Source organism: Sprattus sprattus, assembly GCF_963457725.1.
Source record: "Sprattus sprattus genome assembly, chromosome: 21".
Lineage (NCBI taxonomy): Eukaryota > Metazoa > Chordata > Actinopteri > Clupeiformes > Clupeidae > Sprattus > Sprattus sprattus.
Genome location: NC_137919.1, coordinates 17,241,083 through 17,385,261, shown reverse-complemented (window position 1 = coordinate 17,385,261; position 144,179 = coordinate 17,241,083). Strand labels below are relative to the sequence as shown.

At 43.2% G+C, this 144,179-nt stretch overlaps 2 pseudogenes across 2 annotated transcripts in view; both read left to right on the top strand.

The window, feature by feature from the left end:
* Positions 1 to 1,594, top strand: part of LOC308382139 (NACHT, LRR and PYD domains-containing protein 3-like) — a 13,795-nt pseudogene extending 12,201 nt beyond the window's left edge. The window contains exons 10-11 of the transcript in view: positions 208 to 381; positions 1,429 to 1,594. The product of the transcript in view is annotated as an NACHT, LRR and PYD domains-containing protein 3-like (transcript). The remainder of the gene's footprint in view (positions 1 to 207; positions 382 to 1,428) is intronic.
* Positions 1,595 to 40,478: 38,884 nt separating this feature from the next.
* On the top strand, positions 40,479 to 112,785 carry LOC308382138 (MICAL-like protein 2; annotated as a pseudogene). Its single transcript has 17 exons — positions 40,479 to 40,621; positions 40,954 to 41,002; positions 42,154 to 42,217; positions 42,562 to 42,734; positions 43,855 to 43,985; positions 63,901 to 64,109; positions 64,398 to 64,963; positions 72,051 to 72,178; positions 72,425 to 72,485; positions 72,939 to 73,108; positions 74,361 to 74,404; positions 74,654 to 74,777; positions 93,417 to 93,519; positions 93,830 to 93,903; positions 94,038 to 94,152; positions 94,390 to 94,436; positions 112,706 to 112,785. The product of its transcript is annotated as an MICAL-like protein 2 (transcript).
* The last annotated feature ends 31,394 nt before the right edge of the window (positions 112,786 to 144,179 follow it).

Here is a 144,179-nt window from a genome sequence, read left to right as displayed (position 1 = left end):
TTACTCCTGATGATGATGAAAGTGCCCTGATTCACATTTTGTTAAGCTGAATTTTCATGAATGCGCATAAAAGATGCAAATAAGTTAAGATGGAAACCCAGCTTCTGATACACGAAAAAACATTTAGTCTGATTTTTGAATGGGTTTAGAAGCATGCAGTGTCCTTTTCATGAGCTTATAGTCACTGGTGGCTGTTTTTCCCTTAAGGCTCAAGAGCTGTTTGCTCACTGAAAGGAGCTGTACAGCACTGGCATGTATCCTCAGCAAAGCATCTTCAAAACTGAAAAATGTGTATCTCAGTGACAACAGGATTGGAGATATCGGGGTCCAAGAACTCTGTAGCGGACTGGAGAACCCAAACTGTGCACTGGAGACACTCAGGTAAGACATGAAAAGTATCCCCATTATTAGAGACAGACTATTTTCTATTTTTACACATAGACTTAAAGATCCTTCATTTCAAAGATAAAAGCTCACTGAACAAACTACAGAAGTTGTCTCAGTTTACAAAACTCATCAAATACATGTTGGAACAATTGCTCAGATGGAAATTAAATGTTTGGAGTATCATGAAACCACAATGTCACCAACTGTTTCATCTCCAAGTTGTGCAAACTTTGCACTAAGACAGACAGCTAGAGACAACAAGAGCACATTCCATTCCAAGTTAATAAGAACTATTGAGAACAATTTCAATGTTGATGACTGCTTGAAGTCCCTCTCATCTGAGCAGTAGAGCTGGTCAAGGAGCTTGCATCTCTGTGTCAAAAGAGAGGATTTTGTCTGACCATATGAGGACAGAGCCCATGATCTGGATCTAGATAGAGACAAATTACCTGTGGCGAGAGCATTTGGATTGTTATAGAGTGTAGAGGATGACAAGTTTAAGTTCAACATTATTGTGAAAGATAAACCTCACACTCAAAGGAATAGGCTATCGATAGTGAGCTCAATCTATGACCCACTTGGTGTCTTGTGCCCTCCCACTCTACCTGCAAAGTTGCTTCTTCAGAAGCTCTGCAGGAGTTAGCATGACTGGGACAGCAGAATACCTCAGCTGCATCTGACGAATGGAGAACATGGATTGATGATCTTGATTCGTTGGAGATCTTCCAAGTAATTTGGACCACTCAGACTTTTCTGATGCCAGTGATCGTGGATACGGCACCATAAGTTACTCCAGAATGACTGGCGACAATCATATGGTTCATGTGTCCTTCAGGCTTAGTAAAGCAAGAGTGGCTCCTTTAAAACAGATGACCATCCCTGGCATTGAACTGGCAGCTGCAGTACTGCCTGGTAAAGTGGACAAAATTCTGAGAAGTTGTTAAAGCTGAGTCAGTCAACCTTTAGGACAGTCTGTATATAAATAGCAAATGAACAAACAAGATTTCACACTTTAGTGGCAAATAGAATCTCTCTCATAAGGGACAACACAGAAAAATTGAACCAAACTGAACCCAGCTGTCATGTCATCAAGAGGTGTGAGATTGGTCAAGTGCAGAGCATGGATCCAGGGACCAAAGTTTCTGTGGAGGACAGGAGAGGAATGGCCTCAAACCCCATGGAGATCCCTGTCACACACTCAGGATGACCCAGAGGTGATAAGGAGCACCACTGTGTTCAGTTTTGGCACCAAAGACAAAAGAAAAGGAAAAACCAACAAACAGCTATTACAACACTTCTCTAGTTGGCACAAATTAAACAGATTAGTGGCGTGGTATTTGAAGGGTATTTGAAGGGTATTTGAAGTTAAAGGACATTCTCTTGTCACGCATAAATCAAGTGTAGTAATAAATGGCCATCATAGTGTTCTGCCAAAGACAGAGATATTCAGATGAAATGGCAACATTGTAGACAGCATCCTCAGCATCCTCTCAGACTTTGAATAGTTAAAGTAGCATGTTAAAGAGGGGGTTGGAGTGTTACATGCACGGCTCTCTGCATGAACATGAACTGGAGTTCCATGCGCAAGGTTATAGTAATCAAACGGACATTAATTAAAGCATTGTAGAAAAGTCAGTATAAAAGTGAAGTGCAAGTGGGTGTCTAATAAATGGACATACAGTATGCCCAACAAACAAAAATAAACGACGTGTCGATGAGAGGGAGCCTCCGGTGCACTGCGCCAAGGCCCTCTTATTGTGGAGCTCATCAAGCCTTCATTCACCTGTGGGCATCTGTGCAGATTCAACTCCCCATCGTTGGAAGAGCACTGATATCAGGGGGGCAGACCAGGCTGGGTCGTGACAGGGGAAAGGTGCAATCGCTGAGGGTCATCCGATTAGAATGAAGAAAACAGGAATACTTGGATCTGAACTCTTTCTATTAAATACTTGTAAACAACAATGAATGAATTGAGGTGTAAGTGGGTGTATGTTTGTGTGGTTCTGAAAGTAAAGCACAAACAGAAAGTATACATTCATACACAACCCTGTAGTACCAACCGGCTCAACTGAAAGACAAACAAACAAGCTTGCACAAATGCACAAACTCACACAAACACACTCACACGCACACGCTAACAGACATACACATACAAACACACACACAGACTTACTTACAAACTCACCCACACACACTAAAACACCTGCACACAGACTAAAACACCAATTTACACACACACAGACACACACACACACACACACACACACAAATACATACAAACAAACATACATACACACTTACAAATAAACAGTTATTGTTGTCTAAAGGAAATACATTACAAAAATCCTTGTAGAACCTGATAATGTAATAATTTCCTGATAACGTAATAACCCTGATAATGTAATAAAAAATCCCTCATAAGTCCCTACAAGATGTAATAAAACCTGATAATGTAATAATATCCCAATAATGTAATAAAGTGCATTTCCCAATAATGTAACAATCGCCATACCAATAATGTAATAAAATGTTACATTAATTGGAAGTTATTACATTATCAGATTAGCCTCAATTTTGCAGAACCTGATAATGTAATACCACCAGTTATTCAGACCAAGTAGTGATGCTGTGTAGACAACCACCCACTATTGTTTTGCTCATATTTTGATCCCAATGGTATAGGCCTTTAGCCTCGCAAGCCAAACCTGTACAGCAAGAAGCTGTACAAGGGTCTGGCACAACACGATTTTCAGTGTGGGCGGGATTAACGGTTGTCTGTTAAGTTGCCTCTGCACGCAATGCCACGCAATAGGAATGGCGCTACAACCAATCCGAGAGACTGACGAATGACAAAAGACGATTTGATTGGCCTGGTACAGTTTGGATTTTCAGCCGCGCAAAACGACGACAGTTGACCAGCACTAACCAAAGTTATTACAATATTAGGTAATTATTACATTATCAGGTTCTGCAAAATTGAGGCTAACCTGCACTTTATTACATTATCGGGGTATTATTACATTATCAGGTTTTATTACATGTTTTAGGGACTTATGAAGGAATTTGTATTACGTTATCGAGAGTTATTACATTATCGGGAAATTATTACATTATCAGGTTCTACAATCCTTTATCTACAGCCTTGGAGAATGCAGTGTTACAGAAGAGGGCTTCAGATCTTTTGCATCAGCACTGAGATCAAACCCCTCACACATCAGAGACCTGTGGCTGTGGGAGAATAAAGCAGGAGACTCAGGAGTGAAGCATCTTTCTTCTCTTCTGGAGGATCAAACCTGTCAACTGGAAAAACTAAAGTGCGTATCACTACACCAAATACTGAGTTGAGTTGATATCAGTGCATTTGATAGTGATAGTGAACTCTAATCCTCTTCACATGTAAAGCGATAATAATAATTCAGCTGTAAACACATTTTATTACTCTCTTTTTCCATTGGTACTAAACACAAACTTACATACACAAACTCACTTACACAGACACAGACACAGACACAGACACACACACACACACACACACACACAAACAAGTGATTTGATATCAGTGAATTTGATAGTGATAGTGAACTCTTATCCTCTTCACATGCAAATGGATAATAATGATTCAGCAGTGAGGTTCAGATCAGCATAGTGTATGTGTAGTGTAGATCAGCATAGTGTGTGTTTGGTTCAAATCAGCATAGTGTGTGTGTAGTACAGATCAGCATAGTGTGTGTGTAGTGCAAATCAGCATAGTGTATGTGTAGTGCAGATCAGCATAGTGTGTGTGTAGTGCAAATCAGCATAGTGTGTGTGTGTAGTGCAAATCAGCATAGTGTATGTGTAGTGCAGATCAGCATAGTGTATGTGTAGTGTAGATCAGCATAGTCTGTGTGTAGTGCAGATCAGCATAGTGTATGTGTAGTGTAGATCAGCATAATGTGTGTGTAGTGCAGATCAGCATAGTGTGTGTGTAGGGCAGATCAACATAGTGTGTGTATAGTGCAGATCAGCATAATGTGTGTGTAGTGCAGATCAGCATAATTTGTGTGTATTGCAGATCAGCATAGTGTGTGTGTAGTTCAGATCAGCATAGTGTATATGTAGTGCAGATCAGCATACACTGCACGAAAAGCAAGATTATCGGGCCCGTATACGCTGTGATACAGCCGCGAATGATCACCATTCCTGGCTGATCGCGGACATTCCCCCGAAATATCTGTCTGCCGCATACTGACGGAATTTCCCGGAAGGAACCTGCGAGGGGAGGGGGGCCGATGTGTTTAGCATTCTCAACTCCCGCTGACAGAGGTGCGAAATGATCTTATTAGCATATTGACTGTCAGCAGTCTACCACACACACCCTGCTGCAGCCATTGGTTGAAAACGACAAGGAATTGAATTAAAACGTCTTGTGATGAGACGGAATGAGATTCTGTCTAAAGGTCAGCTTTCAACTGACAAAATGTATCCCCTCCCATTTACAGCTATTGCCCCATAAAAACGAAATTAAAAATAATGTCTTTAGGGTTTTGGTCCGGGGTTATCACATTTCTTGATTCACCTTCTGTTTTAAGAGTTCTGCCTTTAGGGTTTTGATTCCGTGGATATCACGATTCTTGCTTTGCCTTTCATTTTCAGAGTTCGAGGGTTGCAATGTACTTTGGAGGCTGTTCCACTAATATTCCCGAGCTTCCTCTCTGTAATGTTCTTGAGATTCACGTTTGGCATGTAATTATACAGAGTCGGGCTTACTCTGATATTGAGATAGTCATTTTGCAACTTGGGACATGTTTGCCACTCGTGAATATCTATCCTGTGTCTTTTCAGGTAGATTTTGAAATATTGCGCGAGCTTCGAACCTGCCCTCTTCAGGTTAATGGTATTGTATACCTGTGTCTAACCGCTTAGCCACGTTGCTGGTAAGAGTCAAGCTCGTCGGTGCGACCAAGTACCTGGTTTATCATTCCTCCCTCCTCTGGCGTATTTCTCTTCTGTTACTGGAGCGTGCAAATTGGGAATTGTTTAGTGGACTTATGCGACGTTTTAATTATGTTCACGTAAAGGCGCCCGAGGCAACATTAGAAACTTTAGACTCGAATAATAAACGTTCAATTTCTAGTCTTTTTTACACGTAGTAAGTTTTAATAACACCATACCATTACATATCGACATTCACAGTGGTAGTGCTCCCTGGAGAAGTTTTGAGAAGTGGGTATACCCAATGGTGACTGAAAAATAAGTGGGTATACTCCGTATACCTGCGTATACACTGGACTACACCACTGGACATTCAAGGAGCAAAGATGAGACGTCGTTGTGTGGTGAGAACTGATAAAAAAATCGCCTGCCTTCTGTTTTCCACGGTTGATTGCATGTTATGCTAGAAATGGCTTAGCATGGGTGGGATGGGGAAAGATAACACCTTTCCATCCAGACGCAAATTTAGCTAATCGGAATCTGTAAGTGGTTTCCAGATATATATATAGTTGATCTCTCTTATTTGACGAAGCAGTGAGTTAGCTGTCTTTCAATGTCTCTTGTCGAATTATCTCACATGTTTATGGTGGTATGTGTTTAAAAGTTTTAACTTAGGCTATGTGTAATGTTCCTAACTTATATATTATTATTTCACCTTAATGTTCTTGAGATTCGTTTCTGGCATGTAATTATACAGAGTCAAGGCTTACTCTGATAACAGTCATTAAGAGTCGTTAACAGTCGTTAAGCAACTTGGGCCATGGTTGCCACTAGTAGGGATCGAACCTGTGACTTTCAGGTTTTTTAAATCAGTGAAGCAGTGACGGGGTGCCTCCCCTGGCGGGAGGGGGGGGGGGTTGTTTTCAATCCAGGTCAATTCAATTAACATAACAAAACCTAGGCCTGGTCAAGGGAAGGGGTGGGGGGGCTTTCACACCAATGTGGGCTTCTACAGCAATACACAGGGTTGAATACTGTCGTAAATCCCACATTTCATGCAGTGTGTGTAGTGCAGATCAGCATAGTGTAATAATAATAATAATAATAATAATACATTTTATTTGTATTGCACTTTACATCATACAGATCTCAAAGTGCTACATATACATATAAGACAACAATTAACAATGATTAGAAGAAAGCTTTTATGGTGTATGTGTAGTGCAGATCAGCATAGTGTGTGTGTAGTGTAAAAATGGCAGAAAGGGAGCTGAGGAAGAAATGTGCTGAAGCCAGCCCCAGTAGCTGCAGGACCAGAGCAAGCACAGAAGAGAGTGAGCTCAACATCAGGAACTGTTTTAAAGTGTCCCTCCAATCGGTTGCCATCTAGCCAGATTGGCCAAACCAGACAGCTCCCCCTGCAGACCAGAGGGAGAGGGGCAGCTCAGAGTCTTACTATGACAAGGGTTTGAGTGAGGTAGACCCTTCCCTGCAAAGCCGGGCGTGACACACTCACACACTTACAAATACATACACTGGTGTGTGTGTGCAAAGCAGACTGTGTGTAGAGCAGTAAATACAGCAGTAAAACACTTCTTACCACACTCTCTTCTGATCTTTATCATACACACATACACATACTGTAGCGGTTGCAGGGGAGGAATCAGACAAAACAAAGGTTCTCCAACAAAATAAGGCTTCTTTATTTTCCTTGTAACATAAACTCTATGCAGCAACACTCAAAACATTTGCTTCTCTTGCCCCCTCAAACTGTTTGCCAGCCTTCCCTTTGTCTGGCTCCTCTCTGGCTTGATGGGTGATTGCCAGCACCTGGTGATTGCCAGCACCTGTCTGCTTTCCGTGGCATTCTGGGAAATGAAGTTCCTGTTTCTCAGGGGAATGTATTTGCCATCCACGACACGCCCCCACGGGACACCACACATCCCTCCCCCTGACCCTGACGCCCTCGGCAGGGGGGAAGCTGACCACAAGGCATCCCGGCGGGACAGGGCATCTGCATTTCCATGTTTTCTTCCTGGCCTGTGGAGAACCGAAAACTGGTAAGGTTGCAGCCCTAAAAACCACCAGATGCAGCAAAAGCAGTCTTCTCCTTTGATGTCTCCTCCAATGGCAACTGCCAGTACCCCTTGGTGAGATCTAACGTGGTGATGAAGCGAGCATTTCCCTGGCCTTCAATAAGCTCATCAACTCGTGGCATTGGGTATGCATCAAACTCTGAGACTTCATTCAACTTCCTGAAATCATTGCAGAAACGCACTGTATTGTTAGGCTTACTGACAAGAACAATAGGGCTGGACCATGCACTTTTGGATTCTTCAATGATTCCTAAGTCCAACATCTTCCTTACCTCTTCCCCGATTATTTTCTTGTGGGCTTCGGGCACCCGATATGGCCTCTGATGTATTACCTTCCCAGGCGGTGTACGGATTCCATGTTCCAGCATGTGTGTGCACCCTGGCAAGGCCAAAAAAACATCCTGGTTTCTCTCTACCAGTTCCTTCACCTGCTGACGTTGGTGGGGAGAGAGATCGGGCCCGAACTGGACTTCCTCCTGTGGAAACTCTGTAGACTTTTGGGGGATCAGGCAAGCAAAAAACATCTCACGGTCATGCCATTTTTTCAACAGATTGACATGGTAGATCTGCTCACCTTTTCTTTTCCTTGGCTGCCGGACCTTGTAGTTGACTTCGCCCACCCGCTCGATCACCTCAAAAGGGCCTTGCCATGAGGCCAGGAATTTGCATTCCACCATGGGGACAAGGACAAGAACTCTGTCACCAGGCTTAAATTCTCGAGGTTGAGCTGGTCGGTTGTACGTGACACTCTGCTCTCTTTGGGCTTTTTCCATATGTTCCCTCACCATGGGCATAACTGCGGCTATCCGGTCACGCATTGCTCCTACATGCTCAATGACTGTCCGGTGTGGGCAGGGTTGTTCTTCCCAAGTTTCTTTCGCAATATCTAGAATGCCCCTGGGTCGGTGTGAGTAGAGCAGTTCGAACGGAGAAAACCCTGTGGAGGATTGGGGAACTTCTCTAATAGCAAACAGCAAGTAAGGAATCAGTTGGTCCCAATTCCGGCCGTCCTGGCTGATGGCCTTCTTCAGCATGGCCTTGAGAGTTTTATTGAATCGCTCTACCAAGCCATCTGTTTGCGGGTGGTACACTGATGTCCTGACCTGCTTCACTTTCAGAAGGGCACACAGGCCCTGCATGACTCGCGACATGAAAGGGCTGCCCTGGTCTGTGAGAATTTCCTTTGGTAACCCCACCCGGCTGCTAACAATAAAGAGCTTCTGTGCAATCTGTCGGGCGTTGGCCTTTCTTAAAGGGATAGCCTCAGGATATTGCGTGGCGTAGTCCAGAATCACCAGAATATACTGATGACCTCGTGCACTCTTCGGGAGAGGTCCCACTATGTCCAATCCAATTCTTTCAAACGGGATCTCAATAATTGGCAAGGGAATTAATGGGTTTCTGTATCTTGGCTTCGGGGCATTAACCTGACACTCTGGGCAGCTACGGCAGTAGTTTTCAACATCTTTGTGAACCCCAGGCCAAACAAATCTCTCTAAAATCCTTTCTTTAGTTTTTTCCATGCCCAGATGAGCACCCAACAGATGCGTATGGGCTAACTGTAGGACTGAGGAGCGATAGGGTTGTGGTACTAAAAGTTGCTTTAACAACTTCTCTCTGCGCTTGGACACTTGGTACAGCAGCCCATTCTTTATAGCAACATGGGGGTAGGATGGTGCTACTCTGTCTCCTAATACTTTGCCCTCTAACACCTGTGCATTTCTTAACGCATTTACAAGTGTAGGATCTTGTAATTGTGCAGCTCCATACTGACCTCTGAGTTGCGGTAGGGTGTTGGCTCCATCCTCATCCTCTGTGTCCTCTGGCAGATTGGGGAGTGGATCCTGGTCATCCGGTTCTCCTGGTTCTGAGCTTCCATCACTGGCATCCTCTGCCAAAGCTTCGATGGCCGCCGAGGGATCTGTTGAGGGATGGGCCACTTTAACCCAGGGCTGGGCCACTTCACGGGTAGCCGTCTTGCGGTCTCTGGGTTTCCGGCTCACACTTTTCTGAGCATCTCTCCACAACAAGTTAAACGCAGGACAGTCCCTACCAATCAGAACAGGTATCGGCAGGGCCTCGATTACGCCCACTTCTACCCAAAATGTTCCTTTAGTGGTTTGCAGTTGCACTTTTGTGGTGGGGTATGAGTGGGAGTCACCATGGACACAGACTACAGGCACTGGTTACCCGCCCCCCTGCCTAGAGGACCCCAGCACAGATGCAGAGACCAGCGTCCGGGCACTCCCCGAATCTAACAGTGCTTCAACATTCCGTTGATTTACCTTTACCGGGCATGTAGGTTTGGGGTCTCCCTTGCCTCCCCCCAAGGTTGCCAAGTGTGTTGGATGACTAGTGGCAGATGCTGCAGTGGGCATTGGTACATCTACATTGGGACAGTTCGGCTGCCTGGACTGGTTAGTTCTTCTACTGGGTGAGCTAGACTGCACGTCGAGAGGCTTTGATGCTTTTTGGCGAAACCCACCCAATCTCTCTGGATTACGGGCAGGTGAGTCTTTCCTTGTGTTTCGGAGCATCTCAGTAGTGGCTTGGTATCGTTCTACTGCATCCACTAACTCAGAAGCAGTTTTAACGTTCTGGTGACTAATTATTTTTATCATTTCAACAGGCAAGGCTCTCAGGTATCTATCCATTACTATGGTTTCTGTAATAGCCGCTGGACTACTTTCATCCGACTTCAGCCATCTCTTTGTGATACGGACCAATTCATACATTTGGCCACGGCCCAAGACCCCATTTTCAAAAACGCAATCATGATGTCGCTGAGCCTGACTAAACGGGGCACAGCCAAAACGACACAGGATCTCAGCTTTCAATTTCTCATAATCATCATTAATAGTACTCTCTACATCGTGGTAAGCTTGCAAGGCTTTGCCTGACAGAAAGGGAGCTAAAAGTCCTACCCACTGTGCTTTTGGCCATGCTTCTCGGGTGGCTGTCACTTAAAAGGCATGCTGGTAGGCCATCATCAGGTCCAAGTTTTAGAATCAAGTCGCGCACTCTTGGTTTGCGATTTGCAGCTTGTAGAAGCTCCCGTTCCTTTAACTCAACAGCAGCTCCATCGTGCTGACCGTCAAACAAAACTTATTCTCTCCAAAAATGTCAAATTTAAATCAGATTCCTTCCCCCTTGGCTTGGCCGCATTCTCCACCATGTGTAGCGGTTGCAGGGGAGGAATCAGACAAAACAAAGGTTCTCCAACAAAATAAGGCTTCTTTATTTTCCTTGTAACATAAACTCTATGCAGCAACACTCAAAACATGTGCTTCTCTTGCCCCCTCAAACTGTTTGCCAGCCTTCCCTTTGTCTGGCTCCTCTCTGGCTTGATGGGTGATTGCCAGCACCTGTCTGCTTTCCGTGGCATTCTGGGAAATGAAGTTCCTGTTTCTCAGGGGAATGTATTTGCCATCCACGACACGCCCCCATGGGACACCACAATACGTACACACAATATCAAGAAAAAACTTTGACCGTAACATTTTATTATCTAAAAGGAAACACAGAATATGTGTAATTTTCTCTCTACTGTCTGTCATGCTAAACTAAAGTGAGTAACACAAGACCAAGTACTGACTGCTTACAGGGAATTTTCATGTTCCCTCACACACACAAATACATGCAACATAGACACACACACATTTCACATAATTTTGAAACAGAAAAGCATTAACTGTATAACACTCACATACTGTACTTTGTACATTCATACTCTCCCCTTTCAGCAATATGGATGTGGTTTATTTTGATGTCTTACATGTCCAGGATGCACAATACACATGAGGTAATAACTGCTTCCCTCTTTGACCTCATGTGTGTCCCTAAGCGGATCTAATAGAGTATTTTCTTCTTTCTCTATACAGCCTGGAACGCTGCAGTATTACAGATGAAGGCTTCAGATTTTTACTATCAGCAGTGAGATCAAACCCATCAGCCCTCAGAGAGCTTTGGCTGGGTGGGAATCATCCTGGACCCTCAGCACGGCAGCTGATCTCTGAACTTCAGAAAGATCCAAACTGTAAACATATCAGCATATACTGTTAGGATGAATCCATTCACATTTTTTTCCACATTAAATATTCCTCTACATTGTGTATAAAACAAATAATTCAATTTGATATAAAAAATGATTTCTATTTAGTTACTGGAATGATTAGTGTCATGTTGAAGTCACTGCATATACCCTTCTCCACCATGCGTTGCGTCTTTGTAGCGTTTTTTAGGTGCGCTTAAAAAGTTGAACTATTCTCAACTTTCCAGCGCAAGGCAGGGAAGTGCACCGCTCATCAATGTCACACTTGGCCCAGGCAGCCAATCAGATCAGGCAACAGGCGGGCTTAACAACATTATCACTTTTTTCCTGTTTTGATGCTGGAAGATGTGGTATGATTAAGCAATACAGCACGAGTGGGAGTGGGATTATCCCTTACCTACCCCACTCCCACGAGTATTGCTTTTATAAAACAATTCTAGTCAACAAATTAACATTTAAACACGAAAAATGGTTACATTTTCAACGTCAGAATTTTGAATGAACGGTTTTCATCAATGCGCTTTCATCACGGAGTGATTATTATTAGCTGTGAAAAGTCTGTTTTGGCCTCCGCACTTTGCCAAGGCGTTACTGAAGCGTCTGCGCCTGAAAAAAGACGCGCATGTGTATTTGAACCCTTCCACTGTACCGGTCTTTGTTTAGGAAGAAATGATGTTACTCCTACATCTGTACTCCTGTGGACTGTAAAATACATTTTCTTCTCCCTTGTATACTACTTCTATTACGATACTATTTGAAGCAATATGTATGTTTGTTAAAGTAACTAAAGAAATCACTAAAAGAGTTTGTCCATAGTGTTTTATAAAGAATCCTTTCTTTAATATTCCCTTAATTCTAATATTGATAATTTACATAACCAATGAGAACATATTAATGCTTATTATTCAATGTTTCTATATATATGTGGTCATTTGGAGTTCTCATTGAAAATATTCTGTGTGTGATTCCAATGTGTGCTCTTCAGCACTGCCTGCAGGAGACCAGAGGTAAGTGCACTACCAGAGTGTAAAGCAGCAGGACAGTGTAGACTCGAATGGGGAGTGAAATGGGTAGCAGATCATGCCGTGTTTTACTGCAGGACCACACCTGTACATGCCTGGAGTTCATATATACACACACACACACACACACACACACACACACACACACACACACACACACACACACACACACACACACACACACACACACACACACACACACACAGGACCACACCTGTACATGCCTGGAGTTCATATATACACACACACACACACACACAGTTCATATACACACACACATACACACACACACAGTTCATATACTCACACACACACACACACACAGTACCACACCTGTGCATGCCTTGAGTTCAGACACGCACACACACGCACACACACACACACACACACACACAGGACCACCTGTACATGCCTGGAGTTCATATACAGTACACACTAACACACACAACAACCATTTATGAAGTTTGACTGTAGAAGAAAAAAATGATGTGTGTATATTTCTGTGCGTATGGTCGTGCATATTTGTTTTTGTGTGTTTGCATGTGTATGTGTGAGTGTCTGTGTGTGTTACCATCACTAGTCTCCTGAGGAGTGTCGGATCACCTTCCAGCCCCCAAAGCCATCACGGAGCCGTGTCATGAAGCACTCATTCCAGCAGTGGTAGTTCTTGACAACACACACACACACACACACACACACACACACAGTGGCGGACCTAGTCATTTGGGGGCCTAAGGCGAACATAGCCAGGGGCCCTCTTCATCCGTCCTTTTAATGCAAAAAAAAAAGGGCCACCTCAAAGCAGGGGCGGACTGGGGGAAAAAAGTGGCCCGGGAGTTGTCTGTCAGAGCGGCCCACTTAATATACGGCGCGTTGCCCACTCAATGTATGCAAAATACCCATACACATAACATAATTTTGGATGATTACAAAGAAATAACATTATATATGTTTTTTAATAACATTTGGATCCACAAATTTGCCTGGATGGACACATGGAATAAAATGATACTGGCTATTGTAACACTCCAAGGTAGGTATAGTTTGCTAGATGAATATGCTTAACTCTGGGCTAGTATCAGATGGTTATATTATATAACTACAGAGCCTTTAGGAATAAATGTCAGCAGAGAAAGAGTACATAAAATATGTCCAGTAACAACGTAAAGAAGGGGGCTATAAGTCAAAACCAACTATATGTATTGACTGATCTCGAAAGTATTGGCTTACAAAAGCTAAATAAGTCTTCACAAAGAAATTAACTCAGTGTTAGGGCAAAAAGCGAACATTCACACTGTACAACCTATGAAAAGTGACAGCGGTAGCCTACAAATAAAGGAATACAGACCGCGTTAGCCACTTCACAGCGTGCTAGCCATGATTTTCTTTCGTTCCAAGACTTGGATGTAGCCAGGAATCATTCCACCCTTTGTAGAAACCTGTTGGATCGAAACATTTGGTGTAGGAAGTCCTAATTGTTTTGTTGTCAATTTATCTTAATTAGTACGCCGACTAAAAATGAGTTTCTTTCAAGGAGTGACTCCAGTTGTTGCACTGAATGTTAGACATCTTGACAGAATATGCCTTGACCGTCTTTTTTAAACACATTCGTCCTTATACTTATGACGAAAGAATGGAGCATGGCGAGCCCTCCCGGAAGCCATGGAAAATGCATTGAGAGCCCTCTTTTATGAAAGAGAATGGATTTAACATTAGAGTGAGAGATCTGGGGCGATTTCCATTTAGCCCCACATAGGGACGCCACCTTCTGAAGCACAACTGTTGCCTGATTCGACATTTGGTAATTTCCGACAGAGAAAAAAAAATCTCCTTTTCCTGAAGGCAGTTCGTCGCCACAATCGCCCTTAAGGTCCGCCGCCACTGGTTTGAACTTTATTGTAGAAATGAACAGAACAGAACATACGATGGGGTGTACACATCAGTGGTAATGGTAGTGTTGCATGCTGGTAGTGTGATTATGTGTGTGTGTGTGTGTAGGGTTGTTAAAGGTGTCTACGAGTGAGACACGCAAGTATTAGGCTAGAGTGATTGACATTTAATAACAAATAAACATAGTAAGACTGATGGAGGAGATTAGATTAGTAAAGAAAATAGTAACCATGAGTGTGAATACAGGTCACTAGGAGTAGTATAAATAGCAGACAGTGATTCCCAATTGTCATTATCAGAGGTGTATAATGTATTCTGTGAAGCAAGGAAAGCTGTCGCGACCGACGACATCTGCGGGAGGGCCGGTTGGTTATAGATTTGGGCCATCCCATCGGCCCATCGGTGCCTGGGTGGGCAACTCGTCGGGGGCTTTCTGCTGGGTGGGGGCCTAAGGCAGTTGCCTAGTTCGCCTCAATGGTAGGTCCGCCACTGCACACACACACACACACACACACACACACACAGTAAAACAACTTCCTCTAATCTCAGAAACACAGAGTAAACTGGTCTGGGATGTAGATGATCGGGGCTAGTAGATTATCTAGTCCAGTTATTATGTGAAAACATCAGCGTATATCTTGTAGAAAGTTCCTCTGAACACAAGTGCTGTGGGACTGTGGTGAGGTCATAAGGTCAAATGAGAGGTCATGCACGCTAAGGCAATCAAGATGGCTGAAGAGCGAATCATATTTCTAAGAGATCATTAAACACAGAGAACAGAGAAGGGACGAGAGTGGAGAAAGAACTACAGTGGAGAAGGAAGTTTTGAAGTTTAAAGTATATATTATGATTGATTAGGAACACTGAGTCATCTCCTTAGACATCAAGACCTTGAAACAAACATTAAATCCTCCCATGTATCTAACTGTCCATGCCTCCATTGCTGAGGGTCTCTTACATTTGTTGAAGACAGCAGCGTACACCCAGCACTGACAAAAAGCAGAGGGGCACCCCCCCGTTGGCATATTTGAGGAAGATCTCCACGCTACCAGTCCACGACCTACATGTAGTCCCCACCGCCAGTGCCCAGCAGTGTGAGGTGAGGTGAGGCGAGGCAAGGTGTGGATTTTTTGCTGGTATTTTTGGTCATTTTGTTGATATGGAGAATCATGAGATGTGTAGTGATTCAGGTTAATGATTTAAATCTCTAAAAGTGTTTAAACTATGTAATGTTTTGATAACAGTATGCATCGTATTAATAAACAAATCCAGGCCTCAAAGAAATTATTACATATATTGGCTTTGGTTAAGAAACACCCCGACAAAAAGCCAATTAGTTGTCACTGATGGTCATTTTCTAATACCACAGACTCAGTCAAGAGGATGGTTTTCAATGTGGAACAAGGTTCTCTACAATGGTGCGCACAGGGGGTTCACAGATCTCTGATTAGACAAAGAAACCGCCTGAGTTTTTTCTGCAGCAGGACTAACTCACAACCGAGAGTGTGTATGTAGTTGGTAACTTAACTCTACACTGAGCTAACTGGGTCAGGCACATTCAGGCAAACTAGCTAAATGTTAGATGGGCAGAACTCAAAAGGAGCTGTGTTAAATATGTAGTAAGGCAAAGAGTCCACCACAAGTCCATGACATAGTCACTGAGACGAGAGGGCTGGCGGCGCTGTGCCTTGGTTAGGGGGGCACAACATCGGGGTCAGCTTGTGAAGTCTCTGGGTACCTCCTGTAACTCCCAGGATAGGGTCACGGAGTCGGGGTGTTGACCCATTCGGAGTGGGCACCGAAGCTTTTTCTGGGGGACAGGGGGAGGGGGGATCTGGGGGGATACCACCTGGGGTATAGTTGGAGACATCGTTCCTTCCTCCTCTAATGAATTGTCGTAGCTGGTGGTGGCACCACTGGCATGGGGGCAGGTGGCTGGGACTTTGTTGCAGTCACGAGTCTTGACACGGTGAGGTCTCTGAGCTGTGATCCTGTGAATTTGCACAGACCACCCAGAGGCCCTCGACAGTAACGAGGAGGTATCATTCGTGGCTGTATGATCTGTTACGGTCCACATGTAGGTAGGCAAGATCACCAACCTCGATTGAAGCGGGGAAAAGGGCCTTCCCCTGAGGGGCTGTGAACTAGTCTCTCTGTGTCTATATCTCTCGAGCGGACAGGCAGGGTGAACGGATTCTGGAGTTCAGGCAAGCATTTGCTGTGGCTACAAGCCTGGCTGATACTGGACCACCACGTGGCTGCTGCTTGAGCAGCTCCTCCTCCAACTCCTATGCAGCCTTTTCAGCGACAGGGTTTTTAACCCTTCCAAAACGATGTGCGCCCGTGGGGCGTTTGGTGGTATTTCTATTAATAGAATGTAAAATCTCCGCGAGTTTTTGTCCTCCAAACATAAAACTAACACCCTGAGAAAGCTTGAATCTTCTAGTTTTCAAATATATCCAGTTCGAAACAAACAAATGAATGAGCACTTTGTAAGGAGAATACAGGTAAAGCCTTGCATATTTCTCTCTCAGAGTGTATAAGCAACCGGTGATTGCCCACCCATTAGCAGATTAGGGCTATTCATATGATAAACTCATGGTAAATCTCGGATCGCTATTGGGTAATGACGTTGCAGTAAAACGTGAGAAAACGCCCCATTTTCCCGTATGAACAAGGCAGCATGTAAGGATGTTTACATTTGGACTGAAGAGATACATGATGGCGAACTCCTTCTCTGCTGCCGAAGCCTTGCGCCAAATTCAAGAAGACCTAGTCGGCGAGGAGGAAACCACATCCTCGGATGAGAGCGATGACGATATGGAAGATGAACACTTCGTCTTTACCCCGTTGAGGATATCCCTGTTGAGTAAGTTTTATTTGTTTATTTGTTCACCTAGCTCTTGTAATGAATGCTGTTGATTAACTTATAGGGAGTAAAATGCTCCTCTGAGTTGAACGAAATATTTTAGTATGCTACTGTTTGCATAGTGAATAAATTACTTCATGCTTCTAAGACTATTGTATGGTAGAATATAATTCTCAGAGTTGCGTTAATGATGTTAGGCTATATCAACGATTGTTGTTGACGTTTCGAGTTGGTTGTCTGTGCTGATATAAGTAAAACATACTTGGTGACTATATTGCAGCCATTGATGTAAAAATGCAAACGTGTCTTACTGTTATAGCGAGTAAAATGCACGTCGGTATGCTATGAGTTGAATGGAATGTTTAGTATGCTACTATTTGCAGAGCGATTCAATCACTTTATGTCGCTAAGACTATTGTAGTAGAAAACATATTTAATTAACAGAGTTGGGTAAATGATAACAGGCTACACATATAAACGATTGTTGTCTGTTCCGAGATTAGTAAAACATAGAACTACATGGTGACTATATTGCAGCAGATGATGTAAATTGCAATCGCTAAAAACGTGTCTTACTACTGTGGGTAGTCGTTAGTGTTATTATGACGCGTATGGTAGGTGTGAATCAAAACTAGGAGGTGTTTGTGATCGAAACTGTAGTCGTTAGAGCGCTAAAGTGATATGTGTTACAATGCCCGAACATAAAATGAAAGAGCAACAGTTAATTTTATTTTACTTTATTACAGAAACTTGGAGAACATTGCACCTACACCGCCAAGGAAGAGAGCACGCTGTCAGCCTAACCCAGACCTGTCGTCATGGAAGTCAGAGTGTGACAATGATGCAACTCCATCAGCACTGAGGTTTTTTCCTGCAAGGGAGCCTGGTGTGCAGCTGAATGCAGCAGACAACCACACTCCTCTAGACCTCTTCAAGTTGTTCTTTTCAGAGGATGCTGTGGAAACCCTCTGCCAGAACACCAACAAGCAAGCTGCTAGGAGCATTGCCAGAGGTGTAAAGTACAAATGGGTGGATGTTGGAGTTGCTGAATTCTACAGATACATTGGACTGGTTTCTACATGTGCATGATCAAGCTGGATCACATTTCTGACTACTGGAGGAGAAACACCATCTTGTCCATCCCTTTTGTGGCAGATGTGATGGTAAGAGACAGGTACCAAACCATATCATGGAATGTGCACATGAGTGACCCAAGCGAGGACATGGTGAATGATGCCTACCTTTATGTTCCTACTTTTATGCACCTTATTTTATGTACCTACTATGCCTTTACTTTTATGCACCTTATTAAATTCACCTTCTTATGCACCAAGCTTGTTTGCAATTTCTTGTATGTACTTTCAAAGCTGATGGTTGTGGGGGAGAGATAGCCACAATGACAGTCCAGGGCCATTGACAGGTGAGCCATACTGGGGAGGGGCACTCACAGGGCAGTTTACACCTCTTTCATCAATATGCATAGTGGTCTAGGTGGAAAAAAGTGTCACCTTGTAAAATTATTATAATTAGTGTAGAAATCACACACACTTTCTGAATGCTAAACTCACCTATGTGGAGCAAACACATATGTTTACAAGGTTCAGAGTAAAAAAGAAAACTTCCAAAATATTTAGAATGTGTTTTTTGTAAAAAGTCTGAGCACCTCTAAAGCTAGAGTTAATTTGAGTGTCTTTAGATTTAATTTTAATACAAAACTTTTTTTACTACATTTATTTTACTCTCATTTTATTATTGCTGAGTTGTTCTAGAATATAATCATGAATTCAACTTTTGCCTAATGGTTTTTAGTTAGGTGAAATATACAAAAATATCAGGCATGGCAGACTACCTAACAGAGTCAAAAAAAGCCCTCTGGGTTGGAAGTGTTAATGGGGTTCTTGGCTTGCCCTAGCTCTAATGATATCCTGTGTTGGGAAAGAACCTTAAAGGCAAGGGCCAGATCTGTCTGGATCACGGCAAATGGACCATTTAGAAGGCGTAGCTGGACTCATAGTCACCTGAACAAGAGACCTGAACAAGTCTGCCCACTGAAAGTAGTGTGGTCTGTTTAACCAAGAGGGATCTGAGTGCTACCAGAACAGCCACACTGTTCAAAGAGAGATGCTACCAGAACAGCCACACTGTTCAAAGAGAGAGGCTACCAGAACAGGCACACTGTTCAAAGAGAGATCTGAGTGCTACCAGAACAGCCACACTGTTCAAAGAGAGATCTGAGTGCTACCAGAACAGTCACACTGTTCAAAGAGAGACCTGAGTGCTACCAGAACAGACACACTGTTCAAACAGAGAGGCTACCAAAACAGGCACACTGTTCAAAGAGAGAGGCTACCAGAACAGCCAAACTGTTCAAAGAGAGAGGCTACCAGAACAGCCACACTGTTCAAAGAGAGATCTGAGTGCTACCAGAACAGCCACACTGTTCAAAGAGAGATCTGAGTGCTACCAGAACAGCCACACTGTTCAAAGAGAGATCTGAGTGCTACCAGAACAGCCACACTGTTCAAAGAGAGATCTGAGTGCTACCAGAACAGAAACACTGTTCAAAGAGAGATCTGAGTGCTACCAGAACAGCCACACTGTTCAAAGAGAGAGGCTACCAGAACAGCCACACTGTTCAAAGAGAGAGGCTACCAAAACAGCCACACTGTTCAAAGAGAGATCTGAGTGCTACCAGAACAGCCACAATGTTTTAAAGAGAGATCTGAGTGCTACCAGAACAGCCACACTGTTCAAAGAGAGATCTGAGTGCTACCAGAACAGCCACACTGTTCAAAGAGAGATCTGAGTGCTACCAGAACAGCCACACTGTTCAAAGAGAGATCTGAGTGCTACCAGAACAGCCACATTGTTCAAAGAGAGATCTGAGTGCTACCAGAACAGCCACACTGTTCAAAGAGAGAGGCTACCAAAACAGCCACACTGTTCAAAGAGAGATCTGAGTGCTACCAGAACAGCCACACTGTTCAAAGAGAGATCTGAGTGCTACCAGAACAGCCACACTGTTCAAAGAGAGAGGCTACCAACACAGCCACACTGTTCAAAGAGAGATCTGAGTGCTACCAGAACAGCCACACTGTTCAAAGAGAGATCTGAGTGCTACCAGAACAGCCACTCTGTTCAAAGAGAGATGCTGCCGCCTCAGGCTGGCTTTATACAGTGGCCCAATGGAAGAGCTGCTGCTGTGACCAAGGGGTTTTTGACCACATACCCCATCACACATCAGGCAGAAATGAAGGAGATCTGTTTTCAAATGAAGGACTTGTTATGACAGTGTGCCTTGGTTTCAGTGCAATGTCAAATGAACATAATAAAGACGTATGATATCATAGGTCAGGTTTAGTTTTTTCTTGGTGATTACAGTGGATTATGGTCCATGTAGATTAGACCATACTTTCTTTTTATACAGATGTTAGTATTTCCGTTCAGGCCATGATCTTTTGGTTTCTTTAGTGCATCGGTTCCCAAACTGGGGTACGCGTACCCCCAGGGGTACGCGAAGTGGTTCAGGGGGTACGTGGGGAGAACATTTGAATTGCGTGAAAAAAAAAATAAAAAAAAATGTATCAAACTGACATGAAATCTTAAAGAGTCTGAATAACCAAGTCGCATTGCCCAAAAACTCATGTATACCCATATTTAGCAAAATAATTACACTGCGAAAAATAGATAGGCCTTCAGGAAGGACGGGGAGACAGAGTGGGTTAACGCGCCTGTAAGCAGTTGCTCCCGGGTGGGTACACTGCAGCATAGGGAATGCCTGTCAGCTTTAAGGACGTTTTAGACACTACAGTAAAATTGGTGAACTTTGCTAAAGCCAGGCACCTGAACTCTTTCATATTTACTGCATTCATTTATGCAGTGAAATGGGCAGCGACCACAACGCGATTACTGCACACCAGCTTGCGCTGTTTGTCAAGGGGCGAAGTATTGACTTGTTTCTTTGAATTGAATGATGAGCTTAAAATGTTCTTTACTGACCACAATTTTCACCTTTCACATTATTTGCAAAATGACAAGTTTCTTACACGACAAGCTAAGCTGGGTGATATTTTTTCTTGTCTGAATGAATTTAATCTTTGATTACAGGAGGTCTCCGCAACCGTATTCAATGTAGATAAATAAAATTGAGGCTATGATAAAGAAGTCGAAGCTCTGGGAAGACCGCATGAACAACTACAAAAACAGAGGTCTTTCCGTCGTTGCACAATTTTTTTTGTGTGCAAATCACCTCGGTGTGAAAGACAGTGTCAAAAGCGACATTACAATGCATCTCAGTGAGCTGGCTGCACAATTGCGCAGGTAGGCCTACTTCCGCGAAATTTACAAGTCGGACAGTTGGATTCGTTATCCCTTTTCTGCTGTGCCTGCTTCCTTACTGGCATCTGAACAGGAGAGCCTCATTGAAATCGCAACAAGTGGATCCTTTAAAATTGAATTCAGATTTATGGATATGACAGATATGACAGATATGTCCAAACGCGCTGTCAAGACTTTGATGCCCTTTGCATCCACATATTTATGTGAGACAGGGTTCTCAGCTCTGACGAGCATGAAAAGTAAATACAAGCATAGACTGTGTAGAAGTCGATTTAAGATTTTCTCAAATTCAGCCAGACATTGCAAAACTATGTACATCCTCTCAAGCACACCCGTCTCATTAACCTGTGGTGATTATTTCTGGCTGAACTCTGCTCCGGCCACGCCCCCTTTTCAAATTCAAATATTTATGTTTTTTTTTTTTTGAAAATTCTTTTTATTTCAGTTCAGTATGAACATAACATCTTGAGCATATCTGGGATTTTTTCTTTTTTTACATTGAAGGTAGTAACTGATAATAATACAATACAATACAATAAAAGTACAGTGGACAAAAAATTAAAAGGAGAAATCATAGTAAAAAGACAAACAGACAAACAAAAACAAACTTCAAATTAAAGGGACGGGGTGACCACTAAATAGAAGCTGTAATCGCAACCTCTGCTGTGGAATATACTGTGTGTCTTGACTTAATCTAGGGATAGTGTGATGTGCATCCTAACATAATCCAGAAAAGGTCCCCATATCTTATTATAGTTATTTGCTGATCCTTTCAAAGAGTGTCTTATATTTATGTTCTTATAGTTAAACATTGTTCGTTTGTGTTTTTCCGGCGTTTGAGGGGGTACATGTAACACCGACAGTAGGTATCCCGATAGGCTGCAGAATGGGGTATATTTCATCCCTTTCCCCAAGCCACAACGGGACAAAAACAAGTGTGTAATTGTGGTAATGTAGTTTCAACATAAATGGCCAAATGATGTGCATGGGGTAGATAAAACACTGATACGAGTTATCGTGAGAAGATAGGCAATGGGGTATATTGTATCTCATTTCCTAAACGAAAACAAGACCGGTCCAAAATATCTCCGGTGGATTAAGCTGTGTGACAGACCACACAGTGAACGCTACGTTCATTAGCTTTCTGCCATACTCTTGTTAGAATTTCCCTTTGCTAAAGCAATCAACTAAGCCTACATGATAAAAGGCATAGGCCTACTCATTATTCACAGTACCTGCTTACTTTCACCACTGATGTTATGCTAGGCTTAGGCAAGTTATCTCTGGTTCAAATTAGCTAACGTTAATGATTCAATAGCTGCGCTAGCGTAACTTTGTCAGTTATGGGACAGTTTATTAAACAAACGATATGTTTAACTAGAATGCGTTTCGTGAACGAACTGCGAGAGTGTGCTTGCTCTGTTGCGGCCATGACCGAGAGAACAAGTGCCTTGGAATTAGGGCAGGTGTCAGCTCTCCAGCTCTCCCTGCTGGAGGAGCATGCACAAATGAGTATGCACAAATGAGTATGCATGAGTGAATATGCATGAGTGAGTATGCATGAGTGAGTAAACATGAGTGAGTATGCACGAGTGAGTATGCATGAGTGAGTATGCATGAGTGAGTATGCATGAGTGAGTATGCATGAGTGAGTAAACATGAGTGAGTATGCACGAGTGAGTAAACATGAGTGAGTATGCATGAGTGAGTATGCATGAGTGAGTAAACATGAGTGAGTACGCATGAGTGAGTACGCATGAGTGAGTAAACATGAGTGAGTAAACATGAGTGAGTATGCATGAGTAAGTATGCATGAGTGAGTATGCACGAGTGAGTAAACATGAGTGAGTATGCATGAGTGAGTAGAGCCCTGGTATGGAAGGTGTCTCTTAATATTCCTAGTTATACAGTTGAATGGAGAGGGACAGAGAGAGAAGAGGAACCGTGCGCAGGTGTCAGTGAGAGTTGTCAGTGAATCACAGGTGCAAGCCAGTTTAATGAGCCTATTATGATGTCATAATGCCTCAAAGTTCTGCCATGCAAGTCTATGGAGAAAAAAGGTGATGGAAAAAGAGGAATAAAAAAGGAGTGGCAAGGAGTACCGCCACGAAAAGCATAGCAGTTTGCACCGGATCGGGCCGGACGTTTTGGTGTTTGAACGGCGTCTCTATCTCAATCGGGCGAGGAGTAGTTAGCTGCAAGAAAAACTACTAGAATAAAAAAAATAGTAAAAAACGAAGAACAATAGTGTGCTTCCCTTCGGGCAAGCACACTAATAATGGATTAACATGACAACGTGAAGGAAACAGACGCATGCCGGTAATAAAAAAGGTTACATTAACAAGCTAGCTAGACAGTTAGGACCATAGCCTATGGTTAGGACACTGTCCTGTCAGGGGCAGGTTCCTGCTAGTTAATAAACGTAGGTGTACATCTCGGTGCCTTCCAGATTAGTTAAATTAACTGACTGTGAATTCATTGTATCTTTCCCATGCGGTGCATGAACAATGCTGGTATTGGATGTATTTATCTGCAATCGCGATGACCGTGAGTTGAGGTTTCTCCCTCTTGCATTGAGCTCTGTAAATTCTCGCCTCAAATTTAAGCTTGTTATCCACCATATCGAGTTTTAAATTGTATACATATCCCTCCATTGCATATTTAAGTCCCTTTTGAAGACTTCTAGGCGAAATCAGGTCCTTTTGTCTCCAAAAGTTGATAGCTGCCATTGTAAACTCTAGTCAGCTCTGATAAAGTGTCCGATTTAGCAGCTGTCACAATGGGGGGCGGGGCTTAGCGATAGGTCAATTGTCTTAAGGCGCTTTACAGAGCCCAGAGGGGGGTCGTCTACATCAGGGGTACTCAATAGGCGGACCGCGGTCCGGACCCAGACGAAGTCAAATTTGGACCGAAGCCAAAATCAACATTCTAATTTAATCATTATCCAAGCGAGTTTTCATTGGTGCGTGTTTTCGCTCTATATATTTTGGTCCTACTCGATGTGATTTCTATCTTTCGTGTCCAATCCAGAGGTCCAATCAGGAGCTGTAATAACACCATCACTTTGACAACTCACTCACTCAATGTTGGCCGTGAGCTCTCTGTGGGTCACGCAGGTTGTGTGTATCAATGGCAACAACGCCGGCAGATAGATTTGTGAACAGTAACTTTTCCCAGCAAACGAAAATCATGGTGTGCTTTAGACCCAACAAAACACGAAAAGTTGATTGAGTGGACTGACTAGTATGTATTTGTGCTGCTTGAAGGAAGCACAACATCGATGTGTTTAATCTGCAACGAGACGGTTGACCATGTCAAAAGTGGTAGAGTGAAACGTCCCTATGAAACAAAGCATGCACACTTCGAACAGACATACCCGCAGAACTCTGAGGTCAGGGGCAGAAAAATAAACCATCTTGAAATCATACCAAGCAACATGCAGTGTGATAGTTAGATCAGCCACACAACAAGAGCGTGCATACCTCAACATACTGTTGTGAGTCTGCCTTTTCAACCATTTACTAATTGACTACCCCTGGTTTACATGGTCCAGGTAGAGATAGAGGGGGCCATCTGCATGGGTCAGGTAGAGAGGAAGACATAGAGTGTCTATTCAATAGGTCTCGGAGACAAGGCACTTTGATTTCACCAGGGGGAAGGGATTGAGACCACTTATCCCACTTAGACCACTTATCCACACTCAAAGACTGTTATTACATCTGTAGTGCAGGTTGCAGTCAAGGGAAGGAATCAACAGATAGCTAGTGTGTTTATTTGTGAGAAATGTACACAATGTCCATGAAGAGAAGCTGAGCAATGGAAACAACAGAAGACGCTCCAGAGGGACAGAGGTAATGCATCATCTGAATCATGTGTGATGTTAAATGAAGCTGATTCGTCCGTGTGTTTCTATTGTTACGGATTGGGGTTGGGGTGTGAACTCAATAGCACGACTCAGACACAAGGGGTAGAATAAAGAATAAGGCAAACAGGCAAACAATCCAAAAGGGCAAAGGCAATAGAGAAGTCAAAAACAGTCCAGGGTCAACACGAGAAATACACTGAGAACACTGAGAACACTGAGAAGCAACACGCAACATTAATGACGAACCAGCAACGAGAGACAAGAACACAAGGACTATATATACACACACACAAACAGGTGAAAACAATCAAGGCAGGGCAGACAAGGAGACACAGGTGGACTAAACGAGGGGAATTAACAGGGCACAGGAGAAACCAATAAGACAAACAAACCAGGTGATTATTGGGAACAGGTGAGGGGTGGAGACACGGACAACAACAAGGGCACATGGCATACACAAACAAACACAGGGAAGCACATGGTGGAAAGCACATGGTGGGAACAAGGAATCACAAAGACTAGACAACAAAGATCACATGACACACAAGGGAGACAAACTAATAAACAGCACAAGCACAATAACAAGGGAAGGGCGTGAGGAGACAGACACGAGGAGACAAGGGTAAACAAACACAAAAGAAGGAACACAAGGGATACATACAATGAAACAAGACAGGGACAGAGCACAGACCTCACAGTACCCCCCCTCTACGGGCCGGATGCCAGACGGCCCAAAACAAACTTAACAAGTCCCAGTAGGGTGGGTGGAGGGGGCCAAGAGCAAGGCAGGCGGGATAGGGACCAAGAGTCCAGTGACAAGCCGGTTGGACGGCTGAAGAATTTGGTGGCCGACTGGGTGGATGGCCAAGCACAGGCAGAATGTCTGGTGGCTGGCTGGGTGGACGGCCAAGCACGGGCAGAATGTCTGGTGGCTGGGCTGTCGGGAGGCCAAACAGGGGCAGAGTCTCTGGTGGTCGACCGGGGGAACAGCCGAACAGGGACGGAGTTTCTGGCGGCAGGCCGGGTGGAATGAGGCAGGTGACTAGGAGAGTGAGGCAGGCGACTAGGAGCCCAAAATGAGGCAAGCGACTAGGAGCCTTGATGGGGGCGAGGAGATCTGGGGGGATCGGGACAGGGGCACTCTGGACAGGGGCACTCTGGACAGGGGCACTCTGGACAGGGGCACTCTGGACAGGGGCACTCTGGACAGGGGCACTCTGAACAGGGGCACTCTGAACAGGGGCACTCTGAACAGGGGCACTCTGGACAGGGGCACTCTGGACAGGGGCACTCTGGACAGGGGCACTCTGGACAGGGGCACTCTGGACAGGGGCACTCTGGACAGGGGCACTCTGGACAGGGGCATGAGAGCCTGAGACAGGGGAACCTGGGACAGGGGGACCTGGGACAGGAGAACCTGGGACAGGGGGACCTGGGACAGGGGGACCTGGGACAGGGGAACCGGGGACAGGAGAACCTGGGACAGGGGAACTGGGGACATGGGCGGCAGAGTCGTCAGCAGCGATGCCTTCAGGAGGTGCTGCTGGACCAGTGCCGGCAGAGGGTTCTGCTGGTCCTGCAGCTGAACGGGACACTGCAAGGTCTGGGTCTGCAGCGTCGGCTGCGAGGTGCGGGTCTGCGGCGGTGGCTGCGAGGTGCGGGTCTGCAGCGGTGGCTGCGAGGTGCGGGTCTGCAGCGGTGGCTGCGAGGTGCGGGTCTGCAGCGGTGGCTGCGAGGTGCGGGTCTGCAGCGGTGGCTGCGTGGTCCGGGTCTGCAGCGGTGGCTGCGTGGTCCGGGTCTGCAGCGGTGACTGCGAGGTCCGGGTCTGCAGCGGTGACTGCGAGGTCCGGGTCTGCAGCGGTGACTGCGAGATAGGTGTCTGCAACGGCTGGATCTGCTGTGGCGTAGGCCTCAGTGGGGTCACCATCAGCAAATTCGTCAGAGGTTGCTTCCAGGGCGGTAGCTACGGAGGCTACGGGGGAGACATTAGAGATGGCCTCGGGGGCGGCAGCGTCAGAGGCTGCTTCAGGGGCGGTAGCAACTGAGGCTACATCGTGGACATCAGGGATGGCCACGGGGGCGGCAGCGTCAAAGGCTGCTTCAGGAGATGTAGCATCAGAGGCTGCTTCGGGAGCAATAGCAGCAGTAGCTACATAAGGGACATCAGGGGCAGCGTAAGAGGCTGCTCTGATGGCGACCAAGACTGCGTCAAGGGCAGCAGCGGCCGCATCGAGGGCAGCAGCACCAGAGGCTGCCTCGGGGGCGGCAGAAGCTGTTTCTAAAGCTGCAGAGGCAGTATCCAGGGCGGCCGAGACTGCTTCGAGGGTGGCAGCCGCAGAGGCTGCTTCAAGGGCGGCAGAGACGGTCCTCATGGTGGCATCGGTAGTGGTTGCCTCGAGAGTGACAGCAGCAGAGGCTGCTTCGAGTGTAGCCGAGGCGACTGTGAAGGCAGCAGTAGCTACAGCTGCGGGGGCGAGGAGACATGAAACTGGTAATGAAGCCAGAGCCGTAGTGGTGAGTGGAGCTGAAACCCTGGAGACGGAATCCAGGTGAGATCGATCTGGAGCTGGAGAAGAAGGGGGTGCAACAAGAGAATCCCAACATGCCAGGAGCTGCTGGAATTCTGCCGCTAGTAGGCTGAAGAAAATCCGGGCCTTTTCCTCTCGCTCCGTCATTCCCCTCATAACAAGGCAGATGGAGGTGGATTGCTGACTCATCTGGGGAGCTGGGGCTCGACGAGGTGCCGGGGTCAGCCTGGGAGCTGGAGCTCGACGAGGTGCCGGGGTCAGCCTGGGAGCTGGAGCCTGACGAGGCACAGGGGTCATCTGGGGAGCTGGGGCTCGACGAGGTGCAGGAGTCAGCCGGGAAGCTGGGGCTCGAAGAGGTGCAGGGGTCATGTCCGCCATTTCCAGCTCATCTGTGTAGATGAAGTGCTGATCACGCATGAAATAACCCCCACCGATCCACCCACCAGGCTCACAGTGGAGTGTTGGAACGGGGGTCCGGCAGGGTGCTGGCACTGGCACTGGTGTGGGAGGTGCAGGAGGTGCTGGAGATGGAGTCTTAGGAGCGGGAGCAACGGAGGCGGCGGCGGTCATCCGAGCAGGGGCGGGAGCTGTGTCCATCTCTTCCTCCTCATCCTCAGAGTCATAGGCCTCCCAGTCATCAGCACCGGCTGACTTCTCAAAAAAGCGGTTCCCCAATATAAACCCCCCATCAATCCAGCCACTGACATCATCCTCCTCAATAACACACGGGGGTGCTGGAACCGGAGGGGACGAGACCAGAGGTGGTGTTCTGAATGGGGTTCGCCGGATGGCCAACCGGCTACCCATAAACCGAGCATCTCGGCTGGGACCGGGTGGGGGAACTGGTTCAATGACTTCTCTCTCAGGCCACTCACCCTTTGAGAGCTCGTCATCGTCGACCCAGTCCTCACTCGCTGAATCACCATGCCAGAAGATCTCCCAGGGGAGCAGATCTATGGCCTTGTTCTCAAAATCAAAAAACTGACTATAAGGGTCATCCATCAGGCTTGGGTCTGAGTCGGCTGAGTTCATCTTGGCTGGTTCGTACTGTTACGGATTGGGGTTGGGGTGTGAACTCAATAGCACGACTCAGACACAAGGGGTAGAATAAAGAATAAACTTTTACTGTCCAGGTTTCGGTACACGGGTAAGCAGTCCAATGGCAGGCAAACAATCCAAAAGGGCAAAGGCAATAGAGAAGTCAAAAACAGTCCAGGGTCAACACGAGAAATACACTGAGAACACTGAGAACACTGAGAACACTGAGAACACTGAAAACACTGAGAACACTGAGAAGCAACACGCAACATTAATGACGAACCAGCAACGAGAGACAAGAACACAAGGACTATATATACACACACACAAACAGGTGAAAACAATCAAGGCAGGGCAGACAAGGAGACACAGGTGGACTAAACGAGGGGAATTAACAGGGCACAGGAGAAACCAATAAGACAAACAAACCAGGTGATTATTGGGAACAGGTGAGGGGTGGAGACACGGACAACAACAAGGGCACATGGCATACACAAACAAACACAGGGAAGCACATGGTGGAAAGCACATGGTGGGAACAAGGAATCACAAAGACTAGACAACAAAGATCACATGACACACAAGGGAGACAAACTAATAAACAGCACAAGCACAATAACAAGGGAAGGGCGTGAGGAGACAGACACGAGGAGACAAGGGTAAACAAACACAAAAGAAGGAACACAAGGGATACATACAATGAAACAAGACAGGGACAGAGCACAGACCTCACATCTATGGCTCTTGGGCTTTTTAGTGGACATATAGGCATACTCCACATATGCTTAAAGGTTGCTGGCTCGATTCCCCACTCCTCCTTACCAAATGTGTAAGGCCCAATCTCAATACTTCCCCTTACCCCTTATCTTTCCCCTTACCCTTGAAGTTGCGCGTTCATGTGAGAGCTAGTGGTGTCTCAATACCCAATTTGATCAAGATTAAGGGGTAATATTAAGTGGTGTATGGCCCTCGTTTTTAAGCTGATCGGAGAGCTACCTTGCTCCTCCAAGGGCTATCCCAGAGCACACAGCGAAACCAGCTCGGGAATTAAAAAAAAAAAATGGCTGCTTGAAGCCAGGAATATTTTACATGTATAAAGCTATCTACTAGCCTGACGATGTCATACTCATAATTCTAGTCAGAATATGAGTCTGAGACCGGACCACTGGGCTGTGATTATGGGGCGTGTTTCAACGAACCAGGAAAGAAATTTCCTCTTCGCTGAATTGGATACCTAGAACCAATCAGAGCAACGTAGTATTATTACCATCTGATAGATTAAACTTTTACCTGATCCCGTAGGAAGGACGGCAAAAACATCTTTTCAATCGACAAATGCCTTGATCGCGTTTCTCTGTTCCTCTTTCAAAATGAATGCGCTGTCAATATCTGTTGAGATATGCCTGCTCACGTTACTTAATTAGCACTCAAGGCTAGAAGCTACCATTAGTTCTAATGTTTTTTTTGTCTACGCTGTTAGCATAACCTTTCAATAATGGTCTAGAGTGCATAAGTTAAGACCTACAATCCTAGGCAACATTGGTGTTGCGTATACACAACTAACCGAGTCAATGTAGACATAAAAAAAGTCGTGTAGATACCTTAAATCATATCAAATATGTCCCACTAAGCTCCCGAGACGGCGCCATCTTTGTTCGATGTATACCGGTATTCTATCTATGTCTGTCCATCAACGTATAAAGCCCGCCCTTACAATCTGAATGGTCAGATCCCTTTTCGGGGCCGTTTAAACCCTCCCAACTAGCTCGACTCCAGACTGATTCTCCCAGACCAAAAATGTTGTGGGCGGAGTTCAGGCTGGTATCCAGGCTAGCTATCTACACAACTTTTTATATGTTTATAATGACTCGGTTTGATCTGAAATGTGCTACACGAACTATGCATAGTATTGTAGGTCTTAACTGAAGCTTTCAAAAGGTAGTTTTAGGTTACAATTAGCGCGTATGCCACCACTTCATTGGATTATATGGTAGCTTGCTAGGACTAGCCTGACTCCATGCATGTGTACAGATAACTTTATTATCCACGAATTACGTTTGATATCTGTGAATGACAGCACTTGCTTTGGAGACATCGATCCGTGCTTTATATGTACCGTCCACAAAACAATTACGACAGTCTAGTTTTATGCTCTATACAGTCGTATATATATTTACAACCATAATTGAAACTTTTTTTAAATCGCTAGTTTCATAGCTCATACAGTCACGCATGTCTACAGATATCTTCTCTGCGAACTCCGTTTGATATCTGTGAATGACAGCACTTGTTTGAAGACATCGACCTGTGCTTTACATGTACCATCCTGTATTATCCAGCGACGCCAAGTGACGTACCCGAAACCGAGTGGCGTCTCATTTCATAGGGGAAAGTTTTCAGCCCTTGGCCCTTACAATTGCAAGTGCTAAGGTTAAGACAAAGACAAAGACAAAGCAAAAGGGGCAAGGGGAAGAATCGAGATTCGGCCTAAGCCTTTGCTGTGTGGGAGATTAGAAAGGGAACGTGACATGGTCCAAAAATCTGACCAATCGGAATTTTCGGAATTAATCACTTCCTACCAGAGAGAAAGACGTCATTTGTAATTAGGTGAAATGCCACTAAACAGGTGTTCTTAATGTTTTAGTTCTTCAGCCAAAGGGTTGGTCTGTACCACCTGGTCCACATAGTGCTGTTTGGAGTGGTACACCACAATAGAGTTAGAATATAAATCATTGCATTGCATTGCTGGTAGCTTTATGTGTGTTACAATGTCAGCTGTCCAAGCCATCCATCCATTCATGTGTGAATAAGTGAACATGTTCCATTCCAAATAAAACAGCTGGAGTACTACACAAGTAGTAAAAGAGTGTATTGCGTACTGACTTTTTGGGGAATGTGTTACAAGCAGTGAAATTTAATTAAGTGTTTATTCAAATTCAAACAATGTGCTTTTACATTGATTTCAATGCTGTACAGGTCAAAGTGAATTAGGCTACAAATAACATTTTTTTCTTTTATTTTTATTGCGAGTGAACATGCCAGAAGGGACTGCTTTACTACAGGAAGACATCAAGAGGTTAGCAGTTAAGAGTTAGAACAAACATGACACATTGGATTACTTTGGCGTTAATTACTGTAATATGGAAAATGTATGAGTATGTTACAGTGTTTCATTATAAACACATCCTAGACAAACTCAAAAAACCACAAGATGAACCAAAGTAGACAGAGAAATAATGAGAAAGAAACAGTCTACTGTGTTTCTAAATCGAAAGTTACGTATGTAACTACGGTTCTATGAATCACTGGATGACCGCTAGACGGTGCTTTCAGCACTGGATGTTCCATCTCGCGCACGCGCAGGTCGAGTGTATGCCAACATTATCACGACGTGACCCCGATGACCCCCGGAGAGTCTATATCTTCCGGTGGGGTCAGGGAAACAACTCCTTCACAATCTTCTCGCGAGAGCATGAGGATCTGAGTGACGGAACGGTCTAGCGGTCATCCAGTGATTCATAGAACCGTAGTTACATACGTAACTTTCGTTCTATTTCATCCTTACTGACCGCTAGACGGTGCTTTCAGCACTGGATGACACACACCAACAAAGTCACGAAGAACTTCAGCACTTACCTCACTGAGGAGGAGCAGCAGAGTCAGGCACCAGGACCACAGCCAATGGATGGGGAGTGGCGACGTTCACCCGGTAGAACCTGGAGAAGGTACTAGGCGACGCCCACGATGCTGCCTCACAGATGTCCTCCAGGGGAACGCCTTGCAAGGCTGCCCAGGACGTTGAAACCGCTCTAGTGGAGTGGCACCTCACCCCGGATGGCAGGGGGTGCCCACTTCCTCTATATGCCTGGGTGATGGCCTCCACCACCCAGTGGGACAGCCGCTGTTTGGACAGGGCAGAGCCCCTCCTAGGGCCCCCGTAGCAGACAAACAGCTGCTCCGACCGTCTAACGCTAGCGGTCGCAGCCACGTATGCCCTCAGGGCCCGCACAGGGCACAGTACCTCCAGCCTGTCCTCCCCTTCAGGGGGAACAAGCTGCGCCAGGTGTATAGGGCGATTGAGGTTCGCCGTAGTCAAGACCTTCGGGAGAAAGGCGGAGTTTGGCCACAGGGTAACCCCTGAGCCGTCCGAGCTCCATCTCAAGCAGGAACTGCTCACGGACAGTGCGTGGAGCTCCCCGACGCGCTTCGCCGATGTGATGGCGAGGAGGAAGGCCGTCTTAAGTGAGACCCACTTCAGCTCTGCCTGAGCTAGGGGTTCAAAGGGAGGTAAGCCCAAGGCCTCAAGCACAAGGTGCAGATCCCATGCCGGAGTGCGCTGTGCTCGTTGGGGGCGCAGCCGCAAGGCGCCCCTCAGAAAAAGGGACACCAGCCTGTGGCTTCCCACTGTTCCATTGTCCACCCGAGCATGCCGGGAGGATATAGCTGCCACATACACCCTCAGGGTAGCCGGGGACCGGCCCCCACCCAGGAGAGACTGGAGGAACTCAAGGACAATCAGGACCCCGCAATGCACGGGGTCCTCGCCCCTGCCCGAACACCACGCAGAAAACAGCTGCCACCTGTTTTCATACTGCGCCCGGGTAGAGGGTGCCCGGGCATTCAGTACGGTATTGCGGACAACGTCTGAACACTCTGTCAGCAGTGGGTTGGGCCCTGCAGTGGCCAGAAGGGGGCTACCAGCAGCAGCCTGTGGCCGTGCTGGAGCACCCTCTGCAGAGTTGGAAAAACCAACGGGATTGGCGGGAACGCGTAGAGGAGACCCTCTGGCCAATCGTGGGCAAGAGCATCCTGGCCAAGAGGGCTGCCCCCCTCTGTCCAGGTGAACCAGAGGGGACAGTGGGTGGATTCCTCTGAGGCAAAGAGATCCACCCCTGCCCTGCCAAAGACATCCCAGATGTTGAGGACCACCTCTGGGTGAAGCCGCCACTCGCCCGGCGGGGGCTTGCCACGGGAGAGAAAATCTGCATCCTGGTTGCGTTCCCCGGGCAGATACATTGCCCTCAGGCTGGCTAGACGTGGTGCCGTCCACAGCAGGAGGTCCTGGGATGCCCGCAACAGCCGTGCAGACCTGGTTCCCCCCTGGTGGTTGATGTGAGAGATGGCTGAAACATTGTCCGACCGCACAAGCACGTGTCGGCCTTTCAAGAAGGGCATAAAGGCCTGTAATGCCCTGTGCACAGCCCGCAGCTCCAGAACATTGATGTGCTCTGAGCGGTCCTGAGCAGGCCACTGCCCCTGGGCTGTCCGGCTCTGCCACACAGCGCCCCACCCCGAGAGGGAAGCATCTGTGGTGATGGTCTCCCGCCGGGACGCAATAGAGCCCATGGGCATGCCCTGGAGGATGAACGATCTCTTCCTCCATGGAGCCAGAGCCAGGAGGCAACAGGGTGCCACCCTGAGTCTCCTGTGTCGGTGCCTCTCGGCATCCAAATGAAAGCTGTGAAGCCACCGCTGGAGGGGGCGTAATGACAGCAGGCCTAGAGGAACCACAGCAGCCGCTGCGGTCAACTTCCCCAGAAGGCGCAGAAACACTATGTAGCGCAGCTGCCTGCCTTCCCAAACCCAGGGAAGCAGGTGCAGGATGTCGTCCACTCGCCGGCACGACGGGCAAGCCCTCATGGCGACTGAATCTAGGGCAACCCCAAGAAAGACTGTGGTCTGTGACGGGACCAGGCAGCTCTTTGTAAAGTTCACCCTGAGGCCCAGACGGGCCACATGGGCAAGGAGGTTCGTCGTATCCAGGGCCACCTGAGATCGGGACGGGGCACAGAGGAGCCAGTAGTCCAGGTAGGGCAAGATTTTCATGCCCTGCGACTGAAGGGGTGAGAGGGCTGCAGCCACACACCTGGTGAAGGCACGTGGAGAAAGGGAAAGGCCAAACGGGAGCACTCTGAACTGGAAGTGATGCCCCTGAAACGCAAACCGCAGAAACCGTCTGTGGTGTGGCGATATGGGTACGTGAAAGTAGGCATCCTTGAGGTCTACCGACGTAAACCAGTCCCCCCTGGTTATTGCCCGCAGGACCTCTGCCGTGCTCAACATGTGGAACCTCAGGAACCTGTTGAGGCCCCTCAGGTCGAGGATTGGACGGAGTCCGCCGTCTTTCTTCGCCACAAGAAAGTAGGTCGAGTAGAACCCCCCGGGTTGTGTCAGGGGGTCTACCCGCTCGATGGCACCCTTGTCCAGAAGGACGGACAACTCCTGGGTAAGGGCTTGGGCTTTTGCCGGGTCCTTTATGGTGGTCATTTTGACCCGGCCATGGGCTGGGGGCCGGCGTCGGAACTGAAGGTGGTAGCCGTGGGTTAAGGTGGAAAGCACCCACGGGTCCCTGCTGGAAGCAGCCCAGTAACTGAGCTGCTGCTGGGAAAAAGCTCCGACGGCCGGCCCGTGAGCCTCAGCGCCTGGCCCCCCCGCCCCTAGGTCTGGGGGGACGAGGGGCTGGGAATTTAGCCTGAGGTTGGCCCGAGGGCTGTTGCCCGGGGAACTGAAAGGCCCCCGCCCGCTGCTGGACAGGCTGCGGGCGTTGGGCCCCGTAGTAACCCCCTGAGTAGGGCTGTGACCGCGGGCTGCGCCGCGGGGCAGCAGCAGCCCCCCTAGGTCTACTAGAAGGAGGCGGCCCCCTCCTCCGAAGGCCAGACAGCTCCTCCCGAGTCTTCCCTGCCTGGACAGTGCGCTGAAGCGCCTCCAGGGCAGCGGGCCCGAACAGCTCCCCTGGTTCCACCGGCACTGTGAGGAGGGTCCTCTTACACACCTCTGTAAAAGGAGACTGTGCCAGCCACACCTGACGGCGAGCCTGGACGAGGGTGGACATAACCCGTCCCAATTCTCTGGACATCAGTCCAAACGCCTGAAGCGAAGCGTCGCTCAGGCTTTGGACTGAAGGGTCTACATAGGCGTCCTGTAGGGATGCTGACAGGGCGAGGACTAAGTGGGACATAGTGTTCCCTATGCGCCCCATGCGTGCCGCTGCACCATAGGCCTTCTTGAGGAGGTCGTCCGTAACCCGGCACTGGGGACGAGGACACCTCGCATTCGGCCTCAGCGTCTCATCAGGCGAGAGAATGAGGGCAGCTATGGTCGGGTCAACCGCCGGCATCTCACCCAACCCGTGGCTGGGTGCATCCTGCATGGCAGCCAGGGCCCGGCCGTCGTTTGTCAGGCGAGAGAGGGCTCTGGAATCCCTCCAACACGCCTTTAACTCCCCCAGATATTCCTCTGATGGGGGTACTAGTAGTCCGGCGGGGGCTGGGCCGGAGCCGGCTGAGCTCCTGGAACGTCCAGCTGTAGGCGGGCCAGGGCCACACGAATGGTGGCCTCCATTGAGCAGTCCCCAGAGCTGGCAGAGCTGTGGGCTGAGTAGAGGGAGCCTACCTCTGAGGCATGGGAGGGTGCACCCTGTAGGGTCCCATCCGCCACATATTCTGTAAACTCCGAGGCTGATGCCACCATGGATAGCGCATCCTCCTCTGGCTCGGGGGCTGCTGCCGTAGCAGCACGCCTAGAGACGGCTGTCGTCCCCGCGCTGCTCCTGCCCTGGCAGGCCAGACGGAGGGACCTCAGAGAATCGACCTTTGCTGCCCGCTGGCCCCCCCTGGAGGCAACCCCGGGCCTCGCCTGCTTCCTAGCAGTGGGGCCCACTGTCTCAGCGGCCCGACGTTTACGTCGGATCGGCAGGGCCTGGCTGACTCGCTGGGCGGGGGTCAGCTGTTCAGCCGACTCGGTGAGGCCCAACAGCTGCTCCGCCCCGGCTAATCTAGCCTCTCTTACTGCCCATGGCACTTAGCTGCAATTCATGCAGGGGTCATCTGAGAGCCCTGCTCTCAGGTGCTCGACCCCGAGACAAGAGGGGCACCTATCATGGCCATCCTCCGCCTGCAGAGGGGCCATGCAGGCCCCGCAGGAGTGGTCGCCCACCATAGACATGGGGACAACCGGAACAGATATACTATTAATCACACCTAAGCTGGGAGCGGGGAGCGAAAGCACTACCTTCACCAGAAAAGGGGAATCGCCACACTTAATGGGGCTATGTGCACAATCTATGCCAGGAGAGGGAAGCAGGGACTACTCACCATCACCGACAAAAACTTTATAAAACACACCTGAGCTGGGAGCGGGGAGCGAAAGCACTACCTTCACCAGAAAAGGGGAATCGCCACACTTAATGGGGCTATGTGCACAATCTATGCCAGGAGAGGGAAGCAGGGACTACTCACCATCACCGACAAAAACTTTATAAAACACACCTGAGCTGGGAGCGGGGAGCGAAAGCACTACCTTCACCAGAAAAGGGGAATCGCCACACTTAATGGGGCTATGCGCAGAATCTATGCCAGGAAAGGGAAGCAGGGACTACTCACCGTCACCGACAATACTTTATAAAACACGCCACACTTAATGGGGCTATGCGCATAATCTATGCCAGGAGAGGGAAGCAGGGACTACTCACCATCACTGACAAAAAAATTAAGAAAACCTGCAGGGAATACAAGGCCTTCTTTAATGAATGAATCTGAAGTGAATTCAGCTGAATTTTACCATCAGGCAAGCAACCTCAACACAAATGAATGAATGGTGGGAGAGGGGGGCGAACACAGCCGTCACCACGATTATCTACACAAAAATTCCCCTAGGGAATTTGTTACTGCGCTAGTAACGTAGTAAACTGTAACAAAAAATGAATGAACGGTGGGAGAGGGGGCGAGAACACAGCCGTCACCACGATTATCAAACACAAAATTCCCCTAGGGAATTGTTACTGCGCTAGTAACGTAGTAAACTGTATAAAAAAATGAATGAACGGTGGGAGAGGGGGCGAGAACACAGCCGTCACCACGATTATCAAACACAAAAATTCCCCTAGGGAATTGTTACCGTCAGCACGGCAACAGCTGGCTGGGCAACGTAATTCAACTGCCTAAGTGGTGGGAAGGGCGAAGACGCTACTTGACCACGAGAACAGAATAACTACGGCCTCGCATACCAATTGACACGCGCAGGCGATGCCAATAGCTGCAACCAGCAATTTTAAGAAGAGAACCAAGGTACTTATCCGACAGTCGGTGCGGCCTCTGGAGGGCGAAAGTTCACAGCTCTGACAGAGTCGCGAGGCCACCAGCACAGACAGGATTAGCACCTAATTCAAAGTTTTAGCTTCCTTAGCTCTTTAACGAACACCAACTATCTGCGTAGCGAGAAGATGAAAGGAGCTGTTTCCCTGACCCCACCGGAAGATATAGACTCTCCGGGGGTCATTGGGGTCACGTCGTGACAATGTTGGCATACACTCGACCTGCGCGTGCGCGAGATGGAACATCCAGTGCTGAAAGCACCGTCTAGCGGTCAGTAAGGATGAAATAGAAATATGTTTTCATGCACAGGGTGGATCTTGGCTCCTCAAAGATCAACCCCTACCCATTGACGGCATAATTCATGTTCCTTCTCATCCTCCAGTGCTTCCTTTACATGTGCCATCATTGCCAATCAGACATTATGACTGAAGTGAAAATTGAATTCAGTTTCTACCAACTCTGGAGTGGAAGTCTGAGTAAGCACTGATCTAACAGTTCCCAAAGTTTAATGTATCTTTCTTGTGTGTTTAATTTCCTGCAGTTTTCAAATAGGTTACATTCTCTATATGCCTCAGATCAAGGTAGTGCTTACATCCAGTAGAGAAACCTGTCAAGAAATTGCCAATATTGTCGTGGCACTATCGTTTTATTAAGGCCAGGGCCGGATTAACAATTTTCTGTGCCCTGGGCAACAAGGCCCCCCCCCGCCGCCACCAAACAATCGTAAAGTCGCTATCATCAGAACTTGGTGGCTTGATGAGTACTTATTGAATGTTTCAATTGTCTTGACAGCAAATAGCTAGGTAGGCCTTAACTTAAAACCATAGAACATTTTAAAAATGCAAAAATGTGAAATTATCACCAGCCATGAAGCAGGCAATTAGTGTGTTTTTAGTCAAAATAAACCATTGGCTACACTGTTGCATGTAATTTCAAAGTCAAGATCATGTTTATTGTATCACAATTCAACATTTGATGTTGATTACTTCACTACTATATATCCTTATTATTTTATTTAAACAAATGGACCTTACAACTGGCCTCCCTTAAAGACTGAACTCATGACTACACAAACAATTATGAGGCCTAATGACCTAGGCTATCTTTACTTTTAAAACTTCTCTCATTAACACACAATTCCAGTAACCATTCCAACCAATAACTAGTTCCAGCAGTAACAATTAACACACTAGAATTCATACACACATATATATTATATCAATTCATATACATATATATATATATATATATATATATATATATATATTATATCAATTCATATACATATACATTATATCAATTCATATACACATATATATCATATCAATTCATATACACAGCCTAATTATTTACTCACATTAAAACACATATTACTAACTCAAACAAGTAATGCCTCACAACTGTCCATTTTTCAACACTGAACTCATGAAGAAACAAACAATTAAATGATTAGGCCTAATGACCTATCTTAGCTTTTAAAACTTCTCACATCAACACATACAGTTAATTATGTTCTCCATAGAAGATTACTCAGTGGCCTTCCTTCTAGACTTCAAATATGCAAACTGGTGCACAATATCTTCAAAATCAATTCCCTCAACAACTTCATTTTCTATGGACAGTAGCCTAAAGAAAGGGCAGAAAGTCTTGCCTGTGTCATAGTGGTTCTTAATGCATTTTTAACTCGTTTTAAAACAGAAAACGACCTCACCCTCACTATTTGAGACGGGCAGAGTTAAAAACATTTTAAGTGCAACATATATATTTGGAAATGTTGTTTTAAGGCCATTTGTTTCAAGAATCTGCAATATTTTAACAGGGGAAGTCTCACTCGGCACAAAGTGTGTGAACTGCATGAGCTCGTCTGCTAAGGACGCATCTAGTTAGCTTGCTAGTTTTGGAACAGAACTACTTATTGCAGTTGAAAATGATTACCTGCTCCTCCGTTTTGAGACACTCCCTCTCATTAAGGCTTGGTGTGTGTGTATATGTGTTTGTGTCTCATAAAGTACAGTTTATAAATATGTATAAACACAAACACACACTCAACAAAGCATTGTCGTGATGCTATCATAAACGTGGCTTAATTATCCTTGTAGAGCTCTGTCGGTACAGCCTCCAGCCGCGTCAGCAGAACGTTCTTGGTTGGAACGTCATCCCCCTCAGGTATCGAGTTCAGATTTCGTTTTCACGCAGTCATTTGAAAGGACATTGACTCACAGACACACGCCTCTGAACAGGGAGCACTTTACGTTTTGGTTTCAAGTTTTCTGGTGAGGTCTGGAAGTGAGCGAAACTCCTTCGCCCTCTTTCAACGAACGGCCAGTGATCCAGCTTGTTTGTTTCACTGTCTGAATAGAAGGCTACGCTGGTGGTGACTGGGGCAGGATGGCAGCCGTGAAAGCCCTTCATAAATGGTGTAAGATCCAGTGCGAGGGCTACCAGGATGTAGTCATCACAAACATGACGACCTCATTTCGGGACGGTCTCGCCTTCTGTGCGGTCATTCATAAGCACCGGCCAGATTTAATGTGAGTTGCCTCGACAAACCGGTTACTCGAGCCGTGCGCCTTGGGGCGCCGGTTAAAGTTCGTGCTTGATGAAAACAAGCCGGCTGTTTAGTAAGTCAGGTTCCGAACCGAACAGTCGGTATTGCTGTCATCATGTATTGACGTGTTGATGTTTGTCTAGAGACGTACACGTTGCTAGCTAACTTCACAATGTAATCTACACAAAACAGCAACTTAAAATTGAACAGAGTTGCAAGAGAGAACATTGTGATTGCACACATGATTTAGTTGATCTAAGATTTCATGAAAGATGACTTACATAAGTGTATCTCTATCTCTCCCTGTGTGTTTAGAGACTTTGACTCTTTGCGGAAGGAGAACATTTATCAGAACAACCACTTGGTGAGTAATTAGCTTAGATTACACTGAGGTCACAGCTGGTTCTGGGTCAGTCTTGACTCTTGTGGGAAGAGATGGGGTGGGGGGGATAACAACAAAAAGAGAGAGAGAGGGAAAGAGGCCACTGGTTCTGGGATTCTGATCCAGGTGGTCAGTAATTAGTTTGATCTGTGGTCGCCTCTAACAGTTGATCTGGGGTCAGTCTTGGTTCCTGTGTGACCAGACTTAGCCTACCTTGACTAAACAATATGCAACAATTTGCCACTTTTTGAGGTATGGTTTTATAGGCAACTAGTGTTGGTATTGGTACCATCCTCTAATTCATTTCCCACTAGCCATCCTGGCCCTATGTAGTTCTGTATACCGGGCTGGAATACCCTGCAAAAATGGAAGAAAAGCTTTCACAGCATGACAATGCCAGCTATACTGCCAAAATACACCAGTTAGTGTGTTTGCAAGCTTCTATCAGTGTCAAGTGGGCTGTTGGTAGTGTTTTCAAGTTTTTTTGGTTTTAGGTAGTTAGCTTGATACTTTTGGAACAAGCTCCTTATTGCTGCTTTAAGCTGCTGATCCTGGGTACGTTTTGACTGTGACCTGAGGGTCATTTGTAGTCAGATGGGGTTACCAAAAGCACACCACTACCAGTTGGTGAGAGTTAGTTTTCCAAGAAAAACTGCATAGAAAAAGAAGCAGTACATGGAACTGGGCAGGAACCCACAAAAATGAAAGTGGCAAGGCAGTGTCATATTGCAACCAGCAGCCTCAATCTAGGAAAGTGTTATATTTTATCTGATGTGTGTGCGTGTGAACTCTTGCAGGGTTCCCCCATCTATAGGGTCAGGTCAAGGCTTGTCTTAACGGCTGCCGATCGTGTGTGTGTGTGAACTGTTGATGTTGGCTTAGTTGGCTATTGTTAAGAACAATCCCAGACAGGAAGTGTGTGTGTGTGTGTGTGAGAAAGAGATAATTAATATGAATATGTTTGGAGTAGCAAATGTTTGTATGTATCTATATTTGTGCTGCCCCTTTAATTTGATGTTTTTACAACCCTGTGTGTGTGTGTGTGTGTGTGTGTGTGTGTGTGTGTGTGTGTGTGTGTGTGTGTGTGTGTGTGTGTGTGTGTGTGTGTGTGTGTGTGTGTGTGTGTGTGTTAGGCATTTTGTGTGGCTGAGGAGCAGTTGGGTATTCCTGCCCTGTTGGATGCAGAGGACATGGTGAGCACACACACACACACACACACACACACACACACACACAGAGCCTCTTATTCTGACAGCCTGGTCCAGTCTTATTGTATTTATAGTTGCAACATTTTAAGTTGTTTAATCTTGGAACTGATTGACTCTTCCTGTGTGTGTGTGTGTGTGTGTGTGTGTGTGTGTGTGTGTGTGTGTGTGTGTGTGTGTGTGTGTGTGTGCGTGCACACACTTCTGTGTGTGTGTGTGTGTGTGTGTGTGTGTGTGTGGGCGCGTGCACACGTGTGTGTGTGTGTGTGTGTGTGTGTGTGTGTGTGTGTTTGTTCACCCACTTCTCTGTGTGTGTGTGTGTGCTTCTGTGTGTAGTTGGGGGTATGGCAGGCATCAAGAGGCCTGCTGAAAACTATGGCGATCAGCCCTCAGGGAAGAAGAACCAACCAATCACAGCCAAGACCTACTCTCCAGATGCCCCATCAACACAGAACCAGCTAATCACAGCTAAGACATACACTCCGGCTACCCCGCCCACACCAAGCCAGGTAGCACCCACTTCTTGTCATGCACTCACACACACACTCACTCACTCACTCACTCACTCACACACACACTCTGGCTACCCCGCCCACACCAAGCCAGGTAGCACTCACTCACATACATACACCCACTCACTCACTCACTCGCATACACCCACTCACTCACTCACTCACTCACTCACTCCGGCTACCCCGCCCACACCAAGCCAGGTAGCACTCACTCACATACATACACCCACTCACTCACTCTCTCACATACACCCACTCACTCTCTCACATACACTCACTCACTCTCTCACATACACTCACCCACCTACTCACACTCACACTCACACACTCACTCACTCGTTTCCCATAACAACCACCAGAAATAGAGAATTTATCAGTAGAGAAACCTATTGTGTTTGACTCGGAGCACAGTGAACAAGACTCGACCTTACCACCTATATTCATTTGTGGAGTAAAACTGAATGGGTCCTAAGAGTTTCTTGTTAGTGTCTGTTTATTGTAGTTGCTAGCAAAACTAGCTTTTTAAAAAAAAAAAATTGTTACTGTTAAAGTTTTTATGATGTCAAAAGATGCTCTCAACTGAACAGCGTTTTTCATTAAGGAAAATATGCTATATTTGTACCCAGGCATACACACACGCCCACTCAAACACAGACACTACTCAACACACACAGACGAGTTCCTATTTCGTCACACTTAAAGTATCAGGGTTTGAACAAACACAATGGCACACCACATAAACACACACTCACACTCTCACACACACACACACACACACACACACACACACACATACACACACACACACACACACACACACACACACATACACGCACGCACACACTCTCAAACACACATACACACACATACACGCACGCACGCACACACTCTCAAACACACATACACACACAGGCACAAAGGTTTTGAACAAAGACAACAGAACATGGGCAATGACTCAGACTTATGTTCTTTATTCCAGCATAGTCTCTTGGGGTGTGAACCAAGAGAGAGTACGTTTTTGTGTGTGTGTGTGTGTGTGTGTGTGTGTGTGTGTGTGTGTGTGTGTGTGTGTGTGTGTGTGTGTGTGTGTGTGTGTGTGTGTGTCTGTGTGTTCCAGAGAGAAGTGTTGTCTGAGCGCACCAATAAGACTGGCGCGCTAAGCAGCAGCTGCAGTGTCTGCAACAAACACGTCCACCTGGTACAGCGTCACCTAGTGGAGGGGAGCCTCTACCACAGAAACTGCTTCAAGTAAGATACACACACACTCTGTCTACCTAGTACAAGGGAGCTTGTGCCACAGCTATTGCTTCATCTAATAAAGAGACACACACCTACTGTACATGCTCTTTTCTTTATTTCTCTTTCACTTTCACTAACCCCACTGGTTTACATATTAACACAATACCTACCACCCTCTTGATATTTACACAAGAATTACCACCCTCTACACTGCAAAAATGCTTTTCTAACCTAGTGTTATTGCTCTTATATTGAGATGAAAAAATCTAGTTGGTCTTGTTTCTAGCTAAATTGTACTTACCTAGTGCTTTCTTGGTAAGGTTATTTTTGCCTATTTCAAGCAAATATTACTTATTACTTAATTTGCTTGTTTTAAGCAGGATTTTGCTTAAAACAAGCAAATTTGGCTGCCAGTGCGTTAAGCAAATTTGGCTTGTTAAGATTTCTTAAAATAAGTAATATTTGCTTGAAATAGGCAAAAATAACCTTACCAAGAAAGCACTAGGTAAGTACAATTTAGCTAGAAACAAGACCAACTAGATTTTTTCATCTCAATATAAGAGTAATAACACTAGGTTAGAAAAGCATTTTTGCAGTGTATATATATTAACACAATACGTACCACCCTGTACATATTAACACAATACTTACCACCCTGTACATATTAACACAATACCTAACACCAATGTTCCCTCTAAGCTTTTTCAGACCACGCTCATTTTTCAGACCGTACAAACGATTTTTAGGGTTTAAAAATCTGAGCATCAAAGCGGATGTATGCTAGGTAATAAACATTTAAAATACTGACATGTCTGACAACCAAGCCGGATGTGCGTTAGAATGTTTACATACAAAGTATCCTTTAGCTCTCTTGCCGGGCTCTGCTCCAGCAGTTATAGGCTATCATGGCGAAAAGAAAGGCAGAGCAGGTGCCCCAGAAAAAGGTCTGCCTAACTGCCTGTTTAAATACATGAGCGGCTAGATTAAATAGTCCAAACTGACACAGGTAGGATAAAACTTTCAGACATATTTACATAATATACTTGGACGCAAACGCAAAAAGAGTTCGCTCAAAAACAGTGCAGTGAAAAAAAGTGACATTATTCTGTTTGTCCTTAAAGTTGTGAGCACTTGGATGCCCGCTTCCCTGTAAAATGAGCTGAGTGGGCTGCCTTTGAGCCGGACACGTTGGATCGTGCAGTTAGTGAATTTGATCATGGGCTGAATGACGTACCAATCTGGCGAAAAGGTTCGAAGCGCTTCTGGAGGAAGTATAATATGTGGTCCCGGGACGCATTTGTCAACAATACAACGAATTCAAGTTCATGGTTTATGAAAAAAGGTGGTCGCTGAAAAGTGAGCATTTTCCAGATCTGGTACAACTTCTGACATTTGTGGCACAGTCCAAGCATTTAGCGCCGACTGTGAACGCGGTTTCAGTCTAATTAATGCCACTAAGATAAAATCGTGAGGCGAGAAGATTCGAGGTAGAAATTTCCAATGTTTTCATTAAGACCTATTAGGCCTCATTCAAAGTGATCTTGATAATTGCAACAACATTTTGATATATGTTTAGTCAGAAAGATGTGTCTTCCATAGGCCTGCAGACAAAATGAACCAGACAGCCAGATAGGCCTCAATGTAATTCAAATGACATGTTTTGTAGCTTAGTTTGTTGCAAACCACTCCAGTTATTAAATTATTTATAAAGGCTACCTTTAGGAAAAATTACACCATAAGGCCTAAAAAAAAATTAGTTTTGGTTCCGGTTTCCGACCGACCCTGTCAATTTATGTGCGACCCAATTTATTTTATGAGCTTGGGGAAGAAAAAAAAACCCACAAATACATTTATTTTTTAGGCAGACTATAATTACGTTTTTGTACAGCACCTCTTCAGCCTGTACAAGGATGAGCGCATTCTCTCGTAAAAACAACGACTTCACGTGAGATCTGCATGCAGACGACTGGATCGGTAGCGCTTGTTATATGGTTGCTGGAGAAAGATGGATATAAGCGTGGTCTCCATTGTTTGCCCATGCAATAGCGTGACAAAAAAAATTTGTTAGATTGGGTATGAAATCTAAAAGACCCACGATTACCAAAGCAGTATTCTTTATCTCCCTTTAATGTGCATTCATCAATTTCCATTACATGACGATGCATGTGATCGTATATGTGTGTCTGCAATGAGAATAGGGACTAATTAGCACTGCACTGAATTACTTTAACATGAGTTATTGCTAAACGATAACAATTATTGCACAACTAATATTACTCGATACATAGAATAGTGGACATTACACTAGGCAACATGAATCTTATTCATAGCTAATCCAGCAGGACGAACCCATCTTTATTACAGCGAATCAACATCAGAACATAACTAAATCTCCGCTTAGCTTTTCTAACTGCTACTAATAGCAACGTGCACGCATAATACACTACCTATCACAGTCGTAACTTCATGAAACCCTTACTTTCATTATGCACGCACACAATGCCTCACAATGATGATTTAAGCATTCAGCTCATTGAGCGTGACAGTCACTCATTTCGGTCTTTAATCACGCACTCCAACCACACATCGTATTTCTCACGCTGAAAAAAACAACTCTAGGCTGTTTAATGTGCCGCAGCGCTCAAACATGACCTGGCCGCGCTGCCCTCACCATGGAGGAATCAAGCACGTCTCCCCAAACTCCCTCGAGTTCTGCCGTGAGGTCGGAATAGCCAATCAGAAAAAATATGTATCTTTTGTATCTGGGTAAGATTTAATCCAGCAACCAATGGAAATAAAGCATCCTGGAATGACTTGACTGCAGTTAGAGAATATTTCCCAGATAATAAGCAACAGTTTTTAATGAGTGTTTGTAGCCAACACAGTTTTAGGCTACAGCCTGCCTTTTTACTATAGCTTTGACTATATATATAGACTAGCTTTGAATATATATAGCCTATAATTCTAACGAATATTAGGCAGCCCTTAATATTCAATGATGTTATTGTCATTATTTTTTGTAAATGTGTTTGCTTGAACAGTCTATTCAGATTCCAAGGTTTCTTAACACCTGGTGGAGTTGTGAATTGCGAGCTCATTAGTCATACTAGCATAAATATCCTGGCCATGGTTGCATTAATCATTGCATCTGTCTTTCAAAGATGTCAGGTAAAAAACAAATGAGCATAAACACATTAGGGGAGGAGATGGTGGAAGAGGAAGAAACAGTGCAGGTGGAGGAGAAAGAGACTACGGGTGGTGGAGGAGGAGATGGTGGATGAGATGGTGGAAGAAACAGTGAAGGAGATGGCTAGAACAAAAGGGAGAAAAGTCCAGGAGCAGCCACCTACAAGACCTCTTTTGATAGTGAAGTGAATGGACCTCTAAATGGCCATTTATTACTGTAGGAAGCTCCAGCTCATAATAGTGGTGCTCTATCTGCCGCCAAGAGAACTCCTGTGCCCATCAAGGTGTGTGGGATGTCATAATTCTCTCTCTCTCTCTCAAATCGAATACATACTTTGAAATTGGTCGAATTGTCAGTGCAATGTGTCAAATCTTTTCTGCAAGTCTGAGCAATTATTATTAACAACAACAAAACACTAATAATAATATGGGGGGGGGGGGTCTGTGGGCATACAGCAGGGGCAGAGCGGGTGGAATACGGCGGGCCGGGGCGTGGTCGGGGGAATATGTCACTCTTGCCTGTCTTCAAAACTTGAGAGCCCTGTATAAGGCACATAGTAGCTATGGTCAACTACTTTGCCACTGAATTGGACGAACTTGTCATTATTCACTGAAAACTTAACTGAGCAGACTGGCAATGTCGCTATCAACAGAGTTTTTCATACAGTTAACGTGCGGGAAGGCATTTTACGGCTGGTCTCTTGATTCTCCGCCATCTGCCAAATGTGTGTGTGTGTGTGTGTAACATGCTGGGAGTATCCATTGCTGCTGTTAAAAAAAAAAAAAAAATCTACCACTCGCTGCCACTGGAAAAATAAAATAAAAAAATAAAATAAAATAAATTCCCTACCTACCCATGACCTCAACTGACAACCAACAGGAACCAAACCTTTTTTTTTTTTAGGCCTAATTACTTTAGTTTAAAGCACTGCATTAGCATTTTTCTTTCAATGAAGTTCCACTTAAATGTTAGCCTGACGATGTCATACTCATAATTCTAGTCAGAATATGAGTCTGATACTGATCCATTGGGCTGTGATTATGGGGCGTGTTTCAATGAGCCAGGGGGAAAAAATGCCTCTTCGCTCAATTGGATACCTAGAACCAATCAGAGCAACGTAGTATGACCATCTGATATAGGGCCAATAGTTTTCCGCGTCAAAAAAAAGCAAATTCCGTGTCACGGTTTTTGATGATTCCGTGTTTCCGCGTCAGAAAAAAAAAACAGCCGTAAAATGCCTTTCTGCACGTTAACTGTATGAAAAACTCTGTTGATAGTGATGTTGCCTAGCAACGCTGTTTGCGTGCCTGCAGCTCTCTCAGTTTAGATAGTGAGAGTTTGGTTTGTCGCCAAGTAGTTGACCGTACTGTGCCTTATACATTTCCAATGCTTAAATCATCATTGTTCAACCTGTATGTGAGGCATTATGTGCATACCCAATGAAAGTAAGGGTTTTCATTAAGTTGCTACTGTGATAGATCGTGTATTAAATACCAAATTTTGGGCTACCTGCTAGTGTTAGCATGCATGCTAAGCGGAGATTTAGCTAACGTTCTGTTCTTATGTTGATACGCTGTAATAAAGATGGGTTCAATCCTGTTGAGATTTCGACTGGGTGAGATATGAATGAGATCCATGTTGCCGTAGTGTAATGTCCACGTTTATATGTATCTAGTAATATTAGTTGTGTTATTGTTATTGTGTAGCAATAACTCATGTTAATGTAATTCAGTGCAGTGCTAATTAGTCCCCATAAAAAAGACTGCTTTGGTAACTCAGTGATTAATACATGCCCTTCTTAGATTGTTGTTTGCCAGCCATCAACAGAACAGAAGACTTAACATTTATTATTTTAATGCGATTGGGAAGATGAGCAAATTAACGTGACTACCGTTGAAAAAGGGGGCGTGGCCGGAGTTCAGTGCAGACGTGACATTTTCTGACTGCTTTTGTTCTTTAATTAATGTTTGTTCATTGTTGCAATCGTTGTTGTGTTTATTTGAAAGAAATTCAGTCTTACAGGGTAAAATGCAGGGGGTTTTGGGCGATTTTGATGCACAAAATTATGTTTCCGTTTGAAAAGTTGCAATTCCGTTTTCAAGATGGTCCATTCCGCGTATTCCGTCCGTTTTCTGTTTTCGCGGAAAACTATTGACCCTACTGATACATTAACACTTCCAACCCAGAGGGCTTTTTTTGACTCTGTTAGGTAGTCTGCCATGCCTGATATTTGTGTATATTTCACCTAACTAAAAACCATTAGGCAAAAGTGGAATTTATGATTATATTCTAGAACAACTCAGCAATAATAAAATGAGAGTAAAAGAAATGTAGTAAAAAAAGTTTTTTATTAAAATGAAATCTAAAGACACTAAAATTAACTCTAGCTTTAGAGGTGCTCAGACTTTTTACAAAAAACACATTGTGAATATTTTGGAAGTTTTCTTTTTTACTCTGAACCTTGTAAACATATGTGTTTGCTCCACATAGGTGAGTTTAGCATTCAGAAAGTGTGTGTGATTTCTACACTAATTATAAGAATTTTACAAGGTGACACTTTTTTCCACCTAGACCCCTATGCATATTGATGAAAGAGGTGTAAACTGCCCTGTGAGTGCCCCTCCCCAGTATGGCTCACCTGTCAATGGCCCTGGACTGTCATTGTGGCTATCTCTCCCCCACAACCATCAGCTTTGAAAGTACATACAAGAAATTGCAAACAAGCTTGGTGCATATAAGAAGGTGAATTTAATAAGGTGCATAAAAGTAAAAGCATAGTAGGTACATAAAATAAGGTGCATAAAAGTAAGTACATAGTTAGATAAAGGTACATAAAGGTAGGCACATAAAATATGGTACATAAAGGTAGGTGCTGAGGAGGGGAGTCATCAGGCCCAGGAGGCTCCTTCTGATCCATCTAACAAACAGAATCAAAAATGACGAATCAATCTGCAGGTCTGTCAGTCAGGAATCAACAAAAATAAACACACAGATGAACATTTCACCAACCAGGGACATGTCACCTGTGTGTCGGTTTGCCTGTTGCATGTTGCGGTAAGTAATGAGTGCAGAGTATAAGAGATGGTGTTTCTCCTCCAGTAGTCAGAAATGTGATCCAGCTTGATCATGCACATGTAGAAAACCAGTCCAATGTATCTGTAGAATTCAGCAGCTCCAACATCCACCCATTTGTACTTTACACCTCTGGCAATGCTCCTAGCAGCTTGCTTGTTGGTGTTCTGGCAGAGGGTTTCCACAGCATCCTCTGAAAAGAACAACTTGAAGAGGTCTAGAGGAGTGTGGTTGTCTGCTGCATTTCAGCACCCTTGCAGGAAAAAACCTCAGTGCTGATGGAGTTGCATCATTGTCACCCTCTGACTTCCATGACGACAGATCTGGGTTAGGCTGACAGCGTGCTCTCTTCCTTGGCGGTGTAGGTGCATTGTTCTCCAAGTTACTGTAATAAAGTAAAATCAAATTAACTGTTGCTCTTTCATTTTATGTTCGACCATTGTAACACATATCACTTTAGCTCTCTAACGACACCAGTTTCGATCACAAACACCTCCTAGTTTCGATTCACACCTACCATACGCGTCATAATAACACTAACGACTACCCACAGTAGTATGACACGTTTTTAGCGATTGCAATTTACATCATCCGATATAGTCACCATGTAGTTCTATGTTTTACTAATCTCAGAACAGACAACAATCGTTTATATGTGTAGCCTTTTATCATTTACCCAACTCTGTTAATTCAATAAGTTTTCTACTGTACAATAGTCTTAGCGACATAAAGTGATTTAATCGCTCTGCAAATAGTAGCATACTAAACATTCCATTCAACTCAGAGCATACCGACGTGCATTTTACTCGCTATAACAGTTAGACACGTTTGCATTTTTACATCAATGGCTGCAATATAGTCACCAAGTATGTTTAACTTATATCAGCACAGACAACCATCTCGAAACGTCAACAACAATCGTTGATATAGCCTCACATCATTAACGCCACTCTGAGAATTATATTCTACCATACAATAGTCTTAGAAGCATAAAGTAATTTATTCACTATGCAAACAGTAGCATACTAAAATATTTCGTTCAACTCAGAGGAGCATTTTACTCCCTATAAGTTAATCAACAGCATTCATTACAAGAGCTAGGTGAACAAATAAACAAATAAAACTTACTCAACAGGGATATCCTCAACGGGGTCAAGACGAAGCTCAAAGTGCATGTGTTCATCTTCCATATCGTCATCGCTCTCATCCGAGGATGTGGTTTCCTCCTCGCTGACTAGGTCCTCTTGAATTTGGCGCAAGGCTTCGGCAGCAGAGAAGGAGTTCGCCATCATGTATCTCTTCAGTCCAAATGTAAACATCCTTACATGCTGCCTTGCTTATACGGAAAAATGGGGCGTTTTCTCACGTTTTACTGCAACGTCATTACCCAATAGCGATCGGAGATTTACCATGATCTTATCATATGAATAGCCCTAATCTGCTAATGGGTGGGCAATCACCGGTTGCTTATACACTCTGAGAGAGAAATATGCAAGGCTTTACCTGTATTCTCCTTACAAAGTACTCATTCATTTGTTTGTTTCGAACTGGATATATTTGAAAACTAGAAGATTCAAGCTTTCTCAGGGTGTTAGTTTTATGTTTGGAGGACAAAAACTCGCGGAGATTTTACATTCTATTAATAGAAATACCACCAAACGCCCCACGGGCGCAAACCGTTTTGGAAGGGTTAAAACTTTAACCTGATCCCGTAGGAAGGACGGCAAAAACATCTTTTCGATCGACAAATGCCTTGATCACGTTTCTCTGTTCCTCTTTCAAAATGAATGCGCTGTGAATATCTGTTGAGATATGCCTGCCTGTGTAAGCGTTAGCAATGACCTAACAATAATTGTCTAGAGCGCTTCAGTTAAGACATACAATCCTCGGCAACATTCGTGTTGCACATATACAACTAACCGAGTCAATAGACATAAAAAAGTCGTGTAGATAGCATAATTTACATAAAATATGTCCCACTTACAAGCCGGATACGCCGCCATCTTGGGAGGATTTCGAATCTACCGCTTGATCATCTGTCCATCATCGTATAAAGCCCGCCCTGACAATTTGATTGGTCCGGTGTTATCCGTCCGATGAAACTTTCTCCCAACTAGCTCAGAGCCAGACCAAATCTCCCTGACCAAATATTTTGTGGGGGGGGTTTGGGCTGGTATCCGCGGAAAAAATCAAGAGACCACTTCAAAATTATCAGTTTTTCTGGTTTAACTATATATTGGTATGTGTTAAAGTAAAATGTACATTTTTGTTTTATTCTATATCCTACTGGCAACATTCCTACCAAATTTCAAATAAAAATATTGTCATTTAGAGCATTTATTTTCAGAAAAATGACAATTGGTCAAAATAGCAAAAAAGATGCAGTGTCTTCAGATCTCGAATAATGCAAAGAAAACAAGCTCATATTCATTTTCAGAGTTCAGAGCTCATATTCATTTTTAAACTACACAATATTAATGTTTTAACTTAGGAAGAGTTCAGAAATCAATATTTGGTGGAATAACCTTGATTTAAAATCACAACTTTCATGTGTTTTGGCATGCTCTCCACCAGTCCTTCACATTGCCATTGGGTGACTTTATGCTACTCCTGGCGCAAAAATTCAAGCAGCTTGGCTTCTTTTCATTTCTTGTGACCATCCATCTTCCTCTTGATCACATTTCAGAGTTTTTTAATGGGATTCAGGTCTCGGAATTGGGCTAGCCATGACAGGGTCCTGATCTGGTGGTCCTTCATCCACACCTTTACTGGCCTGGCTGTGTGGCATGGAGCATTGCCCTGCTGGATAAAACACTCCTCAGAGTTGGGGAACATTGTCAGAGCAAAAGGAAGCAAGTTTTTCTTCCGGGACAACGTTGTACTTTGCCTGGCTGAGGTTTGTAAAAGACCATAAGGATTGAACCAAAGCGGACTGGAGGTTCTTCTAAGTTCGTCTTCTCTGATGAGTCCAATTTTCAGATTTGCCCAACACATGGTCGTCTGATGGTTAGACGGAGACCTGGAGAGGCCTACAAGCCACAGAGTCTTGCACCTACTGTGAAATTTGGTGGAGGATCGGGGGTGATCTGGGGGTGCCTCAGCAAGGCTGGAATGGGGCAGATTTGTCTTTGTGAAGGACGCATGAATCAAGCGAGGTACAAAGTTTTCCTGGAAGACAATATTTGTATTTGAAATTTGGTAGGAATGTTGCCAGGAGTTTATAGAATGAAACAAAAATGAACATTTAACTCAAACACATACCAATAAATAGTTAAACCAGAAAAACTGATAATTTTGAAGTGGTCTCTTAATTTTTTCCGCGGCTGTATATCATTATCATTCATAACCTTTGAACCAGTCATAACCTCCCTAAACCTTATTCATTTTTAACCAAAGATCCTTTAGGTTCAACTAAACGGACTGGTAAAACACCATCATTAAAATGTTCAAGTCAAAGTCCAGCCATTATAAAGGATATCGAATATATATTAACCTTGTAGACATATTGATGCATTTGCTGTCATCTCTTTGGAAACCTATGGCTAACCGGGCACGTGGTCATTTTCGTCAGGTCGCGTGGTTTACAAATTGCTCACAGTGCTGAAATGTGCGCTCAGAATAAAAAATATTTGCTCAGTGCTGAAAAAAATTTGAGGGAACATTACCTACCACCTCTACATATTAACACATTACTTAACACCTGTAAGATAATTTCATAGGTAGTTCAGTTCAGTATAGGTTTATTAAGAATAGGTACAATCTTTGAGCAGCAGTCTGCATACCAGAGTGGGGTAGCAAGCCTGTACGGGTCATGTGCCTGTATGAATGGCATCACATATAGTCTGACAAAACAACACAGTCACAGCATAGGCCTCACATGTATTCTGCTCAAGAAAGGTTAGGTCACTGCCAATTGACCTATCGCTAAGCCCCGCCCCCCATTGTGACAGTTGCTAAATCGGACACTTTATCAGAGCTGACTAGAGTTTACAATGGCAGCTATCAGTGACAAAACTATATCCCAAGAGGCTCTAGACAACTTTTGGAGACAAAAGGACCTAATTTCGCCTAGAAGCCTTCAAAAGGGACTTAATTATGCAGTGGAGGGATATGTATACAATTTAAAACTCGATATGGTGGATAACAAGCTTAAATTTGAGGCGAGAATTTACAGAGCTCAATGCAAGAGGGAGAAGCCTCAACTCACGGTCATCGCGATTGCAGATAAACACATCCAATACCAGCATTGTTCATGCACCGCATGGGGAAGATACAATGAATTCACAGTCAGTTAATTTAACTAATCTGGAAGGCACCGTAGCCTACACCCACGTTTATTAACTAGCAGGAACCTGCCCCTGACAGGACAGTGTCCTAACCATAGGCTATGGTCCTAACTGTCTAGCTGTAACCTTGTTAATTACCGGCATGCGTGTGTTTCGTTCACGTTGTCATGTTAATCCATTATTAAACCTATCGTTTGTTTAATAGAATGGCCGATTTTTTTAACAAACTGTCCCATAACTGACAAAGTTATGCTAGCGCAGCTATTGAATAATTGACGTTAGCTAATTTGAACCAGAGATAACTTGCCTAAGCCTAGCATAACATCAGTGGTGAAAGTAAGCAGGTACTGTGAATAATGAGTAGGCCTATGCCTTTTATCATGTAGGCTTAGTTGATTGCTTTAGCAAAGGGAAATTCTAGCAAGAGTATGGCAGAAAGCTAATGAACGTAGCGTTCACTGAGTGGTCTGTCACACAGCTTAATCCACCGGAGATATTTTGGACCGGTCTTGTTTTCGTTTAGGAAATGAGATACAATATACCCCATTGCCTATCTTCTCACGATAACTCGTATCAGTGTTGTATCTACCCCATGCACATCGTTTGGCCATTTATGTTGAAACTACATTACCACAATTACACACTTGTTTTTGTCCCGTTGTGGCTTGGGGAAAAGGGATGAAATATACCCCATTCTGCAGCCTATCGGGATACCTTCTGTCGGTGTTACATGTACCCCAAGCACATCGTTTGACCATGTTTTTTTTTTTTTCAATCAATCGATCATTAAATTATTGAAAAAGGTCTCCTCCCTGTTGTTTTCAATGGAGTTATCGGAGCTGATGTCCGAGTCCAGTTCAGGCTGGAATGTCATTGGTTCATCTGCGTTCTAAGGGCGGTGCTTAGCGACAGGTCAATTGTAGCTCCTGGCTGTCTAAGACAGGAGCACGCTGTTCAACGTACTTTGATACATTGAAGGCCACTGTGGTAGATAGCATGGACAGCTGTCCTCTGAGAGATGGAGAGGCAGAGGTTTCACACAACGTGACACATTTGTGTCCTCCTGACGAACAATAACACTCCAGTACAGGGATCCCATTCATTACACACGTAGGGTAAAACCCATGTGACACACACCTAAGGTAGACCCATGATGGCCCACACCTAATAGACCCATGATGCCCTCAGAGACAGAAACAACTATAAGAACTGGACCTATTCGATGACAGGTCAGAACTCCGGAGTCTCCGGTTGTGTTGACTACATGCAATTGTCTTGTTAACTCAACTGTATTTGTGCTGCAACTTATCAAGTAAAACTCTATCTTGTTACAACAAAACCTTCGTACTGGCGTACTTTACCAAGTCCTGAACCAACACGCTTAGAGTACAAACCATACTCTAACACACCTCTACATATTAACCCAAGACTTACCACCTTCTACATATTAACACATTACTTACCACCCTCTACATATTAACACATTACTTACCACCCTGTACTGTACATATTAACACAATACTTACCACCTCTACATATTAACACATTACTTACCACCTCTACATATTAACCAAAGACTTACCACCCTCTACATATTAACACAGTACTTACCACCCTCTACATATTAACACATTACTTACCACCCTGTACTGTACATATTAACACAATACTTACCACTTTACATATTAACACATTACTTACCACCTCTACATATTAACCCAAGACTTACCACCCTCTACATATTAACACAGTACTTACCACCCTCTACATATTAACACATTACTGACCACCCTCTACATATTAACACATTACATACTACCTCTACATATTTACACATTACTTACCACCCTCTACATATTTACACATTACTTACCACCCTCTACATATTAACACATTACTCACCAACCTCTACATATTAACACATTACTTACTACCTCTACATATTAACCCAAGACTTACCACCCCCCTACATATTAACACATTACTTACCACCCTCTACATATTAACACATTACTTACCACCCTCTACTTATTAACACATTACTCACCACTCTCTACATATTAACACATTACTTACCACCCTCTACATATTAACACAATAGTTACCACCCTCTACATCAGGGGTTCTCAAGCTTTTACAAGCTGGGCCCCCCCAAAGCTGGTAAGGGGTAGTTGGGGCCCCCCCACTACCACCGCCCTCAACTACACCACCATATATAGATAGATAGATAAGCATGTTGTTATTGATAGGCCTGACATGTCAAGGTTAGGCTATTGTGATTGTTAGGCCCATACATGCAATTATTATGACCGCCGCGCATATAGCTGTAGTCGTTATTTTTTCATTGTAGTCGTGTTTTTTTTTTCCTGCTTTTTCAGCCGGCCGATTTTCTGTCAACAATTCCCGGGACACTGAAACAGCGGGTGCACGAAATTTGGTGGGCATGTAGCCCCACTAGATTAGCGTGGAATCATTGATTTTCGTTTTGATCCGTTGCACCCCGTCGGACTGGACCCCTTTTAAAGAGGTTGGGGCGATTCAGTTTTCTGTGAATATCTCGAAAACCGAAGGGCTTAGGAGGACCACATTTTTTTGTATGTTGGTCTTAAGAGACCACGTCAACCATTCCACTACCACTTATTTCATGTTTAGTGCCACTTAGTTACAAATGAAAAAGCAAAAATGGAGTGTTCTTAAAAACTTTTAATTGTAAGTTGACAAGGTCAGAACTGCACGAAATCGGAGGTGTGGGATCATTATGACACCTTCTGACTGCACGTTAAGTTTCTTGGAATTCCGTACACGGGGGGGCATGCAATAAATTGATTTATATGATTATACACCAACTGGCCTGTAGGTGGCGCGACACAGTTTTCTTCCAATATTCCGAGAACCGTAGGGCCTTGGAGGGCCAAATTGTTCTTGTATGTTTGTGTCAAGGGGCCATGTCAACCCATACCATAACCAGTCATTACATGTATAGCGCCACCTAGTTAAAAATTTAAAAGCAAAAATGACGTGTTTTAATCGAATATATGTCAAAGTGCTCAAAAAATTACCAAATTTGCCAGGGACATCAAGCCTGTAACCGTCCATCTTCGGTAGAGTTTTTGTCCATGGATGGAGCAAAATGGCTCTGTAGCGCCCTCTAGAACATTGCAAAAACCCCTGCGCATTGGGGTTAATTTGGCGTAGCTTGACGGAATTCAGTGCACGTCTTCATCATGCTTGGATGCACCAAAAAGTCTCTCTGCGCCATGGTGGCAGGTCCACAGGAAGTCGGCCATTTTGAGTGGAAGATGCGCTTTGACGGCGTTTGCACACCTCGCATCTGATCGAATGCGTTTGCACACCTCGCATCTGATCGAACTCCTCCGACAGCTTTAATGGCAACGCCTTGAAATGTGGTCCGGCTACTCTTCAGCCATGGGCGACTAAAAGTTATATTGGATTTTCTTATTAGTCGAAAGGTGTGGGCGTGGCAGACCCTCAAACTTTGCCAACTTGTTAGTGCTTGCCACAAAACACAAAGTCTCTTATAACTCAATCGCATGTATGTCAAAGTGCTCTAAAAATTACCAAATTTGCCAGGGACATCAAACCTGTAACCGTCCATCTTCTGTAGAGTTTTTGTTCATGGATGGAGAAAAATGGCTTTGTAGCGCCCCCTAGAACATTGCAAAAAAACCTGTACATTGGGGTTATTTTGGTGTAGCTTGACGGAATTCGGTACACGTCTTCATCATGCTTGGACGCACCAAAAAGTCTCTTGACGCCATGGTGGCAGGTCCACAGGAAGTCGGCCATTTTGAGTGGAAGATGCGTTTTGACAAAGTTTGCACACCTCGCATCTGATCGAACTCCTCCGACAGCTTTTATGGTAACGCCTTGAAATGTGGTCCGGCTACTCTTCAGCCATGGGCGACTAAAAGTTATAATGGATTTTCTCATTAGTCGGAAGGTGTGGGCGTGGCAGACCCTCAAACTTTGCCAACTTGTTAGTGCTTGCCACAAAACACAAAGTCTCTTATAACTGTTGCGTACATTGTTTGATCCAGAGACAATGTCTTAGGGTGGACGCTGGTCCGGCCCGAACGCGTACATATGCCTGACTGATATCACCTATAGCGCCACCTGTTGGTGTTTGGAAACTTTACTTTGTTTCCACACCTCGCATGTGATTGAACTCCTCCTACAGATTTAATGGACAGAGGAGGCTCTTCCATTGAGGAAACGGAGGAAGAACCTCCTCAAACTTTTTGAGAATGTATTTTTGTAATTGAACTGACTAAACTCCTTTAAAAATGCAGTTTGATATCAGTTTTTAATACTATGAATATTATAATTTGTTTCCCTGAGTTAAAATAACATTAGCACCCCCTATCGTAACAAGAAATTACTGCACGGAGGACGTCCTCCCCTTGGCTCCCATTGAGATCAATGGGATCTGTCTCTGATACTGGCGGCTCGTGGGGCTCATTCACTTACATTTCCCAGGGGAGGAAAGACCTCCCTAGAGTCTGAGTCTGCGCCCATATCGCTTAACCAATAAACAACGGATTTGGCGTTGAAGGGAGGGGATTAGATATTAATACCGAACGAAGTTTCCCTCTTCAACCATTCTGCAGAAGGATATCGATAACAAGTCACCTTTAAAGATTGTTGTAGAAAGATTGCAAATAAAGAGGATGTGCAATGGAGAACGAAGATATTGTTCATGTTTTATTGAACAAACCGTTTCATTCATTGAGCTACAGAGAGAAGGTTAGTATCAAAACAACAGGGAAACCTGTTCCAAAAATCCAAGTCACTAAACCCAATGGTAAAACCGCTTCCGTTAATACTAAATGGTATGCAAAATACTTATAGCTCACTGGTACCATACCAAAACAATCGGCTGTACTGTTTTGTTTAAATCGTTCATACCCCTATTGTTAGTCTGACTGTTCACGTTCAGCTGACATTCTGAATGGAAATTGTTAATGAATGTTTCAGAACGCGATGTGTTTCGTATCTATTCTAATTAGCCTACTTGTCACTTGGGCATTGGCCTCATGCTACTTTTAGTAATAGCTGTAATAATCTGCCATAATCTGAGCAGCAATTATAGGAAGTTTTTGTTTTTGCAATTTTAGAGAACAAAGGTAATTTACTCAGGGTTTGTTCTTTTTCCATAGGTTTATTTGTTTAATATAAGCTTAAAGCATCTGCTAAAACAGACACATAGCCAAGCATAAAAATATATTTCTGTTTAATACAAAATTTAGTCAAAGTCAGTCCACCCCTAAGTGATCAATGAACATTGACCAACATTCTGAAACATCCACATTTGCCACAAACAATGTTAGGCTAACAGCCCATGTTATAGTTAGTGAAAAATAATGTTCTCGTACTTGTTGCCTTTTTTACTTGTTGTTTAATATTTTGGAAAGGATGTTAGTGAATGATTCAGAGCATGATGCATCACTTTTGGTCTTGTGTCTTAATTTTTCTTAAAACAATTGCAGCTGAAATTTAGTCAAATAGTAACCAATAGCTTTAGTAATTGAGGGGGAAAAAAGGCCAAATGGTAGGCCCAACATTTAGAATGTAGTTTTTCAAATCAAGAGTAGGCCTGATTTGAATAATTGGCTTTGCATCCTTTCCTTCTGGCCTTGTCTAGTCCAAAGACATGCTGTCCACCAGCTTTTTAAGTAAAATGGTGCCACACTGGTGGCTTTGTATCAATAGTATCCCTGCCTGCTATTTTGTAGGACTGTAGTCCACAAAAACACCCTGAAACAACTTGTATCTCACATACTTATGCCACCAACGGAATAAGCAGGGCAATGGCAACCAGGCGCACAGTCCTTCCTCCCTCACTTTAAAAACCACCAACCTCCACTGAATGGTAATGCCTTCAAACGTGGCCACACCCTTCAAACTTTGTAAAAGATTCTCATAACTTTGACACAAAACACAAAAAAACACAAAAACACACTGACAACCATGACTCATTCTGTGCCAAAACCTACTGAACAGTTCGCCGGTCATTTTGTAACGCTTTGCGTTACGTCTAGTTATAACTATTTATTAGTATTATTGTTATTATTTTCAGCAGTAGCAGGCCTATAAGTAGGCTATTAATATTAATATATTAGCAGCTAGGTGAGCCTGCATGCTTTCTTATTATAATAATCATCATTATTATCACCATCATTATTATTATAATTAATGATTATCGAACAATTATTATTTTTGTATTATTACTATCATAATCATAATATAGTCATGATAATAATAAGTGTTATTATTGCTATCATTAAGATTCAATTTAATTCAATTCAATTTTATTTGTATAGCGCCATAACAATAGAATTGCCTCTAGGCGCTTAACAGAGCCCAGAGCCTAGTCCCCCTTAGTGCATGCACAATGGCAACAGGGGCAAGAAAAAACTCCCTGTTAGGCAGGAAGAAACCTTAAGCAGAACCACGGCACATAAGGGGGGACCCATCTGCTTGAGGTCGGCCGGGTGGAGATAGGAAGGTGGGAAGGGGGGAAGTTGTGTGGCAGAAGGGGAAAGGAGACAACAGGGGTTGTACACAGCCAGCATTTGGTCGCGGGACATAGTATATACACAGACATCCGGTGGTAAAATACATGATACAGGCAAGACCGGTTTACTGTACTAATAGGGTAACTGTTACAGGGGTAGGGGACGTAGGGACAGAGAAACAATTCAGTGGTGGCAATAATGTATATTGTATATAAATGCTAGCATAGGGTATGGGGTAGAGTAGGTGTACGGCAATGCAGTGGCGGTGGGTGCAATTGGCCGAGGGTTTCTCCAGGTAGAACAGGTGGAGAGACTACAGCAGCGAGCCATGGGGAGATGGTCTTGATTAGTAGATACTGTTTTATTTGTCGCAACACAGTGGATGTTCAAAAAAATGTAAAGATAAGGTGTAAAGAAGAAAGGGCTAGCTGCATTCGGAAGAAGTTAGTTAGCTAGAAGGCTAACTCTCGAGGCTACGAGCTTTTTAAAAAGACTGGAGAAAATTACTCCTTAGAATAGGCTACGAATAGACCTACTGCAAGTGCAGTAAGGTATTACTTAGGAAAGCGTGAGTCTTTAAAAATACTGTTTATAAAGCAATGAATATCTTAATTTTAAAGGAATCAAGAGAACTTGAACAAACTCTGCAGAGTGTAATCTCAGTCAGTGAGGGTGAGCGCTTACCATGCCTGCAGATACGTTTATACTCTGAAGCGCCGGCGCAACTCGCGTTCAAATGATAAGACTCCGTTTTGATTAGTGGATCAGGAACGATACAGCTTTCACTAACCAGTGACAGGTCGCCGGTGTTTTTTTTCTCCGTCTGTGACATCGTGCCCCCCCTGCAGAGTGTTTCCGCCCCCCACTTTGAGAACCACTGCTCTATATATTAAGTTATTAACACATTACTTACCACACTCTACATATTAACTCTGACTTTTCGGTCCTTGTAGGACTAACTGGATTTTAACCCTTTCACGTGCTGAGAGATCAGTAAACCAACTGCAGTATACACTGCATGAAATGTGGGATTTAAGACAATCTTCGACCCTGTGTATTGCCGTAGAAGCCCACATTGGTGTGATCCTATACATATCTGGAAACCACTTACAGATTCCGATTAGCTAAATTTGCGTCTGGATGAAAAGGTGTTATCTTTCCCCATCCCACCCATGCTAAGCCATTTCTAGCATAACATGCGATCTACCGTGGAAAACAGAAGGCAGGCGATTTTTTTATCAGTTCTCCCCACACAACGACGTTGCATCTTTGCTCCTTGAATGTCCAGTGTAGTCCAGTGTATACGCAGGTACACGGAGTATAGGCTACCCACTTATTTTTCAGTCAGCATTGGGTATACCCACTTCTCAAAACAGGGTGTTTAGCCTGTGCTGTATGAATAAATAAAAAATATACCCACTTCTCCAGGGAACACTACACCACTATGAATGTCGAAATGTAATGGTATGGTGTTATTGAAACTTACTACGCGTAAAAAAGACTAGAAATTGAACGTCTATTATTCAAGTCTAAAGTTTCTAATGTTGCCTCGGGCGCCTTTACGGTGAACATAATTAAAACGTCACATAAGTCCACTAAACAATTCCCAATTCGCACGCTCCAGTAACAGAAGATAAATACCCCAGAGGAGGGAGGAATGATAAACCAGGTACTTGCTCGCACCGACGAGCCAGATTCTCACCCGCAAAGGTGGCTAAGCGGTTAGAAACAGCACCATTAGGTACGCAGTACCACTGACCTGAAGAGCGCAGGTTCAAATCTCGCGAAGCTCGCACAAAATCTACCTGAAAAGTCACAGGTTAGATATTTACGAGTGGCAAACATGTCCCAAGTTGCGAAATGACTATCTCAATACAAGAGTAAGCCCGACTCTGTAAAATTACATGCCAAACGTGAACCTCAAGAACATTACAGAGAGGAAGCTCCGGAATATGAGTGGAACAGCCTATACATTGCAACCCGCGAACTCTGAAAATGAAAGGCAAAGCAAGAATTGTGATATCCCCGACATCAAAACCCTAAAGACAGAACTCTGAAAACGGAAGGCAAATCAAGAAATGTGATAACTCTGGAGCAAAACCCTAAAGACATAATATTAATTAAATTATTATCGTGTACATTTTAATTTCGTTTTTATGGGGCAATAGCTGTAAATGGGAGGGGATACGTTTTGTCAGTTGAAAACTGACCTATAGACAGAATCTCATTCCGTCTCATCACAAGACGTTTTAATTCAATTCCTTGTCGTTTTCAACCAATGGCTGCAGCAGGGTGTGTGTGGCTAGACTGCTGACAGTCAATATGCTAATAAGAGCCTTTCACACCTCTGTCAGCGGGAGGTGAGAATTAACACATCGCCCCCCTCTCCCCTCTTGGTCTGTATTCGGGAAATTCCGTGAATTTGCGGCAGACGGAAATTTCAGGGGAATGTCCGATATCAACCAGGAATGCATATCATTCGCGGCAGTATCACAGCGTTTAAGGGCCCGATAATCTTGCTTTTCGTGCAGTGATAACCCCTTATGCACAGTGATATTAGTGGACTAAATGCAGTTTAACCCCTTAGGCACAGTGGTATTAGTGGACTAACTGTAGTTTAACTCTTTTAGGCACAGTGATATTAGTGGACTAACTGCAGGTTAACCCTTTTAGGCACAGTGATATTAGTGGACTAACTGCAGGTTAACCCCTTAGGCACAGTGATATTAGTGGAATGACTGTAGTTTAACCCTTTTAGGCACAATGATATTAGTGGACTAACTGCAGTTTAACCCTTTTAGGTGCAGTGATATTAGTGGACTAACTGCAATTTAACCCTTTAGGTGCAGTGAGTGCTTCATCATTCTTCTCTCTGGCACCTACAAACCAGGAGTTAAACCAGGAACCTTCATCTGCACAACACACAACACATTCAGTCCCCCATCCAGTCTGAGCCCACTGAATCCTCCCTCACCCAATCCCAGCAGACGGAACCCTCCCACCGCAAATCCTAGACCATGGATCGCCACGTCGACCAGTCATGGAGAGTTAGGCCCAAAGGCCACGTCGACCAGTCATGGAGAGTTAGGCCCAAAGGCCACGTCGACCAGTCATGGAGAGTTAGGCCCAATGGCCACGTCAACCAGTCATGGAGAGTTAGGCCCAAGGGCCACGTCAACCAGTCATGGAGAGTTAGGCCCAAGGGCCACGTCAACCAGTCATGGAGAGTTAGGCCCAAGGGCCACGTCGATCAGTCATGGAGAGTTAGGCCCAAGGGCCGCGTCGACCAGTCATGGAGAGTTAGGCCCAAGGGCCACGTCGACCAGTCATGGAGAGTTAGGTCCAATGGCCACGCCTTCCCCTTCCAAGCCCACTGGCCCATCCTGGCACGTAACCAAGAGTGACCGCACAGTGACCTCTACGCCATCTCCACGGCCAAGCTACGACTGCGATGGTTAGCCCTAACACTAGCAATAAGTTGGACCGTAACACGACACCCACTCCCTCCATCTCTTTCACAGAAACACGCAGCTCTACTCCAGGTTCCTCTCTCAGTAGCTCAACTGCCAAGAACCAGAATGCTCGACTGCAGTTCTTTGAGTCTGAAACCTCAAGTGGAACCATGAAGGCACTGTCTGGGACCGCTGACAATGAGAAACCCACTGGAAGGAACAACGGAACTGAAAGTGGTTGCGCCGGAACCATGGGAGAGAAGAAGAGAAGGGTGCTCCTGAAAGTGGGGGACTGGAAGAAGGAAGGAGAGAAAGAGAGTGAGGCAGAAAGAAAAAGCGAGAGGGAGAAGGAGAAAGCCAAGGGTATGATTGAAAAAAAGCTAGTAGAGGAGAAGAACAGCAGCAGCACATATCCGTCATGGAAAACAGATGGAGGAAAGAGTACTGACAGCAGGTGAGTGTACACAGTCACGCGCACACACACACACTAGAGATGCGCGGATGGGCTATTATTTCATCCGCAACCGCATCACAAAACGCATGATCCGTCCGCTATCCATCCGCACACATTTTTTTGACCAATTTTCAAAACCGCACCCGCCCGCCATCCGCCTGTTGTTTTTAGGTATAGGCACTGCTGACGCGAGGCTAGAAAGTTCTTGCCTGTTCTTGAAAGGAGACTGATCCAATGCCGCAAAGATATTTAAAGGATAAAGCCCCTAGTATGAAAGCCTATAGGCTAGGTGCACGAAATACTCAGTGTGGGCAGTTTGTTTCTTGTTTAGCCAGGTGTATTTGAACCTGCTGCTATTCTGAATGTAGGCTAATTAGCGTCTACACGGACCTGGTTAGGTGTTGCACCTAGTGAATCAGCGTTACGATAAAGAAGGACGTGTAGACACTAATTACATTCAGAATAGTGGCAGGTTCAAACACACCTGGCTAAACAGCCCACACTGAATATTTTGTGCACCTAGCCTATTGGCTATGTTGTAGCCTATCCCCAGAATATGAAGTGACGTCTGTCTCCGATCGATGCACAGGGAGAAACTTTAAAATAGCCAAGCACATCGGCAAACCTGACCTTACCATAGGCTAGTAGGCCTACACTTTTTTATCATTGTAATAAAACGCAGTTTGGTACAGCATTTTAATATGGTAATATAGCCTTGTTTTTAGATTAGAAGGAAACGCAGAGTCTGTCACCGCATTGTAGGCTTTGTACTGTAACAACCCCAACACTTGCCTGCTTGCCTTGCAAATCAAAGTTTTCCGACTATTTTTCTTACCTTCTTTCTTAGCTGGTGATGTTACTGAGCTAGAAGTTTAACTTGTTCTGAACATCTCGCGCTGCCAATGCCTAATGTTCTGAGTCAAATCACTCCATCATCTCTTTGAAATTCCTTATTCCACGAGTGATAGGCTACAATGACTGGCTGTTTTAAAATATAATTAATAGCCTAACGAAACAAAATAACCCAGGCAGTTTCATCTACGACACGTAAAGGCTTCTTCCAATGCTGACAGCTGACTCATAGCTTGCAGGTTTGCGGCGTTGCAAAGAGCCGCGACATGATAGGGATCATCACTTAATTTGAACTTTTTTGCTTCCTTTGTTTGCTTTGTATGCATACACGGAACTATGCCAATTTACTGCCTGATGAAAATTTTATTATTTTAAAATGTGCTTGGATGTAGGTAACGACATTTAACAATGTGTAGTGTTGAATACAATCCTTTGTGACCTCCTATAATAATTAATTGCTTGCTTTTCGACGCCGAGAGCCTTTTCGACAGCTCTCACAATCAATCACTATGGCACTGTGTCACACGCATCAAAAAACAGACCAGTTCAGAAAATCATGTCATACTCCAAAACTCCTTCTTAAGTGTGTTTTAGTCGAGATACGAACAGGATCCCAGGTCTCTCACGAGTTCACCTATTCGTATTCTCTTTCTATCGTGAAAGAGAAGGAAAACATACCTTTTCTCACTGCTGCCAGGGTTTCTGTTTCAGAGGAGTCCCGGTCTCTTACGGGTGACTCGTTCCAAAAACAGGATGCTGGTTCCTAGCAGATGTACTAAGGTACGGCGTGCAGCAAGTGCGGGGGGAGTTACCCCCCCATTGAAGGAGTCAGAATCGGGTTTGTGGTATAAATTAGTACCTCAAAGATTTATTGTCGACTAGCTCCAGCAAAAAATAAGCTCAAAAGACCCAAAGCTCACAGCGTCTCCCCTTTTTATCCCCAGTCTACTTCCTCCCAAGTCACAGACCTTTCCTTTTTAGGTCATACATTATAGACTTTGTTAGACTGCTCAATGCCTTTTTCTCTATGTCATACTTTAACAAACACGTGTTCATTATCTTCACCAACAGCATGTGTTCGCCTCCAACTGACCTAACCACACATTTCCTGACACTCAGGGCCCCAAATGACACTTCCCTTTTTTGTCTGCCTTGCACATTATTAAAGACACTCAAAATTATAACAGCACTTAAACACATACATTGTTCTACATAAGGTATTCACTTGAAAACCTCTTTTCAACCGTATGTAAGCATAGTTCACTATTAAAGCAGTTTTTCAGCAAGCATAGATTATATAGGTTTGTTAAACATGACTCAAGCAATTTCAGTAAGCATGCATTTGTTAAATGATAATCAGTATATGGATCAATCTTGTGGCTGGCGTGTTCACATTTCTACGATTCATTCAACATCCTCCTCTTGAACCGACCAGCCACCAGCCCCATTGGCACCCGTCCTCTCCACACGACCACCAAGGAGTTCTCCAGACCGCGATTCTTTGCCAGCACATCTTTCTCCAGAATAAAAGTCCATTTGCCTGCAGACACAGTCTCTCTTTCGGACCAGTATGACTCATCCCACCCCAATCATTATTCTTGAGGACTAAAGCGTCTTTATTTTCAGCAAGAAAACCATCTTTTAATTTCATTAGAAATAACATGCAGTCATATTTATATAGGCTACATATATATCAATTTCATTCATCAATTTCATATATCATTTTCATGTGAGATTTCAGAACTCACAGGCCACTTCGTACAGTTTCCCCGGGGCTTTCTTAGTCTTGTTTTTTATTTCTTGCCCCCACCAGTTTGCATGCAGAGCAGAGCCTAAGCCACCACATGACCTAAATCCTACTATCTTTATCAAACTGTTTATCATCGGTTCTTGGTCGGCCTCCCCAGTCCCAATCAGGTTTCAATATGCTTCAATGCTCTGAAACCAAGCAGACCGGACTCGATCGGTTCTTTGCCCCCAACTCTCTTTCTAGGAGTAGGCATAGCACATGCCCCAATCTCTTCATCATTAGGTATAGTAACACTAAATGTAGTACCATAATCAGTAGCTGACGGCTCTTCTTTGGTTATATCATGCGCAACATGTGGCGGGGACTCCGGAGAGTAAAGTGACGTGGCTTTGCTTGGTTTCTTGTCCACAGCAGCTCGCCTCTCTCGCTTTTCTCTCGGATTGGCCTCTCCCACAAAATTTGCTTCAGTTACTTGTTTTACATCTCGCTCTCAATCTCACAGCGGCCTATCTAACTGGGCTGCGCCCTCTGAACGCATTAATGGCTCCGGCTGAATTATCATTGACCCCTGTGCAAATAGGGCCCTGACTCCTAGCCGGGCTTTTATGTCGAACAGGAGTTGGCGTTCCAGGTCTCATCGGCCTCGAAGAAGGTAAACTATGTTGCAAAAATCGTTTTATTCGTTGTATTCGTTTCGCAGCAAGGGCTTGTAGTAGGTATTGTTCCTCGATTGGCTTTTGTACTAGGAATCTTATCTCTATATTTTCGCATAAGGCTCCCCATGGGATAGCCGTAGCTACTTCTGGCTACTTCTGTGTAAAACTGTTTATCGTCGGTTCTCTCGGAAGCGGCTGCCGGAATGGGTTCCGGACTATTTCTAGGAGTAGGCATAGCATATGCCCCAATCTCATCATCATTAGGTATAGTAACAGTTAACTCAGTACCATAATCAGTAGCTGACGGCTCATCCCTGTTTATATCAGACGCAACATGCAGCGGGGACTCCGGAGACTAAAGCGACGAGGCTCTGCTTGGTTTTTTGTCCACAGCAGCTCGCCTCTCCCGCTTGTCTCTCGGATTGGCCCCTCCCGCAAAATTTGCTTCAGTCACTTGGTTCGCAAAGAACAACAGATTGAAAAGTGTAACAAGAACAAAAAACAAAAACTAAAAAAAGAAATACTAAAAAACAACGCAGCTAAATTAATTCATTAAACTTATTCAAATGAATTCATTAAACTTTTTAAAATGAATATTAAAAGTATTAAACTTAAAACTCAAAACCTTAACTCAATTAATCTATCTATCCAATGCAATCTAAACAAATGCAAGGCTTGTACTTTGTTACCTAAGTTTCCTCTGGCAATCCAGAGGCTGCTTTTTCCAATTAGAACCGATTCCTCCACACTCGCTGACACACTGTGTTATTAGCTGTCACTAATAACCATCTTCCCCTCGACAAACACACAGGAGTTAGATTTGACATGATGATATGACATGATTTCCCTTTTTCTTACAACAACGCAATGCATTTTTGGAATGTGATGCATTATCCATTCTCACTGTCTTTGGGTTTTTGTTAGTGAAATTCAAAGCCGTCCTTCCTGGAGGACCTTGCCCGTGGCTGTCCTGCTGGGATACACTTTAGTATCGCCACCTGCATTAGCAGCACACACTAAAAAGCACTAACCATAGATTTTTTTTTATCCTCCAATAGGACCAGAAATCAGATGGGTTCGTGCACCTGGACTACTTATCCCGATTATTAGAAATTACCCTGGTATCTAACAATCATTAGAGTAAATAGCCCCACGTCAGAGAGAAGCGCACTTTAATAATACACGAATGATCAGTTCGGTATCCTTCAAAAGTACCTTTTTTTAACCTTTAAACACGGGCTCTAGATTTACCACGTATTCAAATTCACTCTTCTCTACAGTTGTACGTCTGAATTTCCTATCTGGTGGTAAGTCAGACTCCCATCCTAGGAACGGAAATCAGCATGAGTTCGTGCTCACGGAATATCAATGTCTATCGTTAGAAATTTACCCCGGTATCTAACAGACTTTAATACGCCGACACGTTGGGCGCCATGTTGAATACGATCCTTTGTGACCTCCTATAATAATTAATTGCTTGCTTTTCGACGCCGAGAGCCTTTTCGACAGCTCTCACAATCAATCACTATGGCACTGTGTCACACGCATCAAAAAACAGACCAGTTCAGAAAATCATGTCATACTCCAAAACTCCTTCTTAAGTGTGTTTTAGTCGAGATACGAACAGGATCCCAGGTCTCTCACGAGTTCACCTATTCGTATTCTCTTTCTATCGTGAAAGAGAAGGAAAACATACCTTTTCTCACTGCTGCCAGGGTTTCTGTTTCAGAGGAGTCCCGGTCTCTTACGGGTGACTCGTTCCAAAAACAGGATGCTGGTTCCTAGCAGATGTACTAAGGTACGGCGTGCAGCAAGTGCGGGGGGAGTTACCCCCCCATTGAAGGAGTCAGAATCGGGTTTGTGGTATAAATTAGTACCTCAAAGATGTATTGTCGACTAGCTCCAGCAAAAAATAAGCTCAAAAGACCCAAAGCTCACAGCGTCTCCCCTTTTTATCCCCAGTCTACTTCCTCCCAAGTCACAGACCTTTCCTTTTTAGGTCATACATTATAGACTTTGTTAGACTGCTCAATGCCTTTTTCTCTATGTCATACTTTAACAAACACGTGTTCATTATCTTCACCAACAGCATGTGTTCGCCTCCAACTGACCTAACCACACATTTCCTGACACTCAGGGCCCCAAATGACACTTCCCTTTTTTGTCTGCCTTGCACATTATTAAAGACACTCAAAATTATAACAGCACTTAAACACATACATTGTTCTACATAAGGTATTCACTTGAAAACCTCTTTTCAACAGTATGTAAGCATAGTTCACTATTAAAGCAGTTTTTCAGCAAGCATAGATTATATAGGTTTGTTAAACATGACTCAAGCAATTTCAGTAAGCATGCATTTGTTAAATGATAATCAGTATATGGATCAATCTTGTGGCTGGCGTGTTCACATTTCTACGATTCATTCAACAGTAGATATTTTGAATTTCGTTGGGTAAACTGCCACCCGCCCGAATTTAATTAAAATATTATTTTTTAACCGCGGAGTCCGCGGGTGCAACCGCCAACCGCGCATCTCTAACACACACACCACACACACACACACCACACACACACACACATGCACACATACCACACAAACACCACACACACACCACACACACACACACACACCCACATGTCCTCACTAAACCACTTGCTAGTCCTTAAACCCCCAGCTGATCAGTGTTTCTATTGAAGCACTTTTTCTGTTAGTTTGTTCCCATTTTATGCCACAATACAATGCACCTTTTTTAACAGACAATTGGATTAAAGCAAGGCAAAGCCTGTGTATTCACATGACTCAATGAAATACAATAACATGTCAACCAAACTAAAAACTAAGATGCACAAAAAGACACTTAAAGACTATACCTAACTTTAGTCTGACTCCACTAGATCAGTGTTTCCCAAACCCCTTCAGACATTCAATCTCCAGCTACGTACCCACCCACCACCCCCCACTCATATATATTTATTTTTTTCATGATGGTAATACCCCCCCCCCCCCAGCTCAGCTCAATAGAAGTCCAGTGAGAGGTCACACACTTGTGGCTTCCACTGCCGACAGCTCAATTCAATTTAATACAAATGTATTTATATAGCGCCATAACAATACATGGCGCTTTACAGAGCCCAGAGCCTGAACCCCCTTGGTGCAAGCACAATGGCAACAGGGGCAAGGCAAAACTCCCAGTTATTCAGGAAGGAACCTTAAGCAGAACTACGGCACACAAGGGGGACCGATCTGCTTAAGGGTCGGCCAGGTGGAGATAGGGAGGGGGGGATGGGGGGAGGGTTGTGTGGAAGGGGAAGGGAAACAATACTTGTTGTACTCAATTGGATAAACATACAACCAATCAGTTCGCCAGAGGCAGCCATGTTTGTTGAAAACAAATTCAACTCAAGCGCTCTTTGGTGACGTGGCTGTTACGTTACTGTGAATTATCTGTCCATCATCGTATAAAGCCCGCCCTGACAATTTGATTGGTCCGAACTAATTTTTGATCAGAGACAGTTTCTCCCCAACGGAGCAATGCCAGACTGGTCTTCCCAACCTCAAATGTTGTGGGCAGGGCCAAGTTCAGTCTGGCACCCAGGCTAGTTGGATCATGTAGTTAGTAGTTAGTAGTTAGTCAATTTGGGAGACGGATAAGGAGATACTTTAAGGTAGCTCTCTCTCTCCCGGCACAAAATTCGACCCACTCAAGCATTAGTTAAAGAATGTTCATGATGTTCAGCTTTATATAGTTCTATATAACCATTTATTATATATCTGTTAATCTATCTATCTTGCCTATCTATCTATCTATCTGTCTGTCCATCTCAGTGAAAAGGTTGGGCTAGAGCCATTGGACGTACCCTTGACAACCAATACAACTTCAACAGGCAAGCCAAGTCCAGCCTGTATGAGTAAAACCAATAAGGCCAGTAAACCAGCCCTCACACCATCTAAAGGTACGTACACACACACACACACACACACGCACACGCACGCGCACACGCACACACACGCACACGCACACAAAAACGCACACGTACACGCACACACACACACAAGCTACATTACTAATAAAGTTGTGTTCATACTCACACAGAGACACACATTAGAACTCATACTATACTTGACATTAAAGTCTCGACATTCACATCTTCCTCTGACTTTGTTTGTTTGTTTGTTTGTTTGTTTGTTTGTTTGTTTAGAAAATGACTCCGCCCCCACCAGCTGGAGGTCAATGCTTTAGCCTGTCTCTAGGGAGACCAAGTGAGTATCTCTCACCTCTGCAGTCAGTCGGTCTGTCACATCTGTGGGAGCACTCACTTTGAGGAATGGATCAAAACTCGTGCACAGATACACACACTCTCACAAGGACTCACACACCCACATCATATAGGGCAAACTACCCATAAACTTTTGTTATCAAATTCAACTATTTTCTCCCCCAGACACTCAGCCCCTCCCACCCTGCCTTTCTCTGCTCTGATTGCCTGTGTGGGGGTGAGGCCCCTGAGACGGGGTGTGGGTCACATCTAAATGTGTTCCCCGGAGAGCACGAGCCCAGTGAACTTCAGTTCCCCTCTCTGTTCTATTCTGTCTGAGGTGAGAGGAGAGGAGACAGGGGTTTCATACGACACAGGAGGAACATGGTTAAAGATCTGTCTGTCTGTCTCTCTCTCTCTCTCTCTCTCTCTCTCTCTCTCATTTTTGCTCTAACAGCTCCATAGACCTAGTCTTACCCAGCAGCACTGAGACCCCGAGACCTAAGTCCCCTTCTCGTTTATGGGGAGGCAGTGCAGGAAAGCCTCAGGTTTCAGGGCCTACCTCCAGCCTGACCACCAGCACAAGTCCTGCTGCTCCTGCCTCTTCCACTACTCCAACCAGCAAGGGTAAGACCGGGAGGGATGGAGAGAGAGAAGCAGTGGTGTAGTCTTGTTTGCAGTAGTGGAGGGATGGAGAGAGAGAAGCAGTGTTGTAGTCTAGTTTGCAGTAGTGGGTATAATGTCATGACCCCTCCCTCCATGCAACACCCCATAACCACATACTGTAAGAAAGTCCTAAAAGTGATGAGGCAATATCAAGTGTGGAAGAAGAGGGACATGGGAGGTAGAATGTAGCCAAGTAAAGCACTTTTAAAGCACCTTGAGACTTTTCTGTTTGTTGAAGTGTGCTATATAAATAAAATTCATTATCATTACTATTAAGTATGTAACGTAGTATTTCAACTTCAGTGCAATAATAAGATATGCATAGTTGAGTAGTTTCAGCTTTAAGTACTTTCTTATTTACTAGCGTACATGTGAGTACAATAATACAAGTTTACCAAAGCTTTTCATCTCTGAGCACCATCATTTGCTCATTTATCTATCTAGCTAGGTTTTCTTATGGTGATGTTTTAGTACCCCGAAAGAGGAAGGTTTGACTGGTTGGACGAACACTGGGTGAAGAGAAGGAGGGAGAAACTGCTACTGTGCTAACTTGATGACTAGCAAGCCAATTTACTTAGCTAAACAGCTCTCTTTACATTTTGTGGTTTAAACTAACTGGCTTACTTCAGGCATAGTAGACATGGCAGGAAATATAATTCAATACACATATTGCACATCACCTGCCCTAAGAGTATAATATATACGGGCTAATCAGCTAATGCTAATCTGTATGAGAATGAGATTTATTTTTTCAGAATTTGATTGATTTGTCAGAATTGGATTGATGTAATCCATAAATTCCCAAGAATGTTACTTGTTTTTGTTTTATTGCTGACATTTTTATTATAATTGAATATCTCCATTGTATTTGAAAGCTTGACAACATACAGCAGCAGTGGTTGCACTTGTTGTTAAAATGTGCTCGGGGTGAGTGAGGTGGGGAGAGGGCCATCTGATTGGGCCATTCTGTCCCAAAACTGTGTTTATATGCATCCTTGCACATTTGTAAGTGGGTGTAGGGAAAGCCCGGAGCTTTCTTAGCAGGTGTACGGCATAGACCTGCATATCATGTAAACAACACCACTCACTGGAGGAAGGGATAGGGAGATGGAGGAAGAATGGAGGTGGGAAGAAAAAGGGAGTGAGAGTGAAAGATACAAATGAGCTTTGACTGACTTTTATGTTTGCTTGTCTGTTTTTTCTTTTTTTAAAGGATCCAAAGCACCAGTGATGACCGAGACACCCAAATCACCAAAGGTGTGTGTGTGTGTGTGTGTGTGTGTGTGTGTGTGTGTGTGTGTGTGTGTGGTGATTGAATGTGTGTTTCTTTTGTGTAGGGTAAACCAGAGTATAATCCCAAAATGAGATTTGTGTGTGTGTGTGTGTGTATTATCTATGTATGCTTGTCTTGTGTAGGGTAAACCAGAGTATATGAGTCCCAAAGAGAATATTCTGGTGTTTGTGTGTGTTGTGTTAGATTTCTGTGTGTGTCTGGTGTGTGTGCAGGGTAAACCAGAGTACATTCCCAAAGAGCAGATTCTGTGTGAGTTGGATGAGATTGAGAAGAATCTGAATAACCTGGAAAGGAAAGGAGTGGAGATGGAGAAACAACTCAGAGTGTTTGAAGAGGGTGAGTGAGTTCACCCACTCTCACTCACTCTCACTCTCACACACACACACACACACACACACACACACACACACACACACACACACACACACTCACTCTCTCTCTCTCTCTCTCTCTCTCTCTCTCTCTCTCTCATACACACACACACACTCTCTCTCTCTCTCTCTCTCTCTCTCTCTCTCTCCCATACTCACAATCACTTACAGTCTTTCTTTCTCTCGATTCAATTCAATTCAAGAGCTTTATTGGCATGACTGCATACAATACAACGTTGCCAAAGCATGTTTACATAAAATGTACAATCACAATTAATACAAATAAATAATTATTATTTAAAAAAAAAAAAGTCATAGATAGTAACAATGTGGTATATAAATATATGGAAGGTTCATTGTCAATTATTAAAAAATTAAATATTGGTTATGTGAGACAGGGGGTTCACATTACTGTGGAGCTCATGACAGGCTGATACATATTTTGCTGCCAGTCTACAGCAGTCCTTCCTCTCACCCAGTAGAACTGAGAGTCTGTCCAGATCATTTAGACGGTGGAATTCTAGGAATATTTGTGTTAAATAATGGTCTCTAAGACTTTGGTTATGGTTGCACTGGATCAGGAAATGTAGCTCTGTCTCTACTGTTCCCTGGTGACAGAGGAAGCACAGCCTCTCCTCTCTGGGCCGTCAGGTCCGTCTGTGCCGGCCGACTTATACTGCCAGGTTGTGTTCACTCAGTCTGTATTTAGTTAAAGTTTTCCTCAGTGTTTTTTTCATACATCAACATGATTGGACAAAACCTGATTGGACAAAACCGTTTGCCACGGTGTACTGTCTGTTTAGTGATACATATGTTTCTAATTTGTTCTGTGATTTTGTTAGTTTTTCCCAGTGATCTCTATATTTTTCTTTTTCTTTCATAATGATTTGGTTGGGTCTGATTATCAGAGATCCTGAGTTTTGAGGCTGATGTTGTCGTTGTGTAATGACCTGGGTGGGTGATGGTTCACCCAGCCTCTGGACAAGTAAGCAGAGGGGACTCCCTTGTGGGTTCAACTCCTGACAGCATAGGGCTTAGTAGGAATATGAGAGTGGGTCACTTGTTTTAATATGATTCCCGAAATGTAGGGCTCGTTTTTGGATATTTATTATTGGAGGGTATTGGCCTAATTCAGCTCTAAATGCAGAGTTGGGAGCTTTTCTCTGCACTTGGAGGATACTCTTGCAGAACTGTGTATGTAAGATTTAAATTGCGTGTTTGTCCCATTTTGTCCAATCATGTTGAATTTGTGGACCCCACACCTTGCTGCCATATAGTGCAATTGGTTCAATGATAGATTGGAACATTTTGAGCCATGTTTTTACTGTAGATCAACTTGTATAGATTTTTTTGATGGCATAGAAAGCCCTTTTTGCTTTGTCTCTCAGTTCATTCACAGCCAAGTTAAAATTACCTGTGATTGAAATATTTAGTCCTAAATATGTATAATTTGTTGTTTCTTTAATAGGGTTGTCAGGGTTATAGGGTGTGAAAATAGTGCTGTCTCTCTGTGGCCTGGATCTTTTTTGAAAAATTAGTACTTATTGTTTCGGTTTGATTTACAGTCAGGGCCCATGTTTGACAGTATTTGTCTAATTCTGTCAGGTGTTGCTGTAATCCCTCTTTTGTGGGAGACAGTAGGACCAGGTCGTCAGCATAAAATAGACATTTTATTTCAGTGTCTTGTAATTTCAGGCCAGGTGCAGTGGAGTTCTCTATTTGTTTTGACAATTCATTTATGTACTGAATAGTGTCAGGCTAAGGTTACAGCCCTGCCTTACTCCACGTCTCTGAAAGAAAGATTCTGTTTTCTTTGTTCCAATTTTAGTTGAGCACCTCCCGTTAGTGTACATTGATTTGATCAGATCATATGTTTTCCCTCCGATACCACTTTCAAGTAATGTTAGGAAAAGGCCGTTGTGCCAGACTGAATCGAAGGCTTTTTGGAAATCCACAAAGCAGGCCTAAATCTTTGTAATATTTTTGTGCACATAGTTGTCAATTAGTGTATTTAATGTGAATATATAATCTGTTGTTCTAAATTTAGGTAGGAATCCAATTTGGCTGTTGCTTAATAAATTATGTTATGTGATGAAGTCTATGATCCTTGAATTTACAATGCTACATAAGACCTTCCCTACACATGAATATATACAGATCCCATGGTAATTTTGTGGGTCTGTCTTGTCTCCACTCTTAAATATGGGACTTTTTAGTCCATCATTCCATACAGTGCCCTCCGCAAGTATTGGCACCCTTAGTGAATGTGCCCAAAACAGGCTATGAAAAAATATTTGTTTACTGTTTATCCTCTTGGTCTTTCACTCAAATTATTTACAAAAATCTTACCTTTTCATTGAAATACAATTAATGAAAGAAAACTTTGTTTTTTTCATTAAATAAATACTATTCTCCTAAACAGGTGTGCCACAATTATTGGCACCCCTTAATGTAATGTTTTGAGCAGCCTCCCTTTGCCAAGATAACAGCTCCAAGTCTTCTCCTATAATGCATGATGAGGTTGGTGAACACATGGCACAGACCTGAGACCATTCCTACATACAGTATCTCTGCAGATCCTTCAGATTCTGAGGTCAACACATTTGCAGATTCGGCTTCAGCTCTTCCCACAGATTTTCTATTGGGTTTAGGTCTGGGGACTGTGATGGCCACGGCAAAACCTTTATTCTGCTGTCGGTGAACCATTTTTGTGTTGATTTTGAGGTGTGCTTCGGATCATTGTCCTGCTGGGAGGTCCAACCACGGCCCACTTTAAGCTTCCTAGAGGGGGGCTGTTAGGTTTTTGTTTAATATCTGCTGGTATTTGATGGAGTACATGATACCATGTATCCTAACAAGATGTCCAGGGCCTTTGGAAGAAAAAAAGCCCAACAACATCAGAGATCCGCCACCATACTTCAATGTGGGTATGGGTTGCTCTTCTGTATGGCTATCTTTCTGTCTACGCCAAACCCACCTTTGATGTTTGTTGCCAAGAAGCCTTATTTTGGTCTCATCTGACCATATAACTCTAATATAAAAGTCTGACTTCAGGGGTGCAAACTCGTCACCTTTTGGCGAAATTCGCCGTTTTTAATCCAAAATAGGTCACTTGTGTGATTCGTGTAGATCTGCAATAAAAATATTGGGGGGGTCCTCCAAGTAATCTGCGAACGCAAGCTGTCCTGAATATTTTTTTCAACCTTGTTCGTTTGGCCATCCCATGTCATCTGGACAGGCACGCTTTTTAAGGCATTTACGGTAACGTGTGACGTTGGGAAAGCTGCAGGAACGTTATGCTATCTAACGTAGGCTAACGAGCTAATGTCAGACATTTGGCTGACAGACGCATTGCAATTCACATCTACCGTTTTTGCTGATTACAATAACTGTGTTACCGTATAGTACAGTTTCGATTTCTCTGTAACTTTTGAAAAATCTAAGCATGAAAACACCGAAAAATGTAAATTTACATAAAAGACACGGTCGCCAGCCGAGTTCGGTCCGGAGATTAGCTGTCCATTTTCCAGCTCACTTTTTCTTGCACGCCCCCTTCATTGAGGCAGAGGATACATTCGCCTCCCCTTTGTGTTTTTCTGACAGATCAGCAAGATTAAATAGCTTCTACACATACGTGAAATACATTACCTTTTATATGGATACAAACGAAATATAATAAGTTTCTACAATTATTTCAGTGATGACAAACAATGAGAAAGCAAAAGGCATGCGCTCAACCCAGTCTGTGACTGGGATGAGGTGCAGCTCGTCGCTGCCTGTCCTCGCGAGTAGCCTCTCTGTTTGAACAGGACATGCTTAAATTCAGCGATTTTGATTGTAAAAATGATCAGAATCATACAAATATTACATTTAAATCAGAGATCAGTTGATACATTTCAATATTTATTTTATCTTATCATTATTTGTTTTTTAACTTTTCAACATTTTGTTTTTAACTTTTCATGAGGCTCTGCCTCTCCTGACTGCACATGTGTATGTAATGTGGTTGGGTTGGCCTGTGCCCGTGCAACATTCAACTCAGTAATGTTTATGATTAAACTGCTACCAGAGCACAAAATTGTTTACAACAGCACAAAGTTCTTCATAGATCTAGCCTCTTAATTAAGCTGTCAAAGTGCACCAGATTGATGCATTGAACTTTAAAATGTGCAAAATATATTCCCCGGGGAGTATGCCCCGGACCCTCCCAGGGGGGTTCGCATCGTCCGTCACCTTTTCCATCCCTGATGAGTTTGCACCCCTGTGACTTACATTTGGCAAACTGTAGGCACTTTAGTTTGTTGTTGATTGACAGCAGAGGCTTTTTTCTGATAACCCTCAAAACAACTTGTGGTGATGTAGGTACAGTCTGATGGTAGTTTGGAGACTTTCTGACCCCAGGACTTAACTAACCTCTGCAATTATCCAGCTGTGATCCTTGGAGATTCTTTTACCAGTCGAACCATCCTCCTCACGGTGCGTGGGGTTAATTTACAGATAGGTCCTCTTCTAGGCTGATTCCTGACATCTCCTGTCGCTTTTAACTTCTTAACTATTGCCCTGATTGTGGAAGTGGGTATTTCCAACTGTTTAGATATTTTCTTATTTCCCTAAATCCGGATTTCAGCAGCTCAACAACTTTTTGTCGCACTTTGACACTGAGTTCTTTTGTCTTTCCCATCTTGATTAATGACTAAGGGTATTTGGCATGGGTAACCTCATATTTATACCTCAGTGAAGCAGGAAGCCATGGTTGACCACTTAAGAGTTCCTAATGAAACAGGTGAACTCAAAAATGTAAAACATGACTGGTAATATACTTCAGTTAGATTTTAATTATATATATTTTCTAGGGGTGCCAATAATTGTGGCACCCATGTTTTGGAGAAAAATATTTTATGTAATGTCAAAATGATTATTTCTTTCAAGAATTTTACTTCGATGAAAAGGTAAGATTTTTGTGAATATTTTGAGGGAAAGACCAAGATGACAAATAGCAAAGATATATATTTTTCATAGCCTGTTTTGGTCACATTCACTAAGGGTGCCAATAATTGTGGAGGGCACTGTATATCAGGAAAGAAGCCAGCTCTAAGTACTAAATTTAAACATTTTAGGATGGCTGATTTGCATTTATCGTCCGTGTGTTTGAGCATCTCTTTGAGGATGCCGTCCGGTCCACAAGCTTTTCTACACTTTAAGTTTTTTCAGTTTTTGATCTAATTAGTTTTCTGTAATTTCATAATCTAAAGGGTTCTGGTAGTCCTTAAACAGGGTATATACAGCAATCCTTAAGTTAAATTTAATACCTTTTTAATACCTTTTTTACTACCTTCTGAATTTTTTTAAAACCATCACAACACTGAGTTGCAAGTGTTTATCAGCGACCTTTCTAACGTTTAGGCAGATTTTGACATAACACTAAAAACAATATAATAGATTTAGAGACTCACTGATGGTGACCACATATTGCACACATGTATTTAATTTTGTGAATAAGAATAAAACAAACTTAATTAAATGTGCAATGGAGAGATAGTTCCAGCACACTTGCTGATCAGTTCACAAACAGGCATCCACTGGTGAACTGCTATAATTCATTTTTTAACATAAACCAGCACAGTTCATGATTCAAAATTTTGAACAAAGTTCACAGCTCCAAGTTCAGTTCTTTTTTTCGATATGTGGCAAGCTATATTTTTTCTAAATTATTTCCACAACCCATATAGAACCACAGACAGAAATTATTATTAGGATTAACTGCTCTTGCCGACCGCGCATTACATTTTTATGTTTAGTGGATTGCATATGCGACCGAAGTGCATTAGCTCCCATCCAGTTGACATTGATGTTTTTTTTACAAACCGAACAATAAGCCTGCCGGTTATTCCCTACTTCAGGCCTGAGCCAGTCCGTAAACGCTGAGTCTTGTCAGAAAACTTGCATTTGCCCGTTGAAGATATGCTAAGCAAGTCAAAAACGTAAACCAGCCAGTTGGCTATGGGCTACCCAGTTGAAGCGTGCAAAGTGTTTGAGATGTCGAACGACCACTGAATGTGACGTCAGCATCAAACATACAACGTTTAGACTGATACGGAAGATCTTTCATTATGTGCCCAGCTTTGCTAAAGCCTGCATTTAAACGAACTAACGCGAACTTAAGGCGAGACACGGCAGGTGAAATATCGATTTTTTCATGCCCTGGTCAAATTTCAGATTTTGGGCTAGTTTGCCTCTTTAACTTGTTATCTTTCATACTACCATAAAGAAAACATCAAAATTACACATTTAAGTGTCTGTTTCACGGCATTTAGTTCAGCCGCGGCATCCATTTTCTCCTAACTTTACCAAGAATTCTCCCTTGAACCACGTTCAGCGTTTCGTCTTTTTACACGACATCTGTCATGCCTGGAATGACTTTAACGCTATGAGACTCGATCAGAAGGCTGTGTAATCCAAATATGGGCATTTCCTTTCTTTTCAGCAACCAATCCTGACTTTCTGAAGGGATTAATTGGCTGACGGCGCTTTTCTGCTAACGTGATTCGCTCAGTGCCCCACGTGTTGTCTTTAAATGCGGTTTTCTCAAAATGAGTGTTTTTTCATTTTTAGGTACACATTTCTCAGCCTATGTAGAACCTAGGTACACCACACTTCCCAGTTTCACACATAGCATTGTTATGAAGACATCTACAGATGGATTTATTTATAAATTGTTCCTGACCAGATTTATGGGTCATTTTACCTGGAAATCATGGCGAAAATAGGGTTTTTAAGGCCACGGATAGTATATTTTGATTTCCCAGGTCATAAAAGCAGATATCCTAAAATCCATCTGAGTATTTTTTGTCATTTGATATATAAACAAAATAAAAAAAGAATTTTGGTCCTGGCTTCATCACAGTTTAAGATTCATGTACCTGAAATATATGCAAAAACGTGCATATTTAATGAGATCCAGCCTAATTAGCAAAATTCTAAAACTTGTAATACATTTTTTTCTTGTAATGATGTATGTAGTCAACTGGTAAAGTTTCATGGTGATCCCTTGTATTTAAATTTTTTACCCTATTCACCTGCCATGTCTCGCCTTAAGCAGATATAATTCCAATCAGAATAGGACACTTGATAGTCTGAAAAAATAATACCTATTTACAAAAAAATAATACCTCTAAAACCACATTTAACACTTTTAATGGCCTTAAATTTCGAGGGCTGAGAATCAAGAGGGCGTAAGTGCCATTTCACCAACTTTACAGGAGAGCCAAAACAAAAAATGACCATAGTTTGCTCTTACTTTCTGTACTGATTTCACCTATTTAAAGCACATCTATTAATACAGATGGTTGATACAATACTTAATGAATAATAATTTATCTAAGTAAGGTATATAAATATATTCTTCATTTCTAAATTCAAGAAATAGTCACATACGCCCTTTTGGCGCCAATGTTTTCATTTTATTTGGATAACATACGGGCATACAGTGGGGAAAATAAGTATTTAAACCCCTTGCGATTTCACATGTTTGGCCACTTGCAAAGAAATGTGTGATCTAGAATTGTAATGGTAGGTGTATATTAACAGTGAGAAACAGAATATCAACAAAAAAATCCAGAAAAATGCATTTTATAACATTTATGACTTTATTTGCATTTGATGCAAAAAATAAGTAATAATGACTTAGTACTTGGTGGAATAACCCTTATTGGCAAGTACAGAAGTCAGACGTTTCTTGTAGTTGGTCACCAGGTTTACAAACATCTCAGGAGGGATTTTGGTCCACTCCTCTTTCCAGATTCTCTCCAAATCTTGAAGGTTGTGTTTTCAATGGGAGGGAATGAGGGAATGAGGTTCAAGCCCAATATTCCACGTTACATGGCCCCATCCATAGTCCCCTTGATGCGGTGGAGTCGTCCTGTACCCTTGGCAGAGAAAGCCCCAAAGCATAATGTTTCCACCTCCATGCTTGATGGTGGGTATGATGTACTCTTGGGGTCATATTCAGCATCCCCCCCCCTGTCAAACACGGCAAGTCGAGTTGATGCCAAAGAGCTTGATTTTGGTATCATCTGATCACATTCTGTCTCCCAATCCTCCCTAGAATCATTCAAGTGTGCAATGGTAAACTTCAGATGGCCCTGTACATGCGCTTCCTTGAGCAGGGGGACCTTGCGAGTGCTGCAATACTTCAAAAAATTACGGCGTGGTGTGTTGCCAATGGTTTTCTTGGTGACTCTGGTCCCAACTGCCTTGAGATCATTCACAAGCTCCCCCTGTGTAGTTCTAGGGTTATTCTGCACCTTTCGAATGATCACTGATTCCGCACGAGGGGATATCTTGCATGGATTCCCAGACCTAGAGCGGGTGACAGTTGTTTGGTGTTGCTTCCATTTATGAATAATCGCACCAATAGTTATCTGCTTCTCATCAAGCTGCTTGCCGGTGGTTTTGTAGCCCATTCCAGCCTTGTGCAGGTCTACAATCTTATCTCTGACGTCCTTGGACAGCTCTTTGGTCTTGCCCATGGTGGTGAGGTTTAAGGTGTGAAGTATGATTCTTTGGACAGGTTTCTTTTATACAGGTCACCAGTTGAGATCAGTTATACCTTGTTAGACCTAATGAGGACTAATCTGTGTGCTTTTTGGGCACATAACTGGCCAGTGGGAGCCAGAATTCTTGCTGTTTGCTTGGGGGTTCAAATACTTATTTTTTGCATCAAATGCAAATAAAGCCACAAATCTTATAAAATTCAGTTTTTTTGATTTTTTTGTTGATATTCTGTTTCTCACTGTTAAAATACACATACCATTAAAATTCTAGTTCACACATTTCTTTGCAAGTGGCCAAACTTGTGAAGTCGGCAGGGGTTCAAATACTTATTTTCCCCACTGTATCTGATAATTTCATGAGCAGAAAAGAACATGAATGTGCTTTTAATAGAGCAACAGTCATTTTTACACAATAAAAACATTAAACAATATTTATATTAACAATATTAATATTTATGTTATTTCAACGCTATGTATTTTTGATTCGTTACACCAATAGAATAGACATAAAGTATAATCATACAATACAATGAACATCAATGATAATTGAATAATTAAATCATTAAATATTTAATTCAATTGATTAATTTAATGTAATCTAAATTATTGTTAAAATCTGATGGGAATTCATGTTTTCAAGTATTTGGAATATGCACAACAGTATTCATGAATTAATGAGATTGACTAAACAAATCGTGAACAAAATATGAAAAAGTTATAGTATATTACAATTGTTATTATAAAGTATTATTTAAATTATTGTTTAAATCTGATTCCATACTATCAGTGGACTAGACAACAATAGGAATTAATGTTTTCAAGTATTTGGAGTATGCACAACAATATTCATGAATTAATGACATTGACTAAACGAATCATGTGAACAAAGAGAACAATGTATTAAAAAATATAGTACATACGAAATATTTAGTGGTTTAATTGCTACTATGCATTACATCTCACTTCATTCAGAAACCTTCAGAGACTGGTAAAAGTCAAGATAGGAGCTGGGGATACTACCATTTGTGCACAGTGTGACCAGGTCTTTTTTTTTACTGCACTGATCCCTGGTTGAGATTTGTTCAACTTTTTAGGCCCAATTGCACGTGAACCTCTTGTCTCCTGTTTCCCAACTTCAAGAATGCGGAATTCATCACTATTAATTGCATACTTGAATTGTATACATCTAGGATTTTCCTCGGTGTAGCGCAGCCATTTTATTTTCTGCCAGCGGACACTGTCTCTCTCAGTGTCTTTGGTTCTGTTTCGCATTACTTGTTGGGTAAAAGACTTGAAGTCCAGGAAGTCAGTATGGCCCAGCTCTATCACATTATATGGTTTGTTCTTCCTTGCCATCCTTACAAGTGTGTAGTATCCCTGTGGACTGTATACAGGCACATTTTTTCTCGCAGTCTCAATAGCTGCATGGACACTCTCACATTCCATTTGGCTGTGTCCAGACTCCATGAATTTATGGTCAATAATAGAAATGGGCAGGTTTTTCACAGCATGGAGACACATGGCACTGAAACCGGCATTTCTGTTCTGTCCTCCACATGTGTCAGAGTACAGCACTACATGATCAGTGTCTGAAAGTGAGGACAGATACTTGAACATGCATGTACTACTCTCTGAGGAACCACGTCCTCCCTCACCTTCATGCCACATGTAACAATTTGCTTCCTTTCCCCCTAACTCATACACGGTCAGATTGTAGGTGCTTAGCTTCCTTGAGTAAAAGAGACTGCTCACATTACTCCATGGTGTGGTAAGCACTTGCTCAAGATCAAAAGTGACTGCCTTGAATGTAGACTCTTGTTGTGCTTGTCTCTTATCTTGTTCTTTGTGATCTCGGGCCTGTATCTTTCTGTTCTGGTGTGTATTGTATTCTTCTAGATGGATTTCTTTGTCACTGTCATTTAAATGCTTGTAGCATTCACAGTACTTGCATGCATCTTTTGTGGGTTGGTGAAAGCCTAAGTTGAATTCTGTGTTGAATATATGCCGGTATAAACTAAGTTTCTCTGCACTGACTTTCCATTCCTCATTGCATTTGCTGACATAGAGGTCATATATCTTTGAAACATTCAAATTCTCCCCAAGGTATTGCCTTGCTGTGTCTTTTCGGCAGTAGTGTGACTCGATTGTTGGGAAAGACTTAATGTGATTTCTGATTAGATTTTTTCTCTCTTCTGAGATTTTGATACCAGGGCTATGCTTTCCATGAGTGCTTTTCAGTGGTGGACAGTAACGAAGTAAATGTAATTCGTTCCTGTACTTAAGTAACAGATCTTTGTATCTGTACTTTACTCAAGTATTTCTATTTGGTGAGACTTTATACTTTCACTCCACTACATTTCAAAGTGAAAATTCGTACTTTTTACTCCGTTACATTTAGTAAAGCCTCTCGTTCCTTTTTCCCAAAGCGAATCAAATAATGAAAGGTCAGAGTGAGTTCACAATCACACCAATCAGGGATTAGCGCTATTTGCTCTGAAGTCCTTTTGGTTTTGTCAGTTTGGTTCGTTCGTTGAGCGTGAGCTACGTTGAATTCTGCTGCATTTTGAGGCTGTTTTATGCTCAAGCTTAGCCTACGTAACGCTAAATGATGGAAGAAACAATCAACGGAGTTTCTGCTCAGGCTCACATTTAAAAATGCTTGCCTTTTATAAGGGCACAAGATGTCGCAAACTTTTATCATGCAGTTCTTGACAAACTCCCTCGGTAAAGGTATCACTACATACTTCTTTACAGTCTTCGGTGCAGACCGGTATGCTCTGTAATTTTGTGCATCTTCTGCAAAAACTAGTTCCTGTAATGACGTTTCTTTTCTTCACGTTTGATCTGAGGTCAAGTGTTTTGTATTTGTACCTAGGGTTGTGTAGTAGCTAGGGAGTATCACTGCTAACACTAGTCTTCAGCACAAACTAGCATAACTAGTTCAAGTGTTGTTGTTTTTGTACCTAGGGTTGTGTAGGGAATATCACTGCTAACACTAGTCTCCATCACAAACTATTACAACACCACATTCTCTGATTTTGTGGAACTAGTTCCTGTAATGGTATTTATCATACTTTGAAACATAAATCAGGAATTATGAGTTTAAGGGTAACACAGACCGACAGATGTGATGTGTCACATTTCTGTATAATTAAATGTGCAACTAAGTTACAAATAAATGTAAAATTAAATAATTGTTCTGTTGTATTTCATAACCACTTTGTCTTACCTAATGGCAAAAGATAGCTTTCAATGTGTTGTGCTTATACACTTTTAAATAGATAGTAGTATTTTCATCTTATATCAGTTGATTGACCCCGAGCTTTGATGTGAAAATGATAAAAGGCCATTAGAACCATCATTCATTAAAGTACTTTTACTTTTAATACTTAAGTATATTTGAAGGCAAATACTTTTATACTTCTACTTAAGTGGAAATTCAAAGTGCATACTTCTACTTTTACTGGAGTAATATTTTACACCAGGTATCTATACTTTGACTTAAGTACATAGTTAGTGTACTTCGTCCACCACTGGTGCTTTTTGGAGAGATTCCTAGATTTGTGGAGGACTGACCATTCCCTGCTGTCCTGGCAAACTTCTCAGAGATATCTAGGGTTTTCAGGAAGAAATCCTTGCAGGTTCGAACTTGCTTTCCCTGTGTAGTTAGTTTGTATTCAATTGAGTTCTGCCGCTTTGATACAGTATGTGTTGTCTGCCTCTGCTTAATCTTGGTAACCATGTGGTTTAGGATGAAGTCTTTCTGACGAGAAACATCTCCCATTGACCAGAACTGGTCAAAGAGGTTTTGCCTCTTGGACTGAGGGAAGTTCTTATTACATTTATATCGACAGGTGGTACAGTCTTTTTCTTTGACCTTGCGCGCTGGAACGTTTATGCTTTTGACATTCTCATAACTTTGGCCGGATATTCTGAGCCTTTTTCGGACATTTCTTTTCCAGCTATCAGGATTCCTTTGTCTTTTTCTTCCCCTTTGCTCACTCTGATTCTCAACTTCTTCTACTCTCACTGACTCCATGTTAACAACATGCTCCAACATTTCTGCACTATCCCATATTTCATCCATTCTAACTGGCTCCAGAGTTAGGATGATATACTGTTCTAGAGTCTCGCTTAGCTCCTGTGTCTGTTCTTCTTCTGCTCTCTCTCTCTCCTGTGTCTGCTCTCCTGTAATACATAAACACACTATGTAAACTGTTTCTGTATTTGCCTGCCCCTCCCCCCAGTTAGCCAGCTAAAGTCAACTTTACTGAAACATGTTGAGTTAAAACTTACCATCCTGTGCCTGTGCCACAGTTGTCTCTCTCTCCTGTGCTTGCTGCACTTCTCTCCCTCTCTCCTGTGCTTGCTCCACAGCTCTCTCTCTCTCCTGTGCTTGCTCCACTTCTATCTGTCTCTCCTGTCTCGGCTCCACTTCTCTCCCTCTCTCCTGTACTGCTGTGATACATAAACATACATGTAAACTTTCTTGAATTATCTGCACCCCTCCCCCCTTTCTCTTTATTTGTCTTATAACTAAACAGTGATCAAATACCAACATGCTGAAACATATGCTATTAGTTTATTAGGTTAGTGAGGCAACTAGCCTCCACTCCCTAAAGGCTAAACTAGCGAGCTAAAGGCTAACTTAACTGAAAATTGTTACTGTGAAATCGTATCCTCATCAGTCTGACTCATGAAATGTTCTGTAATACACACATGTAAACTGTTTCTCTTATGATCCGCAGATCCCCCTTCACCTGTCTTATAACTAAACAGTGATCAAACAAACATGCTGAAATAGGCTACCTGTTTAGCAGGTTAGCTAGGCAACATCAACTCGCTAAAAGCTAAACTCACTAGCTAAAGGCTAACTTTACTGAAACAAATGGGGAGTTAAAACTTACCCTTATCACTTATTTCTGGTGTTTGAAATACCTGCGACAATACCTCTTCCACGTTAAATACCACTTTTCTTCTGCAGCCTTTTCCACTCTGACATTTACTTTCAGCCATTTTGTCTAATGTGCTGTCTTCAGACTTAGTCCATAATACATACTTTCTCAGTGCCAAAAGGGCGTAAATACACTTACGCCCTTCTGACTCTAACTTCTTTTGTATGGTCACAGTTAAGACCTTTGGTTTTTGTTTAATAACTCTTAATTTATAAATATTTTAGTTTTTATAATGTTGTCAGTAGAAAGAGCTCATCAAGAGCTTTCAGGTGATATACAGTATATAACTCAATTTTGACCAAAATGTCACTTACGCCCTCTTGATTCTCAGCCCTCGATTTGGCCATTTTGATTTATCACCTTTTAATACTTTTTAAAACCCCGCGGACACCCTGTTAAAGATCGTTTCTAATGTATTCAATTTGTCTTGTATTTGGTGACGTTTTGAAGTGATATGGGTTTCTTGGTATAGATCTTTGAAGTGGTTGAACCATATAGCTCCATCTTGAATGGCCAGATTATTATTTGTATTATTATTGTTGTTTAAGGCCCTCCAGTGGTCCCAGAAACTGTTTGAATTGATTGAGTCTTCAATTAGGTTGACTTGATTTTTGAGGTGGTGCTCTTTCTTTGTTCTTAGTGTCTCTTTATATTTTTTGAGTGTGTCTCCGAATACGTCGGTCCTGATTGTTTGGAGCCCTGTGCTTTTGGTTAGATAATTGTCTCAGTTTTTTCTGAATTATTTTGCATTCTAAGTCGAACCATTTTTCTTGCTTTTCTATTTTTGCATTTGGTTTTTGTAAAGGTAAGTTCCATTTTTGTGCCACATGATGGAAGATATTATTGATGTGCTTTGTGGCCAGGTTTTCTCCCTCTTTACTGCTGGGATATGAATGGGTCAGGAAAGAGTTGAGATTTCATGGCTGATCATAGCCTCCTGATATTCAGGTAGTCTGCTTTGCTCCCATCTATAGTTAGTTGCTATATTATATAATTACCTGGAGTTGGGGAATGGTTGGTTATATTGGAGTCTTTTTAGGTACATTTTGATCTGGTTATGGTCTGAAAAGGGGGTTTGTTGCCTGAGAGAGAATGGGTCTAAATCTGTTATTGCATAATCTACTGTGCTACTGCCAGTGGCGCCGGAATGATTTCAGTGGTGGGGGGGCCAAATGCGCGTGCATGTGTCACTCTCCTTAATTTTTGCTATATTAATCGCGCGCATGCAGGCAGCCAGGCGCTAAGCAGTTTGACAACATTTTCATGAACGCAACCTACATCTACTCAACTCTGCTACTCATCCTATAAATACATGTTCCTTATGCGGCACAAATTTAAACAGGCTTTCCAATGGTATAATAGGTATTGCCCAGAGGCATTGATACAAAAAGAAACAATCTACCAAACACACATTTCCTTACTTTTTGTCCGATGTTTATCTATACCGCGAAATAGGCTAGTCTTTGTATTGTAAGGCCCTCGCTAAAGTCCAAATCTCTCGCCATCTCAAGAGAGCATTAAGTCTCCCTCTCCCGAATATGGGAGCAGTCAGGTCCCCCTGTTTAGCGGTCTTCGCCATAGACATGATTAGGTCTATGGTCTTCGCTGCCGCTATTCTATTCTACGTCTATGGTCTTGCCGACCGCACCGCGTCTTCGAACTTGAGTTGTTGTGGGACCGCAGTGCAGTGTGGGAGCAGGAGCACTACACTGCGACGGTTAGCTTAAATTCTAAGAATATGTGTGTTGTATTCATCAAAAATATCTGTGGTTTGTGTTTAAGCCTTCCTGTTATTATGTCAATGTGTTCCAATTCATGTAGTTTGAAGTGCGTACCATGCTCATGTTGTATACAGGTTTCGGAGTTATTACTGACTATACTCACCATGGTACTAAAAATTAAGCCAAACACTTAAAGACAGCGTGGAAACGACGCAATTGGTAATTAGGCCCACGGCATAGTAGAAATTAGACGACTTGCAAGAGCACCACAACAAATAAAAAACTGGTGACGGCGCTCCAAAATTAACAAACTCCAAACTGCACACCGAAAGACCAAAGACACAATAAAAACGATCATTTAAATAGATAAAAATGTGCTTACTTACATCATAGCTGAATTTTCCTGGACACATTTCGCCAGTTATTTGTCTTCCATGTTAGCAAAGCAAACAGCCAGCAGGGCTCACAGTAGGCTACATTTATTTGGGGTGAGTAGCATAGCCATGTCTTTGGTAACTCCAAGCCAGACTTGATTTTGCAAACGAAATATGCTCTTGTAAAGCAGCGGTTATCCTCGGTATTCCGTGGGAAGGGGCCAGTAGGTTTGCATGACCCCATGGAGACTATATAACGTTTGACATTTGAGTCTAGACTCTCAGGGAAAATGTCCAATGTCAGTCGGATACTCAAGGAGAGTCGATACGATTGGCATGGCATCTGTCGCTGCCAAATGTGAGTCCGCTGCCTGATGTGAGTCCGCCGCTGCCTGATGTGAGTCCGCATGCGCAAACACAAACGGTTTACAGCAGAAGGCTCAAACTATCCAAGACGTGCATGCTCATACATGGTTTAATATCAAGGTATCTGGCTTCTCTCAACGCATAATGTAGGTTTATTTAACGTAGTGTTTTATAATTTTGTCAACGGTTTACAGCATAAGGCTCAGTGTCAACATATGGGGCTATGTTGTATTACTGTTACTAGTAGGCTAATGAATGCACTGCTTAACTAATAATTCAATAAGCATGAATCTTAACATCATAAACCTTGGTGGATTTCAAACGTAAACAAATGCGCTTGTCATTCCACTTCATGCTGTAGCCTACACCACCAGCATTACCTGGCTCGTTGTACTACAATAGTGTCGCAAAGTTTGCGCATGCGGACTCACATCAGGCGGGTCCTCAAATTTGGCAGCAACAGCTGTTACCTCGCTCTGTTCCATATTTTCATCTACCTCGCTCTCTTCCATATTTCCACCCTCTCCATTGATGTTTGGGCTGGTGCTAGCTTTGGTGCTAGCCAGCGAGCTGCTGCTACTATTGCCTCAGATCTCTCTTGCTCCCGCTCAATTTCGATCTCCCCCTTAGGAATCCTTTGGAAAAAAAATCAGATTTTTGGCAACTTATTCCTGTCTTTGTCCAATTTTTCTTTTTGTTTTCGTTTTTGAGAACCACTTATATGTTTGTATTTCGAATTCGACTCCATCTCTATCACTCGCTCGGGTTAAACTTTTAGTTGTTTAATGGTTGCCTAAGCTACGCAATACACGTTCAATATCATATCCCACAATCCCCAGTCACAATTTTAAAATAAATACATCGTTGGTAGCTTCGAAAAATATTGAATGAACCCTAAAATATAAAAAAGTTGTCAATATTACTTCAAATATGTTTGTGTAATTACTTTATATAGCATGCTATTATTTGGATGGATACTCTTCCAGGGCCACCATGGTAAAAAAGTGTAAGACTTTAATGACTTTATATACATTCCGATTTGGTATGTCTCTGATGTAGGCATGTATTTACAATATTAATACAAAACTGTTCATGTTAATCCGTAATGTTTTCAATCTCAATGAAGGGGCCCTGGCAGGGGACATGATATTGCCGACGTGAGTGGAACATTTCGAAGACCGACGGGCCCCTGATTGGCCCGGGCCCGTACGCGCCCGCATACCCTGCTTACCGATGGTTACGCCACTGGGCCTGGCACTTCTAATGGCCCCCCCACTGTCTCTTTGTCTTTGTGGCAATGACAAATAAAGTACTTTGAACTTTGAACTTTTGAACTTTGAGTATCTTCAGGTTAGCAGAAATGTAATGTCAATGAATGGCTTAGGAATGACGTGTGCAACCAATACAAAAAAAAAAAAAAAAAAATCCCGAAAAGTGGGGGGGCCATTGGCCGTGCGGCCTCTATGGTTCCGGCGCCAATGGCTACTGCCAAGAGAGGAGTTGTAGGTGTAACGGCCAAAGGAGTCCCCTATTAGACGACCATTGGCTATGTATAGACTGAGGGATCGGCAGAGTTGCAGTAATTCTTTCCCATTTCTATTTGTTAATTTGTCATAGTTATTCCTTAAGGGAAGAATTAGACTGGTGTTGGTTTTGTAATTAATGTATTTATCTCCGTTTTTATTGGTAGTGTCTGGCTCTGCAGCTGTGCGGGCATTTAGATCGCCAATAATTAGGATATTTCCCTGGGTTTGGAAGTGGCTCTCTCTCATACACACACTAACTCACACTCTCTCTCTCTCATATACACACACACTCTCTCTCTCATATACACACACTCAATCACACTCTCTCTCTCTCTTTCTCTCATACACACACTCACTCACACTCTCTCATATGCACACACTCTCTCTCATATACATACACACACACACACACACACACTCTCATACACACACTCAATCACACTTTCTCTCTCTCTCATACACACATTCACTCACCCAAACTATCTTTCTCTCGCTCTCACACACACTCACTCTCATACACACACTCACTCTCTCTCTCTCTTTCTCTCATACACACACTCAATCACACTCTCTCTCTCTTTCTCTCATACACACACTCACTCACACTCTCTCATTTGCACACACTCTCTCTCATATGCACACTCACATACTCTCTCTCTCATACACACACTCAATCACACTATCTCTCTTTCTCCCATACACACACTCACTCACACTCTCTCTCTCTCTCTCATACACACATTCACTCACTCAAACTATCTCTCTCTCGCTCTCATACACACACTCACTCTAACACTCTGTCTCTCTCATACACACACTCTCTCTCTATCTCTCTCTCTCATACAGACTATCTCTCTCTCTAATCTACACACACACACACACACACACACACACACACACACACACATTCACATTCTTTCTCTCATACACACAGACACACACTAGACCCTTTTGATCTGCACAGTCAGGCTGAACTCTGAATATTGTCATTCGTTTGAATTACCACTAGAGGGCACACAAATATAACATTTGTGTGTGTGTGTGTGTGTGTGTGTGTGTGTGTGTGTGTGTGTGTGTGTGTGTGTGTGTGTGTGTGTGTGTGAGAGACAGAGTGTAAGGAGGATGTGTTGCAGGATGAACTCATGGTGGAATGGTTTACCCTCATCAGACAGAAACAGGTCTACATGCGGCGTGAATCTGAGCTTGTCTACATGTGAGTGTGTGTTATTTTAGGCTCTGACAACATCAATGTACTCACTTTGTTTGTGTGTGTGTTTGTGACTTTTGTTGGCATGTTTTTGTTTTCATGGTTAAAACGCATAAACAATCTTCTTTTTCATCCATAAAGAACTTGCTCAAAATACTTGGTGTGTTTATGTGTGTCCTTGTGTGTTTGTGTGTGGCCTTGTGTGTTTGTGTTTGTGTGAGTCCTTGTGTGGTTGTGTTTATGTGTGTTCTTGTGTGTTTGTGTATCCTTGTGTGTTTATGTGTGTGTTTTGTGTTTATGTGTTCTTCTATGACAGAGCTACCAGTCAGGATCTTGAGGAGCAGCAGCCCAGTGTTGAAGCCGAACTCAGGAGGCTGATGATGAAACCTGGTAACACATGTCAGGAAGGATAGCAAAATACTTTGACGATCCCCTCCTGTCTGTCTCTTTGTCTTCCTGCCTGTACTGTCTGTCCTGTTTGTCTGTCTTTCCTTTCTAACTGTCTCTCCCGTGTGCCTGTCTAGAGCACTTGAGGACTTTATTTGACCGCAAGCGCGAGGCAGACCTGTTGGCCAGGCTGGTGGAGATTGTCAATGACAGGAGCGCCATTGTAGACGGACTGGATGAGGATAGACTCAGGTGTGTGTGTGTGTGTGTGTGTGTTTGTGTTTCTGTGTGTACGTGTGTTTCTGTGTGTGTGTGTGTGAGCCTGCGTGTGTGCGAGAGACTCATTTATCTCCACCCAGTTATCTTTGCTCTGATACTCTGATACTGTTGTTCTTCTATCCTCTAGTTAGTTAGGTGATTTTAGTAGGTTGCTGTACCTCCTCACCTTTTTCTCGTACCTTCTGGTTGTTTTTCTCAACATTTCTTCAGGGAGGTGGAGGAGGACGAGCAACTCAATAAGATGATGGAGAATCTTGGTGAGTCACATGACCTATGGCAGCCAATCAGCAGGTCAGAAGCTTCAGGATGTAAACTAACCAACCAATTAGGCATCAGACCAGAGAGGTTGTTAGTGATCATTAACTTTCTATGTGCCTTTAATTTACTTTTTGGTGGCCAAGCAGCGAAGCTGCAAAGCCACCTAGTGGTTTTCTATTTATTGGTGGCCAAGCAGCGAAGCTGCAAAGCCACCTTATGTTTTTGGTGGCCAAGCAGCGAAGCCACCTATTGGTTTTCTATTTATTATTGGTGGCCAAGCAGCGAAGCTGCGAAGCCACCTAGTGGTTTTTAGGTTTCCTCCGGTAGGAGGCCCCTAAACCATATGGTAACTTTTTGTGAAATTTGGCACACTCATTAAGGACAGTCAATTCTTCATTCACACCAAGTTTCATGGCTCTCATTAGATGACTCTAGCGCCACCAACAGGCCAAAGTTGGACTTGTTTTAACACACGCAGCTTTTGAACCGTATGACCGATTTTCAAAAATGAGGTACCATTGGATTCCCTGGATCAAGACGAATAAAACAGCCCCCGCTTCGCGTCAACTTCCGGTGTATAGATTTTCTGCTATTTCCGGTTTTATCAAAAACCTTTGAAAGCCTACTCCTCCTACAATTTTTGGCAAATCTTCTTCAAAATCACAAGAGATGATCTTCAGACCTAGCCTCACAAAAGTTATCGAACAGAATTTTGATTCTCACAACCATTTGTCCGGTACAGCCACTCAAACTCAGCAGAAAAGTCGCCAAACAGGAAGTTTGGCAAACTTTGAGATATCAACACCAAACTGGTATGTCACGTGGAAGACACTACAACATGTTCCCATGTACAAAGGCAACTTCATATCTTCAAAAATGATTGATATAAAGCAAATTGGATACATTGTTAACGCTAAAATAATGCTTTACACATCAACAGGTCAAAAAGTGATACTCTGATTCAATCACAAGTTCATATGAAGACACTTGAGAATGTTTAGTACACAAATCTGAAAAAAAGTTGACTGTAAGATGAAAAGTAGATTTTTGGTGAATATTTGAAACACGCATGCTTGGCTTATTTCTAGGGTGATATTCAATAGAAGGTCTGCCTCTCTGCTCCTCTGCCCCTCCGCGCGTCTCTCACACACTCAGTCTCTCTCTTGACACACGCACGAGCAGGCCAAGACGCACACACCTCATTTAAGGACATTGTCTGATGACCAAACCCCCACTCACTCTTACTTTGAAGCCAAGGCCCTTCTGGATCTTCACTGTATTGCATTTGAAATTTAATATCCCATTGGTAAGTCTGCAGCAAGAATTTTTCTATACAGTGACAAATTGTCAAAAAAATACATTTTCCCTGGTTCGCAATGTTTGGAGGAGGAAAACGCCATCGCTGCTTGCAGCTATATTGTTATCGTAGGTATTATTATTCTTGTACCATGGGAGTCAATGGCAGCCCCTAGAACCATATGGTAACTTTCTGTGAAATTTGGCACACTCATTAAGGACAATCCCTTCTTCATTCACACCAAGTTTCATGGCTCTCATTACACCACTCTAGCGCCACCAACAGGTCAAAGTTGGACTTTTGTAACACAAGCAACTTATGAACCGTGAGACTGATTTTCAAAAATGAGGCACCATTGGATTCCCTGGATGAAGACGAATTAAACCCAGCCCATGGCTTCAACTTCCGGTTATAAAGATTTTCCGCTATTTCCGGTTTTATCAAAAACCTTTGAAAGCCTACTCCTCCTACAATTTTTGGCAAATCTTCTTCAAAATCACAAGAGATAATCTTCAGACCTAGTCTAACAAAAGTTTTCAAACAGAATTTTGATTCTCACAACCGTTTGTCCGGTACAGCCACTCAAACTCAGCAGAAAAGTCGCCAAACAGGAAGTGAAGTCATATCTTGGCAAATCTTTGAGATATCAACACCAAACTGGTATGTCACGTGGAAGACACTACAACATGTTCCCATGTGCAAAGGCAACTTCATATCTTCAAAAATGATTGATATAAAGCAAATTGGATACATTGTTAACGCTAAAACAATGCTTTACACATCAACAGGTCAAAAAGTGATACTCTGATTGAATCACAAGTTCATGTGAAGACACTTGAGAATGTTTAGAACACAAATCTGAAAAAAAATTGACTAAGATGAAAAGTAGATTTTTGGTGAATATTTGAAATACGCATGCTTGGCTAATTGCTAGGGTGTTTCTCAAGTCTGCCTCTCTGCCCCTGCCCCTCTGGTCTTGCGAGCGTGTGCGCTCCAGATTCTCTCTCTCTCTCTCTCTCTCTCTCTCTCTCTCTCTCTCTCTCTCTCTCTCTCTCTCTCTCTCTCTCTCTCTCACACACACACACACACACACACACACACACACACACACACACACACACACACACACACACACACACACACACAGGGACAGGGACAGGCTCCTTTGACACGCGCAAGCACACACCCACAATATTTAAGGACATTTAGGGATGACCACACCCCTTCTCACTCTTAGCTTGAAGCCATGGCCCTTGAGGATCTTCAAAGTAATGCATTTGAAATGTAATATCCCATTGGCAAGTCTGCAGCATGGATTTTTTTTATACAGTGACAAATTGTCACGAAAATACATTTTTTCCTGGTTCGCAATGTCTGGAGGAGGAAACCGCCATCGCTGCTTGCAGCTATATTTAGGTTTCCTCCGGTAGGAGGTAACCTATTGTTTCTGTTAGTATTATTATTTTAATTCTTGTCACATGGGAGTCAATGGCAGCCCCTAGAACCATATGGTAATTTTTTGTGAAATTTGGCACACTCATTAAGGACAGTCCCTTCTTCATTCACACCAAGTTTCATGGCTCTCATTACACCACTCTAGCGCCACCAACAGGGCAAAGTTGGACTTTTGTAACACACACAACTTCTGAACCGTGAGACCGATTTTCAAAAATGAGAAACCATTGGATTCCCTGGATCAACACGAATTAAACCCACCCCATAGCTTCAACTTCCGGTTATATAGATTTTCCGCTATTTCCGGTTTTATCAAAAACCTTTGAAAGCCTACTCCTCCTACGATTTTTGGCAAATCTTCTTCAAAATCACCAGAGATGATCTTCAGACCATGCTTCACAAAAGTTATGAAAAGAATTTTGATTTTCACAACCGTTTGTCTGGTACAGCCTGAATTTGAGTGGCTGTACAGGACAAACCATATGGTACATTTTTGTGAAATTTGGCACAATCATTAAGGACAGTCCCTTCTTTATTCATACAAAGTTTCATGTCTCTCATTATACCACTCTAGCGCCACCAACGGGTCAAAGTTCGACTTGTGGTAACACACACAACTTTTGAACCGTATGACCGATTTTCAAAAATGAGGTACCATTGGATTTCCTGGATCAAGAAAAATTTAACAGACCCTATGGCGTCAATTTCCGATTATATAGATTTTCCGCAATTTCCGGTTTTATGAAAAACCTTTGAAAGCCTACTCCTCCTACAAGTTTTCTCAAATCTTCTTCAGAATCACCAGAGATAATCTTCAGACCATGCCTCACAAAAGTTATCAAAATAATTTTGATCCGCACAACTGTTTGTCCGGTACAGCCATTAAAATTCAGCAGAAAAGCTGCCAAACAGGAAGTGAAGTCATATGTCAGCAAATATTTGAATGAAATTTACGCCACAGGGTGTGTTTAATTCGTCTTGATCCAGGGAATCCAATGGTACCACATTTTTGAAAATCGGTCATACGGTTCAAAAGTTGCGTGTGTTAACACAAGTCCAACTTTGACCCGTTGGTGGCGCTAGAGTGGTATAATGAGAGACATGAAACTTTGTATGAATAAAGAAGGGACTGTCTTTAATGATTGTGCCAAATTTCACAAAAAGTTACCATATGGTTTGTCCGGTACAGCCACTCAAATTCAGCAGAAAAGCGGTCAAACAGGAAATGAAGTCATATCTCAGCTAATCTTTGAGATATCAACACCAAACTGGTATGTCACTTGGAAGACACTACAACATGTGTCAACATGTTCAACATGTGCAAAGGCAACTTCATATCTTCAAAAAAGATTGATTTAAAGCAAATTGGATACATTGTTAACGCTTAAATAATGCTTTACACATCTGCAGGTCAAAAAGTGAAACTCTGATTCAATCACAAGTTCATATGAAGACACTTGAGTGTTTAGTACACATCTGAAAAAAAGTTGACTGTAAGATGAAAAGTAGATTTTTGGTGAATATTTCAAACATGCATGCTTGACTACTTGCTAGGGTGGTTCTCTATAGAATGTCTCTCTGTCTCCTCATCCGCGCGGCTCCTAAATCTCACACACGTAGTCTTCCCTTAACACACGCGCAGTCTTGGTTTTACGCACACACATTCTCACAGACACACAGCTTGGTGTCACACGCATACATTCTCACAGACACACAGAGTAAGCGCACACACACAACCTCCACTCAGTCTAAACTTCAAGGCAAAAGCATTGTAAATGTTGGATTTGAAATTTAATATCCCATTGGCAAGTCTGCAGCATGGATTTTTCTACACAGTGACAAATTGTCACAAAAATAAATTTTTCCCTTGTTAGGTCAAAAGTTGTGAAATTTGGCACACTTATTGGGACCAGTCCTCTCATCAATTTCACTAAGTATCATGTCTCCCACTAAAACCCTCTAGCGCCACCAATGGGTCAAAGTTGAAGATGTGTTTATACATGTTACTTGAACCATATGCCGCATTTACTGAAGGTATCTTTGGATTCCCTGGATCAAGACGAGTTGAACGCACTCTATGACATCATTAACAATTATATAGATTCTCAAGCTATTGTGAATGTTTAGGAAAAGCATTTTTTTGCAACTCTTCCTACAATTCTTGTCTAGTTTTCTTCAAAATTGCCACACATCATCTTCAGACCAAGCCTCACAAAAGTTAACCCCTGGCGTTTTGATTTTCGCAACCGTTTGTTAGTTACAGTCAATCAAATTGATGTGGCCGAATTGATTTGGCTGCCATTTTGAATGAATGAATATTACGTTTTTGGTGAATATCAAATAGTCACCAAATTTGGCACACTCTTTGGGACCAATCCTCTCATCAATTTCACAAAGTTTCATGTCTCCCATTTGAACCCTCTAGCGCCACCAATGGGTCAAAGTTGAAGATGTGTTAACACGTGTTACTTTTGAAGCGCATGGTTAAAAGTTGTGAAATTTGGCACTCTCTTTGGGACCAGTCCCCTCATCATTTGGGCACCCAAACTTCGCTTAAGTGCGTTTATCTTGTCAGAGCGTAACTGCCCCAGCAATTCACTTAGCCTAGCATGTTTAGTACTGTAATGACGTTCCAGGTTGGTCTTTTTCATTACAGCGAGCGACTCTCCGAACACAAGGCAAACTGGCCTGCCCCTTACTTCAACGAAGAAGTAATCATCAGCCCACTTCTCTTGAAAAACACGACATTCACTGTCAACTTTTCTTTTCTTTGCTGATGCCATGCTAGCTGTCAGATTCAGTAGCTGTTACAAATGGAACTGTGACAAGTGGTTGTTTAGGCAACCTCACGCGACCCTCAACATTCCAAACAAAAAAATAAATATCCTTTTTTTCCTTCATTTCATACAAACGTTGTCACTTATGCTGGTAATTTGTTAACATTTTATTTCATATTTGATTTTATTTAACCCTCTATAGCCCAATAGAATTTTACAACAATGCTCCTGATTCCTGTGAATTCCGAAAGAAAAAGGCAATTTGAGAAACATTCAAATAACCAAGAATAACTTAAAAACTAATGAAAAGTGTCCATTGTAAGTTTCTTTCTATTTAAAGATTGGAAATAACTCTTTCAAATGATATGTGATCCATTAAGAATTCTACTATCATGTTTTCCATAGATGACCATTGAATTGTATCAAAAAAGGATATTTTGTGACAAAACAAGTATTCACTCTGCTTTTTAACCTGATAAAAATAGTTAAAGTAGTAAGTTACAATACAAAATGTACTTTAGGCATATAGAGGTTGTTTTGGATAACATATCAACATCTCAGGTGATTGAGGTGTTTGTTTTAACCTCTAATTTTGTTCAGTTCGCATAGCACGGCATATGGCACAAAGGTTTGACACTTTCACTTGCTCCATCAGTCAGTGTGAATTACCATGTCATTAAATACAACACTGAGATAGGAGAACACTAATAATATTTATTTGTCTTATTGTAGAATAATATGAGATTTTAATTGTTAGTCAATTATATCACATTCACACTGAATCAGAGTATAAAATAAATACTGTGCAACAACTAAAAAGAAACAACAACTATAACTGTAATTGAAATAATAATAACAATCATTTATTTATATATTATATTTAAGCAATATAGCACGAGTGGGAGTGGGGTAGGTAAGGGATAATAAATAGGTAAGGGTGGTGTTCGGCTGTAGCCACCGAGTTCACTACAACATGCCATGGAACTCCTGGAAACATGGTCCCATTTTGCACAAGGGCACTAAACATGTGGAGCAGCCAAAAGATGTTTCTATGCATCTCCCACTCTTAGTCATGGATGCAAACACAGCGCTTTTCGGCGCTTCCCACTTTTTTCACGTCAGTTTGGGTGACTTGTGTGAATCGTGCAGATCCGAAGAGTTTTTTTTAGGGGGGGGGGGGATGGCTGAGATATTCATAACGTTTTATTCAGTCTTACTGGTGGTCCTTTCGTTGTGGATACGTAAAGCCTACTGTTTTCACTACGTGTTTAGCATGACATATCATAACTATGTTTCTAGACAGTGGCGTATCAAGCCCTATTTTGGGGGGGCTTTATTTTGAGATCGTCAAATTCACACCTTGCAACCGATTAAGTGAACTTATTTTGTTAAATTTTTTGGAGAAAATTGTCTCGAGTAGCACAGGACTCCCATCTGTATGAGACTGTTCTGGCAAGTGCACGGCTCTGTTTGGTATTGAGTGAGAGAGCCTCGCGAGTGTGCAGACAGACATTGATAACAGACTTGGAGCAACTGTCCGACCCAAGCTGGTGAAAGCTGCCATAATCAGCTGCTGGATGTAAAGGTATAGCTTAAAATAGTAAACGAAACAAAATGGTTAAATCATCACGAGTTATTGGTAGATATCGTGGCTCTATTTTATCATGCTGGTTCATTGATCCTGTGGTTATGCCACCCTATTTAGTAGCTCCACCAGCTATAACTAGCTAGTGAACTCTAGCCTAAAATGTTAACCTACTCACTTGTGCTACAAATTCCTACCATGCTACAGTATAATTAGCACCTATCTCAGCAGATGTCTTCAATATGTTTATTGTTATAAATGTGTTAATTTCTCTTCCTAAAACCCACTAGAGGACACTATTTAAAAGAATATTTTCAAAAAAATCTTATGGGGGAGCATTCCCCCAGACCCCCTAGTTTTGCTGGGTAACAGGAATAATAATACATTTAAATTAAATATACATTTGTTGACCTGAATAAGCAGAGGACAGAACAGCCTATTTTTGCAACGTTTTTGTAGTCCATGTAAACTTTTGTTTGGCATGTTGGTGAAGTTACTTACAGGACCATTTCTCAATGGTACTGTATTTTTCTTTAATTAATGTTTGTTTATTAATAACTTATTTTTCAACAAATAACTCAAATAGTATAACAGAGGTAAATTCGCAACCCTATCACAACTTCCACTTGCTCCTGCAATTTCATTGGAACAATTTCAATAAGAGTTTATGTTTCGGAATAAAAAATGATATTGAATATTCCAAATTAGTGTTGGTGTATGTTGATTTTCAGAATTTAGTTTTACTCTATGTGCCTATAGGAGTGGGCAGGGGATGTCGGGGGTCGGTGGCAATGTAATTATATGGATATTTGCCGCGGGGCGAGGGCTTCGATTACCTCTCTCTTTTTTGACCATACATGTGTTTGCATCCCTGCTTAGTGCGCCGTCCCGCTCTGATGCAGCTTGAGCACCCTTTCTTCCTCCCCTCAAAATGAGCCAATGAGTGCCCCTCTTTTAAATTCCGTGACACAACAAAGTCTACCCCTCCTGTGTGCATTCCCTGGACACTCCGCTTCCTCCCAGAGAATTCGTCACACATTGCATGGACAAGTTGTAATTTAAAGGCCTTTAGGGACCATGACCTTCTGTTTTTGGGCAGTGGCTTCTGCTGCAGCATCCAGATTATGTATGAATTAATGATTGAAATGTTTAACATACCCCAAAAGATGTACTTCCACCATTTTTTTCCAGTACGGCCAACATTGTAGTAGCTTCTGAACTGGTCCAAGTGGTCAACCCCTCCCATTTTCCTGTTGTAGTCTGAGACTACATCAGGTACAGTTATTAGATCGGTGCTATATCCAGTGGCGTCGTAGGGGGGGGGGGGGAAGGGGACTGAGTTACCAGGGCCCCATGTGGGGGAGGGCCCTTGAGGAGTGTGGAATTTTATTTTTCCTTTAAATATTAATATAATTTAAAGGTAACAATTTTCTTGCTAACTAATATAATTGTAATGTTTTGGGTAAATAAATTGGTTGAATGATGGATTGAATTGTGTGTCCTAGTCTACATATAATGTCTGGAGACGCTCACCCCCCCAGCCCACGCACAAAATGGTTTAGTCCGCCTTCAGTGGGCTTTTAAAATTCCACACTCCTCACACTCCTCCCCCACATAGGCGCATTTGACGAACGTTAACGTTCATTCGGCTGAAGCAACGGTGCACATTGAAGATGTCCAAGAACGTTAAATCCGGGTTTCAGAAAAGAAAAGAAAGACAGGCAAGAGAGAGAAAAAGAGACGAGGGAAAGCAACTACTAACAGACTTCTTTCCTAAGAAAGGTGAGCCCAAATGTGAAAGCAAACACCCTATATTAAATTAACTCATGATGTGGTAATAAAACGAATCAATACCACCGCGATTGTCATTGCTAAAAACGGCATAACACAAAATTAGAAATAACATGCCCCATCTGTAATTTGAGGTAAACCCCAAATACATGTTTGTTTGCATAGCCTACCACAGTTGCAGAGTGTGTTGCACACACATCCAATCCAGGTGCAGGGTAAAAAGAGATCCGTAAAAATGAAAGAATACCCACACTGTTGCTGCTGACACCTGACGAGGACCAACAGTGGTCGAAACGTTGTGCCAATAAAATACACGGGAGCTGCAGCAACAGTGTGCGGGTATTCTTTCATTTTTATGCATAGCCTACCACACCATTGCAATAGTAGGTCTATATTAATTAGAACATTTGGATAAATTAATATTTGTTATTGGCCATAACATAATCAGGCTAATAGCCTTATTTAGTAGGGCTAGTCTAGGCTCAATAGGTTCATAAGGTTAGGCTGTCAAATTAGTTGGCTAGCAAAGTTAACTTGAGAAACATGGCACTCAGTTTCAGAAGCAGCTGGTGATGCAGACCCCTCATCCTCTGACACTGTGGTCTTGAGGCAAGGTGAGCAGTTTAAAATGAAAGTACATCATTTTAGCTATACTGTAGGCTTAATGTGTTTAGCAACACAGGCTGTTCCATCCAAAGGTGACTTTTTTTGTTGCAATCAGGGTGTGAAGGGGATTTTAAGCAATATAGTAAAAAGTGTTCCAGGAAAACATCCCATACTCTACCTTTAAACATGTTCAGTCACACAAATTAGGCTACATTGGAATTGCCTGTTACAGTAATATCTATCATATGCTTCATGCTTGTAGAGGGTTCTGTCCAGGAAGATGGAGAAAATGTGGTAGAGGATGACACAAGTGAAGGAAGTGATAGCAGAGAAGATTCTGAGAAAAGTGAAAGGGATGAAGAGAGGTCAGAAAGTAGTCAGAGCAGCGCCAGGGAGTGTATGCCAGAAGATCCAGCACTATGGACAGAGAAATTAACTAATGAAGAGAGAGACACACTTGTTCACAGACTGGCAAGCAACATAAAAACAAATAAAATTACAGCAAAAGACAAGAAAGGGAAGCGATTTCCTAACTACCTTCAATTTGCAAAGTCGGCCAATGGCCGTGAGAAAATCAAACGAGATTGGCTAATCTGTAGTGAAAGTGCCAAGGCTCTGTATTGCATCCCATGCCTTCTGTTTTCTCACAAGCTGAAAAAGCCATCTAGAAGTGCTCTCAACAGCAAGGATGGTGTGAAAAAAAAAAAATTGGGGGGGACCTAGGAACCTACTGTGCATAGGGCCCAGAATATGGTGCTACGCCCCTGGCTATATCTACTGCGAGGCTTCAATGTATCTTGCCCGGAACTGTTTGTACTGATGAGATAGACATCCCTCTTGTCCATCCAGCGACAAACCATCATACTTTCTTTCATTTCTTTAATATTCTCCCCTATCGCCAGTTTGGCTTCCAAGATGTGCTTTGGAAAGCCCTTCGATGTTTTTCGGATAGTGCCACAGTAATATGTTTTATTATTAAGAAGCTCTGTCACCAAGGGAAGTGAAGAAAAAAAATTGTCTGCATAGACATGATAATTTGCCCCCAGGTAACCCTGCAACAAATCCATAACAACCCTGTGGGCCAACCCTTTCCCGCTTGTGCCATCCTTGCCTGTGTAAATTTGGAATGAAAGACAGTACCCTGTCAGGGAGTCGCACAGGCACCATATTTTAATTCCCCACTTCACTGTTTTTTTGGGCATATACTGCTTCCAGCGAAGCCTGCCATGAAATTTGATCATTGCCTCATCTACAGATATGGATGGCCAGGGACTGAACATTTTTGGGAAGTTTCTCTGTAGGATCTCAATAAATGGCCGGACCTTTGTCAATTTGTCAGTGGTGTCTGACACACCACTGCACTGAAAATACTGGCAGATGGCCTCAAAACGGTTGCGGGACATTCTGTCAGCAAAATAAGGCACACGGACAGCAAGATCCGTGCTCCAATAATCCGCCAGACATGGCACGCGGTGGATGCCCATTAAAATATTTAGGCCAATAAACGCTCTCATCTCGTCCTCCGTCACATCGTACCATGTGGCGGAGGGATTGAGAGATGCACACATGTTGGTACATATACACAAATTTGTAAGGAAACACATTCCTACAAGCTGAAGCAAAATGTCCAGGACATTAGTCACAGCAGATTTTGGGCCAGGTTGGACATCACATGGCTCGATGGAGGGAGATGTCAGAGTTTGCGACCAAAGTTCTTCATCCAGTTCTCCTTGCACTGCTCTTGGTCCTCTTCCTCTCCTCCTCCTGCCCACCCCACCTCTTGCCCATGCACCCCCTCTTGCTCTTGCCCCTCTTCTCCCTCTCCTCCCTTGCCATTGTCCTCTTCCCCTCCTAACTCTCCCTGTCATTTCCACCATTTTCTCTTCAACCTCCTCCACCTCTCCTACCACTTCCAACATCTCTACTTCCTCTTCCTCCTCATTAATTTCCACTCCTTCCACTTCACTCTCATCTCCTGAGCTATCTGACACTTCAGATAGATTAATCTAAGAACAAAAAAATATAGAAATATGAGGAAATGATAGCCTCACCAAATAAACATTATGGCAATACATGATAAAAAGGAGGGTACTATTGCTAATGAGGCAGATGTGAGAGAAGTGAAAGTGGCCTATTGTTAAATCTAGGGGCAGATGTCAGTGATAATTGCTTAGATTTTCTTAATGATAATTAACAACACTTAGTAAACAAAACAAAAAAAGGTGTGGCATCCAACATGGGCTTGTAGTCTTGTTAATCACATAATGTGTAGGCCTACAATAACAGGGAGCGTGAATCTATCTATATACTTATAGATGTGTTCATATCTATTCATCCATCCACGCATCCAATATAATGTGCCCGTGGGATCACGTGACGTTAGCTACAAAATGTCAGGTACCTCCCTCACCCCTCATTAGTTCACTCGCAGTGATTCAGACAGACGGATGGAGGATATCACGTAACCTGTTGATAATCTAGCCAAGGCCTGTATGACTGTCAGGTTGTTAACCAAAAATGTAAAGTTTATCTTTCTGTACCCATCGGTTGACCAATAAAAGTTTAAACAAATCCGAGTTATCGTGAGACCGTCGCATTTTTTTCTGAGCTAGTCGCCCCAACTGGATAACCTAACTGACGAAGTTGGCTATACACCTGGACATATGCCCCTACACTCATTCCAATATCATATATGGATAATAGAGGATGTGATTACAGTATAAAGACAGTTAACAAGTTATCTTTGAGTCATCAATTGCGAGCAGGTACGATACACCGCTAGCTAGCCCACCCCATCGTACTGCTTGAAACTTATAAGCTGTGCTCGAAAGTTAGCACAAATAGCTAAACCTATCAACTTTCGTTGGTGACAGCCACTGATGAGACTAGCGATGTATTTGTTCAGTGTGTATTTATTGAAAATGATTAGTTTACCAGGCACTTACATCTATGTCATCCAACATGGGAAATCCATGTCCTAATTCATGTGAGTTGTCGTTGGTACACATCATTATGGTTTCTTCAAGGCTGAATATTCGCGATCTTTTTGGTGCTGACATATTGACGAAATTACTTATTATGTGATGAAGTCTTGAGCTGAGGTAATGATATCAGAGGCTACAAAGTTACATTCTTTGCAGCGGGAAAGTGAGTCATATGTTACAAATAATATAGCTTGTGTTTCAAAGAATTAGCTGGAACAAATTACTTTTATTGGGTAGGTAGATATAAGATAGCCAGTGACTTCAGGCGAACTCCGGCTCCCTCCGTGGTGGACACTGACATAACTCATAAGAAAACGAAATTATCCCAAAATCGCTCAATACAAACATATGGTTATAATCATGAATATATGTTGTCAAGAGTCAAAAGTGTGTATTAGGCTTGAAGGTAACATTCAGAAATAACTTGTTCGCTTGTGTTTGGTCATTATAACATACCGGCCGGCGAAGGCCGTTACAGGAGAATAGAGAGCGGCCGTTCACGGCCACTACGGGGTACAGAGGGTATTATAAAAATATACATACCTATTTATGGGTTTCTTGCGCTGCTTTTTTTTTTGCCTTGCCTTGCCTCCGCGGTCCGGACTAAAGGCTTTGGCGGGCCGTACGTTCCCCACCCCTGCTCTAGCGCTACCAATGGGTCAAAGTTGAAGATATGTTTACACACGTTACTTTTGAACCGCATGGTCAAAGGTTGTGAAATTTGGCACACTCTTTGGGACTAGTCCCCTCATCAATCTCACCAACTTTCATGTCTCCCACTCAAACCCTCTAGCGCCACCAATGGGTCAAAGTTGAAGATGTGTTTACACACGTTACTTTTGAACCATATGCCCATTTTTCAAAATGAGATATCATTGGATTCCCTGGATAGAGACTAATTCAACGCACTCTATGACATAATACCCAGTTATATAGATTTTCCACTAGTTTGAATGTTAAGGAAAAGCGTTTCTTCGCGAATCCTCCTACAATTTTGGTCGAATCTTCTCCAAAATTGCCACACATGATCTTCAGACCAAGCCTCACAAAAGTTATCCCCTGGAGTTTTGATTTTCGCAACCGTTTGTTAGTTACAGTCAATCAAATTGATGTGGCTGCCATTTTGAATGAATGAATATAACGTTTTTGGTGAATATCAAATATTCACCAAATTTGGCACAGATTATCTTCAGACCACAATCACCTCGACTTGTCAAAATAGGACTGAGTTACAGCTGTTCAAACTTGGTCCAAATTTGACAACCATTGCCACAGGCAACCCGCTTCTATTTTGACACAGTAAATGAACTCTGTGATTTCCCTCACCGACAATAGCTCACTAGGTAAGTGAGTTGGTGATTGGTGTCCTGTCGCAGGCAGCTTATCGGTTCGAATCCAGCCTCTGCTGAGTATATCAAAAGCCTCTTCTGAGTGTTTCGAAGGATTCTTCTGGGTCATCTTGAACAGCTTGGCCACCACAACGCTGCTTGCAGCTATATTTGGTGGCCAAGCAGTGAAGCTGCGAAGCCACCTAGTGGTTTTCTATTTACTATTATTACGCATCATCTTCTCCTGCCATGGGAGTCTATGGCAGCCCCTAAAACCGCATGGTCAAAAGTTGTGAAATTTGGCACACTTATTGGGACCAGTCCCCTCATCAATTTCACCAAGTTTCATGTCTCCCACTCCAACCCTCTAGCGCCACCAATGGGTCAAAGTTGAAGATGTATTTACACACGCTTCTTTTGAGCCATTTGCCGCATTTCCCAAAATGAGGTATCGTTGGATTCCCTGGATCAAGACGAGTTCAACGCACTCTATGACATCATAAACAGTTATATAAATGTTCTGCTAATTCCAATGTTAAGGAAAAGCATTTTTTCGCAACTCCTCCTACAATTCTTGTCGAATTTTCTTCAAAATTGCTACACATCATCTTTAGACCAAGCCTCACAAAAGTTAACCCCTGGCGTTTTGATTTTCGCAACCGTTTGTTAGTTACAGTCAATCAAATTGATGTGGCCGAATTGATTTGGCTGCCATTTTGAATGAATGAACTTTAAGTTTTTGGTGAATATCAAATAGTCACCAAATTTGGCACACTCTTTGGAACCAGTCCCCTCATCAATTTCACCAAGTTTCATGTCTCCCATTTGAACCCTTTAGTGCCACCAATGGGTCAAAGTTGAAGATGTGTTTACACACGTTACTTTTGAACCGCATGGTCAAAGGTTGCGAAATTTGGCACACTCTTTGGGACTAGTCCCCTCATCAATCTCACCAACTTTCATGTCTCCCACTTAAACCCCTTAGCGCCACCAATGGGTCAAAGTTAAAGATGTGTTTGCACATGTTACTTTTGAACCATATGCCCCATTTTCCAAAATGAGATATAATTGGATTCCCTGGATAGAGACTAATTCAACGCACTCTATGACATAATACCCAATTATATAGATTTTCCGCTAGTTTGAATGATAAGGAAAAGCGTTTTTTCGAGGCTCCTCCTACAATTCTTGTCGAATCTTCTTCAAAATTGCCACACATGATCTTCAGACCAAGCCTCACAAAAGTTATCCCCTGGTGTTTTGATTTTCGCAACCGTTTGTTAGTTACAGTCAATCAATTTGATGTGGCCGAATTGATGTGGCTGCCATTTTGAATGAATGAATATAACGTTTTTAGTGAATATCAAATATTCACCAAATTCGGCACAGATTATCTTCAGACCACAATCACCTCGACTTGTCAAAATAGGACTGAATTACAGCTGTTCAAACTGTTTAAACTTGGTCCAAATTTGACAACAATTGCCACAGGAAAAACCGCTTCTATTTTGACACAGTAACTGAACTCTGTGATTTCCATCACCGACAATAGCTCACCAGGTAAGTGGGTTGGTGATTGGTGCCCTGTAGTTGGCAGCCTCGTCGGTTCGAATCCAGCTTCTGCTGAGTATATCAAAAGCCTCTTCTGAGTGTATCAAAGGCTTCTTCTGGGTCATCTGACCTGCTTGGCCACCACATCGCTGCCTGCAGCTATATTTGGTAATGGTTTGAACTACTTTGAATAGTTTTGGTAGAGCTATGTAGGGCAAAGAGTGTTTTCATTAGCAAATGGTGGTCAATGGAATCTGAATCAAATGGTCAGAACAGTCGTACACATACATACACACACACAGGCGCATGAACCTTCGTGCACAAACACACACACACACACACACACACACACACACAGAGTGCTTCATGGAACCTTTCCTAATTACTTCCTTAGGGATTAAAATTGAGAACCAGTTCTTGTTGACAACCGGTTCCTAGTAGATCGGATCCTTGGAACCATTAGCTAAAGTCCTTCCGCTATCGATTCCAGTGCCGTTTGCGCATGCACGATTATGTCACTGCAGGGTGTCCGCGGCCAAATGTAAGGCCATTAAAAGTGTTAAATGTTATTTTAGAGGTATTTTTTTTTGTAAATAGGTATTATTTTTTCAGACTATCAAGTGTCCTATTGTGATTGGAATTATATCTGCTTAAATTCACGTTAGTTCGTTTACATGCGGGCTTTAGCAAAGCTGGGTACATAATGAAAGATCTTCCGCATTAGTCTAAACGTTGTATGTTTGATGCTGACGTCATATTCAGTGTTCGTTCGACATCTCAAACACTTTGCACGCTTCAACTGGGTAGCCAACTGGCTGGTTTACGTTTTTGACTTGCTTAAGCAATATAGCACTCGTGGGAGTGGGGTAGGTAAGGGATAATCCCACGGGTGGTGTTTGGCCGTAGCCACTGAGGCCGGAGGCCAAGTGGCATAGGCAACAACACACGTGGGATTATCCCTTACCTACCCCACTCCCACGAGTGCTTTATTGCTTTTATAAAACAATTCTATAGTCAACCAATTAACATTTCAACACAAAGTTATTGATTAAAAAAAAATGTATTTCGCCATTGTTTCTCCGCAACAAAAAATAGTTCCATTGTCAACGTCGTGGTTTGGAATTATAAGAATTTGGAATTAACGGTTATCATCAATGCTCTATAGAATGTTCATCGCAAAGTGATTCATTATTTGCTGTGAAAAGTCCCCGTTGGGTTGTTCTGGGATAATCCATGGCATGGAACGTCTCTCGTCCAATCAGAAACAGCTCAATAACGCGCTAGGACCCAATTGTTTTATAATTAGGCATATCTTCAACGTCCCGACAGCCAACGCGTCGTCAATGGGCAAATTCAAGTTTTCTGACAAGACCCAGCGTTTATGGACTGGCTCAGGCCTGTAGTAGGGAATAACCGGCAGGCTTATTGTTTGTTTAAAAAAAATTAAAAACATCAACGTCAACAGGATGGGAGCTAATGCACTTCGGTCGCATATGCAATCCACTTAACATAATGGAATGCGTGGTCGACGAGAGCAGATCATTCTACGAAAGTTCATGAACTCGTTCATTATTTTGGTGGTGAACTGGACGTACTGTATTACTGCCTGATGAATGATACTATGAACCCGTTCATTCTCGAGAGAGGTATTGCAGACACATAAACTAATACAATAATTGCTGTCTGTGGTTCTATATGGGCTGTGGAAATAATTTAGAAAAAAATATATCTTGCAACATATTGAAAAAAAGAACTGAACTTGGAGCTGTAAACTTTTTAATTTTTAATTATGAACTGAATTAGTTCATTTTAAAAATTGTGAACTATGAACTGAACTAGTTCATGTAGAAAGTGAACTTTCCCAACACTGACTATGGGCGCCACACCAACACTGCGGGCTGAGGCTCTGTGGTGTTAACACACTGCAGTTGAGCTCCAACGAAGGAATTTCGGAGCAATGTTCGAAGAAATGTTTCCCGACTCTGACATCGCCAAGTCTCGTGTGGTAAAGACAAAACTGGCTACATCATCAAATATGGATTAACATCGTTCAAAAAACAGCTTGTTGATGGCTTCAATAAGGCTGGGCCATTCGTGTTGATGTTTGCCCATGAGTTCATATAAGGCCTATAACACATGAGCTCATATTAGGCCTATAGCACAGGTTTATGTTGAACATCTAATTATAGCAGTTCACCAGTGGATGCCTGTTTGTGATGTGATATCAGCAAAAATTCATGTAGCAGTTGCCAGTTGATAATGCATCAACAGTTCATGCAGTGAATGCCAGTCAGTGTGCTGGAACTATCTCTCCATTGCACATTTAATAGTTTGTTTTATTTGTATTCACAAAATGAAATAAATGTGTGCAATATGTGGTCACCATCAGTGAGTCTCTAAATCTATTATGTTGTGTATAGTGTTATATATCAAAATCTGCGTAAACGTTAGAAAGATTGCTGATTAACACTTGCAACTCAGTGTCATGATGGTTTTAAAAAAATTCAGAAGGTAGTAAAAAAAGGTATTAAAAGATATTAAATTGAACTTAAGGATTGCTGCACCAGCACGCAGCCTTGTTTAGTTTAGACCGCAGCCAACATGGCATCTAGGCAGAGGCGTTAAGAAGTGTGGTTATATTTCACGCAAAAGATGACCACAGGGCCACTTGCAATGCTTGCAAAACGTCTATTTTGTCAAAGGGGGAGAAATGCAGTATAGAAATAAAGCGACATATTCAAACACTTTATATTTTGTACATACACACGGTCTTCTCTCTCTATCTCTCTTGGTCCTAGGCACTTCGAATCGAATTTTTTTTTCAAAATAGTTTTTCCATTAGCAAAATACATCTAAGATTTAAGGTGTAATATCTCTCGTTTTCTTTCTCTCAGATTCAAAGAAGGACAGGAAGAAGTCTCCTAAGTCGAAGTGGTTTAGCTGGAAGTCCAAAAAGGATGGAATTGAGTCTTGATCTCAGAGAGTACCATTTGTGTCTGTGCGTGTGTGTGCACTTGTGTGAGTGCTGGTGCTGGTTTTTGTCTCCCAGAGTGTTTGTTTGTCTGTTTATTTTTAATTTTTTTCCTTTCGTCTTATGTAGGATGATGTAAATGAGATGGGTTGAGAGCTGGTTATCCATATTGGATCTGCAATCCCATATCCCAATCCCTATTGGACTTTGCCCTGAGCCCACCAAATGGATAAGTCCCAGTGAACTGTCTGTGCTAACAATAGACAGATATAACCCCCTTAAACAGCTGCTCTTAGAAGCGTTTTACACACATGTGCCTTACACTACACCTTGATGCTATAAGTGTCATTATTGGCATACTTAGTACTAAGTATTTTATGACATTTTGAAGGTAGAGGACGAGAGCAGTGCACTTAAGATGTGCGGGCAACAGAGGGCGCTGTGTAACTGATTCTGTTACAGGTACTTGAGATCCAGCTCATACACCAATCACACGCATGAACTCACACACAGACACATACACAGTTCCTCTTCTTTATCTGTGATCAGTACATCACAGGGTCAGAGTGTTCCAGATCTTCAGGGACATGTGTTGACAAACAAAAACAAAAAAATCAGGATTTAAGTGGATGTGTATGTGGAAGCAGTCTTTTTTTAACTCTTCAGGGTTATTTTGTTTCATACCTATTGCATTGTGATAAACAATGCTGGATCAAATTGAAGGTCATTCTAGAACTCATTGTAACATTGATGCCATTGTGATATCACAATAACAAGGCTACCCTGTTACTGGAAATTTGACAGTTGTGCCCATGTATTATGGCCTAATAATGAACTTCAACATTTTTAATGGCTTTGTTTTAATCAACATTTTTACAAAGGTTATTTTATTAGATGCAATTTTATTCTATTATTTTCTCCTATGTCACCATAGCAGGAGACTGAAGCCATAACTGTAAATAGAAATGCATTAAATTCCTCTATGGTCCTTTGGGGTATTCAAATGGCATACAAAAAGCTGCAGAAAACATCTATGTTTTTCTAATGTGAAATGTTAAAGTGAAAAGTAAGTCTGTGAGTGTGAAAGTGACAAAAAGAATATTAGAATCTTGGATGCAGACAAATACACTGCTTGATTAGACATTGACCAGGTCTGATGTAAAGGAATTGTGTGCATGTCTGATTGTCTCTCTGGTGCTAACCTGCTTGTGATTGCCTGAGTATGCAAGTGAGTGTGAGATCAAGTGTGAACGTTTGTGTGATATGACATTACATTACAAAGCACTGGGATAGTATTAAAAGATATCCTACTAATGTTGCGATCCATTTCCTACATAGTTTGCAACTCACTCTGTCAACAAAGCACCAAGTGTCTCATATGTATAAAAGGTTGATGATAGGCAAATTACACATTACATATTAAAGGACAACGGGAAATCGTTTCTTCCTTTACTGGAAAAAACACAAGAAGAATTGTTCAATTGTTACACATTTTGTTGATGATTGCGGGGGAAAAAATGATCACTGATCACAGTGGATTGAAAAAAGTCAGACAGGTCAATTAAATGGAAAATATGACTGCTATCCTTCAGTTAAAAGTACCTCTGTTTGTACAAAGATGGATACTCATTCTTTATCTGATCAGCGTGTGATGTATTTCTGTAACATTACCCTACCTGTATGGAGCCAACATCTGGAGCCCAACCTTAAGGTGACTTTGTTTTTGTGTTGTTTTGTTTTGTGTGTGTTTTTATTTGATGTTTAATGTTGTACCACAAAAATTGCCTTCTATGTTCATCATGGGTAATAAAGTTAAAAAAAGAAATTCACTTATGCCAACCCAGGCACCTGCTTCATGTGTATCTATTATTTATTTCTAACGTACCTCAGCACTACTGTGCTGTTAGATTTACTTTTGCTGTAGATAAAAATCGAACTTTTATTTTGAAACAGTAAGTGGTCCTAATGCCAGGAAGTAGGAAGTACAGGTAGTTCGTGAGTTAGGCAAAGCACATGTTTACTGTGGATACATGGGGAGTTTGCTGGCCATTTCCAGGGATGCTACTGGTAAGATCTGTTTTTATAATAATTTCGATTGTCTGTTGATCTGTGTAAGGTAAATTCCGATTGTTTTGTAGGATCTGTTTAATGTTAATTCCGATTATTTGCTGATCTGTTTAATGTTAATTTCGATTGCTGTATTTTTTGTTTGTTTCTTGTAAAGGTTTTCAACCTATGAAAAGACCTATGAAAAGACTGCTCTAAAAAGACTTATTTGTATTTATGACTACAATAAATCAAAGAAGACTGTAGAAACCGTCTTGAGTTGATTCATAATACCCTGTTGATGGCCAAGGCCTTTGTCAAGTTTGGGCAGAAATGACAAAATCCCCTGATAACTTTACAGTTGAAAACCAAGCCAGTTGAAAACCAATGCTGATTAATAACAGTTGAGCTGCATCAAGACTAGAAGATTAACGGCTTCAGTGAGTCAAGAGTGTGGATGCAGAGGAGAGTTGCTAAACAGCAAGGCTATTCAAGAGGCACTAGTAACCCAATCAGTTAACCTGAATAAATACATTATCAAATTCAAAATGGCAGCCGAAGCTCTCGGCAAAACACTGGATCAGCTTAAGAAAGATAGGACGGTTGCAAAGACCTCCTTCACAAAGCAAGCTAACTATCTCAGTCGGAAAGCAGGCGATCTAACTGAGTTAGAACTCAGACAAGAATTTGAAAAGCTCTCTGCCAATTCAAGGAGAGTTATTGAGGCCAATGATGATTACAGGACTGGATTAGAAGCAGAACTAGTAGCCAAAGAAGATGGTAAAGATGATGTGCTTAGTCTGGAGCAAGATGCAGACCTAAGTAAATATGGAAATGAATGTGAGCAAAAGTTCAATGACCTAAAGCAGATTGTTCAAACCAACCTCTGGAGCAGATATGGAGCAGAGATGCTAGAGGCTGCTTTTGAAGAAGCAAGAAAAGCCTGTATGCATACATATGGACTTCCTGTGGAAGGCAGCAACTGTGAAGGATTTGACATCCAACATTCTGAAGTGGAAAAGTTGATAAAAGAATCATCTGACGCATTCGCAGCCTGGGTGTCATGGATTCCTGCAGAAGAGGAAAAAGTGTTTCGAAAGCGAAGCAGGGATCTGAGAGTGGCTTGCAATGAGCTAGACATGAGAAAAGGTGAGTTTGCCAGAGCACGGAGAATAGCTATGGAGAAGCAAGGCGCTGGCGTGAAGCAAGAACACACTGGACCAACAATACCAGTAGTGAGAATTAAACCAACCAAACTGCCCACTTTTAGCGGCTGCAGAAGAGACTTCCACCGCTGGAGGACAGACTGGGAAAGCCTTCAGAAGCAGGGAGAGCCAACCGGTTCACCAGAGGTAAAGAAGATTCAGCTTCTTGATAGCGTGGAAGAAAAGATTGTGAAAGATCTCCGTTTGTCGACTTACAGCACAGCTGAGGATGTCTTCAGAGTACTGGCAAATAGGTATGGTAACAAATGTGCCATTGCTCTAGAAATTGTTGATGAGCTCGAGAAGATTCAACCAGTCAGAGGAATTCAGCCGAGAAAAGTAGTAGACCTTATTCAGACCATTGAAAAAGCTCTTGCTGACCTCACAGATCTAGGAAGTACCGGCGCCATTAAAAACCCATTGGTGGTGAGGTCTTTAGAGAGCAAGCTTCCTGAGTTTTTGAAGAAGGACTGGCTGATGTTCATGGTGGATCCTAGCAACGGTGTCACTCAAGATAATCACTTTGACATGCTATTGGCTTTTCTGAAGAAGCAAGAAGAGATCTTTGAGAGGCTAGAGCACCTACAAATCACAGACAAAACAGAGAGGCCAGACAAAGCAGAAAGGACATTTAACAAGAAATATGCCTCAACTAAAGCCACCAAGAAAGAGGATGCTGAGGAGGGATGCATTATCTGTGGAGATGAGAAACATAAGGACAGGATATTCTTCTGCAAGACGTTCAAGGGTCTGAAGCTGTCAGAAAAGGAAGCTGCTGTGAAAAGGATTGGTGCATGCAGGAAGTGCTTAGGGTGTCATAAGTATGATGACGGCTGCAGAGACACTTACCTGTGCAGAAATGTAGACTGCAAAAAGAGAGGCTCCTCAGATCACCACTTCTTTCTCTGTCCAAGAGGGAACAGCAAGAGGCTCGAACTTGAGAAACCTCAGACAGATGACCGAGACAGAAAGAGCTTAACTGAGGAACAGAGGAGATTCTTGGGTGAACTTACCCCTGAGTTAGCTGAGAAGTGCAGGAGGGCTTTCACCAATAATTCAACAAACGTCAGCTGTCCAGCTGAGAACCAGGTGAGCCTCCTCAAAGAAAGTAGATTGAGAGAACTTCCTGTCATTATGATGTTAATTGAAGTGACCACTAATGCAGGTCAAAAAATTGGAGCGCTTGTGGATCTTGCTTCAGATACTAATTACATCACTCATAAAGCAGCCAAAAGATTGAATCTTAGGAGTGAGAAGATCACACTTATTGTGCATGGAGTGGGTGGGATGGCTACCAAAGTAGCCACAAGAAGATACCTACTCAGAGTTCGAATCAAAACCTCCAAGGGAACTGAGAAGGCCCATGAACTTATCTGTTATGGGCTGAAGGACATCGCCAAAGTTCATCAAGCTGTCAGGGCTGAAGAGCTGATGAAGTTCTTCCCAGAAGTTAAACCTGAGGAGCTGAGGAGACCTGAGCAGATTGAGTTGCTCATAAGTCACAGAGAAGGGAGACTTGCCCCACAAAGGGTGAAAGTTGTGGGAGATCTCGTCTTGTGGGAGAGCCCTCTTGGAAAGACAGTGGGCGGAGCACACCCTGATCTGTTTGAGCAAGTAAACATGGCGCACACAAGTCGAAGACACATTTCGCTCGTTCTATGAGAACAGCTGCCATTAAATATGAGGAGATCCCTGCTGAAGTCCCTTTCATGACCAAGACAGTTCACATGCAAGACACCCTGTTGAAGCTAGGCATACAGCTGCAACTCACCGTGACTTCCTTGAGTGGTGGAAATGGGATAGCATTGGTGCAGCCTGCGAGCCAAAATGTGGTGGATGTCATTGTGGGAACTGCCAGCCTGGAGGAAAGGAGATGACTTTAGCAGAGGAAAGGGAATTTGAAATAATAAAAGATGACTTTACATACATCATGGAGGATGAACACACCAAATCCCCACACTGGGATGCGAGGTATCCTTGGGTAATGGATCCTGCTTGCCTTCCCAATAACCGAAGTGGAGTTGAGGCCACCTTCTTAAGAAGTGAGAAAAGGCTCAGTAAGGAATCAGAGTGGTTTGCTGCTTACACTGCTCAAGTCCACGAGATGGTTGGGCGCGGAGCTGCTAAGAGACTCACAAAGAAGATGGCTGAAGACTGGAGGGGACCAGTTTGGTATGTGAGCCACCTAGTAGCACCAAATCCCCACTCAGTCACTACTCCAGTGCGACTTGTGTGGAACAGCAGTCAAAAGTTCAGAGGAGTGAGCATGAACGACCTGTTGCTCAAAGGACCAGACGTCTTGAACCCCATCAGGGCCGTCCTGCTCAGGTTTAGGAAAGGAGTGCATGCAGCCTTAGGAGATATCAGAAAGATGTACAACTCTATGTGGCTGGAGGAACGCGAGATGCATCTTCACAGATTCCTTTGGAGAGACCGGCAAGACAAAGAGATAGGGGAGTATGTCATCACAAGGGTGAATATAGGTGACAGGCCTGCTGGATGCATAGCACAGCTGGCTATGCGAGAAACTGCAAGGCTCACCAAGTTTTCTCACCTGGAGGAGGCGCGAAGGGTACTGGAGGAAGACGGCTACATGGATGATGTCTTAACATCTCACAATAATGCAAACAGACTGAGCGAAGTGACCGAGGAGATTGAGGAAATTCTGCAAGCAGGTGGATTTTCTCTGAAGCCATGGGTCCTGTCTACGCAAAGTGGGAGGCAGGAAAAGGAAGTAGCAGACCCCACAACGAGGACGCCCTCTGAGACGCACAAAACATTTGTCCTGCCGAATCAGTTGAGAGATGAGGACAATAAGGCGTTTGGTATTGGATAGATATATAGGTCATAGACGGCGCCTCGGATGGCAGCCTCGGTGTATCGCTCTCTTGTAATTTTTCTGTTTTGTTTAAATTGTGTCTTCAGTTTTCCCGTTCCTGACACTTTAACCAGGGAAGAACTACTGTATGCTCGTTAGTCCACTTTACAAACATTTTTCCGGTGTTCACACACTTACAAACTATTGTTTTAAAAGATTGTTTTGGTCGGAGGAGCACTGTCAATGGCTACAATGGTGCCGGTTTCGGGTGTTACCATGGAGATGAAAACAAATGCGGTTTTCATTTCTCCGTCTTCTATCACTTTCACCAGGGAAGACCTATTGAATATCCGACGGTCCAGTCCACGAACTTTTTCACCTGTCTTTATACATCCGGAATCCTTTTCAGAGATTCTGATCGGAGGAGCAGCAGCACCCTGTGGAGTTTGGATGAGACGCAGGCGAGGGAAGCGCGCTGGAGCGCTGGTTAAACTGCGACAGCGGGGGTTCCGTACACCGCTTCCATCGTTACATCTGGCGAATGTCCGCTCTCTGTCCAACAAAATGGATGAACTGCTGCTCTTAAATAGGATTAACAAGGATTTTTCACGTTCTGCTGCCCTGTGTTTTACTGAAACCTGGCTTGGTGAGTCCACCCCTGACAGCATTCTACACCTGCCGGGCTTCCAACTCCATCGTGCAGACCGTGTGAAACAATTAACGGGGAAAATTAGGGGAGGCGGAATCTGCTTCTACATTAACGAAGGTTGGTGTACAGATGTCACAGTATTAAGGATAATATGCACTCCACACCTAGAGACTATTTCCATCAACTGCAGACCGTTTTATTCTCCGCGTGAGTTTTCCTCCTTCATTCTGGTCGGTGTCTACATTCCACCTCAGGCCTGCGTTAGCGAGGCGCTACAGCACCTGGCTGACCAGATAATCACCATGGAGAGAAAATATCCAGACTCCCTTCTCATTATCCTTGGGGATTTTAATAAAGCAAACCTCAGCAACGAACTGCCAAAATATAGGCAGATTAAGTGCCCGACCAGAGACAAAAACACACTGGACCACTGCTATACAGTTTTAAAGAACACATATCACGCTGTTCCCCGTGCAGCTTTGGGACTCTCTGATCACTGCCTGGTCCATCTGCTCCCAACCTACAGGCAGAAATTAAAATCTGCAAAGCCTGTAGTCAAGACAGTGAAAAAATGGACCAACGAGTCAAAACTGGAGCTACAGGTCTGCTTTGACTGCACTGACTGGAGTGTTTTTGAGGCTACATCTAAAGATCTGGACGAACTTACTGACACTGTGACATCTTACATCAGTTTTTGTGAGGACATGTGTGTACCCACCAAAACTTTCCGCACCTTCAGCAATAATAAACCGTGGTTTACAGCAAAGCTCAGACAGCTTCGGAAGGCCAAAGAGGAGGCCTACAGGAGTGGGGACAGGATCCTATACAACCAGGCCAGGAACACACTGACAAAGGAGATCAGGGCAGCAAAGAGGAGCTACTCTGAAAAGCTTAAAATCAGGTTCTCATCCAACGATCCTGCGTCAGTGTGGAGAGGCCTGCAGGACATCACCAACTACAGGAAACAGTCCCCCCACACTGCAGTGAACCCTCAACTAGCTGACGATCTGAATGAGTTTTACTGCAGGTTTGATCTCCCTACATCCACTCCCTGATCTAACTCAGACTTTATCCAACTAACTGCACCCCCTGCCATCACCTCCCCCCTCCCTCCTAACTCCACCCCGGCACTGACGGTCAGTGAAGAAGATGTGTGTCAGCTCTTTCAGAAACAGAAGATCAGGAAGGCTCCAGGCCCAGACGGTGTGTCACCCTCCTGTCTGAAAGTCTGCGCTGACCAGCTGGCCCCCATCTTCACACGGATCTTAAACAGATCTCTCGAGCTGAGTGAAGTCCCGTCCTGCTTCAAACGCTCCACCATCATTCCGGTTCCCAAGAAACCCTCCATCACTGGCCTGAATGACTACAGGCTGGTCGCTCTGACGTCTGTGGTCATGAAGTCCTTTGAGAGACTGGTGTTGTCCCACCTGAAGGTCATCACAGGCCCCCTGCTGGACCCTCTCCAGTTCGCCTACCGGGCTAATAGGTCAGTTGAAGATGCAGTAAACATGGGACTGCACTACATCCTACAACACCTCGACTCCCCAGGGACGTATGCTAGGATGCTGTTTGTGGACTTCAGCTCGGCTTTCAACACCATCATTCCGGAAGCCCTCCTCACCAAACTCACCCAGCTCACTGTGCCCGCCTCCACCTGTCAGTGGATAACGAACTTCCTGACAGACAGGAAGCAGCAGGTAAGGCTGGGAGAAATAACATCCAGTACCAGGACAGTCAGCACTGGTGCTCCCCAGGGTTGCGTGCTCTCCCCGCTGCTCTTTTCCCTGTACACAAATGACTGCACCTCAGGAGACCCGTCTGTTCAGCTCCTGAAATTTGCAGACGACACTACAATCATCGGCCTCATCCGAGATGGAGATGAGTCTGCATACCGGAGGGAAGTTGAACAGCTCGCCCTGTGGTGCAGTCGCTACAACCTGGAGTTGAACTCGCTCAAAACTGTTGAAATGATAGTGGACTTCAGGAGGAACCCCCCATCACTGCCCCCCCTCACCATACTGAACTGCACTGTGTCTGCCGTGGAATCCTTCAGGTTTCTGGGTTCCACAATCTCCCAGAACCTGAAGTGGGAGCCAAACATTAGATCAGTCACCAAAAAGGCCCAGCAGCGGATGTTCTTCCTGCGCCAGCTCAGGAAGTACAACCTGCCTCAGAAGCTGCTGATCCAGTTTTACACTGCAGTCATTGAGTCTGTTCTCTGCTCATCTATCACTGTCTGGTTTGGATCGGCCACTAAACTGGACAGGAACAGACTACAACGGACAGTCAGATCAGCAGAAATCATCATTGGTGCCGACCTGCCCACCATCCAGGACCTGTACACCACCAGAGCCAGGAAACGGGCAGGGAAAATTATTGCAGACCCCTCACACCCTGGACATAATCTGTTTCAGCTCCTCCCCTCTGGCAGGCGCTACAGATCCCTGCACACCAAAACCACCAGACACAGGAACAGTTTTTTTCCCCTTATCGTCACCTTAATGAACACTTGAAAATGTATTATATTTATTATTATATTTATATTACATTATATTTATTTATTTGATCCTAAACTGTTGTGGTATATTGCACATTTTCAGTTAAAGTACATTGAGAGCAACTAAACACCACAACAAATTCCTTGTGTATGAAAATGTACTTGGCCAATAAACATGATTCTGATTCTGATTCTGATTCTGATATATAGTAGAGGGGGACAAACTCTACCTGATGGCTTCGATCAATTTCTCCAGGAGGAGAGGAAAGATGAGAACAGGCCAAGACCTATTGATGGAGGAGGTGAGATCAAAAACACCTGATCTTCTCACCAGAAGATTACTGCTGAGTCAGGTTGCTGGGCTCTATGACCCTATAGGACTCGTCACACCACTCAAGCAGAAAGGTGCCATACTCGTAAGGAAAGCATTCCAGGACACAGCGGGTGGAAATCTGGCCCAGAACACCTGGGAAAAACCACTTTCCGAGGGCCTCAGGGAGGAGGCCATCAAGCTGTTTGAAGAGTATTCACAGCTGGGACAAGTAAAGTTTCATAGAAGTCTAACACCACTAGGCTGGAAAGGTAAACCGTGGGCTATTACTTTCTCAGACGGCAGTGACAAGTCCTACGGTGCTGTTCTATACCTTAGATGGGAAACGGACAAAGGTATAGACATCAGACTTCTGGAATCCAAGGCCAAGCTGACGCCACTGGACCAGAAAGGAGATGCAGTCAAAGCTGAGGTCTGTGGTGCTGTGTTTGCAGCCAGGCTGAGAAAGTACATGGAAAGGCACGGGCGGATGGATATAGAGCGCTGGTTTCACCTAGTTGATAGCCAGACAGTATTGGGAGCCATTAAGCGAGACAGCTATGGCTACCAGACATTCTTTGCCAACAGGATAGGTGAAATCCAAAAGTCTGCATCAGTTGAAGACTGGTGGTGGGTCCCAGGGAGCCTCAAATAGCTGATATCATGACAAGGGGAGCTGCCCTGAAGGATCTGCAAGCGACATGGCAAAGTGGACCGGAGTTTTTGAGGAGGCCATTAGAAGAATGGCCAATAAAGTCAGCTGAAGAAGTGGTAACTGACGCCAGGGACAGCATCAGTAAGCTGCAGAGGAAGGCCTTTTCAGCAGTTATGACAAGAGGTCAAATGAAGAGATGCCGAGGGGTCACCACCCAGGACCACACCAAAGCTGAAGACCCTGTTGAGATACAGTGGGGAAAATAAGTATTTGAACCCCTTGCGATTTCACAAGTTTGGCCACTTGCAAAGAAATGTGTGATCTATAATTGTAATGGTAGGTGTATTTTAACAGTGAGAAACAGAATATCAACAAAAAAATCCAGAAAAATGCATTTTATAACATTTATGACTTTATTTGCATTTGATGCAAAAAATAAGTATTTGAACCCCCAAAACTGACTGACAAAAATGACTTAGTACTTGGTGGAATAACCCTTATTGGCAAGCACAGACGTCAGACGTTTCTTGTAGTTGGTCACCAGGTTTACAAACATCTCAGGAGGGATTTTGGTCCACTCCTCTTTCCAGATCCTCTCCAAATCTTTAAGGTTGTGTTTTCAATGGGAGGGAATGAGGGAATGAGGTTCAAGCCCAATATTCCACGTTACATGGCCCCATCCATAGTCCCCTTGATGCGGTGGAGTCGTCCTGTACCCTTGGCAGAGAAACAGCCCCAAAGCATAATGTTTCCACCGCCATGCTTGATGGTGGGTATGATGTACTCTTGGGGTCATATTCAGCATTCCCCCCCCTGTCAAACACGGCAAGTCGAGTTGATGCCAAAGAGCTTGATTTTGGTATCATCTGACCACATTCTGTCTCCCAATCCTCCCTAGAATCATTCAAGTGTGCAATGGTAAACTTCAGATGGCCCTGTACATGCGCTTCCTTGAGCAGGGGGACCTTGCGAGTGCTGCAGTACTTCAAAAAATGACGGCGTGGTGTGTTGCCAATGGTTTTCTTGGTGACTCTGGTCCCAGCTGCCTTGAGATCATTCACAAGCTCCCCCTGTGTAGTTCTGGGGTTATTCTGCACCTTCCGAATGATCACTGATTCCGCACGAGGGGATATCTTGCATGGAGCCCCAGACCTAGAGCGGGTGACAGTTGTTTGGTGTTGCTTCCATTTATGAATAATCGCACCAATAGTTATCTGCTTCTCACCAAGCTGCTTGCCGGTGGTTTTTTAGCCCATTCCAGCCTTGTGCAGGTCTACAATCTTATCTCTGACGTCCTTGGACAGCTCTTTGGTCTTGCCCATATGGTGGTGAGGTTGAAGGTGTGAAGTATGATTCTTTGGACAGGTTTCTTTTATACAGGTCATCAGTTGAGATCAGGTATACCTTGTTAGACCTAATGAGGACTAATCTCTGTGCTTTTTGGGCACATAACTGGCCATTGGGAGCCAGGATTATTGCTGTTTGCTTGGGGGTTCAAATACTTATTTTTTGCATCAAATGCAAATAAAGTCATAAATCTTATAAAATGCAGTTTTCTGGATTTTTTTGTTGATATTCTGTTTCTCACTGTTAAAATACACCTACCATTACAATTCTAGATCACACATTTCTTTGCAAGTGGCCAAACTTGCGAAGTCGGCAGGGGTTCAAATACTTATTTTCCCCACTGTAAATGATACGGATCCAGAAAAGAGACAGGGTGAAGTATCGCTTAGAGTAGCACTTTCCAGCACAGCCGTCAAAAATCTTTTGGAGATGAAGAGATTTAGCTGCTTGTCCAGGCTGGTGAATGTCGTTGCTTGGGTAAGACGGGCTGCTGATAGCTGGCTAAGCCTTAAAGACCAGACCGCAAAGAAACCAAAGTGGGAGGCAACTCCCTCAAAAGAAAAATCGAAAGCTCTTGTAATCAATGTGGAAGACTGTGAGTATGCCTTCGGAACTCAAGAAGCTCAAGAAGGCATAACATTTCCTGACACTACACTCAACCGGCTAGTAGTGGTTAGGCAGAAAGATGGACTCCTTCTCTGCGGCGGCAGAATTCAGGTCTTCAGAGAAGACAAATCTTTAGTGCCAATTCTCCCTCAAGATGCATGGATTTCTACATTGCTTGCAAGAGAAGCCCACAATATCAATCATGAGGGTATAGCAGGAACACTGTTGAGGATGAGAAGAAAAGCCTGGGTGGTTAAGGGAAGAAGGATTGTCAAAAAAGTAGTGGACAGTTGTGTAATCTGCAGGAAAATGAAAGCAAAACGGTGTCAACAAATAATGAGTGACCTACCACCTGAGCGAACCGCGCCAGCAGCTCCATTTCAGTTCACTGCCGTGGACCTATTTGGGCCATATGAAGTGAAAGATGAGGTGAAGAAGAGGGTGAGGCTGAAGGTGTGGGGTATCGTGTTCAGTTGCATGGCATCCAGAGCTATTCATGCTGACATTGTCAATGATATGTCTGCAGAAGGATTTATGCTTGCCTATCAACGATTTACATCACTGAGGGGACACCCCAGCAAGGTATGGTCTGATCCAGGCACCAACTTTGTCGGGGCCAAACCTGCCCTTGAAGTCCTCTATCAGTTCCTGGAGAATCTGGAAAAGTCAGGAGTGGAGGAAAAGGCGGCCAAGAATGGCACAGAATGGTCCTGGAAGATCCGTCCTGCAGACTCACCTCATAGAAATGGAGCAGCTGAAGCAGCAGTGCGAACTGTAAAGAGAGCCCTCCAGAATGTAGGTGGCAATGGAATCTTCACATGGGGAGAATTCCAGACCTTTGTCTATATGGCGGCCAATATAGCCAATGAGAGACCTGTAGATGCGAGAGCACAAAGTCAAGAGGATTGTGTGGAGTATATCACTCCAAACTCTCTCCTGCTGGGGCGGGCGAGCTTGAGAGGAGACCCAGGAGATTTCCAGTTTGAGGGTTATCCCTACAAAAGACTGAGAGTGATCCAGTCGGAGGTGAATAAGTTCTGGAAGAAATGGTGTCAATTGGCAGGCCCGAATCTCTTTGTAAGGAGCAAGTGGCACACGAAGGAGAGGAATGTTGCAGAAGGAGACATCGTTTGGCTTGCGGATCAGAACGCCTTAAGAGGTCAGTTCAAGTTAGGCAGAGTGATCAGTGCATTTCCTGACGAGAAAGGAGTCGTAAGAGATGTCAGTCAGAACGTTTCCCAGTTATCCAGTTATGATAAAGAAACCATCCAGTGAAGAACATGGTAGGAGAACATCAGCGGTGAGGAAGCTTCCCAAGATCCCTGCTACAGTCCTACACAGAGATGTCAGACGTCTTGTTGTGTTGATTCCAGTGGAGGAGCAATGAAGGAAAGATCGGCTCCAGAGAAGAGTAGCGTGACCTCCTTGGGTTCTGGCACCAGGAGCTCAAGTGGGAGGTGTGCTGTTAGATTTACTTTTGCTGTAGATAAAAATCGAACTTTTATTTTGAAACAGTAAGTGGTCCTAATGCCAGGAAGTAGGAAGTACAGGTAGTTTGTGAGTTAGGCAAAGCACATGTTTACTGTGGATACATGGGGAGTTAATTTGCTGGCCATTTCCAAGATCTGTTTTTATAATAATTTCGATTATCTGTTGATCTGTGTAAGGTAAATTCCGATTGTTTTGTAGGATCTGTTTAATGTTAATTCCGATTATTTGCTGATCTGTTTAATGTTAATTTCGATTGCTGTATTTTGTGTTTGTTTCTTGTAAAGGTTTTCAACCTATGAAAAGACCTATGAAAAGACTGCTCTAAAAAGACTTATTTGTATTTATGACTACAATAAATCAAAGAAGACTGTAAAAACCGTCTTGAGTTGATTCATAATACCCTGTTGATGGCCAAGGCCTTTTTCAAGTTTGGGCAGAAATGACAAAATCCCCTGATATCTTGACAACTACTGCACTTGTTATTTTTTAGTTATTGTGTTTGTGTTGTGATGTGTTGTCCCTTGTGGCACCAGCGGGAGCTGTATGCAAATGCAGTGACAATAAAGGCTTTCAATCCAATAGGGCTCTGCTTCGTTGGCAGAAGATGACCCATATAAGACCTGCATGGAGAAGGGAGGACTGCAGAAGAGGCTGGGGGTTCCAGTGCACAGTAAGTCATCACTTTTCTAGGCCTTATCCAAAAAGGGTCTTCTTTAAAGGTTACCCTTACTGTATTTACACCACACCTAATAGAAAAATAGTCCTTCTTAAAAGGAATCTTTGACAGCTCAGGAGACCTACATTTTCGGACAAAAATTAGATGAGGCACTTAACTGTACAAATCTGCCATAATTGACCAGAAATCTCTGAGCTATTCCTGTCAAGAACAGCTTCGAACAACCTTCTTAGTACTTCCAGTGATATGGAATGTCAGTGAAACAGAATCCAGCCACAGCAGTCCTTCACCCCCCATCATTTGCCTCATCATTCTCTTGGGAAGGCAAGTGATTCATGGAAAACTACATGTGGACCTCATCTTGGTTATACTATAAATGGGGGGGGGGAGGGGGGCGGGATATTCAACCCCTCACCTCAAAAGATGTGTCAACAAAAAATCCACAAACCCCCAACCCCTCTGCCTCCTATCTCTACCCGGCTGGCCTCAAGCCGGTGGGCTTATGTGCCATGTCTGCTTAAGGTTACTTTCCCTTGCCCCTGTCACCATGGTGCTTGCTCTAACGGGGTTCCAGGCCTTGGGATCTGTAAAGCGCCTTGAGACAATATTATTGTTTTGACACTATATGAATCAAATTGAATTGAATTGAATTAAAAATGTTGTCTTCTAAAAAATTACTGAAACTGAGCAGGAAGTGGATCAGCGGGGAGGCATGACAATTAGTTGGTACTGAGCAGGTACAGGAAGTGGATCAGAGGGGCGTGACAATAGCCCCGGATACATGTGTCAATTTAACCCACCCAATTTAACCCAAATCACGGAATCGTCTTCGCGAGTAGGTGTGAACATTTTTAAGGGAAACGGCTCTTGTTGGTAAGTGTATACATGGACCGAAATTTAAGACTCTTACCTTGCCTTGGGCATGTGCAAAGACGACGGAGATGTGCTCTCACCTTGTTTGTTTATTAACAACATCAACGTGGATCCACATCGTGCACAGGCAGTGTAGTGGCTAAAAGTTCCCTTCTTTCTATCAGTAGATAGTTCTTAACACTGAGTGTGTTCCATGTCGACCCCTTGAGCCCTTCGAGCCCCGACTTTCAGGGGTTAGGGGGCCACACTGACAAAATCAGCAGAATGCAGGGCACTGAAAATGCCCGTATCATACCCTGAATTCGGTCGATTTATGTAGTGTTATTTGATGGTCACTACTCGCCCCAACGGCCATCATCTTGGCTACATACGGAAGAGGAGGAGCCAAAGCTAGCTTTTCATTTTATAACGAAAACAATGGCGGACATGATGGTTAGCGGTGGCTAAGGTGGCAGAGGCTGTAGATCACCAGGCTACAGACCGTAAATGTAGTTATTAAACAACTGTACTGATATTAAATGTACTACTAACATGCCATTATCAAATTAAAGCCAGTGACATCAGTATTTTGGTTGATTTCACGATGTATAGGCTACCGACAGTTAGCATACCGAGCTAGGTAGCATTACCATTAGAATTGCATTGCATATATGCTAAGCTATCGGGCTATTCCCCCACCCAGTGCCTGTGGCTAGTCCGAAAAAAGGTGCATCTAAATAAACGACAGATGGCTATGTCAGTCATTGGACAGTGTTAAACAACTGTACTGATATTAAATGTACTACTAACATTAAAGCCAGTGACATCAGTGTTTTGGTTGATTTCACGATGTATAGGCTACCGACAGTTAGTATACCAAGTTAGGTAGCATTACCATTAGAATTGCATGGCAGTTATGCAAGATAGCTGGCTATTTAGTTTTCCCGGGAATCGCGAGCAGATTTGCGTCCGTCACTTCCACCAGGTGCTTCTATTTGATAAAGCACCCCCTGAGCGATGAGGAGTGCACTGTAGATGTCAGGGCCCTGTACTACAGGTCCCTGTATTACAGGGGTTAGTGCAAAGTGTAGGGTCGGAACACACTCATTGTCTTTGAATAACCACTCTCAGACGGAAAGAAAATGAGTCTACGTGTGTATTTGTTTCAACAATGGTAGAAAACTGTGTTTGCTCCGTCTTTTACTGAATTCTGACCAGTGCAACAAATGTGACAGTTGATTCATTAATGCCCGAGCTTCCAAGCACATATTTTAAACTTAAATGTGAATTATAAATACAAATATGCTATCACTATAATTAACAATCACTAAATATGAATCTAAACTAGAATGCGTTTCGTGAACGAACTGCGAGAGTGTGCTTGCTCTGTTGCGGCCATCAAGCACAAGCAACTGCAGTGGCCGAGTGCGCATATGTTGTTGAGGGGCCTCACAGACTGATATCTGAGAACAAAATCTGTATAGTACTGTGTTTTCTGTGTCCAGTACAACGTTGAATGCAGGTTGTAGGATGAATCTGCCAGCCTTCCGCAGTGACGCTGAATACACCTTTTTGTTTTCAACCAATACATTTTAGCAAGCAACCAAGCTCAACCATTATATTTTGGCTCCACTGACGTTTAGACATATGAGGGTATCTTTGTTGTTCTGTTTTTGTTTGTTTGCTTGCTTGTTTATTGTGAAAGGATCTAGCTAGTCCTACGTTCCCGTACCAGCAGGTTCAAGAACAGCTTCATCCCTGCGGATGTCACCCTGCTGAACTCTGCTCCACGGGGGTTAGCCCCCCCATCCCTTCCCACATCTCCCCCCGTGACTGTGTCCCCCCCCCCCCCCCCCCCCCCAGCAACTGAACATTTGCACTATACTCACTTCTCCCCCCCCCCACCCCTACCCTGGCTTGACTGCCACTCACCCTCCTCTAGCCATTGAACATTTGCACTGTACTTCACTCCCCCCCCCCCCCCGGCTTGACTGCCACACACCCTCCTCCAGCCACTGAACATTTGCACCATATTGTCTTTTTAATACTGAATCCACTTTACTCCATTACCTGTATTGATTTTACTTTTCTACCTCATTCACTTGATTTCACTTGTTACCACCAGTTTACTTTCACCTGCACTTTATATACTTATCATACCTCACTCTCACCTCAATTGCTGCTATTCAATTCTGTTTATACTACAAATCTGTGTCATATTTAACTGTTATTGTACATATCATATTTATTCACTTGTCCACCCTACATTTGCACATATTCTGCACTTTTATTGCTATTTTGCACTTACTGGTTAGATGCTTAAATGCATTTAGTTGTCTCAGTACTTGTACTCTACCTCATAGTTAGCTAACGTTAGCTAGCTAAACGTTTACCGAGGCTAACGAATTGCCCAAATAGACAAGGCTATTCCAACCAGTCACATATTCATTTATTTTTTGCTTGATTAATGTTGTGCGTAGCCTGTCCTATAGTCCATACTGCAATGAGTTTACTAGCTAGCTAGTATAATTTAGCTAGGATATGCTACCTCATAGTTAGCTAACGTTAGCTAGCTAAACGTTTACCGAGGCTAACGTGAAGCTTCAAATGATTAGCTAGCTATCCAAGCTAGCTGACACAACCTAAACACTCGACTGCCCCTTTGAAGTCAATTTAACGTTGGCTAATATATTCTAATAACTAATTATCATTGACAGTTACTAGCTAATGTACCAAACTCCTTTCTTGTCTTAAATTGAGGAGTTGCTGGTGTGAGCTACAGTATCATGGGAGCTAGCAAAGCCATTTCTAGCTCTACTTCACAATATTGCTGCCTAGTGTAATAAGCTAACGTAAAACATAAACGTTTATAAAGTATCAGACATAAACAGGATACAACACACCAGTTACCAATTGATATTATGTGTTTATATACCGAAAATGTCAGTAAATCGAGATGATGCTGCTGGTGGTCCCGTCGAAAACCATTCAAACAGATTAAGAGCAGTGGGGTTTTTGAGAGCTACTTATACCAAGAGATCGCATGTTGGCGAAATCAATGGAATGCTTCACTTTTTGGCGCTGTATTGACAACTGTCTGTCACTCGCACACTGTGCTCGTAAATTATTTTTCATGTTCGCACGTAACCATTTTTAGGCGCATATGCGAGTGAAATACTCGCACTGTAGAGCCCACTGTTGAGCCCTTAATATTCCTAGTTATACAGTTGAATGGAGAGGGACAGAGAGACAAGAGGAGCCTTCAAACCTTGGCGCAGGTGTCAGTGAAGCACAGGTGCAAGCTAGTTTTAATGACCCCATTATGATGTCATAATCCACAGAGTTCTGCCATGCAAGTCTATGGGGAAAAAGGGTGATGGAAAAAGAGGAATAAAAAAGGAGTGGCAAGGAGTACCGCCAAGAAAAGTCATAGCAGGTTGCACCGGATCGGGCCGGACGTTTCGGTGTTTGAACGGCGTCTGTACCTCGAACGGGCGAGGAGTAGTTAGCGTTACAAAAAACGGGGAGAATAAAGAAAACTTGACAACAACAATACTGTGCTTCCCTTCGGGCAAGCACACTAATGATATAATGTCTATATCTGAACAACAATATGAAAATAGCACTTACAGGCAGCTTCCGAGCCGATACTGATTGCCCCTGCTTGTCAAGTGAAAAGTGTCCCGTAAAAAGTGCTCCTTCGTTGGGCTGGCAAAAAAGCCCACCTGGGTGTAGCCAGAGACACAATATGGGTGTAGCCGGGACACAATATGAAAATAGCACTTACAGGCAGCTTCCGAGCCGATACTGATTGCCCCTGCTTGTCAAGTGAAAAGTGTCCCGTAAAAAGTGCTCCTTCGTTGGGCTGGCAAAAAAGCCCACCTGGGTGTAGCCAGCTAGCTTAGCATAACTGCCATTCAGATCCAATCGTAATGCTACCTAGCTAGGTATGCTAACAGTCTGTATTTACGCTAACTCCACCAAAATACTCATTAAATTTGAGAATGGCATGTTAGTAGTACATTTAATATCAGTACAGTTGATTAACTAGAATGCGTTTCGTGAACGAACTGCGAGAGTGTGCTTGCTCTGTTGCGGCCATGACCGAGAGAACAAGTGCCCTGGAAATGGGGCAGGTGTCAGCTCTCCAGCTCTCCCTGCTGGATGAGCATGCACAAATGAGTATGCACAAATGAGTATGCATGAGTGAGTATGCATGAGTGAGTATGCATGAGTGAGTAAACATGAGTGAGTATGCACGAGTGAGTATGCATGAGTGAGTATGCATGAGTGAGTATGCATGAGTGAGTATGCATGAGTGAGTATGCATGAGTGAGTAAACATGAGTGAGTATGCACGAGTGAGTAAACATGAGTGAGTATGCATGAGTGAGTACGCATGAGTGAGTACGCATGAGTGAGTAAACATGAGTGAGTAAACATGAGTGAGTATGCATGAGTAAGTATGCATGAGTGAGTATGCACGAGTGAGTATGCACGAGTGAGTATGCACGAGTGAGTAAACATGAGTGAGTATGCATGAGTGAGTAGAGCCCTGGTATGGAAGGTGTCTCTTAATATTCCTAGTTATACAGTTGAATGGAGAGGGACAGAGAGAGAAGAGGAACCGTGCGCAGGTGTCAGTGAGAGTTGTCAGTGAATCACAGGTGCAAGCCAGTTTGCCCGAAGGGAAGCACAGTATTGTTGTTGTCAAGTTTTCTTTCTTTCTTTATTTATTCTCCCCGTTTTCTTGCAGCTAACTACGCCTCGCCCGTTCGAGGTACAGACGCCGTTCAAACACCGAAACTTCCGCCCCGATCCGGTGCAACCTGCTATATCTTTTCGTGGCGGTACTCCTTGCCACTCCTTTTTTATTCCTCTTTTTCCATCACCTTTTTTTTCCATAGACTTGCATTGCAGAACTCTGTGCCATTATGACATCATAATAGGGTCATTAAACTGGCTTGCACCTGTGCTTCACTGACACCTGCGCAAAGGTCTGAAGGCTCCTCTTCTCTCTCTGTCCCTCTCCATTCAACTGTATAACTAGGAATATTAAGAGACACCGTCCATACCAGGGCTCTACTCACTCATGCATACTCACTTATATTTACTCACTCGTGCATACTCACTCATGCATACTCACTCATGCATATTCACTCATGTTTACTCACTCATGCATACTTACTCATGTTTACTCACTCGTGCATACTCACTCATGCATACTCACTCATGTTTACTCACTCATGCATACCCACTCATGTTTACTCACTCGTGCATACTTACTCATGCATACTCACTCATGTTTACTCACTCATGCATACTCACTCATGCATACTCACTCATGCATACTCACTCATGTTTACTCACTCATGCATACTCACTCATGCATACTCACTCATGCATACTCACTCATGCATAATCACTCGTGCATCCTCACTCATGCATACTCACTCATGCATACCCACTCATGTTTACTCACTCATGCATACTCACTCATGCATACTCATTTGTGCATGCTCATCCAGCAGGGAGAGCTGTAGAGCCGACACCTGCCCCAACTCCAAGGCACTTGTTCTCTCGGTCATGGCCGCAACAGAGCAAGCACACTATCGCAGTTCGTTCACGAAACGCATTCTAGTTAGTGTGCTTGCCCGAAGGGAAGCACAGTATTGTTGTTGTCAAGTTTTCTTTATTTATTCTCCCCGTCTTTCTAGCAGCTAACTAATCCTCGCCCGATTGAGATAGAGACGCCGTTCGAACACCGAAACGTCCGGCCCGATCCGGTGCAACCTGCTATGACTTTTCGTGGCGGTACTCCTTGCCACTCCTTTTTTATTCCTCTTTTTACATCACCTTTTTTCTCCATAGACTTGCATGGCAGAACTTTGAGGCATTATGACATCATGATAGGCTCATTAAACTGGCTTGCACCTGTGATTCACTGACAACTCTCACTGACACCTGCGCACGGCACTTCTTCTCTCTCTGTCCCTCTCCATTCAACTGTATAACTAGGAATATTAAGAGACACCTTCCATACCAGGGCTCTACTCACTCATGCATACACACTCATGTTTACTCACTCGTGCATACTCACTCATGCATACTCACTCGTGCATACTCACTCATACATACTTACTCATGCATACTCACTCATGTTTACTCACTCATGTTTATTCACTCATGCGTACTCACTCATGACACACTCATGCATACTCACTCATGTTTACTCACTCATGCATACCCACTCATGCATACTCACTCATGCATACTCACTCATGTTTACTCACTCGTGTATACTTACTCATGCATACTCACTCATGCATACTCACTCATGTTTACTCACTCATGCATACTCACTCATGCATACTCACTCATGCATACTCACTCATGCATACTCACTCATGCATACTCACACATGTTTACTCACTCATGCATACTCATTCATGCATACTCATTTGTGCATGCTCATCCAGCAGGGAGAGCTGGAGAGCCGACACCTGCCCCAATTCCAAGGCACTTGTTCTCTCGGTCATGGCCGCAACAGAGCAAGCACACTATCGCAGTTCGTTCACGAAGCGCATTCTAGTTTATTTATTTATTCCGCCCGTTTCTCTTGCAGCTAACTACGCCTCTCCCGATTGAGATAGAGACGCCGTTCAAACACCGAAACTTCCGGTGCAACCTGCTATGACTTTTCGTGGCGGTACTCCTTGCCACTCCTTTTTTATTCCTCTTTTTCCATCACCTTTTTTTTCCATAGACTTGCATTGCAGAACTCTGTGCCATTATGACATCATAATAGGGTCATTAAACTGGCTTGCACCTGTGCTTCACTGACACCTGCGCAAAGGTCTGAAGGCTCCTCTTCTCTCTCTGTCCCTCTCCATTCAACTGTATAACTAGGAATATTAAGAGACACCGTCCATACCAGGGCTCTACTCACTCATGCATACTCACTTATATTTACTCACTCGTGCATACTCACTCATGCATACTCACTCATGCATATTCACTCATGTTTACTCACTCATGCATACTTACTCATGTTTACTCACTCGTGCATACTCACTCATGCATACTCACTCATGTTTACTCACTCATGCATACCCACTCATGTTTACTCACTCGTGCATACTTACTCATGCATACTCACTCATGTTTACTCACTCATGCATACTCACTCATGCATACTCACTCATGCATACTCACTCATGTTTACTCACTCATGCATACTCACTCATGCATACTCACTCATGCATACTCACTCATGCATAATCACTCGTGCATCCTCACTCATGCATACTCACTCATGCATACCCACTCATGTTTACTCACTCATGCATACTCACTCATGCATACTCATTTGTGCATGCTCATCCAGCAGGGAGAGCTGGAGAGCCGACACCTGCCCCAACTCCAAGGCACTTGTTCTCTCGGTCATGGCCGCAACAGAGCAAGCACACTATCGCAGTTCGTTCACGAAACGCATTCTAGTTAGTGTGCTTGCCCGAAGGGAAGCACAGTATTGTTGTTGTCAAGTTTTCTTTATTTATTCTCCCCGTCTTTCTAGCAGCTAACTAATCCTCGCCCGATTGAGATAGAGACGCCGTTCGAACACCGAAACGTCCGGCCCGATCCGGTGCAACCTGCTATGACTTTTCGTGGCGGTACTCCTTGCCACTCCTTTTTTATTCCTCTTTTTACATCACCTTTTTTCTCCATAGACTTGCATGGCAGAACTTTGAGGCATTATGACATCATGATAGGCTCATTAAACTGGCTTGCACCTGTGATTCACTGACAACTCTCACTGACACCTGCGCACGGCACTTCTTCTCTCTCTGTCCCTCTCCATTCAACTGTATAACTAGGAATATTAAGAGACACCTTCCATACCAGGGCTCTACTCACTCATGCATACACACTCATGTTTACTCACTCGTGCATACTCACTCATGCATACTCACTCGTGCATACTCACTCATGCATACTTACTCATGCATACTCACTCATGTTTACTCACTCATGTTTATTCACTCATGCGTACTCACTCATGTTTACTCACTCATGCATACTCACTCATGTTTACTCACTCATGCATACCCACTCATGCATACTCACTCATGCATACTCACTCATGTTTACTCACTCGTGTATACTTACTCATGCATACTCACTCATGCATACTCACTCATGTTTACTCACTCATGCATACTCACTCATGCATACTCACTCATGCATACTCACTCATGCATACTCACTCATGCATACTCACACATGTTTACTCACTCATGCATACTCATTCATGCATACTCATTTGTGCATGCTCATCCAGCAGGGAGAGCTGGAGAGCCGACACCTGCCCCAATTCCAAGGCACTTGTTCTCTCGGTCATGGCCGCAACAGAGCAAGCACACTATCGCAGTTCGTTCACGAAGCGCATTCTAGTTTATTTATTTATTCCGCCCGTTTCTCTTGCAGCTAACTACGCCTCGCCCGATTGAGATAGAGACGCCGTTCAAACACTGAAACGTCTGTCCCGAAACGGTGCAACCTGCTATGACTTTTCGTGGCGGTACTCCTTGCCACTCCTTTTTTATTCCTCTTTTTCATCACCTTTTTCTCTCATTGACTAACATGGTGGAATGTTGAGCCATTGTGGCGTCACCCACTCTAGCCAACTCGCCTTCTCCAATCTCTCTTACATGCCTTAAAAATCTTAAATGCCATAAAAATCATGTAAATCGAAACCACCATCAAGCTTTATATCTCTTACTTGCCATACAAATCATGTAAATCGAAAACCACCATCAAGCTTTATATCTCTTACATGCCATACAAATCATGTTAATCGAAAACCACCATCAAGCTTTATATCATGATACAGTAGTAGTAATAGCTAGCGAGTTGTTTACGTTCACAACCCACAGACAGTTCAAAAGGCCCGGGATATGTTGTGCTGTTGAATGCGACAACAGTCACCAAAGAAAACCTAGATATACAATTGATACAATCGTGAATAGAGTGATGATAGCAAGCGAGCTATTTAGCCTTCACCCAGGCTCAGGTTTATTTTGCTAGGTATCTCCGATATCGACGCAGAGACACAGTGTGAAAAAGGATGGAAATTTAACGAGGAAAAGTGGTTCGGGAACTACGTGTGCAGTAGTTGGCTGTACCAACTCAAGAAAAGACCTGAACGAGTGGTTGGATATGAACGAATGTAGTGGCAACAGTTAGGCTACAGGTACAGTTTATACACCCGCTCTAACAGTGTTAACCAGTATGTGAGTAATGTGGGTTTTATTAAAGCATAGCGTGTGTAATGTGTAGCTATTTCATTCCGTTTGTTAACCTTTCCGGCTGTCTGCAATACTAACCAGCAGCAAACGTAAAGGAAAGGGAATTAACCCCCAAGTTAAAAACATGTTATCTATTTTGCCAGCGGAGCATTTTACTCCCCTGCCATCTTGGAATGAAATAGCTACACAATACACACGCTATGCTTTAATAAAACTCACGTTTTATGAGACACCAACAGAGGCACAACAGACAAGTCTTACCATTGAAGATCTTTGATGTTCGTTCTGAAACTACATCCAACCATCCAGATTTATCCATGTTGTTATGGATAACGACAGTTGCATCAATCATATTTCATTAAAACTTCACACTCCTTACATTGGACATACCCAACAGCCTAATTAAAATCTGAATTGTCTACTTAGCAGAAATATCTCCATACAGTAGATTTCCCCTCGTTTAGTATCATTTTGAACTCTCCAGATGACTGTATTGCCCCCGCTCGTCAATTGAAAATCCCCCTCCTTCTTCGGGACAGCAAGGGCTAGCAAGACCTAGCATAACTGTCATTCACATCCAATGGTAATGCTACATAGCCAGGTATGCTAACTGTCGGTATCCATTGTTAACTCGTTAATACTCATGTCACTAGCTAACGTTAGCTAACTGGGCAGTTGTTATTATCATTGACACCACTTTCAACTGTCAAAACTATCCGTCCAGCTAAATCTGTTGGTTATGAAATTTCACATTATTTCATATATATTGTCGCAGAGATGTGTCCTTTTACCAAGATAACAATTTCAACAATTCACTTAGCTCAGTAAGTCAGTATAACGAAACTCTGGAACTATTATGACCATGACACCTGAAATGTTTGTGCTTAGTAAATATGCAAGTTTCAAAATACATCTGATTTCCACCATAGAGAGACAATAAATATATTTACATTGATTTATTGCATCCGCAACCAATACAAAATCAAAACAAGCCCAAGTCTCCCTCACACGACCTTTGGAGGAATAATTACACCCCATAAGAGATAATGTCACTTGGAGCCTATTTTAAGACTTCTCCAAGCTAAATGTAACACACTAGACCCTTTCACAATAAACAAGCAAACAAACAAACAAAAACAGAACAACAAAGATACCCTCATATGTCTAAACGTCATCGGAGCCAAAATATAATGGTTGAGCTTGGTTGCTTGCTAAAATAAAATGGTTGAAAACAAAAAGGTGTAGTCAGTGTCACTGCAGATGGTTACACTGGAAGGCTGGCAGATTCATCCTACAACCTGCATTTAACGTTGTACTGAACACAGAAAACACAGTACTATACAGATTTTGTTCTCAGATATCAGTCTGTGAGGCCCCTCAACAACATATGCGCACTCGGCCACTGCAGTTGCTTGTGCTTGATGGCCGCAACAGAGCAAGCACACTCTCGCAGTTCGTTCACGAAACGCATTCTAGTTGTATATCTAGGTTGTCACATTCAACAGCACAACACATCCCCTAGCGTTTTGAACTTTCTTTGAGTTGTGACCGTAGGTTCAATTCAATTCAATTCAATTTTATTTGTATAGCGCCATAACAATACAATTGCCTCTCGGCGCTTAACAGAGCCCAGAGCCTGAACCCCCTTAGTGCATGCACAACGGCAACAGGGGCAAGGAAAAACTCCCTGTTGGGCAGGAAGAAACCTTAAGCAGAACCACGGCACATAAGGGGGGACCCATCTGCTTGAGGTCGGCCGGGTGGAGACAGGAAGGTGGGACGGGGGGAAGGGAAGGGTAGTGTGGCAGAAGGGGAAAGGAAGCAACAGGGGCAATACACAGCCAGCATTTGGTCACTGGACATATGTGTACATACATCTGGTGGTAAATACATGATACAGACAAGACCAGATTACTGTGGCAATAGGGTTACTGTTACAGGGGTTATGACCATAATGTGTTTGCATCAGACACAAATATGGCGGTGCTTAAAAGACAGTGACATAACATGATATCCATGAATTCTGAAGAGCTCAAAAGGCGCTGAAAGCTGTGCTTTTTTCTAAAAAAAGAAGTCTAGTGTGAACCCCGCTTTATACAGTTGAATGGAGAGGGACAGAGACAAGAGGAGCCTTGGCGCAGGTGCCAGTGAGAGGTGTCAGTGAAGCAGTGCAAGCCAGTTTAATGACCCCATTATGATGTCATAATGGCACAGATTTCTGCCATGCAAGTCTATGGGAAAAAAAGGTGATGAAAAAAGAGGAATAAAAAAGGAGTGGCAAGGAGTACCGCCACGAAAAGTCATAGCAGGTTGCACCGGATCGGGCCGGACGTTTCGGTGTTTGAATGGCGTCTCTATCTCAATCGGGCGAGGAGTAATTAGCTGCAAGAAAAACGGGGAGAATAAATAAACTAGAAAATGCATTTCCTGAAGGAAATACCAGTGCATGAAATGCAAAGGTTAAGAAAGGAAGAAGAAAAGAAAGAAGAGTGAAAGAAGGAAAGAAGAAAGGAAAGAAGAGTGGAAGAAGGAAAGAAGAAAGGAAAGAAGAGTGAAAGAAGGAAAGAAGAAAAGAAAGAAGAGTGAAGAAAGGAAAGAAGAGCGGAAGAAGGAAAGAAGAAAAGAAAGAAGAGTGAAATAATGAAAGAAGAAAGGAAAGAAGAGTGGAAGAAGGAAATAAGAAAAGAAAGAAGAGTGAAAGAAGGAAAGAATAAAGGAAAGAAGAGTGTAAGAAGGAAAGAAGAATGAAGAAAGGAAAGAAAAGTGGAAGAAGGAAAGAAGAGTGGATGAAGGAAAAAAGAAAGGCAAGAAGAGTGGAAGAAGGAAAGAAAAATGGAAGAAGAAAATAAGAAAGGAAAGAAGAGTGGAAGAAGGAAAGAAGAGTGAACAAGAGTGGCTCTTGATGAAGAGATAAAGAGAGAGTGAAAATATTGAAAAAAAGGAGATAAAAATGGAGTGAAGAAGAGAGATTGAGTGTGAGAGAAAGTTGACTGAGAGAGAAAGATGGAGAGATGGAGAGAAAAAAAATAGAGAATGGATGGTGTCTTAATGTTCCTAGTTACAGTTAAATTGAGAGGGACAGAGAGAGAAGAGGTTCCTTTGATTTGGCACAGGTGTCAGTAAAGCACAGGTGCAAGCCAATTTAAAGACCCTATTATGATGTCATAATGGCCCAATGTAAGTCAATGGGAGAAATTTATATTCGTTTTCTTTAATATCTTAAAAAGTATAAAGTTTAGAAAAGTGAAAAATACATAGCATAAGTGTCGTTTACAAGACCTACACGACAAAGTTTGAATGAAGTTTCTACGTTAAGCGGTTCGGGCTGAATTAATCGCAGAAAAAGGTAACAAGAATAAGAAGAAGAAGAAGAAGAAGCCTAGGAATAACAATACAGGGCATTTCATGCACTGTAATAAAGAAAACTTATGAAGAACAATTAAAGAAAACTTATGAAGAACAATTAAAGAAAACTTATGAAGAACAATACTGTGCTTCCCTTTCAGGCAAGCACACTAACTATAATGCGTTTCGTGAGCGAACTGCGAGAGTGTGCTTGCTCTGTTGCAGCCATGACCGAGAGAACAAGTGCCTTGGAATTAGGGCAGGTGTCAGCTCTCCAGCTCTCCCTGCTGGATGAGCATGCACAAATGAGTATGCATGAGTGAGTATGCATGAGTGAGTATGCATGAGTGAGTAAACATGAGTGAGTATGCATGAGTGAGTATGCACGAGTGAGTATCCATGAGTGAGTATGCATGAGTGAGTATGCATGAGTGAGTATGCATGAGTGAGTAAACATGAGTGAGTAAACATGAGTGAGTATGCATGAGTGAGTATGCATGAGTGAGTATGCATGAGTGAGTAAACATGAGTGAGTATGCATGAGTGAGTATGCATGAGTGAGTAAACATGAGTGAGTATGAATGAGTGAGTATGCATGAGTGAGTAAACATGAGTGAGTATGCATGAGTGAGTAAACATGAGTGAGTATCCATGAGTGAGTATGCACGAGTGAGTATGCACGAGTGAGTAAACATGAGTGAGTATGCATGAGTGAGTAGAGCCCTGGTATGGAAGGTGTCTCTTAATATTCCTAGTTATACAGTTGAATGGAGAGGGACAGAGAGAGAAGAGGAGCCTTGAGACCTTGGCGCAGGTGTCAGTGAAGCACAGGTGCAAGCCAGTTTAATGACCCTATTATGATGTCATAATGGCACAGAGTTCTGCCATGCAAGTCTATGGAGAAAAAAGGTGATGGAAAAAGAGGAATAAAAAAGGAGTGGCAAGGAGTACCGCCACGAAAAGTCATAGCAGGTTGCACCGGATCGGGCCGGACGTTTCGGTGTTTGAACGGTGTCTGTACCTCGAACGGGCGAGGCGTAGTTAGCTGCAAGATAAACAGGGAGAATAAAGAAAGAAAACTTGACAACAACAATACTGTGCTTCCCTTCGGGCAAGCACACTAATTATTTAATGAGTAAGAAGTAATTTAGGATAATTCATTTCATTCCACTCTGAGCTCATGCCTGGACAGTTTGTGTCAACTTTCTACCAGACCTGCTCGATCTACCTAGTCTCATTCATGGCTGAGTGATACACTGCGAATGCAGTGCTCCAATCTCAGAGCGGCTGAGAGAAAGTGGCACAAATCTGCAGCACCACACGATCTTTCAAGCTACAAGATCAACAGCGCAACTGACGCTCGGAAACTATTCTCCACCTTCAAAACTCTGCTCTACCCTCCTCCACCTCCCCCTTTTTCACAGAGAAAGTGGCAGCCATTGGGAAACAATTCGTACAACTGTCTGCCCCCCCTAAGGGTGCAGCCATCAATGGCTCATCGTTTCCCTCTTTCCCTCCTTTTACTGGGAGTTAGGTCTCCAAAATCCTAACAGTTAGCCGTCCAAATACATGCCCGCTGGACCCCATCCCATCCAACATCCTTCAAGCCATATCCCCTGCCGTCTTACCAGCAATAACACAGGTGATTAATGCCTCATTTAATTCTGCAAGTTTTCCTTCTTCATTCAAAGTGGCTCGGGTAACGCCGCTGCTCAAGAAGCCGTCTCTTGATCCCATTCAGGTTGAAAACTATCGACTGGTCTCACTCTCACCCTCTTTTCTAAAACAATTGAGAGGCCAGCTTCCAAACAGGTCACAGAGTTCCTGTCAACTAACAATCTCCTCGATCCAAACCAGTCTGGATTCAAAAGCGGTCACTCCACCGAAACAGCCCTGCTATCTGTGACGGAGGCCTTAAAAACAGCTAGAGCAGCAGCTCAATCCTCGGCTCTCGTCCTGCTTGACTTGTCAGCTGCGTTTGATACAGTCAACCACCGCATCCTTCTGTCCATACTGTAAAGTATGGGCATCTCTGGCAAGGTGCACTCCTGGTTTGAATCATACCTCACTGGGCGCTCATTCAAGGTGTGATGGCAAGGTCATCTGTCTGTACCTCACCACCTCACCACTGGGGTGCCCCAAGGGTCGGTGATGGGACCACTTCTCTTTGCCATTTACACCACCTCGCTGGGCCCTATCATCTGCTCGCATGGTTTTTCCTACCACTGTTATGCCGATGATACTCAACTTGTGCTGTCTTTCCCTCCGGAGTACAACACTGTTTCGGCACGGATCTCGGACTGTCTTGCTGATATATCCACATGGATGAAAAACCACCACCTTCAGCTTAACCTGGCCAAAACAGAACTGATGGTATTCCCAGCCAAACAGTTTATCCACCACAACATCAATATCAATACTGACTCTTTATCTCTTTCTCCATCCAAAACAGCAAGAAACCTCGGGGTCATTACACACAACAGCTACACCACAAACTGAAACACAACTTCACCACATTACAAACAACACTCCCTGCATTCCAGAACACCACAATCATTTCCGCTTATAAACGCAATAAAAACCTCAAGGACTTACTCATCAGAACCACCTTCACCCGTCATCTCAAGCCCCCCACTCCCAAAGAAAACATTTATTTCAGGCCCCAGCACTTCATCACCAACATCCACAGCCACCTTTCAGCCCCCAACAACCCCCTTAATTTAGACACCCCCAACTTAGTATACGCCATCACCTGCACCATCTGCCACTGTAACACCCATCAACGTAATAACTTCCCACCAACGTAATAACCCTGCCAACGTAATAAAAAAGTGTGCATTTCAGACGTAATAGCCCGGCCAACGTAATAATTTCCTGCCAACGTAATAATTCTTGCCTCCTGCCAACGTAAATTTGTGTGTTTATCAAGAAAGTCCTTTTGCTGGATTTGTTTGTGTGAATAACAGTTGCAATTAAATGCAGACTAAATCTTTCATTGTGTTTCTTCTTGTGTCAAAAGTGTAGACTATAACTGTGAACACACTTATAAAACATGTCCCTGCTATGTACTGATAGATCACTGATAGACTAATAGACCACTATGAGAAACATAAACTATCATTGTCACTTTCATATGTGTCACATTGTCACATTGTCACATTTGTGTGTGTGTGTGTGTGTGTGTGTGTGTGTGTGTGTGTGTGTGTGTGTGTGTGTGTGTGTGTGTGTGTGTGTGTGTGTGTGTGTGTGTGTGTGTGTGTGTTTGTGTGTGTGAGTAGCGCCTTTGTGCAAATGTCTTTTCCGGGTGGGACTGCAGCGTTTTACAGTCTTTCAACGCCTGCTACCTGTCCCTACAGTAAGACTTGATAATAACGATATCGGTGAAAATAAGGTTGGCAGGAGGCAAGAATTATTACGTTGGCAGGAAATGATTACGTTGGCCGGGCTATTACGTCTAAAATGCACACTTTTTTATTACGTTGGCAGGGTTATTACGTTGGTGGGAAGTTATTACGTTGGTGGGTGTTACATGCCACATCATTTATATTGGAGAAACCAAACACACACTCCGCATACGCCTCCGACAACATCTC